Source organism: Eleginops maclovinus, chromosome 9, assembly GCF_036324505.1.
Source record: "Eleginops maclovinus isolate JMC-PN-2008 ecotype Puerto Natales chromosome 9, JC_Emac_rtc_rv5, whole genome shotgun sequence".
Classification (NCBI taxonomy): Eukaryota; Metazoa; Chordata; class Actinopteri; order Perciformes; family Eleginopidae; genus Eleginops; species Eleginops maclovinus.
The window spans coordinates 26,323,718-26,445,613 of NC_086357.1; the positions used below are offsets into that span (position 1 = coordinate 26,323,718).

The 121,896-nt window shown below is 42.8% G+C and overlaps 2 protein-coding genes across 3 annotated transcripts; one reads left to right on the forward strand and one right to left on the reverse strand.

The window, feature by feature from the left end:
- Nucleotides 1-6,455: 6,455 nt before the first annotated feature.
- On the forward strand, nt 6,456-26,039 carry LOC134869254 (cortexin-1-like). 2 transcript variants are annotated; one of them, XM_063890741.1, is made up of 3 exons: nt 6,458-6,510; nt 15,085-15,192; nt 21,281-26,039. In XM_063890741.1, exon 3 carries the CDS (start codon nt 22,175-22,177, stop codon nt 22,559-22,561), a length of 387 nt encoding a protein of 128 aa, XP_063746811.1. In that variant the 5' UTR covers nt 6,458-6,510; nt 15,085-15,192; nt 21,281-22,174; the 3' UTR covers nt 22,562-26,039. The 2 variants fall into 2 exon arrangements, with proteins under 2 accessions (XP_063746812.1, XP_063746811.1); XM_063890742.1 differs by lacking the exon at nt 15,085-15,192 and having other exon boundaries at nt 6,456-6,510.
- A 1,743-nt stretch (nt 26,040-27,782) lies between these two features.
- Nucleotides 27,783-117,910, reverse strand: fbn2b (fibrillin 2b). Its single transcript, XM_063891000.1, is given in 66 exon segments — nt 27,783-30,916; nt 31,163-31,319; nt 31,456-31,690; nt 32,006-32,125; nt 33,360-33,488; nt 33,579-33,695; nt 34,242-34,364; nt 34,444-34,569; nt 35,143-35,349; nt 35,490-35,615; nt 35,735-35,866; nt 36,276-36,398; nt 36,480-36,599; nt 37,104-37,229; nt 37,313-37,378; nt 37,611-37,763; nt 37,873-37,998; nt 38,213-38,332; nt 39,336-39,464; nt 39,684-39,800; nt 39,946-40,071; nt 40,742-40,867; nt 41,734-41,859; nt 42,003-42,074; nt 42,572-42,721; nt 42,820-42,945; nt 43,023-43,148; nt 44,115-44,183; nt 44,323-44,484; nt 44,601-44,723; nt 45,231-45,353; nt 45,441-45,566; nt 45,653-45,775; nt 48,466-48,588; nt 48,700-48,825; nt 48,980-49,105; nt 49,764-49,886; nt 49,979-50,104; nt 50,247-50,372; nt 50,477-50,605; nt 50,691-50,816; nt 51,151-51,378; nt 52,154-52,279; nt 52,522-52,572; nt 53,228-53,365; nt 56,100-56,219; nt 56,605-56,730; nt 57,358-57,483; nt 57,574-57,627; nt 57,706-57,981; nt 58,363-58,485; nt 58,577-58,702; nt 59,214-59,333; nt 60,311-60,454; nt 60,535-60,742; nt 60,744-60,757; nt 61,777-61,929; nt 66,264-66,389; nt 73,210-73,335; nt 77,350-77,547; nt 86,501-86,596; nt 87,273-87,368; nt 101,635-101,736; nt 102,245-102,327; nt 114,618-114,952; nt 117,840-117,910. Coding segments are annotated over 65 exon segments (8,655 nt in total). The 5' UTR covers nt 114,800-114,952; nt 117,840-117,910; the 3' UTR covers nt 27,783-30,538.
- Nucleotides 117,911-121,896: the final 3,986 nt, after the last annotated feature.

Sequence of the window (121,896 nt, forward strand, 5' to 3'; positions counted from 1 at the left end):
TGTGTACTTTCAGAGCTTTACACTCAATTTCCAGAGCGGATATCAAACGGTCATAAATCATTTTGGCTTTGAGTCGAACGTCCGAATCACACCGAGCAGATAAACCAGGGACTACTTTTTTCAGTCTGTTTACTGCTGTGGAACAGCCATACATAATTGAAGCTCTAATGAATAACTAAAGGCCATACATTCACCCACATCACTCTCCTGCTGGGGACAGAGAATAAATCCTCAGAGTGCTCTTAGCAAGGTCAGGGGTCGAGCTAATGTCTCGTTAAAAACTCATCATTTCATCACGGGAGAACCAGGATGAACAGCCTGGAGGTATTGATCTACAGTTGTTACACTTAAAGGGGAACCCCTACCTACGTTATGCAAAGTATGTCTGCAGCTGCAAGGTGTAAAAGAAAGTAGTTTGAAGCCTTTCGTAGCTCCAGAGCGTGGAGACTGTATATTAGAAGTGTTGCTCACCTCTCCTCTCATTTCAGTGTCCTCACTTCCGGTCCTTGATTAACCATTCGTAATTATTCTCACCTGTGCCCCATCATCACCCCTCCCCCTGCGTTTTCAGTTTGTGTTCACATTCCCCTCAGTGCCGGTTCCTCTTTGCACTTTTTTAGCGGTCCATCAGTATTTTCAATAGAGTTTAGCTTCCATGTGTTCCTGACCCAGCTTGGTTTCCTGACCCGGTATTCTTGTCTGTTTTGGTTGCATTCCTGAGTACTGAACCTTTGCTAAGTAAAGACCTTTCTTTGAAACTAAAACCTCTGCCCCTGAGTCCTGATATTGAGTCCTCTACCTTCGATTCAGTCGGTACAGGTAGTCACTGTGAAGTCACGCTTTGTTTCGAAGCCTCGAGTTCTGCATTTTGGATTCTGCCTTCCTGTGTTTTGGAACAAGAAGTGACACAAGAGGGTGTGAAGGAAACCAACACGTACCAATTAACTTCCATGAGCTGTAAATACACTGTTAAAGTTTTAGTACGAGAACTTAGAGAAACACAGTAAAACCGACCTGTCAATCAAAAGCTAGCCCCGCCCATAAGCATAAGCTTTACTCTCAATGGGACCATAATCAATCAAATAAAAAATCAACAGTTGAAACTTGAAGGTGGTTCATTTTCTCATAGACTTCTTCACATTATGACCCACACCCTGCTGGCCATTACAGAAACCCTGAGATGAAATAGACATTACCCGGAGTGGCTGTATGATTTTCCATGTGTGACTAAAGCTGCTCATTCTCACGATCACTCCCAGTGTTCACGATATCCGGAGTTTATCTATGAGAGAACTGCTTTAGTTAATCTGAGCCACAAGGCCGCCCTGTAGTGCGCTCCTCACTCACCCAGCATGCTAAGACCTTGGATCTACCTGGGCAGAAGCTCAAAAATGGAATATCAAATGGAGCGTTAAGTGCAGAACAGCGAGGAGGAGCTGGTTCGGGAGTGATAGCTGAAGATGTATGTGTGTGTGTGTGTGTGTGTGTGTGTGTGTGTGTGTGTGTGTGTGTGTGTGTGTGTGTGTGTGTGTGTTAGCATGCACTCGGGCAATCCAGGGTGAAGCTGTGAACTTGTGTGATGAATGTTGCTCTGCAGCCAGAACTCAGGGGGAATGAGTAAACCCTTTCAGCTCCTCTGTATCTAAACAGCAGAGGACACACACTCTGACACACACTCTGACACACACACATTCAAACAGTCATTTGTCACACTGCTCATCCTTGTTGCATTAAACATCAATATCAAATATCAAATGAACCAAACAGGCACAGGAACTGGAAATCCTTCTGCTAATTGTTTGTAAAAGTGTTGTGTGTTGAATTCTGTGTTGATAGCGACATGTAATCAAACATCTAATCCGCTGCTCGTTTAGAAGACATGTCCGTGCATGCGAGGGGGAAATGTGCTGACTCAGCTGTTGTTTTTGGAGACCAAACTTGTGTCCTTCTGGTTTCAGGACTCCCTAAACTCCATTTAGCAAGAGTACTCAATCACACACACACACACACACACACACACACACACACACACACACACACACACACACACACACACACACACACACACACACACACACACACACACACACACAGGGGAACCGACATGGCCCTGAAGGTCACCGAGAACAAAGCAGCTCTGATTCCCGGAGGTATCGTTGACTTTCAGACACCCTTCGGACTCCACTTTCACTTTGAAAACATTGGCCTCTGGTTTCTCCACACACTACTGTGATAATCCCTGTGCTGCTGTGCAACATGGGAGGGATTACTGCCATCAGGGACAGCCGACTAAAGGAAGGAAGAGTGTCATGCATGGTATGAAACCCCCCCTCACACATACTCACTGTCAAAGTGATTCTGTGTACAGTGTTAGCTAATGGAGCTTCTACTGTACAAACAAGCCTTAGTCAAATATAATAAAGGTTTATTTTGGGGTCAGAAGACTTGTGGGATGTTCGAGAAAGCCATCTTTGCTACTGGCACTCACGAAACGCCCCAGAAATGTCCTCAGACTCTAACCTTCAGCCTCATGAAAACCGGTCAAATAACAGTGAGCCTAATTTTTGAAGACAAGGTTTATTAGCTTTCCCCGACCGAACGTGTCCGGGAAAAGGGAACGCCGTCTGGTCGATGTTGTGTTGGCTCAAAAAGGTTAATGAGGTGCGTGTTCGCTCACAGGAGAGGAGACAAGGATGCTCTGAACTGAAGAGGAGGCGTTGTACGCCCGAGGGGCCGCCATAATGACACCCCTCAGATCTCATTATCAGGCTTATTGATTGGTCATGGCCACCTGCCCCTCCACCCACACACACACACACACACACACACACACACACACACACACACACACACACACACACACACACACACACACACACACACACACACACACTGCTCAGAAAATATGAGTTTTTGACTCAAATACGGGAACATTACGCATTCAGAAATTACCCATCAGAACATATCCCTTTCTGACTGAGAGATTTTAGTCAAAATGCCAGATATTGGTTCTGAGCTCCATTCAAAACCTCCCACACACGCACACACACACACACACACACACACACACACACACACACACACACACACACACACACACACACACTTGCACGTATTTGTACAAACATCAGGGAAAGTGGCCACAATTCACATGCGTAATGTACTTGCTCACACCCACACAGCCACTCCAGAGAGGATGAACACACACACACACACACACACACACACACACACACACACACACACACACACACACTTATATCCACTTCAAAATTCATGGACATTTTCAGCCCCTAATGTGAAGCTGCCATTTTGCTCCAAGAGAAAATTGGAGCTCAGTGTTAACGGATGAACGTCCGGCCGGGTTGTCCAAGGTTTAAACACGCCATCGTGTCGGCCCACACACTCTCACCATCACAAGATGAACCAGTGGGAATATACTCCTTCGTGCACTTGGTTGGACTCAGTGCAGTCATGGGTGAAATTAAACAGGGGTAATGTACAGCATATTGGAGGAAAAAAGTCTGATTTTATAGAAGTCTAAGAAAAAATTGACCACACTTTCTACTTGATAAATTACCACAGTAGATAATTCCTGGTGAGTTTGTTGTATCAATCTGTAGTTTTAGGTCTTTTTCAACACAGCATGATGTTCATTTAGTAAATGATGGTCCCATTTAAAGTACAATGAAGCAGGGTATATATCAGTGGGGTATATATCTGGATTTCACAGCTTGCTGTCCGGTTATGGCACCCTCCCTGATTTCCTGAAAAAAAGAAAGTGAATTAAAATGTCTTACTCAAGATTTAAGATTCAAGTCTTTATTGTCATATGCTGAGTAGCTAAAGTGTAGATATGGCAATGAAAAACTGAAGTCCCAGACCCCTCCAACAATGCAACATGAATATATATAGGACATAAAATGAATAAAAAGTAGAAATACTGCAAGAAGAACAGTATATACACGTACATGGAATGTGATATATAGATAAATAGATTGCAAGCAGATGAATGATTATGGAGGCACTTCGAGCTGAGGTGTTTTATAGTCTTATTGCCTGTGGGATGAAACTGTCGCTGAGTCTGGTGGTTTTAGTCGGTACTTTACGTCTATTTCAGCATTTGGTTGTGCTAAACTCCCTCTTATGTCCCAAAAAAAACCCAGGATTACATATTTCAGAATCAGAATACCTAGTCCCACAGCGCAGAAATGCACGGTTCCAGGAATAGTGTCACAGCAGGTAATATAGCAGATGAGACAGCAGTCCACAAACCCATGACGTCACAGTGACTTCATCCCCTCCCTATATACAGCCTAAGGGGAACTCCTTTAGAGTGACACAGGAGGTGATAAAGACATTGTCTCGTTTCAGGCAGCAGCTTGGTAGATTTCCCTTCATCAATTACACAACCGCTGTGCAGGAGAGTCTGTGAAGACCAACAGAACTACAGCAATAAATCTGATTTAGGCCTGGCCTCACGTAGGACCCATCTGCCACGGCTGTCCTGCTCCCGCTTCACACCTGCTGCATCGACGCTCCAGTCCTGACCCGCTCCACTGGAGGCACGGGTGAGGAGAGTGACACCAGGAGCACTTGGCACCAGGTGGCAACAGATGGCACTGGTTCCCCCACATGGACTGGAAAAGCAAGGAGAGGACAGAGCAGGCCAGGAGGAGTGGACAAGAGATGGAGGGAGGATTAGATCGAATAGATAGAATCGGAGGATGAAACCCTCTTTATTTGTCACATACATGCACACAGCAGAGCACACACAGTGAAATTGGTCCTCTGCATTTAACCCATCCTAGTACTAGGAGCAGTGGGCAGCTATTGTGCAGCGCCCGGGGAGCAATGGGGAGGGGGGATTGGAGGTGTCCGGTGCCTTGCTCAAGGGCACCACAGCAGGGCCTAGGAGGTGAACTGGGACCTCTCTAAGTAGCAGTCCACTTTCCATATTTCAAGTCTGTTTGGGGACTTGAACCGGCGACCCTACGATTCCCAGTCCAAGCCCCTACTGACTGAGCCACTGCTGGACTCATGGAATGATTGGGAAAGAATAAATGAGGAGAGAATTAATGGTGTGAACTGGTTTTGTTGGGGAATCCTTTTTACATTTCGATTACGATTTTTTTGTTGAGAGGAGGAAAATATAGGTGTGAGTTCACCTGAAAAACTGCATACACTCATCAACAGTTTGCAGGTGAATGATTGGTTGTTATTTAATGAAGGGATTTTGAAACAAGCAACAGAGGATGGGGTTTAAGAACTTAATGTCAGGACAGAGGGTCCACTGTGTGTCACATTTTCTTTGAGATGCACTCAGGTTTCAGGCTTTTCAGGGTGGGGGAAATAGGACCCAAGTGCAGCAACAAAGGGAGGCAGGTATGGGTATAAACAAAAGGCGAGCTTTATTCCAAAAGCTGTTTTACAAAAACACAAAGTTCGGGAAAATCCAGGACATGAAAAACACCGGACCTGACACATGAAGGACGACAACGAACTGACAAAGAACAGAAGGGAAAGCAGGACTAAAATACAAAGACACTGATCACAACACAAGCCACAGCTGGGGAGGGGAGGAGGAAACAGGAGGGCAACAGGTGACACCAATGAAACAATCAGACACAAGGAAAACCAAAAGACAGGAAGTAAAAGTACACATGACACAACGGAGGGAAAACATTTCAAAATAAAACAGGAAACAGACACAAAACAAGGATCAAGACAATTATGATGTGACAAGCCCACATGGTATCACCTGGTCACATGATCAAAGCCTTGACATGGGACATTAAACATACATGTTATGATGAGTGTGATAAATTATTCGAGAGTTAGATAATTAGATTGGCATATTGACCTAATACGTCACAAAGTATGTGGGATGTTATTCACAACCTTAGATACACGCATCGCTTTCCTATGCACCTGTTGTATTAACTCGATGATGTTGGATTAGAAGTGTGTTTCTGCCCTGAACCTTAATTACTGGGATGGATCCATTCTCTGCCCAACACATTGTTAAAGGGGCCCTAATTGCCCCCAACCCACGGCACCATAGTGTACGCCGCTGGTCATATCTTTGACTCTGAATCTGGATTTTAGCATAAAGGTTAGGGTCTGGGTTTTAAGTTTGCAGGACAGAGTGTAAACAAGGAGCACTGACGTCCATGTGCATCAGGAACGTACATCTTGCACTCTGAAATATGTGTCAAACATCCAGCAGAATGAACCACAGGGAGTTGTTTTCCATCAGCACATGTATTCTATGTGTTTGACTTGTTTAAGCACGGTTGTGTTAAAGCACACTCTGTGATTGGCTGAGCGCGCGGGATGCCGGAGTGGGTGGAGAGCTTTAAGAGCCTCCGCCTGCCTCGCGCCGGGTCCCCGCGCAGAGCCACGCTCAGCAGCAGCAGCAGCGAAGAAGGAGGAGAGAGAGAGAGAGAGGAGAGAAAGGAGAGAGGAGCTCAAAGTTTCAGGTCGGACACGTACGGAACCCCTGATCAGGTTTGTGTGATATTATCCCCACTTTTTGCATCACGCTGCTTTTAATACCTGCATTTTGGGTTTTAATTAGCCAAATGAAGGCACGATCGATTGGTATTGTGCATGCATTTTTTTTTGCAGATTGTGCTGCGTAATAGTGGGAAGATTGACGTGCATGTGTTTAGTTCTGAGATTTTGCGGTGTGTTGTAAATTTAAAGCTACGTCATCGATTTGTTTGGGGTGAAACTTTCCAAGTTATCCTGTCGCCACACTCGCTGTGTTGTAAACCAGTTTTTATTGTATTTATATAAATGGCAAATGAACTTTAGCTACGTTGACAATAAGAGTCAGCTTTGTCAAAGAGCAGCAGGCAATGTTTGTGTTGTTTTGGAAAAAGTCGAGACCTAGAGATTTAAAAGTCCAACAAAAATGCAAGGAGACAAAAAAAGGAAACAGCTGACTAATCATGTAAACGTTATATTATGGTGATTGTTCTTGGATGATTCTAGAAGGTGAGAATATCTGCTGGGACTCCTTTCACCAAACATGCTGACTTTGATTTATTTGAGGGCACCAGATTACCACATCCTGGCCCAATGTGCCATGAAATTACAATGGCAAGACAGAATCCCCCTTCCCCCCCTTCAGCCCCGAGCCAGGCACCTTCAGCAGAAAAAGGGAATGAATTATCCTGCTGAGATAGAAAGTATATCCACGCAGGTCATTAGGATAGCACACATGCACACATGCTTAATAGGCAGTAGCGGTTTGGGGCACGGGCGAAGCGGGGGGGGTGTAGTTCCAGGTAGAACCACCACTGTTACTAGCAGTATACATGTTGCTCTTTTAGGGGTTGCAATTGATGCTGGTGACTCCAGAAGCACTGCATGGACTTCTGTCATCCACTCTCTTTGGGTATACGGTGTCATTTGATCCAGCTCTGGGCTACAGAGATGTTTCCTCTGCTCTATCCACCTCATCATTTATCCACCGGGACTCTGAAATCTGTGTCAGGCGCTGGATGCATCACAGGCTTCCTTGGCTTCTTCCATCTGTATGGTCTTATGTTACATGGACTAACTGCTGAATAATTAACCGCGTCTTGTCAACGGTAATGAGTAATCTGAGGTTTTGATATCTGACAATCTGGATGGAGGTCGTTGAGCAGAGGACAGAGGTCCGCTGCTGTTCTGAGACCAGTTTGAGATTTCAGATTAAAGTGTAAGGGATACGAGAGCTGGTCCACTGTCTCAGAATAAAGGAAGAGGAGTAATACTCAACCATGTGGTTCAGAAGGTTACATAATAACATGGTTAAATGACATCTCAGATAGGGCCAACACTTACTGTCTGTATACATTTATTGGCAGATAATTGTTGATTTTTCACTAAAAATGGTAAAAAATGTCAGATTTTTCTTTCCAAAACCCAAATATATTAACTTTACAATGAAATTAAGCAAAGATAGTATGACATCTCCATATTTGAGAGGCTAAAAACCCAATATTCTGGCTTTTTGTTGTTGCAAAAAAGTACCTTAAAGGATTAATTGGTTATCAAAATAGTTGCTTGACTTACCTTCTCTCACTTCAGTGAGTTATAAGTTTTAGTGCATGTAAATGGTCTGTAAGCCTAAAATCCCGTCCCCCTTTTCTGAAACGCCTCCATTGGACTCCTTTGTCTACTTCCTGAACTCAGTGGCATTATGTAACACTCATGCTTCTATTGGCTAGCGCTCCAACGCATTGTACATGATAGGCTAAGGGGCGGGACATCTGTAAACTGGTTGGCCAATCCCAACAGAGCTGGCCGGCTAACCAATCAGAGCAGACTGGGCTCTGGTTTCAGACGGAGGGTGAAAAGAGTAGCTGCAGCACAGGCAGTATGAGGAAAATAAAGAGCTGTCTGAACATTAAAGCATGTCAGAGTACATGCAGAAAATACAAGTATGATCTTGGAAATGTGCAGAATCTGTCCCAGAAAAGACCGACTAAACAAGAGTGGATTAAACGGTTTCTTGGATGTGTAATGATGTAATACCTCATCAAAATATTCAAACCTTCATAACTTTATTATAAACTTCCACAGTTTGAATATAAAACATAGTTTCCAAAAATAGAAATGTCTGAATTCGTGTTTCATATGTTTGAGTATATTTCCTGGTCAGCATTCCCCAGTGTAAACTTGACAGAGGTAAACCAAAGGGCAGTTCTCTCATTAAAGGTTGCTAAATTGTCTTGGAAATGAGAGCACACGTTACTTTATTGACCCGTTCTCAGTTAAACATTTATGATTAGTAACCATCAAGCCACGGAAACGCTCATCTGCAGGAAGCTCATTATCAGCGTCATCATGTCATGACCTGTATTGGAAGAAGAGCTGGGGAGGAAATGGTTTCCCCGCGGAGAAACACGCTGTCAGGGAGTACAGTGTTACACGGAGCACATCAGAGAATCTCTCTCACCCTCTTTTATTCTCTATCGCTCACCAGCGTTATCGTTTCATCAGATGGTTGTGTGGAAGTGTCTCTGCTGCACGAGCGCTATAATTTAAACTTCACGCTGTTACACGGCTCGGTTCTGAAATGACTTTTCCCCTCAGAACGAGAAATCACCTGCGCGTCTGACGACACTTCAGTGCATTACCCCCGAAATAATAGAAATGTCACACCGAGCGTGATTCAATTTGGCCGTCTATAACGTGTCAACATGGCACATAAACCTCCTATTCTCCGTCCCGTAAAGAGCCGCCTCGGTGGAAAATGACTTCTGGAGGTCTCGACGAGGAGGCGATTGCCTGGTGACGATAGGGCATCAAATATTCATCAATCCCTATAGCCCCTTTGGAAACAGGGGCAGGGATTTTATTGTCTCCGCTCCACATAGGACCCCTGAGCACAGTATATTAAATCGCCTGGAAAATACTAGAAGAGGGGCAATTCACTTATTGGAATGAAATCTGCTGATGGACCATGAAGTGTGTGGATAAGCTCTTCCTTTCTCCTGGTGTGTTTGCTCTTTCCTTTTTCTGGTTTGCAAGGCTTCACTGTACCTTCGATCTCTATCCCCGCTCTCCCGTGTTTAATCCGTGCTCAGGAGTCCAACTGGTGGCTTCAATTGTCAGTGGGGATCAGCGGCACCCTGCCGAGCAAAAGTTATTCCAGCGTTGAATCAGCACTTTGCCATTGTTGAGAATTCAAAGCTTCTCTTTTCTCCCTGAACGGTCGACCTGGATTTACCGCCCTGATACTGTGTGTTATTTTCATGGGTGTGTGTTACAAGTGCTTTGGAAATTTGCTGACTGAAAGGCATTGTTTTACATCCTGGCTGACGTCTCGGGGAAGCGGCAGCATCCGGGCCTGGTAAAATGTAATGCCAGTCCAAGTTGATCTTTAAATGTCTTGCTCGGTCAGTCCAAACCCCAAAGATAAACAGTCACGTTCACCGGTACGGATTTGAACCCAAGACAACAAATCAGATACAACCAATGCTCAAAAGGTTCAGTTTATTCAAGTCAGGAACAAGCAGGGCCAAATCCAGGAAATCCAACAGTCAGGCAAACAAATCCAATGAATGGCTTTGTTGACGAATCGTTGTAGCTCGTCTACTACTGCAGAAACAAGTATAGAAGTCTATGAAAAAATGTCACTTGATTTATGACCTCCGTGAACATTTTCCTGATTACCTTTTGGTCTCAATCTTTATTTCAGGTCTTCTTCTATACAGCATGATGCTCATTTTAGTAAATGATTGTCCCCTTTAGTCAAAAAGACTTCTTTCCTCAGCGCGGGGCTACGGTGTTTCCCAGTTTGGGTGCCATCCATGTATTGCTCTATCGAACTTTGACCCTTTCGAAGTGTTGTCACTATGAAAGTGAATTGTAATTGTGCTCGGTCGCTGAAACATGTATTTTTTCAGTGTTTGGTAGTACTGAGTTCTACCCTCTCACTTCTCGTTGTAGTAAACCAAGACCAAAATGCCAAACTCAAGGCTGTAAAACAGTAATCAATTAACCAATTAAGGACGTCTTATACACAGAATTATCACCAAGTTCTTTTTTATTTACTTCTGGTTCCAAAAAAAAGCCAAATTGAAGGCTTCCTAACACTCGCCCATGGCTACAGTGTTTTCCAGTTTGGGTGCTCTCCATGTATTCATTTAAAACGTTGACCCTTTCGAGGTGTTTTCACTCTGGAAGTTAATTGTAATTGTGTCTTGTCGCCTAAAAATGTGTTTGGTAGTACTGAGCTCTACCCTCTCACTTCTAGTTGTGGTAAATCAAGACCAAAATTCCAAACTCAAGGCTTCAAAAGAGTAATCAATTAACCAATTAAGGACGTCTCATACACAGTCTATGTGGTAAACATGCGGTAAACCCAAAGAATGATCACCTATCTCTTTTTTTTTAACTTCTGGTTCCAAAAAACAGTCGCCCATGAACCATTGGATGACTTCACAGTACCTGACCCGTCTGGTTCTTACAGTCTCGGGTCGTTTCTTTTTACCGTCCCCGAAAAAGTCTCACACTTTCTTTGAATGCTGACTGCAGAGTAAGCGCTGCCAGCGTTGTGTGGGCAGGGCATGTGATATAAATATGGCCTTCATGGCGGTTCACTGGCTGGCACCGGCCCGGCTCTCTGTCCCTGTGGATTTGACAGAATGGCTTGATGCTTGACGGAAGGAGAGTGCTGCCTTCTGACTTTAGGAGTGCTGACATTTTCATATTGCCAAACACACACTCACACAACGCCCACTTCCACCCTCCCTGAATCTCCTCTCTCTCGGCACCTGTCCTTTTCCCTCTGTCCTCTTACTTTCATCTGATTGATGCCCCCCCCCGATTCCCAGTGCTCCCTGGGTAGCCGCAGACCTCTGCCTCTGTCTGAATGCAGACGTGAATCATAGGGATTACCGTTCGGGCTCTCCACCTTTCCTCCTCAGCTTACCTCATCCCTCATCTCACATCCTCTCCCCTCACCACCGGTGTGCTGCTGCACTGTTATCCCTGGTGACAGCAGCAAGGAGTCTTTCAAGGTGAATTATAGGGTTGGATTGGCAATGTCAGCGGCTCTCATGCTCACTTACACACTCTTTATGTCCTGAATTGAACAGAATTACATTTGACATGAAACCTTTCCTCTTTTATATACCTCTAACTCTCCTAACCTGTTGGATTTGTCCTAATTTTGTGAATTGTATTGCCTGTGATTCTTGGGTTTAATGCAGATGAATATGTCTAGGATAGTATTTGTATTTATTCTTTTAATTATTACTTAATGAACAGGGACAGAGCACACTAAAAGACATTTCTATAAGTGTGTTTTAATGCTGTTATGATCCAGATTAGTTTGCCCTGTTTTATTTTATCATATCAAGATCTGTCTTTTTCTTCTCATTTTATTTTGAAAAATGTCATGTCTGCTGGTACTTCCTGTCTCTGTCTTCACATCCTGTTTGATTACCTGATAGTGTTCAGTTGTGTGCCCTTCCTTCCCTCCCAACCTGTGTCTTGTTCTTGTGACTAGTCTTGTGTGTATTTAAGTTCTGGTTTGTCTTTGAGTTGTTATCATAAGTCTTGATGTTGGACGTTTAGTTTCAGAGAGACGTTTGGTTTGGTTTTGCCTGGCCCTGCTCTGTGACTTAAGGGAGAAATGGCCAATAAGGGACTTTGATTTAAAGAAACAGTCTTGTGCATTTGGGTCCAATATGTTCTCTGCTCTCACATGCAAGATAGAGTCTCAAATATAGAGATATTATTAGGGAAAAACACGACTTCACACCCTGACTGTCGGGACAAAGAGGGCTTTTTTTTTATAGACAGAAGGTGGGTAGAGCCCTCCTTCTTATTTCATAAAGAAAAAAGCAAGCGCTTGTCGTTGGTGAATACTTAACGTCTGTAATATGTGGATAACACTGGGATGACGTTAGTCCACCTTGATAGGAGAAAAAGGAAGAAAGAGGTTGGGTCGATTATTTCATAAAGAGGGAAGCAGTGATGGAAATATGGCGGCTGATGGATGTGACGGTCAGATATGAGAGAGTCGTTTAAAGTGGAGGTGGTGGGGGTGAAGCAGAGGAACGTGGTGTGTTTTGCTGCCTGTCAGAGATTTAAATGGCTGCAGGCGACAAATGTGTCTCAGGAATCTGTTTCCCTTCGAGTCAGACCCCGGGGGGTTTTCATAACCAAAGACAAAAGTCACATTTAGAGTTCATGACTCGGGGAAATAAAATCCACAAAATAGCTCCCCTCTGTGAGCGTCTGCATTTAGTCTTTCTTTATTACGTTTTATTGCCGTTATTATGTTTTATTACTTCATTGCTCAGGCTGCCGCAGACACAGAGACTAGATGTGATTTTCTTAGATCTCAGATAAAGGTCTTATGAGTCTGTGAAATGATGCCGAGGCGTAATCTCTGTCCCCTCGTGTGACCCGTGAATCATAGAAGCATCCGGAGAAAGAGAAAGTACTGGTTTAGCGTTTATATAGCACACAATCTGTCGCTTTTACCTCTTAGCATATTTCACAAATTGTACGGGGTCCTTGGGTGTCAACAAAGGCGCCTAAAATAATATTACAATAGGGCTTACCTACACTCTACACTGTGGGCAACCCCCACAGGAGCCATTTGAGGTGAAGTGTCTCGCCCAGGGAAACAACGACTTGCTGACAGCAGTGGGGATTGAACCAGTGCTCCCCTGAGCTGAAGATAAACACACTATCCCGCTGAGCCCCAGCCTCCCTAGAACGTACTGTATACATTTGACCATTTTTCAAAAAGTTCACATCTTTCCATGTACCTTAGTGTCCGTGTCATTTTGACTAGACGCATGCACTTGAATGGTTTGATAGTCCTAATGAGCAACAGGTACAACCTCCAGAATGTACTTACTTTTTAGCATTTTCCTATCAGAAGTCAAACCATGGACTGTATTCAAGAAGTGGACATCACTTACTGATTTATGGACTACTGTTTTGATGCATTGCATTTTGTCGGGCGTCGCCATTTCTTTTGTAAGCAAAAGTGATACAAGCGGTTGGAGTACAGCCAAACACTGAACATGTAGTGGCGATGCAAAAACTGAAAATACAGTGAATGATGAACTGACAGAGAATACAAAGAAGGAAAGGCATTTATACACACAGGACTAACCACAAAGACAAGATACAGCTGGAGAGGGCATGCCAAAACACAAGGGTAACAGGTGAAAAAATGCAGGCAATTAAACAGCGGGAAAACACAGAGACAGGAAGTGAACAAGACATGACACAAGGGCAAAATACATTTCAAAATAAAACTGGTGTCAATCCCAAGATACCTTTAATCAGACCCTGCTTTATTGTCTATTTGACTCTGAATGGGACTATTATTTAAAAAGGAACAACATGCTGCAGGGGTGTTTCTAGAGAAATATAGCATGAGGCGCTAACGTCACTTCCTGTCTAAATTAAGCCCCGCCCACTTTCAGGTGAACATACTGCATCAGAGCGAAGCAGAAAATAACAGTTCATGTCTTAAAGCTGCTGAGTCATATATTGCACCTCAAACAACAAATAGATCCAGAGTTTCTTTCCTTCCTCTCCAGAGAAAGGAGAGTAAAAGAAAGGATCAGAAATCTCAGTCTCAGTGTCAGCCTGCTGCCTGCCACTCGTCCCCTGGCAGACCCACCGGACATCCATCCCCTGGTTATTCTCCGTAAACTGTCTCTGCCGTCTGACCAGACACCTGACGCCATCTTCATATCTCTGGACTCATTAAACCCTTTCTGACCCACAGAGAGATTGTTTCCTGGCATCACAGGGACTAAACCATGTCAGGTCATTTTCTCGTAGACTTCTATACAATCTGACTGAAGACGAGCTGCTTCACACAACAGGAGACTGCAAGGCAAGACTTTCTGCTCGGCAACTCAAAACTGAATCAGGCCTCTTTGTATTTAGGGAAAGCTATTCTTGTACAAAATAAATACTGATCTAGAATCTTGAATATTGATGCAGGAGTGACCTTGAAATCCCTAAATATGCTGATAGGGAAAATGGACTGCGTGTTCAAATCAGCTGGAGATAAAATGATAGATAGTCGGCAGCTCTGAAGGGGGAATGGAGCGTCACAAGGGCTTGTTTTGTTTTCCAATTGCTCCTTCATCTGTGCACAGCTGCATTCTCTCTATACCTCGGTTCATTCCTCCACTTCAATCTAAGTGTGGGCCACTTTTTCTCTACCCGGCCCTGAGATCCATACTTCAAACTGATGGGGAGTGAGCAGAGAGAAGGTACATGTGTTTATGACAGAGGACAGCTTCTCAAAGAAACACCCATCTATAATGTATGGCCATTTATTTTGTGTCACTGCACCCTTTTTGGTTTTCAAAGGTCAGCAGTCTGGAGTGTTTTCCCCTCTCACAGCACTGCCTCCTCATTCACACGCACAGTGAAATCTGTCTCTCTCACACACTGACCTAAGTAAGAGTGCGTGGGGAGACGAATGGCTGGCCGTGTTGTAACAGCAGAATATTTAATTGCCTAACTTTATCACCATTACTGTAGCTGCTGAGTGTCTGCCGGCCTGATTATGACGACAGCTTTTTTTTTTCTTAGGAGCTGCAACCCAAGAGGAACGACTCCACAGACACCTCCTCTCTCAGGGGCTAAACATACCTGGAAGACAGACGTGTTTTGGTCTATGAATTTAAGTGTGCACTTGAGGTAATGGATCATTTCTAAGCTCCTCTATAACCATGAGTTACTGAACGGGGGCGGGGCGCTTCATTCTTGTTTGATAATACCAACACAACAGCTAAATCCCTTGGCGGCTCCTTGCTATAACATCGAACTACTTACTGCTACTTTAAACATCTTGGCTAAGTAGCTGTAGTGTAATCAGAAGTATAGGAAGATCCTTGTGAGACGTACTGAGTCTTTTTGAGTGATAGAAACCACCAGAAAAACTGCGGAAGAGGTAAAGGCCTCCCTGTTTAACATGCAACTTAACTTAATTTCCTTCTCCGTCTTTGGGCTAAAAGGTTGTTGATCTCAAAAGTCGTCTGCTTTAAAACATGTATTAGGAAACATATGGTAAAGCTTATGTACATTAGTGCTGCACAGGTAATAAAATATGAATTGCAATCAAGGTTTTTGACTTATATCCGCTTGAAATGCATGGACAAGACAGGGAAATTATGAATGCACGGAATTCAGGGGAAAAAGACCCGTATTTTCAGCTTGAAGTTTGATGCAAAGGTTTGTTACGAACAATGTAAGCCTTGCTACAAATTTGGTCCAGTTTTGGCACGGTTTACACGCAGAAAGTAGTGATTCTTTTTTCACAATAACAACATATTCTGTCTCTTAAATCAATGACACTAATCGTATTCAGTGACATCAGTATGGGTTGAATTCATCGTTTCGGTTGGAATTGTGCAGCAATACCAAGTCTGTGTCAAAGCGGGATACATTCTGTCCCTGGAGAGGTATGTACATGAAGGACAGATCAAGTGTGAGATGTGTTGTTGTTCGCCGCTCAAGGTGACCCGGTCCCCATCGTCTCGTTAGCCTCAGACACTCGGCGGGCGTCAGCTCCCCGAGGTGACAAATGAGCGCAGACAAACACCTACAAATCACAGCGAGCAGAGAATAAAACGGATCAATGAGGCCTAATGATGGATGGTATCAATACTTTTCCACTGAGGAATTCACCAGACAATGCAGCACGAGCAGTTTCTGAGTTCCTGTTTGTGTGTGAACAGCTTTACTTTATTAGGGATGAAAGGGGGGGTACCCACCTGAGCGTGTGGACATCGTTTAGCTCCCTTTGTAATTAGTTTATACTTAGCATAACGTCTTAAAGGGGCCATATTATGCTTTTTGGGGGGTTTCCCCTTCTCCTGTAGAGTGTTATATGGGTTTTAGTGCATGTAAATGGCCTACAAAGGCTAAAATCTGAGTTTCTCTCCATTGGACTGCTTTGTTTACTTCCTGAACATAGTGACATCACTTTGTAACACTCACGTTCTATTGGCTAGCGCTCCCAACACATTGTACGTGAGAGGCTAATGGGCGGGACATCTCTAAATGGTTTACCAATCGCAACAGAGCGGGCCAGCTAACCAATCAGAGCAGACTGGGCTCTGGTTTCAGACAGAGGGTGAAAGAGGTGCTGCAGCACAGGCAGTATGAGAAACATAAAGAGCTTTTTGAACATTAGAGCATGGAGACATGTCCCAGGAGAGCCACTAAATGGAAATATGAAGCTAAGAACAGGTTTGATGCAGAAGTTGATCTGAAATGTGAGAATGTCCTGCTTTTTTCTGTTTAATATCAAAGTGAACCAAATATTCTTGTGCAGTGGACTTTCAAAACAAGGTATTTGGACTCTGACATTTTTCATTCGTTGTAGCCTTACAGCAAACACAATGTGTCCTTTGGCCGGTTTAGAGATATAAGGGGAGGAAACCCTCCTGAGGGTGTCGTGCAGCCCCCCCCCTCCCCCCTTCTTCATCAGGTCCCCTTTATCTTTATAAGCAGTAAATTGGAAAGGGTTAATTCAATTCCCAGCAGGCTGAGGCTGCTAACATTTACCTTCCCTCTCCCTCCCTCACTCTTCCTTAGACTCCCTTTCTCTTTGTTTCTAGAGTTTAATTACTTTTAGAGAGGGGCTTTACTCGGGCTATAAATAATGAAAAATCAGGCCGTCTCTGCTGAACCCTGTGGAGGCTGGCTCACTGGGTGCCTGAGTGCTGAGGACACTGGTGATCTGTGGTTCCCACCATGAACAGATCGTGCCTTTTACTTTGAAAATGGTGTCACCCCTAGTATCCCTTTGAGAGACACACATCCAAGAGTCAACATGTCAGCATTTTAGGGTGGAAAAGTCCCCAAATCTGTGTGTTTTTATCTACGTCCTTAAATTGATGACTGTTAATACATGACCTTTAATTGGCCTCAAAGTGTTTGAATAGCACTTTAATTTGGGAGCCTTTTATCACAGTCCCTCAGCTCCTGGTACATTTAGTTTTTCCCCGATTTATTACAGCTGAATGTCCCCTGAGTGGATTGGAGGTTCATGAGGATCACCTGGTGGCTCCTGACTAGGAACTGAGAGCAGCTTGGTGCATTTCTCGTCTCAGCCAATCAGAGCGAGACAACCTCCTTTCTGAAGTGTTTACATCATAATAAAGTGAATATTATAAGAGAATTTTTAAGACCAAGCAAATACTCCAAAAAGCAATGGGCAGATTAACCGATATTCAAATAGGCACTGGGGTTAAAGGTGTGTGTGTGTGTGTGTGTGTGTGTGTGTGTGTGTGTGTGTGTGTGTGTGTGTGCGTGCGGGGGATGAGATAGAGGAGGGTAAAGGTGACACCCTGGTCACCTGAGAGGTAACTAAATTCTTTTCAGCTCTCTTCATTTCATTAACCCTGATGAGTTCTGTCAACGCTCGCTTGATCAATGGCTCTGTGAGGAAGTGAGACTGTGTGTGTGTGTGTGTGTGTGTGTGTGTGTGTGTGTGTGTGTGTGAGAATCTCTGTCTCTACAGTAGGTGAGAGTAGGTGGTCTTTTACCGACTTTTCAGCATTTTCAAGGATCACATGTGTGTGCGTTTGAGTTTTTGAATGTGTGTGTGTGTGTGAGTGAGAGTGAGAGTGAGAGTGAGAGTGAGAGTGAGAGAGAGAGTGTTTAAATGTGTCCATTTAAAGTCTTTCTGATGAAGACTGACGAGTGCCTTCATCTCAGGGGTCTCATCAGTGCTTTCAGGGAAGTGTCCTGCAGGAGAAATGGAGCGAGCGTGAACTAATGCGAGTGGAGCGGGACGAAGGCTGATGGACGTGTGTGTGTGAGGCTGATGGAGGTTGATGGTGGGAGCGAGAGACCTAACGAGGAGGAAAATAAGCTGAGCAATGTCTGTCCTCCCTCCACCTCCCAATAACTTATTCACACACACACACACACCTCCTCTTTATGAATCGACCGTTCTGTGTGTTTTACATTTACTGCTGTTGGTGACTGCTTGAATGAATCAATAAACAATATGTAGAGGTGATTATGTTCCTGCTTTTGAACACCATCATGAACGTCAGAGGCATCCCGTGCTTTCTCTCTCCTCTGTCACTCCATTCATCTCTCTCTCCGTGATGAGACAGTGATTGATAATGGTGCCACTAAAAAAGTACAGTGTGTGAAGGATCAGAGGAGGAGGTGTGTGTGTACTTTTAGCAAAGTATTCAGAAAGTGTCGCCAGAAATGTACTTTTTTATGGGTCATTTTAACAGTGTGTGTGTGTGTGTGTGTGTGTTACACTAAAGTGTTTTCCCTGTGCATTAACCATCTGTCCTGCAGGATCTTGTATTAACCCTGAAAATATTTGAGTACGTATTACCTCTTTATATCAAACAAAGTCAAGTAAAATATATTTAATCAGATTGTTCTTCATAATCAGGAACAGTACACACACACACACACACACAATCCAATGCATTTTGTTTATGAAAGTAGAGGTTTTGAATTCATAGCAATAGATGAATTGCTAAACAACATCAACAACAACAACAACAACAACATGAAACCTTGAAATGTGACCATGCAGTAGGTTTTCTGCTGCCGTCAGGATGAAACTCTCACAGCAGCAGAAAACAGCTGGAAGGATTTTCTGATCTGAGCTGCAGATGTGTCACAGTGTTCTGATGTCCTTCACCACAATCACAAGGTTCCTGACCTATTTTGGGCGACTCACATCCGTCACAGGAAGCGACAAGCTCACACACACACGCACACACACACCTCCCTGTTGTGTCGTTCTGCTGTCCGCCCGAGTCTCCAGGGCAGTCGATGCACACACTCAGGCTGGCAGCAGAAAGAGAGGAAGAGATGAAAAGGTGTGTTGTGGTCATGCTGAGCAAAGTGTGTGTGCAGAGTGTGTGCAGTTAAAGCCTAACCTCTCCTCTTTCCTCTGAACTGCTGCCCGCTCACCACAGTAACCTCTGCTCCATCTGTACCTCCATTCAGTCTCCATCAGCTGCTTTTCCTCTCCCCCTTTTCTCAGATTTTGATCACGATCAGCGAGGCTTAATATACACCAGACCTATAAATGTGAGGCTGGTGTCTAAACTTTTATATATCAATTGTCGGCTGATTTTTCATATTTATTTTATTGACTGAACAAGGGCAGCGAAGAAGAAGAATGGGTGAGGAAGAGGAAGAACTGGTTCATTAAGAGTCAAACCGTTGCCAGCGATGTGGACATTGTTTCGCAGTTTCAGAGGAAGACAGCACAACTGCTGCTGCTAGTTTTCAGATTGACCTTTCTATCAAAATGAGTCCCCTCCAGCTGCAGAGACAGACGTGTTCGGTGGTTGGTTGAAGACATGATGATAGGATGGATGTCATGAACATGTGGTCAGGGATAATTCATCCATCCACACTTTCTCACCTTCAAATATCAAATATAAAATACGACGTGAAGTTATCTGGAATCCATAACGATCATCCCTCGTTAAGATGCATTGAGTTCCCCGTCTGTCTTTGTCTTCTCTCTCTCTCCATCCCATAATCCTCTCCGGACAATAACCAATAACCAGCTCACTGTAAACTCTGACCATTTCCCCTCCTTAAATCTTTAATTAGCTTTCAATTAACATCCCTTCCTGTTTGCAACACACACACACACACACACACACACTCTCTGGTATCACAAAGCAAACCATCCCTCTCTTCAGACCAGGTAAAAATGGTTTGCGTGTTTCGTTTCCTCCGGGATTTGAAACCCAGTCCGCCGGGGGAGACATGATTTTGGATTATTGATGAGGGTCTTCAACACTCTGGGGGGGGGGGGGCGTCAACAAGTGAACAAATGGCCCTTTGTAACAGTGCACTGACAGATGGGCGGTGATGTAATGCGGTGTCAGTGTTTTTAATCACGCGTTCATTACTAATGCGGCTGTAATCAGCTAACTAATTGAGTCATTACCCCGCACCCCACAGGTGGCTCGTGTCAGTGTTACTTATTGAGCGTAGGGGGGTGATCATGACGAAGGAATGACTTAATCCTCTACTGCCGGTTCGCATTAGGAACAATCAAGGAAAGCGTGTGTGATGCACACCTGGAGACAAGAGGGACTCCAGGTGCGCGTGACTTTAAAGAGGCCCTATTATGCTTCCCTTTCCTGTAGTGTGTGTGAGGTTTGAGTGCATGTAAATGGTCTGCAGAGGCTAAAGTACCTGTGGGGAGGGAGTTCCTCCACCCACCTGAAACACCTCCATTAGACTACTTCCGGAAAATAGTGACATTTTCTAGTGCTTCTATTGGCTAGCGTGTCAACACATTGTACGTTATAGGCTAAGGGGCGGGACTTCTCGAAGCGGTTGACCAATCACAGCTGCCGGCCAGCTAACCAGAGCAGACTGGCACAAAACACAAATATTTTCATGGACTAAAGACCCTGAAACACACAAAGGACATCCGTTGGCTGCATATTGTCAGCTAGGTTGAATAAATGATGCCTTTACCTCTTCTGCGTTTCACCTGAAGGACCCCTTAGCTGCCCTCTGTGCCTGTATTAAATGTAGCATTGCACATGAACATATATAAGAAAATGACAGGTTAATAAATGCAAAGAAAAGTGTGTTTGCGATAAGATAAGGTCGATTTTGCACGCCCAATATTACCGTGGCTTCCACACCTGTAGTTTCATTTTAAGGGATGAATTGGCATTTGAAATGTCCTCATTAGAGCTTGTTAGTGACATGTGTGGACAATTATCTCAATGCTTTTGTAACCAGATGTCTTTTCTTCTTTCAGGCGGTTCTATAGGAACTGCAACCGGGAACATCTGATGACAGCACGTCATGCCTGCTGAAGAATCAGCATTCAAAACACTGAAGATCAAACTAGATTAAGAAGCTTTTCAATTCAAAACTGACTACGTACGAGGCTGACCTCCTTTGAAGATTCATTTTTCTACCTTCTGTTGCTTTTCCTGTCAAAAGAGGACGTTCTTTCGACTTGTTTGAATGCTTTTTGATAGCGTTGACCCACATTGGAAGCACTTATCATGGCAAAATGTCACATTTAGCATGCCACATTTACAAAAGTGATGCTCGGTCCTTTTTTATATGCAGCGTGGCTGACCGCTGGCTCTAATTAGACACATGCACACACCTGGTGTTGCCGGCCTGTTGTTTAAACAGATATACCCAATCTGCACACTATTCTCTGACACGTGTTGTTTGCATCGTCAAGAAGAAGAAGAAGAAGTCACATCTGATTTGAGAATGAAAGCTTAAGTGGCACCTCTGGCCTGATTAACACTTTGGAAACATCACTCCGCCTCAGGCACGGTTACTCCACTCAGAAAAGCCATCATTACACTGTTAGTCACTTCCTTAAAGATGTGTGGTGCTAGAAAGTAGTTCACTAAAAAAGCGTGTGTGTGTGTGTCACATTGTGTCAGCCCTTTCTGGGTCACACCACTTTGACTGACCTAGATTTGAAAACACATTGGGAGGAAGGTGTGTGTGTGTAGAAGAACAGCATACACACATTTATAGATATTTTCACAGCACTCTCTGACCTTGACGATATGTTTTGCTTTCTTACTACTGAGCAAACTTCTTATTAAGGCCCTGAGCAGAAGAGAAACCCCGATATTAACCTTCTTATAAGGCAGGTGGTTTTCCGTCCTCACCACCCCAGATGAACACCTTCCCCTCCTTCTCCGCCCCTCCTCCCAACACGCCCATCATCAAGTCAGTGTGTAAGCCGTGCCTCCGGGCCCCGTGGAGGATGAACGATGTTCCCACACTTGACTACGAGTTGCTGCTGTCCCCGGCCGGCTCTTCCCTCCCCAGCAGCGCTGGTGGCGGCGGTGGCAGCAGCAGCCCCCCCCTCGCCCTGGTCGGCGTGGACAATGAGCAGCGCACCGCCCTGGCCTGCGTAGGCCTCCTCATGCTCTTCCTGGTCTTCCTGCTGGTCAGGTGCTTCAGGATCCTGCTGGACCCCTACAGCCGCATGCCTGCATCATCCTGGACTGACCACAAGGAGGGGCTGGAGAGGGGCCAGTTCGATTATGCACTGGTGTAAGGGGGGGGGAGATATTTCCCTACACAGTTCATGTATAATGGTGTGAATGCACTCAGGAGGTTTACAATGTACTGGTGTATATAGGAATCTGCAGGATGGGGGGACCAGACACCCGGGACTGTCCCAATTACCAAGACTGTTTGTCCCAAAACTTAGATTCAATCCGAGTTGTTTTTAGCCGAATACAACATTAAATAATCCGTCATTCTTGGGTAATCAGAACCTTTACTCAAGTGAAAAATACTAATACCACAGTGGAGAAATACTGCAAGTTACTAACACTGAAGAAACTGAGACGTTGACTTTGATGAAATGTATTAAGTCAACAGATTTCAGATACTGTTAGTTGAAAGCAATATTATCTAGTTGAAACTATTTAAACGTAACATTACTTTGAATTAACCTAATATAGTTATGTGAAACCTGCTGACAATACATATAATTAAAGTCAACATTTCAGTGTTTTTCAGCCAGAAGAGTTCATTACTCTACATACAGTAAGAAGTACAATATCTGCTTCCAAATCGTAGTGTAGTAGAAGTAGGAAATACTTATCTAAAGTACATTGACCTCCAGATTGTACTTAAGTACTTGATTAAAGTTTCTTCTCAACACTGTGGGAATTATTCTGGTGTTTCCCACACACAGACAGTTCATGGCAGTCGTAGTTTCTTTAACCCTTGCCCAATAGATCTGAGGTTTAATTGAAAATATTGGGGGTAAATTAAACGTTCCCTTGCTGACATGGGGCCCCAGAAGTAAGTTAACATTGAGCCCAGATCTGCAGGAACCATACGGTTTGAGGAGGGAATTACCCAGAGATCATTGCTGCCTTACTGGATCCAAACAAAGCATTTCTGCAGGAACTAAACATACTATGATTAATATAGTGTTCATTCTGGAGGGCATTCCCGACTCCCTTGTCCCGAATGACACCCGTTATCATCTGGTCACCCCTCTGCAGGTAGCATACCACCTCTGCGAAACAAACCCCCAGATGTTGCACCGTGAAGGACAGAAATAATGAGCTGCACAGCTGCCTTAACCTGGACCTCCTGTACCCGTCCAACACGCTCCACCTTATGGCTAGGTTTTCCTAACGCCACAGCTTGCCAGTATTTAGACTCAAAGCGTGTTTGGGGAAGATCACCTTCACTCACGGCATAGTTTATAACCTCAACGATAGAAAAGGAGCAGACGTTAAAGGGGACATATCAAGGGGAAAGTACATTTGGAGTGCCTACGAACCCAACATGTTTAGTGAGCAGCTTCACCAGAAAACATGACCTTCAGATGTTGCTGTACTTTTATATCACATGGAGATTCATTCAAATATACCTGTCACTACCCGATGTGTAGGCTACCGGAAACCCGATCCCGCGCGCAAATAATGGTTTACAGTGTTGTTGAGAAACTCTATCGAAACACACACAAACATCCCATGGATAAAATACTATCGAGCTGAAGGCCTTATAGACAAAGAAAAAGAAATAAAATAGATCATAATAAAACATGTGTTTACGAAAGCCTTTTTTAGATCACTTTGTATTGATAACACATCTTTACAAAAATGCAAAGCTTAATAAATGTACCTTGATATATTTAATTGATTAATTGATTATTTTATTTAAGCTATGCAAACATTTGACTAGCTTTTCTTTGTTTATACGTGACGAAATGAGCTCCATATCTTAAACATTCTTCACCAAAACAAGAGAGAATGGGTTTATTTTATTTTAACCAATTTAAGTCTTCTATTTTATAACTAATCAAACCAAGTTAGTTTATTGAAATCCCAGAAAACTGCCGTAAATTGCTTCAACATACTTCAGTGAGCATCATGGGAACTAGCGGCGTATTCGCACATGCGCAAAACCCAACAAGAACTGGATCCTGCGTTGGAGGCGGGACCTGGTTAAATCCTACGAGAGCTGCATGAAGACAAAATGGCCTGAGATTCTCAAGAGCGAAACGTCACAAATTACCCATCATGCCGGGCTAACGAGCACGGAGCATGCGCAGTTGAGTTCCCATTAAGCCCCGCCCCCGATCTCCCGCTTTGAGAACATCAGCTTTTAGCGCATTTCACAACTTTAAGTACATACTATTTTTAATGAGGGCTATAAAAGGGTTCATACGTGGTAGTTTATTTGGTTTAGAAAATGACCCACCGATTTACAGACGTCTCTTTCCCCAATGTGAAAAAGCGGGACTGGGCCGGGTGACGTCACGGACTGATACGGAAGTTGTAGTATCGTGACTCCTGACTTTGAGAAAAAATTCGCCATCGATTTTCGTAAAACTGCTCATATTTGAAATCTAAACACTTGATTTCTCGCCTCAAAGTGAATTTGTAGTGATGAAATAGCATACGAAAATAGTAAAAACGTACCGTGTTTCAATGGCGTCGAGTAATTTTCCGCTCCTCGATTGAATGCCGAAATGAATGCTGGGATATATTCGCTGCCGGGTTAACACAAGTTAGCATCCGATGCATCCTTGGTAAAATGGGCGTGTCGAGAACATTTCCGCGAATACATCCGGGAACTTTATCCGTTCTTGGTGAAAGCGAACTTGGGTTTGGGACAGTACTTGGGCAGCAAGAGATGACGTTTCTCAAGAACACGAGCACAGACAAGAACGCAAATTGAGAAAAAGGCCCATTTTCTCAAAGTCAGGAGCACTTCCTGGTACGGAACGGGTAACGACAATACCTCCCCCACAATTTCACGACACATAAGCCAATCAGAACAGACTAGGCTTTTTTAGGAGTTGGTCTTAAAGGGACAGGCGCTAAAACGGCGCGTTTGAGACAGAGGGTGAAAGCATGTTTATTAAAGAAGAAAGATTATGGGTTTTTTTTACATTAAGCACGTAAACATGTTCTTTGAAAAACCCTTAATACATGTATGAACCTTAAAATGAGCATGATATGTCCCCTTTAAATGAAGGAGTTTACACTTAAGCAGACGCCCCTTTAATACAAATGTCCATCGTAAAGCATCCAGGTGCTGATCAAGGAGCAACAAGTCCTCACCTTTTATTTTTGGATTGATCCTGGAGCAGCACTGCAGTTTTATGAACCTTTTCAGCTTTGTGTTTGTGTCTCCATAACATGTCGTCTGTTTGTGTGTCACTGTGTCTGTAACTGGGAAGCCATACTGAAACTATAATCTCTTATTACTGCAAGTAGAGTTTCTGTTCTCTGGTTGTGTGCTTTGCGTTGGTCCCTGTGTCGATGAAGCAAACAGCAACCTTTAGGCGAAGAGAAAGCTTTATTTTTCTATTCCTGACTCGAGTTTGGGGAGTCTCCTTTTTGCTATCTTTCCTTCCGTCCTCTTACTGTGGATTTCTAGTCGTGCCGCCAGGTCTTAGAAGGACGATGAGCTGGGGTCTTCTTCTTGTGTTTTTGTAATTGCATATTTTTCTGACTTGATCTGCTTTGTTTTTTAAAAACAAAAACAGTGAAAAACCCTTTATTCTACCTGATTTCCACTGGAAATTCAATAAATGATTGCTACTTATTTGTCACCTTGTCTCACTTTTGTTACACACACACACACACACACACACACCAAAATTCTAACAGGTTGAGGAGAATTCAAAGTCCGAGCAGACCCCGGGATTGTACTATTGATAACAAATGTTTTTCGTAGCTAAAGCATCCTCGTTTGTCATTGGTTGACCCACAGTAGGTGAAAGAAGATCTTCCACCTCCCATATTTGTTGTTGTCACCCTTCTTCTCACAAGTCTCCTTACAGGTGTCCATGGTCCTGTTTCCTTACAGGTGTCCATGGTCCTGTTTCCTTACAGGTGTCCATGGTCCTGTTGCCTTACAGGTGTCCATGGTCTCGTTTCCTACTGGGGTCCATGGTCTCGTTTCCTACTGGTGTCCATATCGACGTAATTTATTACTACCTTGACAGAAACTTGACCCTCGTTAGTGGTTTCTAGCATCTGAGAGGGGAGTATTACGGTTGTCTAGTTTCCTGTCGTAACTTCGTACCCCATTAACTTCAGAGGATGAGAAACTGTTTTACCTGAACCAACAAAAACCTGCCTTTTTATTCCACCGTGACACTCTTAGTTCCATAGTTTGTGAGACCTTGTTTTTCCTTTTAAACCTAGTCCACACACAATATGCTCTTAACATTATATGGGGCGAAGCCTGCAAGCTAGTTCAGGCAGTCAACTCGAGCACCAATGATACATTCGCACGTAACGCCCCTCGTCACACTTGCAACCACCCAAACATAGTCTCCTAATCTGGCGCTCTATTTAAGCTGTTGGATCCGCCTACCTCTGCCTCACTAATGCAGCTACTACTACTGCTGTTTCCACACTGCTAATGTGTTCACCTGGTTCACCCCAGCTTCTTCCCTAGCTTCCACCTGTAGGCTCTGGGGATAGTTATCTCACCATCACTCAATGTTCTATGTTAGTATGTGGAGTGATGAGGCCCGAGCCTAGACGCCAAACTCAAACTATATACTGCTTCTAAAAAACATATTAATGAAACACGTGAGTTCTCTGAATGAAATACCATAATGATCGTATTCTGATTACTGACCACTACATACTATTTCATGCAACATATCCTCCTACAACAAAGTAGTTCAAGTATCTCTGGTGTCTTGTTCGCAAAGGAGGGGACAATGGAGCGTGGGATGGGCCGGAACTGGAAGTGACGTTGCATCCGAGTTGGTTGTCTTCCAGTAACACAAGTCGGAGAAAGATGGAAAGTTGTTCAGCTTGTTTCCAGCTTTAGCATTATCCTCGGGTTAGCCACTGTTAGCACTGCTGGTTGATAACAACAATATTTTGTTTCTTGAGAAAACAAACATCGATAGAAGATGAGCAGTACCGTGTGTACAGCTGGTTTAATGTGACAGAAATAATACAGAAGAGCTAAAAATGTCCTATTATCAAAGTGTTCTCTTCATGTGTATATGCAGAGACTCCAGTTTGAATGGTTATCTCAGGTATGGAGAAGAATCTCAGAGTTTCCAGGTAAGAAATCCAACCACAGGCGGCATTCAAGTTGAAATTTCCGACTGGGAACTCAGATATTCCCACTTGAACACACCAAATATCTGGCCTTTGAATCCCCCAGTCAGAGCTGGTTGATGAAGCCAGGGAAAAAAGTCATTTGGGGCCCTCTGCTCTGACGGATGGATGGATCTTATAAAAAAAATGAAAGAATAACTCTGGACACAACGCTTAAAAATATAACCCACAATACTTTATTGCCGTTAATGTCACTGGACAAAAGTTTACAATATGATGTGAATCACTCTAGTTTTACTGCCATTTGGTTGTTATAAATCTTTGGTTCTTTTGCACATTCAGGGTATTAAATAGATGTTCCATGATTGATTTATTGATTGTCATTTCAGCTTTTTGGTGAACATTTGAGCAGTCTTCTTAATTTCCTATGAAACACAGATTTCTAAAGATTTCTAGATGGAGATGACAGTAAGTCACACTGAAGCCGAGAAGCACACGCAATTAAACATAGTGGCAAATAAAGGAAACATTACAAACGGACATTAACGGTACAAAGTATACAAAGGGTTCCCAGGTTAGAAACATGGTTATGTGTTATAAACATTAAAGGCTGTGGGGCAGTGCAGCAACATTGACTGTAAAGATTTAGCACCATAGATCCTAAGTGGAGATGTAATGGTAATTATACAGACAGTGTAAGCTTGTATGAGACAATAAATGATGGGAATGTTAATTATTATTGAGTCTGTTTTACATTTAACCTCGGTGGTGGCTGACAGTGGTTTCAAACAATACAGACAGTTTTTGTTGGGTTTTGTTCCCTCAACAAAAAAGTCAACAACCTTCATTTTACTGTGAGTATTTGGTTTGGCAGCCTTGACATTGGAAAACAAAAACATCTACATTTTACTTAAAAATATACAATTTAATTTTCAAGAAGCGAGTTTGATAATGTTGTTTTTTTTCAGCATTGAGACAATACAAAAGACAGACGTACAGAAAAAATAGATCCTAAAAAAAGTAACTTTTGCAATCCAGATTCAAGACTGCCCTTTCTTTGTACAGCGTACGAGATGGTATTACCTAGCACCTTTTTCCTCTGTGAGAGAAAAAAAAAATCATGAGAAATGTAAGATGACCTGCTTGATATTTGGTTTGTTTATGAGGTTTGGTGTGCGTGCCCTTACACTGAAAACACAGCTTAGGTTGACATGTCACGTGTCTTTGAGGCTGCAGTCAGCTGTGTTGTAAACGAGGTTCAGAAGCTCACGGTGAACTCAAAGAGGTCCACTTTTATTCCAAATCTGCTGTAGAGTGGTGCAGTTAAGACGTATTTTGTCGGCTAACCCGGAAATTAGCATCACAAGCTAGCTCCCTCGACAGCTAGCTGTGGCTAATATTCGGTGTGATGACACTCGATCTATAAACACCTATTTTATTCATTTCAAAGGTCAAAATCCATAAGTAAAAAGCACATTTTAGGCTGGGACAAGTTACAGCAGGGTAACATGACTTCATGTCACCACTGCTAAGCTAACTGCAGCTAATGTCTGGCATCATGAAACCCTCCATATATAAACACCTATTTTATGAATTCATCAAAAGCCAGAAGTTCAAAGCTATGTTGGGCTATAACAAGCTTAAGCAGGGAAACATCACTTCCTATCATCACCGCTAAGCTAACTGTGGCTAATGTTTAACGTCATGACATTCTCCGTATATTAACACCTGTTTTTGTTCATTTCAAAAGGTCAAAACCCATAAATTAAATACTAATTTTGAGCTATCACAAGCTATCACCACCGCTAAGCTAACGGCGGCTAATGTTCGGTGACCGGGCGTTTAGTTGTCTTATTAGGACACTTGTTAGCAACCGCTGATTTTAAGCTACATAAATGCGTCAGACATTCACCAGTGAAGTATTTACTGACATATTTTACCACAGATCTTATTTCTGGAATCTAACCTCCGGACATTGTTAAATGCTAACTAATTTCCTGGTTAAAGGGCTCATTCCTGCACCACTCTATTCTCCTGCAGCTGTTATTTAGGAGTTTTTAAAATGCAAAACCTGGGAGAAGCTATCAACTAGGGGACAAGACTCTGGAGTTAAAGGAAAAGCTGTCTCTCAGGTCCAACATAATCTTAATCCCTACGAGATAAACAGATGTATTCTCTATGAGCTATTAGCTAGTGTTTAGTTCCCTGCTCACGATGGATCCTGAGCGACACTAGCACTCGCTGAGAAGCACTGAGGTAACCAAACATGGCCGCACACACACGCAAACACGATAATCCCTGCTTGACAAAAGTCGGCTACGTCAAGAGTAGCTCGCTGAAAGTTGGGCTATAAAACAGACTACGGACTGAAGAACCTGAAATGCTGTGTAAATGTTGCAGTCCTTCGTGTTAACATTTTTCAAACAGCACAAATACATTAAATGACACACTACAATACTGAAAGGGGCGGACGTGACGAACATTGTTCCCCAGTGTTGTGATTTCTTTTTAACCAAGATCCCAGAGAGGTGAGAAAGTCCTTGGACCACCCGACCCCCTTATACTTATCATTTTGGCATTTAGACAGTTTGTGGCTGCTCTCTGCACTTTATTTCTTGTTCTGCTTGTCTACAAAAGTGCTTCATGGACTTTAAAACCATTTTATTTTTTTACTTTGTCAGGGGGCTACGGTCCAAACACTGATCACCTCTCTGCTTTCTCCTCCACCGGCTCTCAGTGGGGTGCTGGGTCGGTTTGCATGAGGAAGTGTAGTCAAAAAACATGAACATATAATAACAAAAACAGTAACAAAGTGGTGGTAGAGTTGGGCTGATTGACTCAGTCTTTCGTAGCCCTTGATGCAGGTGGGGGATGCTCCTGCAGGGGGGGGAGGAGTTATCGGAGAAAAGGGGGAAGGTTAGAGGCTTTTAGGAATCAGTCCAGGACAGGATGGTGAGCGCACTCCGGGCTCAGTGCAGGTGGATGAGGAGCTTGATGCGCAGGGCGTCTCCTATCTCCCCTTGTAGGTAGTCAGTGTCGTGCTGCTCCTCCAGCTGGTGTAGTCTGCGGGGCCCGAAGAGCCGCAGGCTGGCGATCTCCAGCCGGTAGGATCCCGCGGGGGGCGCCCTCTTGCCGAGCCGGAGCACGCTCTTGCCGTCGCGTCGCTCCAGCAGGCGGAAGTGTTCGTTGCCGTTCCCGTGGGTGATGACGTAGCGGACGTGGTGCTCCAGGGGCTGCAGCGCCGGCAGGAGCTCCAGCAGAGGCTCCTTGTTGAGCAGCGAGGACAGAGTGAGGTTCATGGGGATGGGGCCCTGCGTGTCGATGCTGGCCATGCTCACTTCTGGCTCCTGTTGGACAAAGAAAATGTTTAAAAGTGCTTTGGATTTAAGGCATGTTTCTTAGTTTGGTTTTCCGTCCATCTATGGACAATGTAAGTCAATAAATAGAAAGTAAAACATTCTCTTATCAAGGAAAACATACTCAGATCTTTGACTATTTTGCAATAATGCAGTTTACATTTTACGGGATATTGTGCGAGTCCTCGTGTAATAAACCCTACCATGAATTCTTAACAAATATTTCAACACACGTACCTCGTTGAGTTCATTTCCATCAGCGTGGCGTCTGTGGCGTCCGCTCTTGGCTCCTCCTCCGTTGATCTTGCACTCGTAGCAGGCCTCAGGAGACAGACTGTCCTCGTCTTCGCCCTCCGCGAACTGTCCCGGGAAACCTGAGCCGCTCATGCAGTGACTGGAAGCAAACAAGAACAGGAGGATGAGTAAGAGGGAAGGAATTATAAAATCACTGGCAATACTCTCAGCACTGCATCGTATCGTCTCATAGTCCTATCCTATCTTATTATATCGTATGGCATCTGTTCCCTCACCCCTGTCCGGCTCTATAGAAGCCTCCGGGACAGCCGCACAGGTATCCTCCGTCAGTGTTGGAGCAGCCGTAGATGCAGGGGTTGGAGCCGCTGCCGCTGCACTCGTTCACGTCCTGGCAGCCGCTGCCGCCCTGCTCAAAGTCAAAGCCGGAGGGACACACACACTTAAAGCTGCCCAGTGTGTTGTAACAGGAGGCCGAGCCACACACTGACGCTCCCTGGCACTCATTCTCATCTGAGGGGAGAGAGAGCACAGACAGAATGTGAGAAACGGTATGAGATGAATAGGGTGTGAAGCTTATAGCTCGCTTATTCATGCTAAACTTGCACAAATAAACTCTTGTTTACCTCAAAGTTTTGAAGTGTATTCAAGAATTATAAGTCCAAATCAAATCCAGCATGTATGACCGAAGATAAGTTACATTTCCTCTTACATAATTGATGGAGTTTTATCAAAATAATGATACTATAACTTAACATATTGCACACTCTTATAATAAACCTTTAAGCCCCCAGTTCCCAACTCCCAGAATGCATCAGTGTGACTCACCCACGCACTGGTTCCACTGGTAGTGTTGAACGTAGCCCTGAGGACAGCCGCAGCGGAAACCGCCCATCATGTTCTGGCAGCCGTGCTGACAGCGGTGGTTACTGCCACACTCGTCCACATCTGAGCAAAAAGGAAAATACACTTTTTAGAACTCTGAGATTTCTGCCAAATCAAAAACAGCAGAAACATGTCAACGTTCCCATGACTCGGAATAAAAAATGACATCGTTACTACTTGAAACTTCTACTATTTCTCCGATAAAGTTTGGTTACTAGCCCCTTGATCTCTATTCCCTTACGAAATTATGTTTTACTGCAAACAAAAGCAAAGATGTTGCCTCTCTTTCAGCCTGCAGGCATAAATAGCTTCTTGCTGCTTGTTAGACTTAATGTCTATATATAGAAGATAGAATCGGAGGATGAAACCCTCTTTATTAGTCACATACATGCACACAGCAGAATACACACAGTGAAATTGGTCCTCTGCATTTAACCCATCCTAGTACTAGGAGCAGTGGGCAGCTATCGTGCAGCGCCCGGGGAGCAATGGGGAGGGGGGATTGGAGGTGTCCGGTGCCTTGCTCAAGGGCACCACAGCAGGGCCTAGGAGGTGAACTGGGACCTCTCCAAGTAGCAGTCCACTTTCCATATTTCATGTCTGTTTGGGGACTTGAACCGGCGACCCTACGATTCCCAGTCCAAGCCCCTACTGACTGAGCCACTGCTGGACAACTGGTTCACTGGTTCCTCGAATGAACGTTTTAATGTGTGTTAATACTGTGCGTTCTTTGGAAGATTAGCAGGATTGGTTAACTAAATGATCTTACACAATAAACACGATTGTATTTCTGTGTGAAGAGTGACTTTAACGTGGTGATAAAAGGTGATCGTCTTCATTGATTGGCTGTGTGATTGCCGAGCAACACTCTCTGATATTGTCCATCCATCCATCCCTCTTCTCCCGCTGTTCCGTCAGGGTCGCGGAGGTAACAGCCCCAGCAGAGAGCCCCAAACTTCTCTTTCCCTGGCCACATCAACCAGCTCTGACTGGGGGATTCCAAAGCGCTCCCAGGCCTTATCCCTAAGGGAGATGCCAGCCACCCTGTGGAGAAATCCCATTTCGGCCCGCTTGTGTCCGCGATGTCGTTCTTTCGGTCATGACTCCATCAGTGTTTCTCTGTTTATTTTTGTCCGTGGGATCTCTCGTTTCTCACGCTTATACAACATGTCCTTGTGTTGTGTCTAATGTCTACTTCCAGACAGTTGTAAGTGTGTATTAACAAGCCCAAAACAGATGCATGAAAACAAAAATAAAAGGACCTTGTGTGACAGATGCTCCTCCCGTGTGTACTCACCCTCACACTCCACGCCGGTGTTGTCCAGGGAGAAACCTTTAGAGCATTCACAGTTGAAGCTGCCGGGCGTGTTGACACAGGAAGCCCGGGATCCGCACGCAGTGTTCTGAGCGGAGCACTCATTGTTGTCTGCAAACAGGAGGAGGAACAATTATTAAAGATGCATGTTTTGTCCCTCTTTAGACTTTTCTTACTGCAGGTCATCACTGATGCACGCACCGATGCAGGCCGTCTGGTGCTGGGTGAAGCCGGGGGGGCACTTGCAGGTGAAGCCCCCAATGGTGTTCACACACAGGAACTGGCAGTTGTGTTGCTTAGACGAACATTCATCAATATCTGAGGGGACAAGAAAGCACTTAATATCCAGGACAAATAAAAAAACTAGGTTAAATCTATAAAGCTTGTTGATGGAAATTTATGAGAGCAATAATATCACATTTATAATAATATACAGCACCCAGTATGATGCAGTGTTAAGGGGAACAATACTGATATGGTTATTGGATAGATGGACTTTGTGACAGTTAAAGAAAAGGAATAAATACAAATATTTATTTTAACTATTAAGTAAAATGTTCAATTCAGTTTATAAAAAAATGTAAGAATTAAAAGTAAAAATGTGCAATAAAAATATTAAATAAATAACATTTAAATAGATAAAGTTAAAACGTTCACATTGTACTTTACTATACACCAACCATATGTATTAAAAACGGTGTTTATTAGAATAAATATCAAGAGGTTAAGCTGCTGACGGCAAAGTAAGTCTGTTGAAAAGCCTGATGTTGTGCAATTAAACTGAATCTTTCACTGACACGACAGCACATCATGGAGTGTGTGCAGATATTAAAGCCAACAAACACACATCCAGAGTCCTCCTACCTTTGCAGGTCTTCCCGTCGGGCTGCAGGCTGTATCCCCGGGGGCAGGAGCACAGGTAGCTGCCCTCTGTGTTCTTACACAGGAAGTTACAGGGCTTCGGAGACAGAGCGCACTCGTCCATATCTGAAAACAGGGGGGGGGGGGGGATATTTAGTGCGTGTCAAACCAAATAAAGAGGCTGATAGTGAGATGTTCCTCGTACCGATGCAGGAGGTGGCAGTGTAGTCGGTTTTGTATCCCACGTTGCAGTGACAGCGGAAGGAGCCGATGGTGTTGATGCACTGACCGTTACGGCACATGTCCGGCATCACCTGGCACTCGTTGATGTCTGGAAGGACAAAGACATCAGAGAACAAGATTACAAAAGGTACTAATAACAACACCAGACACTTAAATCAATTCAAAAGCTCCAATCTCGCTTCTTTAAGTCGTGCATCTGCATTAAAGCTGATGCACGCTAATGAAAAGGACCCTTACTTAGTGTATTTTAATGCTTTGTATTTAGTTATTGTATGATTGCGGTCATGCAGAAGTACACTAGACTGTTGTTTAACATTATAGGAGCAATGAAGGAGCTACTGAATGGAGAAGAAAAGGGATTATTTGCCCTAAGGCTAAGGCTCTGATTTCTTTCCGTTTGCAAACAAACTATTTTATCCTTCCTTTTCTCCTCTCTAAAAGGATGCATGTGATGCCATGGTTTATCATTTTTAAGTTTGTTTGCCCAACTGTGCTTGACTAGAAAAAGAAAACCCTGAAAAAGCAGCTTTTTAAAGTTTAAATGTTCATAAGTATGAATAACAAAACGAAGATTATTCGTATAGGGTCAAATAAAGCAGCAGAAACAATATGAAGATTTAGTTGTTTTCATAAAATCAGTCGGTGTCACGGTGCCGCTCACCTCTGCCGTCGGTGGTGTACCCAGGTCCGAGCGGACACATCTTCTTGTACTGCACGGTGCCGGGCAGCGGGCACAGCTCGCACTGAGATCCCCAGCCCCGGCCCGTGTTGCAGCAGCACTCAGACTTAGTCACACTGTTCCTGTTGGTGGCCGACTGCTGGCACATGGTCTGCAGAACCTCCGTGAAACAGAAGCCCTTCCTGTTGTCTGCAGGCCAGGGAGACAGGACATGGGGGGGGGAAATGAAAAAGCCTCAAAATATATTTTTAAAAAAGCATAATTGAAGTTGTGATGGCTTTACTGCTTATAATGTGTAACAACAAGCTTTGCACCGGAAGCGATCTTACCAATGCACTCCGTTCCAGTGACGCTCGACTCGAAGCCGTCGTTGCACTCGCAGCGGTAACTGCCCACCGTGTTCACGCAGCGGCCGTTCTTACAGATGCCGGGTTTGGCGCGGCACTCGTTCAGGTCTGCACAAAGACAAAGGACGTTAGGATGAAGAGTGTGGAGGAGGAGGAGGAGGAGGATACATCCAGTAACGAAAGGTATTGTGTGAGAGTTATGGAGAACCTGAGACACTTTCACTCACCCATACAGCCCTCTCCATCGGGTCTGTGCTGCATGCCGGGGGGGCAGATACACATGAAGGTCCCGATCAGATTCTTACAGGTCATCCCCTTCGAGTCACAGTCATCCATACCCTCAGAGCACTCGTCCTGGTCTGGGGAGGGGCAAACAGAGAGGGGCAATAGGTCAATTCTGTCATTCTAATTTTCATTTACAAGTTTCATCTTCAATTTAGAGTTTTTGTCTGTTTTCACTCTCTGTCTTTGAGGGTTTTCTCGCCAGTTTCATTGTCTTTCCTTGCCTTCTTTTATTTAAAATGTCCACATTAATATGGAATTGCAACCCTGCTCTTGCCTTTGGTCATTGTCAAGCCTGCATTTAAAGTATCTGAGTTCCTGTCTCCTGGGTTTGGGTCCACCCTGCTCCGCTTCCTGAGACAAAGCCAGCTACAATCAATACTGTTGCATGATGTTTTAAGTGTCAAATGATTTCTAAACCACACAGAAATACACTTAAGCAGATAAAAGTGACAGTAAACAAACTGTAAACTGCCGTTTACTCACCTCTGCACATGCGCAGGTCGTCTCGCAGCACGTAGCCGGCGGGGCACATGCACTCATAGGAACCGAAGGTGTTGACGCACCGGAAGGCACACAGCAGAGGATTCTGGGAGCACTCGTTGATGTCTGGAGTCAGGAAGAGAGAAAGGATCCTTTAATTAACCAATTACAAAACAATTGTGAAGTGTTACTGTGTGAATGACTGACCCTCGCAGGTCATCATGGGTCCGGGTTCGAAGCCGTCCTGGCACGAACACTCGAAACCCCCCACCACGTTGGTGCAGGTTCCATTCCCACATGGGTTTCCTATGGAGCACTCGTCAGTGTCTGGAGAACAGCGGGAGTAGAGAAGAGGCAGTTAGGTATTTTATTGTGTACCTGACATTATAAGAGCACTCATTAGCAGCTTAAATGTTAGAAAACTGATCAGGTTATTGTGCAGGATGACGCTGCTACTGGTAGAAGTCATTGATTTTGCACATCAAGTAGCAAATGACAAACTTTGAGTGTCCAATCCTGACTGATAATGGCATTTTCAACCTGCATATTGTGCATGATCTCAGTGGGGAATTTAGTGTCGACTTGCTGGGAATTAATGTTGTTAAAGTTGATTAAGATAAAGAAGGATTCATCGATCTGTTGCACTCTCTTTAATCCGTAAACTCGCTATCAAAGGGTATCAAGTATTCTAATCTAGAGGCTGAAGTCCAGGTCAAATCTGAGTTGCAAGAGTCTGACTCCACACCTCTGGTTACTGGCGTTATAAACTAACATCCAGATGGAAAAATCCTTCTTCTATGACTTCAGTGTTACTTCCAGACACCGTCTTACCGATACAGTTGACCCCGGTGTAATCCAGGTTGTAGCCGAAGGGACACTCGCAGCGGAACGATCCGTCTGTGTTGATGCAGATTCCGTTCTGACAGATGCCGGGGTTATCCAGACACTCGTTCATGTCTAAAGAGGGCAAGAGAGATTTAACAAAACCTCCACACTTATCTATTCAATTCCAGGGAGTAGATCTATGATGCGTCACTCACCTTCACGAGTATCGCCCAGTCCAGGCAGCGCTCCGTGGCCGAAGGGACAGAGAGTGTCAAAAGCTGCTGAAGACGCGTAAAAAAAAAAAGTCAATTATCATTTAAGATGTTCAACAAATAAAGAAGTTAAAGAAGCGCAATAAAAGAAAGCAAGAGACATAATGACGCAAGGGAGATCCAGAAATAAAGAAATATATACGAATAAGAAAGTAGAAAAAACTGATATGATGAATAAACGTAGGTGGTACAAGATCTGTGTCGGTGTGTGTGTGTGTGTGTGTGTGTCTGTGTCACACACCCTCGCTCTCCCGGGGGCACAGCTCGCAGGGCAGCCCCCAGCCCTCTCCGGGCATCTTGCTGCAGCAGCACTTGGCCTTGGTGGTGTTCAGAGCCTTGGGGACGGAGCATTTCCCCGCCTCGAACTTAGTGAAACAGAAGCTCTCTCTGGTGTCTGCCGCGAGAGAGAGGGACGGACGGTAATTGGTTTGTTATTCATGGACAAAAACATCACAGTATGAGGGATACAGATGTCACATTTATTCCAGATGTGCTCTCTCTACCGTAGCAGCGGCGTTTGTTCTCCGAGAGGACGAAGCCCGGCTGGCAGGTGCACTGGAAGCTGCCGGGGGTGTTGGTGCAGGTGCCGAACTGGCAGATGTTTGGCTCCACTTCACACTCGTTGATATCTGAGAAGAGGGGATTAAGAGAGGGGGGGACATGGTGGAGGTGTTAACAGAGCAGATGGCTCCCTCCATCTCTGCTGGATTTAGTCTGAGCTGAAGTGGGTATATCCCTCTGTGTGTGTGTGTGTGTGTGTGTGTGTGTGTGTGTGTGTGTGTGTGTGTGTGTGTGTGTGTGTGTGTGTGTGTGTGTGTGTGTGTGTGTGTGTGTGTTGCTTACCGATACACTGGTCGTTCTGCACCTCGTAGCCAGGAGGACAGATGCATCTGAAAGATCCGTCCAGGTTCTGACAAGTTCCCGGAGAGCAGGTGCCGGGGAGGCTCACACACTCGTTGATATCTGTGGAAAAAATGGTCAAAAATTAAATGCAGTGTTTAAGTCACAAAAACATCACTGTATAAAATCCAGCGAGACAATTAATATTCACATTTCTTGATTCATTTTAGGATAAATCCATTGATCTATGAATTGTCTGAAAATATTGTATGAAAAGTAGTCATGTTCCCTTCAAGATGTTCCCTTTAAGATGTTCCCTTCAAGATGTTCCCTTCAAGATGTTCCCTTCAAGATGTTCCCTTCATAATGTTCCCTTTAAGATGTTCCCTTCAAGATGTTCCCTTCATAATGTTCCCTTTAAGATGTTCCCTTCAAGATGTTCCCTTCAAGATGTTCCCTTCAAGATGTTCCCTTCAAGATGTTCCCTTCATAATGTTCCCTTTAAGATGTTCCCTTTAAGATGTTCCCTTCAAGATGTTCCCTTCAAGATGTTCCCTTCAAGATGTTCCCTTCATAATGTTCCCTTTAAGATGTTCCCTTCAAGATGTTCCCTTTAAGATGTTCCCTTCAAGATGTTCCCTTCAAGATGTTCCCTTCAAGATGTTCCCTTCAAGATGTTCCCTTTAAGATGTTCCCTTCAAGATGTTCCCTTCAAGATGTTCCCATTCATGATTCGATGTGATATAAAATGAACAGAAAGCTGAGCATTTCCAAATTTTTCAAACCTGAAAAAAGCCTTCACTGACTTTTTGGATTAAAACTACAGAAAGATTATTAGCAAAAGAGTGGGCACATATTTTTCAGTCGAATGTTGATTGTTAATTATTCTAGTAACTGTTGAAGCTCTAATGAACCGAACAATAGGGGTGGGAATCACCAGGGTCCCCACGATATGATAGTGTTGCGATTCTACGATATCCTAAGTATTGCGATACGATACACATATTAGACATGTGAATCCAAACTCTGAGAATTCTGAGGTTTTCTCGTTTCTCATTCTCGATACTCTGCTGTATCGTTTATTTCCCCCACCTCTAATGAACCCCCCACGCTGCTCTTATCTTACCGACGCAGTTCTTCCCGTCCGGAGTATTCTCGTAGCCCTCGTGGCAGAGACACTGGAAGGATCCGAGTCCGTTGATGCACTGACCGTTCCTGCACACCTGACCCTGCAGAGCGCTGCACTCGTCGATGTCTGGAAGGTAAAAATGTCAAAGGTTAGACATCTCTAAACGTCCCTCTGAGGTTCACAGGCGCAACCGGTCTTTGTTTTTGAGTCGAAACAAAGTCTGATTTATGTTTGAATGTATCCCAAATGTAAACCGCGCAGCCATTGCATTTCAAATCCAATTAAGGCCTACAAGTGCTAAGACTTTGTGAGGATCTGGTAATAACTCCGGTGGATGATCCGTACCCATGCAGTCGTTGTTGTGCGTGAGCTCGAAGCCGGGGAAGCAGAGGCAGTTGTAGGAGCCCACGGTGTTCTTACAGGTACCGTTACCACAGGGCTGTCTGTCACACTCATCGATGTCTGGGAAAAAGCAGAAAGATAATCATTAAGACAGTTAAAACGTACAAATATAAGAAGTATGCATATTGTAGCTACCTCTGAATATCTCTGCAGGGTTACATGCAACCTGCTGTGTGTGTTAGAGAAGTTTTGACTTGTTTCTCACCCATGCACATGGTCTGGTCAGCAGTGGCCTTGAAGCCGTTTTGGCAGATGCAGCGGTAGCTCCCCTGCGTGTCGATGCACTCTCCATGGCTGCACACGTTGGGGATCTCCTGGCACTCGTTACGGTCTGAAAATCAAAAAGAAATTCAAGTTATGAATGCGTCATAAAGGGGTGCAACTAACAAGTCATTTAGTTATTGAATTAGCCTTTAAAATGACACAGAGAGTCGCCCCTCAAGTTAAACGTTTGTACATTTCATTGAAATGTCATGTTTTTTTATTAGTTTCGGCCTCATCTTTTTTTTTGAGGCTGCAATGGGTTGTTCTGCCTCTTCCTGCACTTTATATAATGTGTTATTTGTTACCTTTGTGTATTTTTATAATGTGCTAAATAACAAACACTAACCTTGTTTTATCCAAACTCAAAAGACAACGTTTTTATTTAATTGAGTCAATTGACTATTTCTTCTGCCAAAATCTCACTTTTCTTGTAGGTTTTCTATGCTTTTTATATTCTTATATATTTATATAAATTGTAAAGATGGTCTTGCATTAAATTAAAGTTGTATCTCTTGTTTTAGTGTCTTCTAAAAATATCTATATATTTAGACGTGTGTGTTAAGTGAACATTTCACGACAAAGAAATGACAAACTGCAGATGTGTAGTAAAACGCTCAAGTACAACACAAACCTTCAACTAGAGGTGCTTAATTGGAAATTTTCCCCCCTTTGCCAACACACATCACACCATCCCTGGTATGTGGAAATGGGAAACCCCCAGTAAGACCCTCACTCACCCACACAGGCCCCGCTGGGGGACAGCTTGAATCCCGGCGAACACTCGCAGCGGTAACTCCCTGGGATGTTGATGCAGTTGGCGTTGCGTTGGCACAGGTTGTCCCCGCTGTTACATTCATCGATATCTAAAAGATTGAGGGGGGGGGGAGAGAGAAACATCAATCACTGACTCCATAACTGTCTCTCCTTCAGTCAGAGGAGCCTCCATACTGTCTTTACTACGACATAACTCAGGAGGGAAGCAGCTGAAACTGCACTGAGTGGACTGGAGTCTGTTAGTGAGTAGAGGTGTGTGTGTGTGTGTGTGTGTGTGTGTGTGTGTGTGTGTGTGTGTGTTTAATGTGACTGTACGGGTGTGATTTAGTACACTAAGGTGGTGCACGTTTGTGCCAGTACATGATAGACTCTATATAAGGAGATGTACAGCCTGAACTTGCTGGACTTTCCTCAAATCTTGCAAAAAGGAGCTCCTTACATCCCCTTAGTGCACTTGTTTAGGTGTTGTCAGTACCTGGAGGTCTGTAGATACTCAGCTATTAAGCAACGTCTGTCCTGAGGCAGATATAAGTCGTTAACTGAGTGTAATAAGGATACAAATCATTGCTTTATTCGCTCTCACCCTGAGATTTGCAGCTTTTGAGCCAGTCGTAGCAAGTAAGAAAAACTACTACTACTTCTTCTAATTTCTGCCTTCTTTAGATGACTCATGTTTGCCTGTTGCCCCTCTTGGAAAGCTTGCCTCCCACTTTAAAAACATGTGCTTTATTGTATTTAAAGTATGCAATAGCTTCAAATAATGAAGCAGCACGGTCCAAAGAGGAGAGGTAAAGGTTTGTGCACGTGAGACAACGAGGGCAAACAAAAAGAGCTACAAGTCTTTGTATCATAACCATGTGCACAGTGTCTTATAATAAGTGGAACTGGTTTTTAAATCACAGGTAATTCACACAGTAAGAGGAACAAAAATGAGCAAACAGGAGGAGTGTTTTACCTTCGCAGATGAGCAGGATGTTGTTGTAGCTGAAGCCCATGGGACACTCGCAGCGGAAGCTCCCGATCTGATTGATGCACACTCCGTTGGCACAGATACCCGGGATCTCCCTGCACTCATCGATGTCTGCACAACACAACAGCAGATATCACGCAAAATGAACGTTGTGAAAGCAACTTGGACATTAAAAGTGCTTTACAACATTGAAAGCATTAAGACATAGCACAACAGAAAAACATTTGAAATCAATGATGAGGTAATGATCTCACCGATGGGCTTCCCAGTGTGGATGTCGATGATGAAACCGGGAGCCTGGTTCCCACAGAGCAACTGGTACTCAGCTGTAACACACAGGAAACACACTCAGTCTCAGTCAAACGTTCTAGATAGTTTTGATCATATCGAGTCAACCTTCTTACTTTTTTTTTGACATGTTGACTTAAAATCTGTGCATTTTAGTTTCATCTTAGTCAAAGAAAAACCATAAAAGATATCAGCGTTATTTACTAAAACACATCAGTTGAAGTTAATAAAAACAGTTGACTTTATTGCTCTTTTACTCATCAGTTTGTATTGAATATTTCAGTGTAGTCCAGAGAGAGACAGGTGGAGTAAAGGTGGAAGGAGATTTAAAAACTGGTGGATTTCGGTAAAGGTTTTAGTTCAGAAACTCCATTTTCTTAGCCATAAATATTGCATGTTGATGCCATGATTGCTGGGGTTAAATGACAGATGTTGTGTCTCATTTTAGACATGAAAGGAGGTTGTGGGTCGACACGTTTCATCATATTTTCCGTTAATTAAACCAATGAGTCTGAGAGTATTTGTAGGGACTCACTGGTGGCCGGCGTGGGGCAGGACTCGCAGGGCTTGTTCCAGGCCTTCCCCACGTTGTAGGCGCAGCAGCACATCTTCTTGGTCATGTTGAAGGACAGCTCGTTCTCACACGTGTCGTTGAAGTTGCGGTAACACACACTCTTCCTCATGTCTGCAGTACAGAGAGGAACACAGCGCTTTAAATACCCAAAAGCTGGGAGCCAACACGCAGAAGACATGATGAGAGTTTCTAGTGGAGGTTTTTCTCACCCATGCAGTTGTTTCCCCCGTTGACTTGCATGTACTCGGGGGGGCACACACAGGTGTAGTTGCCCAGCGTGTTGTAGCAGGTACCCGGGCCACAGATCCCGATGTGGGTGGTGCACTCATCGATATCTGAACGATAAGATGCGGTATAAGCGACGGCAGGTTGCTTAAAAGTGATCTGGATGATATGAAGTGTCAGTGCTTACCCTCGCAGATGCGGGTCTCCTCGTTCAGGTAGTACCCGGCGGGACACTCGCACTGGAAACTCCCGAAGGTGTTCACACAGTTTCCTCCCTGACACAGACCCGGCAGCTCCTGACACTCGTCGATATCTGGAGGGAGATTACAATCATTACACATAGGGTTGTTTCTGGCATGTTAAACGACACAACCCAAAATCAAGAGTGACAAACCAAACCTAACCTTGAAGCCTTAGCTGATTACATCACCGCCATAATTTAGAACAGTTCTCAATAAAAGTAAACAAAGAAAATGACAGAAATAAATATATATACATTAAATATTCCCCAAAAACTCTCAATTATTAATCTTTCTTTTTTAACTTTACTCTTACATCCTGTTACTGTATGTTTTATTAGATTGACAGGTTCATAGAATCCTGCAGAAACGTGGTCACTTTTCAACATTCGCTGCATAATTTAGCTTATTGTGTTTATTTATTTATCTGACATGTGCATATACTTTATCTGCACCACTTACAGACTGGTCTAGCAACACAACCCGCACTATTTAATTATTCAAATGTATTAGAATGATGAATTCTGATTCAAACGACAAAGTTTGCTCTTTTTTTTTGTTTTATTTTATCATTTTTTGTTTTATTATCTTATTATTTTGTCCTATTTATAATATGCTGCATTGTTAGAGGAGCTCTGGACCTAAGATGTTCATTGCTATAACTACTATATATAGCTAATGTGCACGTGATAATAAAAACCTTTGAACCTTTGGCTGATCTTTTTCTAAACATGCAAAATCCTCAGAGTCGATGCTAACTTCAATTCCCTAAAACTTGATAACGCACAGAAGGATCTGATTTGTTTTACTTTATATAATAACTGTGTGTCAATCCTCCAAACCTCAATATTTGAGAACATGTGACTTCATAAATAACTTACTGGTTGTCTAATGAATAATCAGCTCTCTTTCCAATTCTTAAAGTTCTCTCCTGTAGATTTTTTTGAGTAACCCGGTTATTTATGTCATTTTGGATGTTTGAAATTCTGTAATAGGAGCTTCATTTCAGGATGTTTAAACAGAGGAAGAAGGATAGTTACCTTCCAGGATGACAGTGATGGGGTTGGGTCTGAATCCCTCTCCTCCGGGACACAGAGTCTTATACTCCGCTACAGAGAACACAAACACAACATCAGAGAGACTTGTCATCAAAGCACGAGGGAAAAGAACAACAATCCTGAGTAACTTTGTCGTGCATTCAGCAGGAGGTCTCATAATGATGTGATGGATCGGTGCTGGGGTACGTACTGGAGTTGGGGGCGGGGCAGAGTTCACAGGGGTTTCCCCAAGCTCCTCCCAGGGAGCAGCAGCAGGAGGCGCGCGTCACGCCCACTCCGATCTCCGCGCTGCAGGAGATCCCTCCGTCCCCGCGGGCCAGGATGTCCAGGAAGCAGTTCCCCACCCGGGTGTCTGGGAAAAACACAGATTCGCTGATCAGTACACAGGAGTCTGCTTCTGCCAAATGCCTTCAGATTGAGTCCGTCAGAGACTCAATGGAGGAGAACACTGGGAGGTTTCTGGCTCACCCACGCAGCCCACTCCGGTGGGGTTGAGCTCGAAGTCGGCGGGGCAGTTACACAGGTAGCTGCCCGGCGTGTTCACACACAGACCGTTGATGCAGTTCACCGGGTCCGCACACTCGTTAATGTCTGCAACACAGAGACACACCAGATTAGAGACACCTTCCTGAAATATGTTAAGCAACTTTTTGTGAAAACCTAAGAAAAAGAAGGGACTAAACAGAGCGTAGAAGACTTTACATATCTCGAACACATCCTGTCTCATAACTGTGTTTCTGTTCTACTTTTAGTCATTTAAAATCTTGTGTTACAAACTTACAGAATAACTTGAAGGTACGCTGTTGCTATACGTTTGCTTTTGTTGACAACATGTTTTGCTGACCTGAGTTTATTGTATCTCACCTGCACAACTTTATTTCTTTTGTTGTTATGTTAGGAACTTCTTTGTCACGTCAACAAAAACTGAGAAGTAGCGGGGCTAAACAGACGGTAGTGGACTTTTGTCATATTGTCGATATCTGTCGTCAAATCATTTAATCTGGTAATGCAATCCGTAAATTGAGATGTTGTCGGGGAACTTTAGCTCAGTCGGTTCTGGGTCTGATCTTAGAGCTTCAGTTTCAGGGCAGCACTAACCCGTGCAGTTTCCTCCGCTGCGGTCCAGCTCGTAGCCGTCATCACACACACAGCGGAACATCCCGGGGAGGTTCTGACACGTTCCGAACACACAGATGTTCTGGAAATTACACTCGTCGATGTCTGTGGTAGAGGCAAGAGGAAATGTTAGTTAAAGTATAAAAAAAAGGAAAGTAAAAGGAGTCAAATGTGACAGGGGGAGCGCAGCACCTTGGCAGGCCTTGCTGTCCTCAGTGGGGGTGAAGCCCATCTCACACTCGCAGCGGTACCCCCCCGGAGCGTTCAGACACTGGCCGTTCTCACACAGATTCACGTTGTCCGCACACTCGTCCATATCTGCAACAGAGAGTGCCAGTGTGTTATAGATATGAAACTCTGTGCACATGTACAACAGCTAGTGTCCAATCAGGATTGTTTCTTACCGGAGCAGAAGAAGCCGTCCCCGTTGAAGCCCTCCTTGCAGGAGCACCTGTAGGACCCCGGGGTGTTCACACAGTCTGCATTGGGGTTGCAGTTGTGATCCTCTGCAGAGCACTCGTCCTGATCTGCAGGGAGAGAGAGAGCAAAGAAAAACTGAATCCAGCTTCATTGCTTACTTTTTATACCTCATTGAACCATTTGTGCATGTTGTGATCAAACTGTCCCTCATTGCATTTCCATTTGAACTAAAATAACTGCAGCTACATTACACATTTAGAAATATATGTATAGACAATCCTACGTTAAGATGTCTTTAGTAGAAGCTTCCTCTTATATCGTCTTTTCCAACGTATTCGGTTTATTTTATGTTGTGTTTTTACTTTTCTTGATTTTTAGGATTCAGGTTTTATTTGTCATATGCACAGCAGATACATCGTATATGTTGGGCAATGAAAATCTTATATCCCATGCTCCTCCAACAACTCAACATACATGGTGCAAAAGATAAATAAAGTAGTGCAAAAAGAGAGAAGAATATTTACAATAACAACAATAAAGATTTGAGGATGTGAAATATATACATATGTGGAATACATTGAAAGTATTTAAACACTTTACACTGTTGAATGAGGAGGTATGGACAGATGCATATATTACGTATGGACAGATGTTTACGGCAGATGTGTATAATATATAGATATGTGTGTGTACTATGAACAGATGTTTACGGCAGATGTGTATAATATATAGATATGTGTGTGTACTATGAACAGATGTTTACGGCAGATGTGTATAATATATAGATATGTGTGTGTACTATGGACAGATGTTTAGGGCAGATGTGTATAATATATAGATGTGTGTGTGTACTATGAACAGATGTTTACGGCAGATGTGTATAATATATAGATATGTGTGTGTACTATAAACAGATGTTTACAGCAGATGTGTATAATATATAGATATGTGTGTGTACTATGGACAGATGTTTACGGCAGATGTGTATAATATATAGATGTGTGTGTGTACTAAGAACAGATGTTTACGGCAGATGTGTATAATATATAGATATGTGTGTGTACTATGAACAGATGTTTACAGCAGATGTGTGTAATATATAGATATGTGTGTGTACTATGGACAGATGTTTACAGCAGATGTGTATAATATATAGATATGTGTAATATATAGATGTGTGTGTGTACTATGAACAGATGTTTACGGCAGATGTGTATAATATATAGATGTGTGTGTGTACTATGGACAGATGTTTACAGCAGATGTGTATAATATATAGATATGTGTGTGTACTATGGACAGATGTTTACGGCAGATGTGTGTAATATATAGATATGTGTGTGTACTATGGACAGATGTTTACGGCAGATGTGTATAATATATAGATATGTGTGTGTACTATGGACAGATGTTTACAGCAGATGTGTATAATATATAGATATGTGTGTGTACTATGGACAGATGTTTACGGCAGATGTGTATAATATATAGATATGTGTGTGTACTATGGACAGATGTTTACGGCAGATGTGTGTAATATATAGATGTGTGTGTGTACTATGGACAGATGTTTACGGCAGATGTGTATAATATATAGATATGTGTGTGTACTATGGACAGATGTTTACGGCAGATGTGTATAATATATAGATGTGTGTGTGTACTAAGAACAGATGTTTACGGCAGATGTGTATAATATATAGATATGTGTGTGTACTATGGACAGATGTTTACGGCAGATGTGTATAATATATAGATGTGTGTGTGTACTAAGAACAGATGTTTACGGCAGATGTGTAATATATAGATGTGTGTGTGTACTATGGACAGATGTTTACGGCAGATGTGTATAATATATAGATGTGTGTGTGTACTATGGACAGATGTTTAGGGCAGATGTGTATAATATATAGATATGTGTGTGTACTATGGACAGATGTTTACGGCAGATGTGTATAATATATGGATATGTGTGTGTACTATGAACAGATGTTTACGGCAGATGTGTATAATATATAGATGTGTGTGTGTACTAAGGACAGATGTTTACGGCAGATGTGTATAATATATAGATGTGTGTGTGTACTATGAACAGATGTTTACGGCAGATGTGTATAATATATAGATATGTGTGTGTACTATAAACAGATGTTTACGGCAGATGTGTATAATATATAGATATGTGTGTGTACTATGAACAGATGTTTACGGCAGATGTGTATAATATATAGATGTGTGTGTGTACTATGAACAGATGTTTACGGCAGATGTGTATAATATATAGATGTGTGTGTGTACTATGAACAGATGTTTACAGCAGATGTGTATAATATATAGATGTGTGTGTGTACTATGGACAGATGTTTACGGCAGATGTGTATAATATATAGATATGTGTGTGTACTATGAACAGATGTTTACGGCAGATGTGTATAATATAGATATGTGTGTGTACTATGGACAGATGTTTACCGCAGATGTGTGTAATATATAGATGTGTGTGTGTACTATGAACAGATGTTTACGGCAGATGTGTATAATATATAGATATGTGTGTGTACTATGGACAGATGTTTACCGGCAGATGTGTATAATATATAGATATGTGTGTGCACCTCCCTTCATAACACCGCTCATGACGTTCCACAATAACATAAATATAATTGGTTATAGATGATATAAATTCACCCATTTTTCCACATTTTGTCTTCGTACTACAAGCTCTTCTTAACATTCAGGAACTCTAAACGTCAATCTCGTCTTAGAAACTGCTTCATAAATCTGGACCTGGACTCACCCACACACTTGAGGCCGTCTCCCACCCAGCCGTCTCTGCAGCGACACTTGAAGCTGCCCGGCACGTTGATGCAGGCGGCGTGCATGTCGCAGTTATGAGCTCCGATCTCACACTCGTCGACATCTGGAGAGAAACGGAGACCAGTTAGCACACATTGGCTATTTCCATTTAAACATCAAATGAAACAACGTAAATGAAGATAAAGAATATTGGTGTGTGTGTGTGTGTGTGTACCTGTGCAGCCCGTGGATCCCTTCTTGACGAAGTATCCCAGCTGACAGTGGCAGATGAAGGAGCCTTTGGTGTTCTCACAGTCGCCGTGGAGACAGATGTTTGGGTTCAAGTCACACTCGTTCACATCTGGGGGACACGCACACACACAGATATTATGGGAGTGATGTTGTCTTTAGAGATCACACTGACAGATAAAGGGACTGACACACGTGGACGGAGACAGAAGAGAAAGATGTGTCCCACGTTATATTATATTATATTCCAACGGTTGTCCTCTCACCGATACACGTCCTCATGTCCATGGAGGCCATGAAGCCGTCGTAGCAGAGGCAGCGGTATTCCCCGGGGATGTTGGTGCACTGGCCTCCGTCACAGATGTCCGGAGACTCCTCACACTCATCGATATCTGACGGAAACACAGAGGAGGACACATTTGAATGAGCTAAATGAAGAAACACCACCCAAACCCCTTTAACTTACGAGACCCTTTCATTTAGTCAACTGCTGACCCCTGACCTCTGGCCCCTGACCCCTGACATTTGTTATTATATTCAATGCATACCAATAACAGCACATACTGATAAACTGGATGGATAAACCATGTAATTACTGCAGGAAATTTGTGCAAAATTAGGTTATTTCATGTGAATGTTACAAAGGAGATGAATCCACCTGTTAATTTTAGCACAATTATCCATGTTTTGCACAGAATCTGCTCATCTATTACAGTCAAAAACACCTAAAATGCCTATTTTTGGGACAAATTCAGTGTTTTCTTTCTTCTCCTTGATGCTTGCACGTTGTTTTATTAGCTATTTGTTCATTTCTATCTGTGTAAATCCCTAGTTAGAGGCGATTCTCCATGAACAAAGTCGCTATTCAGATAGAAATTGCATTGAATTGAGATGTGCTTAGATCTGGCCAAGTGTATATTTAAAAAATAAATCGTGCACACTTGCTTCCCCTCGTGAAGCTTGATGGAAACCAGCGTGTAAAGAACGATGGGACGTAGCATTACGGCTTTGTTGCATATCTAAAATGGTACACATGATGTCTGTCTTTACCTGAGCAGGTGCGCAGGTCGGGCATGAGAGCGTACCCCTCGCTGCAGCTGCACTCGTAGCTTCCCTCCGAGTTCGTGCAGTGAGTCTCACAGCCGCCGTTCATGATGGTGCATTCATCGATATCTGCAAGGGAGGGTCAACACCGCAGCTTACATCCAGGTCTCATGAGAGAGGAATCAACACAGGAAAGACAGTCATTGGTTATCTTTACTCACCCACGCAGCCCTGCCTGTCGGGGGTTCCCTGGTATCCGGTGTCACAGGTGCACTGGTACGTGCCCGGCATGTTCACACACTGACCGTGTTTGCACAGGTTGTCACTCAGCTGGCACTCGTTCACATCTGACAGGACGAGGAAACACGGCAGATAATCAGGCACCGTATAGAAAGCTAGTATGCCTTTCTCTTTAAGGTTCATTCTTTAATTATCAGTTTTTGTCTGTGAATGCATGTGTGTGTGTGTGTGTGTGTGTGTGTGACCTACCTTCACAGGCCGACCCGTCGCTGTTGAGCGCGTGTCCGGGGGGACAGTGACACTCGTAGCTTCCTTCATTGTTCAGGCAGGCTCCTCCACGACACAGCAGGGGGTTCCTCTCACACTCGTCGATGTCTGGCAGCACGGAGAGGAAGAGAACATGGAGTTTAAGGTCAGATTGTTCTGATTTAAACTAATGGCGAGCTGTTGGAAACCGTGTGCGTGAACTTCCAGCTCACCCATGCAGTTCTTCATCATCATGAAGCCGCTCTCGTAGCCCTCGTTGCATTCACACTCGAAGCTGCCGGGCGTGTTGACGCAGGCGCCGTGACCGCACAGGTCCGGGGAGATGCGGCACTCGTCAATATCTGGAACGCAAAGACGTCATCGAGTTACCGAGTGTGACATGTAGGTTCTACTTCAGATCAAAGGAGGTTAAATCCTCGCTGGTACCTGTGCAGTTCCTCTCGTCGGCGGTCAGAGCGAAGCCGTTGCTGCAGCGGCACTTGAAGCTGCCGATGGTGTTCTTGCAGGACCCATGGGAGCACAGACCCTGGAAGACCTTACACTCGTTCACATCTGGAGGGGAGACACAGTTAGCATGGTCGAAACTTTAGTCAAGATGATAGCATCTAGCGGAAACATGCAACTAGGGGTTTTATCACACGTATCCAGTAACATTTTATCTGTGATTTACATATTTCAAGTGTGTTGTTTTAATTATGTTTTGATGAATTTGACCTCTGTAAAGTGCCTGACTTTTTATATTTACATTTTTATAATTTAGTACCACATGTATCTAATTTCGTGACTAAATTCAACTTCATTCTCTAAAGTCATTTCCAAAATAATCCCAACAGCGTGTCTTGAAGCGGTCACAGGTCTCTACCACTACGTGTGAGCGTATTGGTACCTTTGTAGAAGGGCCTGCCGGTCAGGATCTCCCCTTTGTTGGCGAAGCCGGACCCCCGGGGGCAGATGGACCTGTACTCCAGTGAGCTGGGTTTGGGACACTCCTCGCAGTCGACCCCCCAGGCCGAGCCCAGGGAGCAGCAGCACATGTCCATCCGGTATCTGCCCGGAAACGGCTCGCCACACTCATCCTCGTGCCACTTCAGGTAGCACTGCTCGCTACGGGTGTCTGGAGGAGACGGTGAAACACGGTGAAGGGAAATGCATTTATGGGGTGCTTTTCTAGCCTCTCATTCAGAGCCACCTCTTCAGGAAGACTCACATTCACTCATTTCTTTAGTCAGTCCAAACACAACTCAATGATGTTCACTTTTAATTTATAAAACTCAGAGAGAGCTGGGAACTTTTCACATTTTAGAGGCTGAACTGCTTTTTTTGTGCCCTTTTTCCATCAAACTTTGCTTTATGGATTTCATTTATCATAACAGTAGGCCATTCTTTTTCTGTCCCTCCACTCGTCATTGCACCAGTTCATGTAGCACTGCTGGCTGTTTCAAATAATAGTTAAAAATGTCAAAAATATTTACTTAAATATAACATAAAACCAACCAAAGTAATAAATCTCCATACCAGCAATCAAATGTGGATAGCACTGGTTGCTACTTCACTAGCTAAGACTGTAGCAGCACTTCCAAACAAAAACACTGTGCAATATTTACTTTAGGACAATAGAATATGTTATAAAATGTCTGTCCAAAACCCATCAATGTTCTCTTTAATATGATGTAAAGCAAAGCTGAGCAGGATACCTCTTTAATTGACACTTTGCATGAAGAATGTGATCAAATATCTAAATATTGGGCGACTATTTATCCGTCGATGGACGTAACGTTGCATCTCTTTAGTGTATACCCATCCTTATACTTCAGTGGTATGATAGGCTATTGATGTTACAGTGGCTTTGGGATGTGGAGTGTGATTTCTGAGTGTCGCCGTCCTCTTACCCACACACGTGCGTCCCGTGCTGTCCAAGGTGAGGCCCTCGGCGCAGTCGCAGCGGAACGAGCCCTGAGTGTTCACACAGTGGCCGTTTGTGCACACTCCGGGGAACACCTCGCACTCATTAATGTCTGCAGGGAGCCGGACAGTTGGAGGGTTACAAGGTGAAACACACACACACACACACACACACACACACACACACACACACACACACACACACACACACACACACACACACACACACACACACACACACACACACACAGACACAGACTTTAGAGCACATTGCAAGGACAAAGAGATGATTTGAGGGGCGTGGATTTCAAACCGCAGGCTCTTCACAAATCATTAAGCTCCCAAATGTTCTTACCTTCACACACCACGCCCTTCATACGAGCAAACCCTCGGGAGCAGGCGGTGTCTGAGGGGAGAGGAGATAGGAGATGTTATTAAGATGATGTATTTACAAGAGCTCAATGTAAAGTAAGCATCAATTGGTTTGCCAAAACAGGAGGATATATAGGACTCCAGATATATTTACCAAGGAAGCTAGATTTAAATATATATTTTACATTCAAGAAAAAGTATTTCAAATGTTAATTATTGAGTTTTATAGACAAGAAAGGGGGAAATAAACGACTTCAAATGAAAGAAACAACAGTTCTTAATGTGAAATAACTTTTTTAGTGGTCAATTTTGTTAATTGAGTGCTAATTAAGGCTGCTAAATTGGAAAAAATGAAAAAAATATTGCTATTTTTTTAACTGATATTTCAATTGCGACATTAATTAGTGAGAATTCAAATTATGATGAAAAATACACTAAAATATAAGGAAAACAAGGATTATTTATAAGGTCACTAGAGTTTTGAATACATGTGCAGCTCTAGCCTCTGTTTCATATGCCGTTCAACGAATCCCTAAGACCTTAACTCTGCAGGAATAAAACCATTAGAAATTTCAGCCTGAAAACGGTCCAAATCATCTGTGTGTGTGTGTGTGTGTGTGTGTGTGTGTGTGTGTGTGTGTGTGTGTGTGTGTGTGTGTGTGTGTGTGTGTGTGTGTGTGAGGACTGACCGATCTCGCAGGGCTCACAGGGGCTGCCCCAGGCGGCTCCCAGCGTGGAGCAGCACTCAGACTTCAGCGTGGCTCCGTTGATGTTGACCTCGCAGCGGTTGTCCTGAATCGTCAGCCAACACGTACTCTTCATGCTGTCTGTGGAGCGGGGGGTGAACAGCAGAGGGTTAACACACCTTGTTAGGGTAACACACTCTCAATATGAGCTGTGTTTTTCCCATAGGCCTACAAACATTAACTTACCCTTAGAAAATAAGGTTTGTTTGATTACTTAAATTAAGACGAGTTTTTAAGGGAAATGTTTTGTTTAAATATGAAAATGATCTATATTTTATTACATATCTGCTAATTTCAATGCATTTCCAAAGCAGGAATATTAATATAGGATAAAGTCAGGTTCCACATTTTTGTTTCTTCTGTCAAAAGTCAAAGGTTTTTACTGAGCGGATTTTGGATATCTTTTTTTATCACTCCAAAACTCTGGAAAAACTGTCACCGGACAAACATTTTTGCCATGTGTTTTAGGAACAAAATGCTCTAGAAATAAGAATCTAAATCCTATTCAAACAAATCCCTCTGTAAAAAGCTTTCAAATATAGATAAGAATACAACTTGGAAGTTTGGTGTGTGTGAGTTCAACTGAAGTGGAGATACTTGGAGCGAGAGGAAGAGGAAAAACTCATTTTGAGAAACGACCTTTAAAGGGGTGTGAATGGGGTCACAAATATTAAACTCATTCATATCACTATGAAACTTCCCAGATTCTTTACTGACTTTAAGATATCAACTTTTTGTATTACAAGTTTTCTGAAATGCTATTCCTTAAAGGGAAATGAGTCGTTGTGTTGTGCTAGCTTTTGCCGACTTCAGCAGAATTCTCCAGACACAAATACAAATCAAACACCTACATTTGTTTTGGGATGTTTTTCTTTTGACTACTCTGAGAGAAAACACGTAGAAGCAACATAGCACCAACTTTTAAAATTGGGTAAGCTAGTGTCACCACTAATGGAAGTATAAAAGCACCTCCAGTGGTCAAAATATCTCTTAACTATGGCAACAAAACACACCACAAAAACAATCAAAATGTCACCTTCAACTTTTCCCCGCTGCCGTAAAACATGTGTGTGTTTCCCTACATGCTGAGCTAAGTAAACCCTGTGCATCATTACATCTAATTCCATGCTATTTCATTCCTAATGGCCTGAAAGAGCGCACAGGCAAAGCGGTGTCACCTTTTCTCCAAAACCACAAGGCCACCCAAACACAAAACCATAATTTAGTTTCCCTCTCCTCCCCCCGCTGAGTGATGGGCTGTGAAACACAAAACTGAAATGAACCAGACCAGAGGAATGAGGAGATCTCTGACGTCCATGAGTATTTATTCAATGACTCACTCTGCCTTTCGCTTACAGTAACATCAGTGTTCTTTATTAGCATGTAGCTTTCTCAGGATCGTTTCCAAAAAGTAAGAAACCTCCAAACAAGGGGAATATTTAACCAATACCACATGGCATTTTAAATCTGCGTTGGATCGTTATGAAGTAAAGCAATCTCCATGTGAACCAAGGCCGTGCATGCATGCGAGTATTTATCAAACACATCATCAGTGTGTGCAGTTTCGCCCAACATCTGAGGATGACTTCTCCCAATGGCTCCTGGAAACCTGAACCTCCACAGTGTTTGTGTTCAAAAGCGAGTACAATAAGGTTCCCGTTCAAGTCCCAATCAAATCAAATAAGGAGCATTGACTGGTATGTTCAGTGTTGCTATGCCCTGCACCACTGCTCTTTATATAGTGGTGCAGGAATGAGTCCTGAACCCGGGAATGAGTTAGCATTTTAGCATATCTGGGCTCCCTTTTCTCAAAGTCAGTGTTTTTGTTTTTTTTTTCAATTAGTTTTCGGTTAGAATCCAGAAACAAGATCTGTGGACTAAAAAAAGCTAAAGAGATTTTTGCTATGACAAAAAATATGTCTGTAAAGACCTTACTGGTGAGTCTGAAGCTTTTATATTTATTTTAAACAGTCGTTACTAATAAGTGTCTAAATGAGACGACTGAACGTCATCACGCCCAATATTAGCCGCCTTTAGCTTAGCGGTGGTGACGTGAAGTCATGTGACCGTGCTGTAGTTCCTTTATAGCCCAACATTAGCCGCCTTTAGCTTAGCGGTGGAGACGTGAAGTCATGTGACCGTGCTGTAGTTCCTTTATAGCCCAACATTAGCCGCCTTTAGCTTAGCGGTGGAGACGTGAAGTCATGTGACCGTGCTGTAGTTCCTTTATAGCCCAACGTTAGCCGCCTTTAGCTTAGCGGTGGTGAAGTGAAGTCATGTGACCGTGCTGTAGTTCATTTATAGCCCAACGTTAGCCGCCTTTAGCTTAGCGGTGGTGACGTGAAGTCATGTGACCGTGCTGTAGTTCCTTTATAGCCCAACATTAGCCTCCTTTAGCTTAGCGGTGGAGACGTGAAGTCATGTGACCGTGCTGTAGTTCCTTTATAGCCCAACATTAGCCTCCTTTAGCTTAGCGGTGGTGACGTGAAGTCATGTGACCGTGCTGTAGTTCCTTTATAGCCCAACATTAGCCTCCTTTAGCTTAGCGGGGGTGAGGTGAAGTCATGTGACCGTGCTGTAGTTCCTTTATAGCCCAACGTTAGCTTTTTAGTTGTGGTGTTTGCATTTAGGCTTAAACTATTGTAAAAGTGGAGTTTCTATGTGGAAATGATTATATTTAATGCTGTGAACATGTGTTTAAAGTGTATTTCACAAAGACAATAAGACTCTTGAACCAATTGTCCCTCGTCATGTCTCAGTGTGTAATCATTATCTGAAGCAGGTTCAAGGATCCAGCGGAGGACGGAGGTCTTACCCACGCAGATGGTGTTGGTGGAGTCCAGCTTGCTGCCGTGGGTGCACTCACAGTTGAAGGACCCGGCCACGTTGCGACACGCTCCGTTGATGCACGGGCTGGAGTCGCACTCGTTGATATCTGGAACATGTGGAAGCACACACCATCGGTCAGGGCTGATTGAAATGGAGCATCATCACCATTTGGCAGTTACACTGTGTGTGTGTGTGTGTGTGTGTGTGTGTGTGTGTGTGTGTGTGTGTGTGTGTGTGTGTGTGTGTGTGTGTGAGTGTGTGTTTGTCAACTTGCCATGAGCCACATGTTTAATTTGCAATACATCTGGCTATAATGTCACCTCCTAATGAGCTTGATTGTTGATAATAAATGATAAAACACATGCGGATGTCAGGCAGCACAAATGTGTGTGTGTGTGTGTGTGTGTGTGTGTGTGTGTGTGTGTGTGTGTGTGTGTGTGTGTGTGTGTGTGTGTGTGTGTGTGTGTGTGTGTGTGTGTGTGTGTGTTTACCCTCGCAGGTCTCTGATTCGGGTTTGAAGACGAATCCTTTAGGACAGGAGCAGGTGTAGGAGCCGGGGGTGTTTCTGCACAGCCCATTGTCACAGAGCAGACGGTTCACGTTACACTCGTTGATGTCTGCGGGGAGGCGAGAGAAGAGGAGGGTTGGAGAATATGAAACAGTAATGTGAGGTTTGAGAAATTTAGAGGGTTATTGTGCCAACCAACCCTTTAAAGCCAGACTATATTCTAACTAAATATATATAACACACACTTTTGCAATGTAAATCACTAATTGCTTCTGCTAAGGCTTATACAATACATTCATACACTGTGTATAAATGACAAGCAATTCAAAAAGTAGTCTACAGGCCGCGGTGAAAAAGGGCGGGAAAACCATTACTGCGCATATTTCCTGGGCCACATAACCAGTCAGTACACTGTTAGCTAGAAAACTATTTTGGGTTAGGACTCAAAAGACACCCTAGGGACCAGTATCCAGATCATATAATAAATCCATGCTAGTATGTTAAATTTGGTTTAAAGTTCCTGGGTGCTTGCTCGAGCTATTAGCTTAGAATGGCTAATGTTAGCAAACCTAAGAATGGTATGGCCGTGCAATTTGGTCTGTTTTTTTATATACAGTCCATGCGTTTTCCACTGTTTCTTTGCTGTTATAACTTTGCTGCGATTAACAGAAAGGTGCCTTCACTTAGATGACAGAGACATGCTAACTTTGCTAGCTATTGACTCCACTTCACTCACCGACACAGTTCTTGCCGCTGGTGTCAGACTCGTATCCGATGTTACAGATGCAGCGGTAGCTTCCTTTCAGGTTCTCACAGATGCCGTTCTGACAAATGTCCGGGTCCAGGGCGCACTCGTTGATGTCTGGGAGAGGAGAAGCATTTTATAGATACTGTACATGCTAATTTGAACTAACACTGTGGAAAAACTCGTGTTTAGGAGCAACACACTCACCTCTGCCATCAGCTGTTATGCCGATACCACTGCTGCAAACAGCCTGGAACTCAGCTGGAAGTAGAAATCGTAGCTTTAGAGAAATGTACCAACTTCAGGGTTAAGCAGCATCAATTAAATTAGAGAGTGTACCAGAGTTTCTGGAGGGGCAGGGATAGCACGGCTCTCCAAAGCCATGTTCGGCATTAGCGCAGCAGCACTCAGACTTGGTGACCGCACCAGGGAACGGACGCGAACACGTGCCCATCTTTATGGCGCCGTAACACGTGGTCCTCATGTGCGTGTCCACACACACTCTCCCATCCACATCGATGGCCAGGCCTGGAGGACAGTCGCAGCGGAAGGAGCCCTCGGAGTTGAGGCAGCGGCCGTTCATACAGATGCCAGGAGTCAGACACTCATCGATGTCTGATGGAGAGAGGGAACATCATGTAGATGTGGAGGTTCATGTATGTCTGTCTGAATGTGTGTGTGTGTGTGTGTGTGTGTGTGTGTGTGTGTGTGTGTGTGTGTGTGTGTGTGTGTGTGTGTGTGTGTGTGTAGCCTACCTCTCTTTCAACCCAGTATTTGACAGTTTTTGACATTAAACCTAGGTCAATTTGAATAATGTCTCAACCAAGCAGCTTTTCCAATCTCAATCTTCCAAACTCAACCTTTAGGTAAACTACAAACTACAGTTTAAACGTACAACGTCCAAACAGCCACCTGTCGATTTCTGGACTTTCTGGATTATTTCAGAGGATGTTGGACTCCTAAACCAACTGCCTTGCCCTTCAGAAATCCTCTTACCTGTGCAGTAGCGTCCGTTAGGCGCCAAAGCGAAGCCCGGCTTGCAGATACACTTGAAGCTGCCGTCCTCGTTGATGCACATGCCGTTGAGACACATGTTGGTGGTGGCGCACTCATCGTGATCTAGGCGTAAATAAGAAGAGGAGAACTCAAGTTAGTGAAGGTGTCAGTTATTGAGAAGTTTGACTTGTTTCTGTGTTTGCTGTCTCATTACCGATGCAGTTCTTCCCGTCAGGAGTGAGCTCGAAGCCGGCGTTGCAGATGCACTGGAAGCTTCCCTCCGTGTTCACACAGCGGCCGTTGCGACACATCACTCCGTTCACAATACACTCATCGATATCTGCAGGAGGAGGGGAAGATGATCAAGGCTTTGTTATAATATAAACACCCTTCAGGGATACGTTTGTACAACAGAATACCAAAAATATGGGTTTATATGAACCAATGTGTGTCTAAAGACTATGTTTTGTCAAAAGTAGACAACATTTCAACAACATTTCTTCTGATTCGTCTAAATTCCTGAGACTTAAGGAAGGAAATACATTGTGCAAGAATTTAAGAAATGATACTTTTTCCGTACAACTAAATATAGAGATTCAGGAAAGAGATTGTAAAAATGCAAAGCTTCTGTTTATTTAATGTCTTGATTATGAAACAAAGTCACAGATATTTAAAAAACTAGTCCTAAAGACTAAATATAGTATGACTTTTTACTTTTCACTCGTACAATTTGAATAACCTTGACAACTCATTCCGATTTTCGCTTTAAACCAGCCCTGAAAACCCTTTTACTAAAGCTCATTGGGTTTAAGAAATAACTTGTTACAGAAACACAGCAGAGGGAGACGTACCGATGCAGGCCTGTTTGGTCGGGGTTCCCTGGTATCCCTCATGGCACTTGCAGTGGTATCCTCCAGGTGTGTTGACACAGTCTCCGTTGATACAAGGATTACTCACACACTCGTCCACATCTGGGGAGGAGAAAAATAAAAGCAAACCATGACTTACCCGGACTGGCGATGTGAATTATAACCAGACAACAACAATTATGGACCAACATAAATTACATTTTGTTCAACTTTATTAACTTTTCCATCCTATTCATCAACTTATATCTACTTCCTTAAATGGGCAGAAGATGGCAGTGCAGTGCATGCCATTAACTGTGTGTCTGCCTATATGGCTCAGGGAGGTTAGGGAGAAGTAGAGCTGGGAAAAGTATTTAGATTATTCACTTCCACAGTAAAAATACTCAATTCCAAGTTAAAGTACTGCATTGAGAATGGTACTTTAGTGGAAGTATTTAAGTGCAATGAGGAGAATGCACAGATATTTTCAAATATTTAGAAGCAAAATCTTCAGTTTCCTGTTTTATTTTGAAAATTCTTCTCCCCTATTTGGACTTCCTGTCTCTGTGTCTTCCCTCCTGTTTGATCACCTGATTCTGCACACCTGTGTTTGTCCTTCCCTCCCCAGCGGTGCCTGGTCCTTGCTATTAGCCTATGTATTTAAGTTGCTGTGGGTGGTTGTCAGATCATTGTGTGTCTTAAGTGGACGTGGGAAACATACAGTTCTGTTTATTTTGTTTCACCTTGCTTCCAGAATAAAAAAGTTGAAATATTTTTGACCAAAAAACTTCTTAATATAATTATGAATGTTATTTATACCAATAGCATATTAAAGAAGATCCTAGTATGTGTAAAAATTAGAAGTAGAATAGAAGTAAATAAATGCTGAGGAGTAAAAAGTAAAATATTTGCTTCCAAAGTATTAGAGAAAGGTATAATGTGGTATAAAATGAAAATACTCGGGGCAGTACTAGAACCAGAATGTGTTTAAAAAGCCCTGAAAGCAACATCTGAGCAGCTGTTTTAGTTGTTATGGACCCTGGTCTCAACTCATGAATAAATGAAATGAAATGGTGTGTGTGTGTGAGCCTGCGTCTCACCGATACACTCCCCACGGACGTCCTGTCTGTAGCCCATGTTGCACTCGCAGCGGTAGCTCTGCAGGGTGGGGATGCAGCGACCGTTCAGACACAGGTTGGTGAAATGTTTGCACACGTCGATGGTTTCATTCACAGAAACCGTGCCTGAGAAAAAACAGGACAAACAATAAAGAAAAAACAAACTTCCAACTGAAAAATCACTTCAGATCCACACAGCGACTCACCTATATGTTGGTGTCCTCCTCCGTTGCCTCCAAAGCTTCCTCCGTTTCCTCCAAAGCTTCCTCCGTTGCCTCCGTTGCCTCCGTTTCCGTTAGGAAGGCCGGGATACTTGTAGCCGTAGTTGAAGCCGTTGCCGTTGCCGTTGGGGAACTGTCCGTTGGGGTAGCCGTGGGGGAAGCCGTGTCCCTGGGGAACGCCCACGATACACAGGACGCCTGAACTCGTCTACAAAACAGATCACAGGGAACGAGTCAGTGGATGCATTACGGTATGTTTCACTGGTTTCCAGCCAGATGTAGCTGAGGAAGAACGCATGAACATCCGATTTAGAGCCTTCTTAGAACTTAAAAGAACTCTCAGTTCCCACTTCAATGTTTATGGTATTGATTGTGTTTTTTTGGCTTCATCTGAGTCCTTCAGGGGTGTTTGTTTGATGTTGTTTGTTAGCCTCTAACCTCGGACAACGTTTCATTACAAGGCCTATGTAAAGGTTTAAAAGCAATACATCGAGCACTTTGAATCCGTCTTAATCAATACTTGAAAAGTACTCATTGTTTCCTGGAAACCTGTAATCCCTAAAGTCCATTGCACACATACATGTTGATGATCTTCTGTTGAAGTTGATCATGTGCCTGGTTTCATATGCTTTCTTTGCAGCAAGTCTTAACTTGGTTACAGGAGAAAATGTGGCTTCTATAATAATGTACTCTACTCTGCTTTGGCATTTGCTTACAATAAATCAAGCGCTATGAATAATTGTATGTTTGCAGATCATTGGTGTATGTTTACGTCCATTTACGGATGATATACACTAAATGTTAATTTGACAGTTGAAATGAAACACACTCTCACACACACATGTTGTTCTGGCGGTCGGCTCAGTCTTGGATCATGCGCTCTCACGCAGAGAACGTTCTGTGAATTCCAGACGGACCGAGGAGACGACGGGTCATTATCTTCCACAAATCATTTCCATATTTCTCTGCTTAGTTTGTGCTCATGACATCATGCGTTTGAGAGGATGTCACACGCACAAACACTGCTTTCTAGTTTAGGGAGACTTTGTTTAACTCATTTGAAAAGTTGACGATGTACGGCTTTATTTACTGCCAAGTCGTAAACACTTAATGCCATTTTTTTTGCCACCAGAAGAAGAAAAGTGATGGATGTTTGGTCCTGATTTCAAGTTAACATCCACAACCAACATGTCTCCTCTGTTCCGTCTTGTCTCCATGTGTACTCACCGGACCCTCTGACCGGGCACATCTCGGGGATCTGTCCCAGAGCCCAGCAGCGTCCCGTGTCGCAGCAGCACTGCATCTTGGTGTACTGACCGCTCAGCTCCGCGGCGCAGCGCCCGTTAGCCAGAGCCGAGAAACAGGTGCCCACTCGCTGATCTGGAGGAGGAGGAATCAACAAGAGTTAGAAGAGCGAGCGGACAGCGGCGCAAAGGGTCGTCAGAAAATACGGGGAAAGGAAAATATGCACATAGCCGATGGGGTTTTATCAGGGGTTAAGGTAGGGCTGGGCAATGAATCCATAATACATAACTTATTGATTGCGTAATACTATACTCAAAATCGTCCAGCCAATTAAGGGAAGTGCAATTCATTATTTTTGGTGTAATTTTCCTCATTTAGTCAATAGAAATGGCATAAAATTGTTTAAACAATGTCCAGTTTCTGAGGTATTTCAGCCTGGTTTGAGTTTATCTTCAACTGTTCAACTTTAAATAAAACATTTAGTACTAACAGCACCAGTGACACTGCTTAATATGTGGGAAAAACAGCTGTAAACGGAGGGCTGGTGTGGCCTGGTGGCTGAGGGGGGAAAGGTTGCCTGGGGTCTCGTGCTAACTGAAGGCATCTGAAGGGCCTCCAAGAGAGGGTCTTATTTGTTACAGTTTCCCTAGGTCAGGGTCAATGGAGCAGGAAAGGGGGCTGCGGTTCAAAGAGCGGGTGTGAAGAGGAGTAAATGAGAGGGAGAGTATGAAGACACATTCTGGGTATTTAAGGGAAGTGCCGAGAAAAGGCAGAGTGGGACGGACAGAAAGCATGCGTGTGATTTTAGAGAGTGGACAACATATGTGAAAGGGGGAATTTTAAGTGCATGTACAGGAAAAAGCTGAAAGCAGAATGAAGGGAGGGAGGGAGGGGGAGAAGGGAGAGGAGGAGGAGGGAGGAGGGAGGAGCTCAAGTCGATTAACTCACTAATGAGCCAGCAGTCTGGAATTAATCAGTTCCATGTGGAGCAATTCTTGCCAATTAGATTGAACATGAGGGGCTGTGTCTGGGAGCACACACTGTACCGTACACACACGTTTACATGCAATTACACACACACACACACACACACACACACACACACACCTGTACATATCCAAGGGCAAACGCACCATATGCCCGTTCACATATGTACACAAATACGCAATGCAAAAAACATCCCGTAGGAATGACCGAGCTGGAGGCCGGGTGGAGGAGAGAGAGGGGTGTGTGTGTGTGTGTGTGTGTGTGTGTGTGTGTGTGTGTGTGTGTATGTGTGTGGGAGGGGTTTGCTGATGAGGATGATGATGACTTAAATTGGATCCAGACGGTGGTTCGGCTCGCTAGTGTTGCTCTGCTACACAAGCATATGCTTTCATTTGTTGAGGTGTTTTTACAGACTGGCTGACTGGACAGGTCTCTTTTTTTTTTCTCCAAGCTTCTCCACAGTGTGACAGGGCATTAGGCTCTGATTACTGTCGGGGCGCCCCCCCCCCCAACAGCTCCCCCTGGCATACTTCACCACGGTACAGTACACAAAACACAGGCAGACAGCCAAAGAGTGTAGCCTCCAGGACCAGAGACATCTACATCCTGCTTCGAGAACACGAGGGCCAGAGAGCGAGGGATCAGCCTGAAATACTATTTACTAAAAGGCAAACTGGATCCAAGTGAAACAAGCTAAGTTTATGAAGTCTGTCTGAATCAATTGGCCAACTCCGTATCTGAAAAGTGAATCTTAAACCTCACAAAACCTAACCCTAACCTCACATTGTATAGAAGTCTATGAGAAAATTACCCTCATTTTTCCTTGATTAATGACCTCAGTGGACAGTACCCTCCTCTGTTTTTAGTCTAAATCTTTAGTTCAAAGTCTTTTTTAATACAGCAACATGTTTTTTAGTTAATTATGGAGTCATGTAGAGTAAAGGCGTATGTTCATGCAGGACCAGCGACATCTACATCCTGCTTCTAGAGCACGAGAGATCAGACTTATGAAATACCATTTACAAAAACGCAACGAAAACTAAAACTGAATCAAAGTGAAACAAGTTAAGGTGACGTCTTTTGAAACTAAGGTTTGTGTTGAAGTTGGCAACCTCCCTGTCTGAGAAGTGAATCTAATGAAGAGCCTTAAGCCTCATACAACCTAACCCTAACCTCACATTGTATAGAAGTCTATTAGAAAATGACCCTACCTTGTCCTTGAGTAATGACCTCAGTGAACATTTTCCCACTTTGTTTAAAGTTTTGATCTTTAGTTTAAAGTCTTTTTTAATACAGCAACATGTTTATTTAGTCAATTATGGAGTCATCTAGAGTATAAGCGTATGTTATAGGGCAGAGCTACCTTTTAATTGACAGGTTGCCACCCAAGGGTGTTGTCCAGTCAGATAAATGTCTGTGTTTTTGTCCTGTAACGTTACCCTTTACTGTGTGTATTGTTTAGACGCCTTAAATTGGTGCTGTTAAGCGCTTAATTGTACTTCACCCTCTGTGGACCTTTCTGGTTCCAAAATACTAAGATTGTGGGTAAAGCATCCAACTCAAAGCTTCAAAATGGTACTCTAAAAACCCTTGGGTGACGTCAGGGTGACTCTGGAGGAAGGGAGACTTTGGATCACTTATTTGGAGCTCTCTTCGGCCTCCGTCTTGTCCTTTTTTGGAGGAGACGAAGGTATCGGGGTTGTGTCTGGCACCTGTTTTATTGCCTCTGTTCCTCTGTCCTTTCAGCAAAAGAGCAATTAGAAAAACTACAACTGATATAACAAGAAGCCAGATCCTGATATTAGAGGACGGGAGGGGGGAAGAGGAAATGGTGACACAGATAAAGAGGATGAGAGCGCAAGTTCTGTTTTAGAGATAACAAAAAACAACAGCCAGAGGAGACGGAACATGAGGAAAAAGGATACGGAAACATGCACAGATCCAGAGTAAACACAGACGCTTTTGTCTCTTAATCATGTCTGAGAAAGAGAGGGATATATGGAGAGTAATTAATGTCTCAGGGTGAAGAAGAAGGAAGGAGATGACAGTGGAAAGAGGATAAGAAAACAACAATATGGACCATGTAACGGCAGACGGATGGAAAGCTTCTGGGTTTGGGTTACCGCATTTTAACCTCAACATCAATCACTCCCACTCACCACCGCACTCAAGGTTACTGGTATTGGGATGTGTTGTAATTGCCTATCTTTTCGTCCAATAAATGATCAAATGAACATTTTTTTTGGAGCGTACAAATCTTTACTCCCGGTCTGGAGTTCATAGGATTGATTGATTGTGTGATACTAGACTTTGTTTTTTCCAAAGGTTTTTTTATATGTTTTTATTGTTTTCTTTGTACATATTTAAGCCTAACCCCTTAAAATATCATTGATCATCTTTATCATGGTATTTGTTAAGAAATACTTCGTCCAGCCAATTAAGGTTAGAGCAATTAATGATTATTTTTGGTGTAATGTTCCTCATATAGTCACAAAATAGTAAAACATTTCCGGTTTCTTGGGTTTTTCAGCCTGGTTTCCGTTAATCTTCAGCTGTTCGACTTTACATAACACATTTAGTACTATTAGCACCAGTGACACTGCTGAATATGTGGGAAAAGCCCTTCAAACAGCTGTAACTGAGGGCTGGTGGCTGCATTTGACTGCCTACAGCTGCAACACCAGTATTTATTCTCTTAATTTTACTTTGAAAAACACTATTCCTGTAACACTGGAGCCAAACAATCCACCACTTCACACATTTCCAGCAAGATTGGGCCCCCCAACTTGTATATGTACATAAGTGCACGTGTTTGCACATGTGAGACATTCAGAAATGTTGGTATCTCTGACCCATTTCCTCTCGAGCTTTGACCAAAAACTCCACGAATGATGGAGCATGGATTACATAAAAACAATATCTCGGAGGAAATATTTGTAATCACAGCCGTCCAGAGGTTTCTCTTTCCTTCAGGAGCTTTAGGTGGAGTGATGCTGATCGGGTGAAGCACACCGACCCTGAGCTGTCCCTTTCGGGCCTGAATGTTGAAATAAAGTATGAACACCTGGCTGTGTTTCGCCGAGGCTGCCGTGATTGGAGAGGACGACGGGAACACATTTCCACCTGGTAGTGTTTCACGGGACATGTCAGTGAAGTATGCACTGTATGTGGTTTGGCGTGTGTGTGTGCTTGTGTGTGTGTGTGTGTGTGTGTGTGTGTGTGTGTGTGTGTGTGTGTGTGTGTGTGTGTGTGTGTGTGTGTGTGTGTGTGTGTGTGTGTGTGTGTGTGTGTATGAGTCAGAGGGGCACGGACATTAAGAGTCAATTAATGCTGTCAAGGCCAAACAGTGCGTGCAAGTGCGTTTGTCTCCACATGGTGACCACAGGCCGGTTTGACTCATCAGAACCAGGAAGCAGTGTGGGGGGGGGGGGGTGAGAGAGAGTCATGGGCCAGATGTGAAGCAGCATAAATGTGAGACTCACCCACACATCTGGAGCCATCTGTGCTGGAGACGTAGCCTCGTGGACAGGTGCACACGTAGCTACCAGCGGTGTTGGAGCATTCTCCTCCATCACACACACCGGGGATGGTGCTGCATTCGTCGATGTCTGAAACACACACACACATGCAGTTACATCATTGCGAATAGAATAAATACCTCATCACAGCTGTGGAGAAGGCCTCCCGCCAACTCAGGACATTGTGTTTAACAGCTCGACATGTCTTTGTTTGGAAGGATGCAGGATCACGCCGCAGTTGAAGTTTATTGCTGTTCAGTAACACTTTCTCCCTGAGGAAAGAATAGGATAAAGGATCTGCAGGTAAATAAAGAGGAGTTAATCCACTTCCGGTGTGTTTATGACTTATTAATGACAGGGACAGTCCATCTAACGTTTGCCAATGGTACATCTGCCTCTCCAGTAATGAAACTCAATGGTATTTGTCTTGTGATGCTCAAAACACCCAAAAATATGTCTGAAATTCAATGTCTATTTCCAGTTACTAAAGATAATCCACAAACCTTTGTTGTTGGAGCTATAAATTGATGTATTATTTAATGAATAACATAATGTTCTTGATCTTTTGTTTCTAGTACATGTCGTTTTATTTAGAAGAATTATTTAAGTTTATTTTTTTATGCTTTTATTTTGAAGGCGGTTTTGGGCACCTGGGGATTATTGTATATTTGAGACAGGTGGTGGTGGGATATATGCTACAGGAGAAGCCACGAGGAAAGTCACCAGTGAAACCATTGATCTGTATATGTGTATTATTAACATTAACAACAAAGTCTAAAAAAAGGACAATGTTTGAGCTGAGTAGTTACTGAAATCACGATCAATAAAGTACAGAAAATATTGGGTGCCTTTTCAAATCTGTCGTCTTGATCCTTGATTGGATATCTGATTTTAATACCTGTGCAACTCATAGGATGTTTTTTAGTCAGCCTATACTCACTGCCTTTGATCTGGCAACATTTAACATTAAAGAAGTCGTGTTTGAATTCATTACGGTAAGCTTTAAAGAAGGATCATGTAGAGTAGAGTGGTTTTCTCTCTCTCCAATTAACTAGAATCTCAAATTGCTTAATTGAAAGAAATGGCTGCAGTAAAATAAACTCCCCAGGCTGTAATTGACCTTATTTAAACATGCCATGCTTTCACTCTGAGGGTACCTGGGTCTTGGCGGGGCCCACCTTGGTGTGGCTCTCTTTATGATGCCATTTAGATGTAATATTGAGCGGAAAGGGGGCCCCATTGCTCCATGACGGGGTGGGGGGGAACCCAAAGTGAAGTACCAGAAGGTATTGGGTTTTTACGATGTGTCACGCTTATTTATACGCATACGTAATTACTGCACCGCTGCGGGGCATAATTACAGCAATAGACGTGTGTCCTGTACGTTTAAATCTAAGGGGTGTGTTAGGCTTTGTAGGTGTGTGTGTGTGTGTGTGTGTGTTTTCCTGTGTCTCAGTGTGTAACGCCTGCCATAGGGGGGCTGAGGGTTCTCCCCCTGCTGACTCCTGTCTGACAGCAGTGGCAGAATATAGGTGAGGCAGTAAAAACCCGGCCAAATAAAGCTTGTGTCAGCAGCAGCACTCCAGACATTACGCGGCACAGACGTAGCGCTGTGGGACCTGACGGAGTGTGTGTGGAGGGAAATGTGTCACCTGGATAAATGTCTACAAGTCTACCATGAGAAACTCTGTGAAAAACTAAGGAAAAGTAGTTGTTTTTTAACCTGTTTCATCTCATTTAAACTGTGATGTGTTGAATTCCTACTAAAATGAATAAAAATGTAATCAATTATGAACATTTTGTGTCTCAAAAAGCTCTGTATTTTTCTCATGCTGCCTCTGGAGGGATTTCAGCCTTTGCAGACCATTTACATGCACTCAAACCTTTAACACACTACAGGAAAGGGAAAAGGGCCTTTGAAACAAATGCTAAAGAACAAAAAGAAGAATATATTTTTATAAGTATGAAGGATAGAAAGTAGACTAGGTACCCTCAACTATTCCAAATACTGGACTGGAGAACAGCATTTACCTGTGAATGCTTCTTTAAATTAGATGCGGTCTCCTTGGATTACGACAGTATGCCGTATTATTATATATACAGTATGTAACACCTGGAAGTCAATGCTACTCTGAACCCTAAGCTGTGTCCTTCATCTTTTTAGGAGACAAAATAGTGGCAAAATGGGCACCAAATTAGAGACGATTCACTACAGTTTCACTCAAGACTCGATTCAGTCAGTGTCTTAAGACTTGTGAAGTGATGTAATGTGTAAGCATGTTCATTTTTACATATCATTCTTTGTTTGAAAATGTATTGTAAGCTTACTTATAATCCCCATTTCTTTAAAACGTACGAGTAATCGATCTCGTCTTTTTTGATGCAACTGTAAGGAAAACTTTAACCTTTTTCTGTATCCTGATTACGTAATCCAGATACACTTATTCCCCAATACTGGTTGAACTGTGTGTGTGTGTGTTGAGCGTAAGTGCGTGAGAATCTGCGAGTGTCAAAGCAACGAGGAGGTCCATGTGTGTGTGTGTGTGTGTGTAATGAGAAAGTCTCCCAGGTGCCGTAAGTGTTTCTTTGTTCAGCACTAACAGCTGGTCCTGAGCCAGAGGACTGTATTTATGGAAGGGAAAATGGAAGCAGCAGCAGAAAGAGTCGGTAAAGGAGGAGGGGTAAAAAAAGGGAGAGACTGTTAAATAGCCGAGCTAAAGGCAGGCCATAAAACCAGCTGCCTTGTTGCGCCCAAAACGGTCAGACACCCATGACATCTTAACGGCACTTTATCCTCACAGCTTTAAACCCCAGTAATTCCACTGTGAAAGCTTTAAGTGAGGCTTGTTTGTGCATTAGCTGGAAGGGGCATTTCAATAAAGCTTCCCCCTAAGGAGCTGCTCTGATTGTTTCCAATAGTTCACTAAACATTGGTTTCCTGCCGATCCATGACCTCACAAACGCGTCACAACAGCACTTTTGTTTTTACGAGGTTTACAACACTGAACTCTTTCTTTACCCGCTCTGCATGCAAGCTGCAAGATACATAATAAATAAACAGATCAACAGCAGAGCTAACTTAATAATGAACATGCTTCCAGATGAAACATATCAGTGATGCAAATGATTCACATCACTTTCAAGATCCATTTGCTGAACCGAGTCATGAAAAAGTGGCTTGCCAATTCAAACTTTTGCTCGATCCAGCCTCCAAAATGTCAGGATTGATTGCTTTTGTCTGATTTCTCCCACTAAGGAGGTTATGTTATCGGTTAAGTTTGCCTCTCTGTCTGTCAGCACGGTTACGGAAAAACTAAAAGCCTGATTGGCTTGATAATTGGTAGAAGGATGAAACAAAAGCCAAGTAAGAACCCCTTGAATTATGGAACAGATACAAGAAACATGCATCACTTTGTAGACCTTTAACGATAGGCGTTGTGCTGCTACCAGTGTTGTAGTACGAGTCCGACTCGTGAGCTAAATTTAGAGACTTGTGACTTGACTTGGACACTAACGACTTGAACTCGGACTTGGACCCGCGATCGATTAACTAGTGGACAATGATCTCCTCGCTCTACGCCTCCTGTACCTGTTCGCTCTGCTATCGTGTGTGTCCCCCCCCCCCCCCCCCCCCCCCCCGGACTTGATCAATAGGGACTCGACTCGGACTTGACTTGGATGAGTAGTGGACTCGACTCGGACTCGACTTGGAAATGTTTTTAATGACTCGGACTTGAACACTGGAGACTTGAAGCTGGACTTGGACTCGAGGCTGTCAGGGTTTGGGGAAACAGGACCCAAGTGCAGTAACATGAACGGGAGGCAGGTATGGGTCCAAACAAAAGGCGAGCTTTATCTAAATTAAAGCTGTACGTTCAACCAAAAAATAACCACACCAACACTAACCAGGGGATACAGGGACACTGGGAACAGGAGCAGACAGACGGACGGGCAGGAACAGGCAGGTAACATGTACAACATCAGGTAAGAAAAGACGACGACTGAACAAGAGACAAACGGGGAACCAAGACTAAATACACAAGGCTAATCACCAAACAACACACAGCTGGAGAGGGGAGGAGAAACACAGCGGCAACAGGTGAACACAATGACACGATCAGGCACAGGAGGGAAACTAAAGACAAGGAGTGAAACTTAACCTGACACAAGATGGGAAAACCTTTCAAATCACACAACCCAAAGACATGACAGACACAAAACCAGGATCATGACAAAGGCATAGTGACTTGACTACAACACTGGCTGCTACCACTTAATATTGTTATAATCCTGGGAGTGGAAACATCCCCCATCAACTCAGAAACAAACATTAACATGTTGTATCAACCTTCGGAGCAGCTCTCCAAATACATGTGCTTTATAGTGTCCATGCTGTTGCCACAATAAGCTCATAAAATCATCGATGTCGAAATAACGACTCTGGAAATTGGACAAAAAGCACTTGACAAACACCGTCGTAGTTATCTGTGTTTTACAGAGGAGTTTGAAAGCAGCATTAGCTCACTCTGTAGGGACTTGGTTTGAACATTACGACATAATCTCTTAAACTCATCGAAGTCGTAACAACAACTCTGCAACTCTAGAAATGGGACTTTCCAAAGAGAACTTGAACGCATCGAGTGCCATTGTGGTTTTAGGTGTTTTCAGACAAATTCGAATGTTGGGTCTCATTATTGGTTTTGGGAAACTGTAAATGACCTCCAGGCCTAATGTCTATAGGTCCTGTGCTGTGTATAATGACAAAGTGAACAACTGAGTCTCAACTTGGGGATAAATAAAGGGTCTTCCTAAGACGCTGAGTGTGTGTAATTTATGCTCAAAAACAACCATGAAGGGTTAGAGTAGTTACAGAACTTTCTAGATGACATATTTCTCATTTAGTGTCTTTTTGAAAATTGAATATGTTCATTTCATACTGAATATTCAGGCCTAATGTGTACAGGGCCTGCACTGTGTACAATTTGCCTGAATATACATCAATAAGAGGCTGAGTGTGTGTAAATGTACTCTTAAAAAAGGACCATGAAGGAGTTAGAAAGGTAACAGAACCATCTAATCATAAACTCCTGCTTTATTTCCACCTTGTCTCTGAGTCTCCTTGCAGTAAAACAGCTCCACCTCCTTCGTCCTGGAATATGCCTACACACCCAAAATCTCTTCTTTTGGTGCTCAGCATCTCTGTAAAAAACACCCACTCTCTCCTCACACATCTACCCAAAACCACAACTGAAACTGGGACTATTTAGTGAAGTCATCCATAAATCAGTTTTCGGTGTGTGTCATGGTAATTGCTTCCCATGAATCTGAAGTGGACATTATTCTCTCTGTTTGCGGTGCAACCACGCCAGGAGAATTCAGATAATAAGTCATACCGTACGATATATCCAGTCTGGCCTTGGGTTCTAGTTCAGTAGAGGAGATGTCATCTGGCTGAAACAGTTTAAGAGCTTTGTGTAATCCTCCCTAAAGGCTAAGAACATATCGGCTTCAGTCCAAGAGACACAACCCCTGCCTTCGCTAACGATCGCGCTGTTTAGCCTGGGCATTGTTTAAATTCCAGCCAATCAACACATTGTAACGTGAATCCTCCATGTGTGTGTGTGTGTGTGTGTGTGTGTGTGTGTGTTGCCAGACTTCGAACATGTCGTCATTTTTCAAACTCCCCGTAGAGATTTGTAAACGGATCCCTGCAGATCTCTTACAGTTGTAATAAAAAGGCAGCGACCATCTCTCACTTCAACAAAAGCTAATAAAAGTTGCTCTGGATTGTTTTAGGCTGGTGATAACTTTATAGACTCATGTAGCCTGCATTCATGTGCAGTTTGAACATCTTGCAATCATTTGTCTGTCATTAAATCAAAAAAGAAAATCAGTTTAGTGTTAAAAGTGTCAGTTATATGAAGGATGTAGCTTCCAAATGCTAACTTTAGCTACTGTAGGTTAACTTTGTTCCTCTGGATTGTTTTAGGTTGGTGATAACTTTATAGACTCATGTAGCCTGCATTCATGTGCAGTTTGAACATCTTGCAACACTTGGTCCTTTGTTAAATCAAGAAAGGAAATCCGTTTAGTGTTAAAAGTGTCAGTTGTATGAAGGATGTAGCTTCGAAATGCTAACATTAGCTAGGTTACTTTGCTTTACATCACGAATTTAGGTAGCATTTTGAGTCGTTAGCAAGAACAAGCCTTAACACTTGATTGTGTTACTGTGTGTGTGTGTGTGTGTGTGTGTGTGTGTGTGTGTAATACTTTTCCCCTTTCACACACCTTTTCAGAAATTACACACTAATGGTAGATAATTAAAGATGGCCGCCAGTCTTTTTTAAGGACCAGGGGTATGCAGAACTGATAGCCATTGCATTGCGGAAGGAGCTCGGGACTTCAGATTTCGACTGCCATGTCTTCACTGTAGCTTGTATCTCCATTTGTAATAGCTTTTAGTGTGTTTAATATGTCCTGGGAGGTCTGGATTGCACAGTTCCCAGTAGGAAATGTCAACAGGAATGCATCTTGAAGTCCTATTCCCCACCTCGGAAAGTGAGCAGATCATCACCAAAATCCATCATGGCCGCTCCGTGCGTAAACATTGTGAGAGCTGTCCTAATATCCGGTTAATAATAAGACTTCTGCCTGATTTCAGTCGCTGTAAATCTGTCGTACACACTGCATGACACGTTTTATGTGTGTGTATGTTGCTACAGTGAATGTGTGTGAACCACAGCAACTGGTTTTGCTAACAATGGCTAACAAGGCGAACGTGGCTAGAGATTGGTTTTCCGTCTACTTGTACTGGAATGTGCAAATTTCGACTTCCAATGTTTTTTATAATACCCGTCCTTAATGTAGTTAAATGGGTAATTCTACCTGCTCTTTTCCAGCGGGGACTCACCTTCACACTTGTGGCTGGTTTCACTCTGACGGTGGCCGGCGGGACATTTGCACTCGTAGGATCCCACGGTGTTGATGCAGTTTCCTCCGTCACAAAGTTTTGGCACAGCCTGGCACTCGTCCACATCTAAGAGAAAGGAAGAAAAAGACATTTGTGAGAAGCTATAAGTGTGATGATTATAACTGGCATCTGTAAACCATTGGTGCAGCAACCTAAAGTATGTTGGTAATGCACCAAAGACTTCAAACATGGAGCATTCTTTAAAAAATATGATGTTTCAGGCACGCTTTCTGTCTTTGAAACACTGTTTTACATTCTTCTCGTCTACATCTTTGCGAAGGGAATGAGGTACAGGCGAGAAGTAACTTGGCATTCGTCTCTGATGTCTAATCCCACTTCTTTAAATTCCCACTTCTGCTCTTGTTTGAACAGGAAATGAGTTTTTAAATGTAGCTTTTTCCCAGCTTTCAAAGTGAGTCATTTTCCCACTTATTGGAGGTATGACGTGGGGTGAGTTACTGTAAGAATTGCCATATATCTCTGATGCTCTCGTCCTTGGATAACACATACCACAGCGGGTCACTGAGCAGGACCCTCGGAGTTGTAAATCAATCAATCTTTGACTGAAAAAATACTGTCTAGTGTTGAAAACGCTCTCTGCCAAACGGCTCAAGGAGGAAGAAAGAAAGAAAGCACCTTCCAGCCAAAATCCTGATGTGGAGCCTGGACATTTGGTTTGTGGTCAGGTGTGCTTTGTAATTCTGCCAGAGAGATGTAGCTCCAGGCTCTCGGGCGATTACATTTTTTAAGTGTGTGTGTGAAAGAAGAAACTGAAAGGGGAGAAAACATAGAAACAGGGAATCAGAGAGGACAGAAAGATGGTGGAAAAGAAAGTCAGAGAGCCGTGGAGCGAAATACAAACCAGTTACTGATGCCAGATGTATTTTGAATAATGAATTCAGACCTATTATAGCATCAGTAATACTTATTACTAACTACATCCTCATTGCCCGGAACAAATTTATAGATACACCTGGTGCCCTCCTCTAAAAATAATATACAACCTCAACTTTATTATGACTAATCAAGTAATATACATCTTTCTTTGGAGGACAAACTAAGCTATCGGCTTGTTTATGCTGCAGGGATGTCACATGTAAGTTGTTATAAGACCATAAAGTTTAGAAGGTAACTCAAAGAAAGTCACACATTATTTATAAAGCACATTTTCAAAAGGGCTGCACAGAACAGAGCAGGGAGTCCACACAAGCTTTCATAGAATAAATAAAAGAAACAACGACGTAAACGTTAACACAGATCGGCCAGATAAAGAGTCAAACTCGGATTTGAAGCATTCACTGGAGGGGGTCCATCTGATAGTGTGGGGGATGCAATAGAAAAGGCACGGCGACCAAAAAATGCCTTTGAGGTTTAGAAAAAAGTCCTCCCAAGTTTTGAGAACCAGTGGGAAAACATTAGAACATTTCTAACCAACGGAAATAAAGAACAAGTGAGATATTTTACAAAAAACCTCCATCAGTTTTACAGAATGAGCTTTAGTCAGATTGAGCAGATCCTGTCAGTGAGACAGAGGATGAAGACATCCAGGGGCCACTGACTGTCCCAGTTTTGCTCTGAGCGCACCATAACGCTCGAGTTTGGCATAATCCCCAATTTCCCATCACAAACACATCATGGTATAACGCCTTTAGCCGTGATACCGTTGAAGTGTGGCAGAGGAAAAACAAAGCGTCCCACCAGTGACGCCTCCACCATCACAGTGTGCCCGGGGTGCTGCTGAGTGTGTCCGGGCGAGGCGAGCCCGGCGGGGTTCAGTTTAACGAGGGACACGACCTCCACACATGTCATATATTGATGCAGTCTTATTGCTTAGTCTGGTCAGGGCTTATTAGAGAGGCATGCCGAGGCAGTCTGGGATACCAGCGGCAGGAATGTTGATGAAAGGAGGTGAATCCAAGTTCAGATCCATCTCAGGTTCTCTCCATTTATCTGTCTTTTGCACCAAGTGTTGTTTTTGGGAGGGAATAAGGTGCCTTTGCTATTGTGCTTTACTCTGACACCGTGCATACGTGGTTGCCCCATCCTGAAACCTCCATTGTTTGTTTTCCAAAAGCTGCAACAGGCTCAGTTTTAAAGCTAAATTTGAGATGCTAGTATCATATGAGGCTCCATAAGGTCTCTATTAGCGCCTGCTAGCTTTGTCGGGAATGCGTATCCTGAGTTATGCTGATCTTCAGAGAGCGGAAAACTCACTCGAAAAGCCAGACTCACGGGGGTCCCTTGACCTCTCACCTAAATATATCTCAATGAAAACACCTGAGAGATGCATGTGCTATGCTAATGCTAAGCAACAATACAGTTGTTTGTGTTGTTTCACCTACCCAGGAGGTTGGAAATGCATGAAGTGGCTATGTCTGGAAAACTTGTGGCTGTTTAAATCTTAATTGCATTGATTTTGGATGATATTCGTCCCAGAAATAGACCTTTCTTTCATTGAAACTTGGATAATAACAGCCTCATACAACACAAGGAGAGACTGAGGGCCCTTGGAGGGAGTCCCATCTGTACTGACAGTAAGGGGCTTCTTGAACCGTTTTCAGGACAGAATTTCCCGACATAAAATATCCACAAATTCAACGTTTCTGAATCAAATCAAAGCTTCTTTTTTCTACAGTGTTCCTTAAGGTCTTGAACTCTTTATGTTGAATTTTGACGGGTTTTATGACCATTTTATCAACGCCTGAGTGGTAAATCAAATGTGTGTAACTCAAGAAATCAACCCAATTATTGTGGCAAGAACTTATGAGACGTACTTTAGCATGATACTGTCCATCATATACTTCCATTATACTGTATGTTTAACAATAAAATGACAGATTTGTGAACCCCAACACGTGACACACAGTGCTCAGCTGTACTTAAATGAATCTTCAGGATCCCAGCTTTCAGATAATGTACACCACTTCTGCGTGACATCTACTGTTGACCTTCTATCTCCCCCTGTCTCGCCCCACTTAAGATGGGTCTGTGATTGAGGGAACAGCTGTGCAATGTTTACAGGGACATGGAGATGTATGTCCACAGCATCTGCTGAATAAGACCTTAAGAGGAAATGCAAGCTAGTATCCGTCCTACGTGTACACACCGGCCGTGTTGTTAACACTACCTCGAGGATGTTGTGGGAAGAGGAGCAGAGACGATGACAGATAAAGTAATGGTTGAACCCTTTAGCGCGGCGATGCTGTGTGTATGTATTTAAGAGACGTCTGTGTGTCCTCCTTCATCGCTGTCGAGAAGAAGTTTGTGGGTCGGGGGGTCAACGTGTCTTTGGGGCATATCTACAGTATTGGAGTTTATATAAATCTCTTTGGATAAATACAGTTAAAGGACTTCATATATTGCCTATCAATCTGTAATCTCAGGGGCTGGAAAGTGAAAAGTGCCTAAACTAAACTCCCTTGATTGGCCACATGACGCTAGCTCTAAACGGGAGTTGATATCCAATGACCCGCATGTTAATAAGCCCAACTTTAGCATGCGAGTAACATGTTTAGAGGCTGGTGCAAAAACCGCTTTCATATCCATAGCTACTGTCCCCTTACAACTGTATTAATCATTGGTCAGAATGGTTTATAACTCTGTCCGATTGCCACCGCCCGCGGGGGCAGATGCAGCAACTTGTAAGAAACAGCGTCCCTGGGCATGTTAACATTTAACCACCTATTAATGTGGCATACCCACTTAACGGGAAGAAACTCAGCTACCAGAACCCATTAACCATTTTTACCTAAACAAAACGCAACTCCAACACCAAGCGTCTAAATGAGCACTTATCGAAAACGAGCTGACGCTACATTAGTGGCCACAGCGATTTTTCTACTTCATGCTATCTGCACAGCGGAGCGTCCGGTTTAGGGCGTGCTCTCTACGAGTCATTCTAACTGACCAATGGTAATGTTTACATGGATGTATGAACTGCCCCTCAATTCTATTGGCTCTCACGGTTACAAAGAGGTGTCAATCATACATAGGCTCGGGGCTTAACAGAGAAACACACAAAAAGGGACATTAAGGAGAAAGAAAGCAAGGTGTATGTGATAGTGAGCTCTCTGATCTGACCTTGGCATGCTCCGGTGCGGATGTTGGGGATGAAGCCTCTCCTGCAGGGGTGTGGCTGGGCGGGGCACTGCTCACAGGGGTGGCCCCAGGCTCGACCAATGGTGGCGCAGCAGAGGGTCTTGGTGCAGACGATCCCGCTGAGCTGGCCCTGGCACATCTGGTTGTTCACCTGGGTGAAGCATGGCCCCGTCCTGTAGTCTGCGGAGGCAAAGAACCCTCGGTTTAGCTGGTGACTGGCGCAACATTTGATTGATGAAATGATAAAACGGTGATTCATTTCCTCAGAGAACATCTGGACGCGGGAATAAAATGAAACCAGATTTGGTGCATAGTTGAGAATTTTCCTTCTTTATGTGGAAGGCGTATTTCCTGTCATATCGTACTAACTGAGTCGGTTCTTTCTGTCTAATTTTCACAACAAAGGGAGGAATAGAGGAGTATTTCAGATGACTCAACGACCCTTAAAACACATCCTGACAGTTTGATTGCTCCGAGTGAATCAACAATTGACTCACAAAGAGGAGCACTTATAAGTATGGGTTAGTAGCAACAAGTACGAGAATGTGATGTCAGGGTATATTTTATTAAACCTGCTCAAAATAGACTGCAAAACAAATCCAGATTGTTTCTTCCCGGAGGGATTGAGCAATAGGATTTGAAGTGTTTAGTTAATAAGTACCTGAAGCATGTTCCAGAACTTTAATAAGGAGCTAAACACTGGTGGGTGTTTCTATTTCCATGGATATAAACAAGCAAGTAATAGGAATGTGGCCGTAAATATAAAATCACCTCAAGACAAATATTCAAGTTTGGAAGAAGTAAACGTTGAATATATTGGTCTTAAAATACTCCAATATAACATACAAAACTCCCAAAAATGTGTGACAGATCTCTGAAAAATTGCTTTATAAATGTATGTAAGAAATGTGTCTTAAAAATGTCTTAAAATATAAAAGTATGACTGAAAAAGTGAAGAAACAATCGCTGGAAAATGTGTAAAAAAAGGTTAAAAAAAAGTCAAATGTAAAAAAAAACCTGATTATTTAATAAACAAATAACAATTCAAAAAAATCTCATTCAGGATTAAGTCCTGAATTCAAAATGTTACTCGAGTAGAAGTGCAGAAGTATTATCAGCAAAATGTATGCAGAAGCAGCTCTTTGAAAAAGGCAGAACAGGGCCTCTGTAATTACATTCCACCACTGCAAATATTCACTCAAGCAATAAACATATTAACACATCTGTATGTCATCTTCAGGACAAGGCACAAACAAATAAGACGTCACAGGACATAAGGTACCAATAACACAAGAGAGCACAAATGTCTCATGGAAGGAACGGCAGATCCTATCTCATGGGAAAGGATGGCATCGAGGAGACATCAGAGAACACATTTAGGAGAACAAAAAGTCCTCCGTGGTCACCTTGCAGTTTGCCAGTGGCATAACCTCCTTAAACACACTTCACAGTGACCTCATGCTGCAACCGCTTCAGCAGTACGACGTTTCAATCACACACAGGCTAATAATGACGGCTTCCTTTGTGGTAGAAACTCTTATTAGGTTCCTCTGCAGTGGCGCCAAACGTAATACAGCCATTATTAAAACAGTAGATGGTTAGATTGTCACACAGCAGATGAAAGACAAAGCGCTCGGTCGGCTAGCCAAGGCTGTGACAGCGATATGCTCGGCCCTGACGGACAGAAGGGCGAGGGGAAAAGATAGGAATCAGTGTCTGCTGGGAGTCCTTCTTCAGACTTATTGGTTCCTTGTGCTACATGAAAGGGGATCGCAAAGAGTATGAGACGCAGAGAAAAAAGAGCTGGAGCAGAGTGAAGTAGGTCACAGTGAGCATGCAGAGTGCAGGTTGGAGCTCCTCCATCTGTCTTCAGTTCTCTCTGCTGCTGCAGGTCTTCCTGTCTGTCTGACTCTCGCCTGGCAGACACTTTTTGATCTTCCTTCAGCGGCATGCAGCCTCGTAGGCACTCTGCAGCGGCCATTTGTGCTCCAACCAAAATCTATCTGCATTCAAACCTTCACAAGTATCTTCAGAAGCAAAATACTTGCTGCCTCAGAAAAGTCAGAAAAAGGCTGCACAAGACTTTTCCTCTTCGGCAAACAAGATTAAAAGACCCCAACCAACTATGCTATAGTCCATCCACGAATACTCTGTTACTTCACTACCTTTTAATTCTCTATTCCGGACACTCCTTCAGCCTACAGTGTTATATTGCACAAAAACACATGCACAAATATAAAGTTTTACTTTATTTTACCGACAACAAAAGAAGACTATAGTATGTAGCGTGCATTAAAAGGTGAATAGTGCATCTGTTGGGCACTATCTCCAGCAGAAAATCAATGCTTTAGTGAGCCGTTAAAGGAACATAAGGGTGTTTTTGCAACTAACTTTAAGGAATAAGATATAGCATTTGGTTTAAAACTCGTTTGTAAATCTGTTGCTTTGGTTTTTTGTTTTCCTGGAATCCATTCGAACACTCTGGAGTATTGGCTCAAAAAATAGGACTGAAAACCGTTCAAATATACCAAAACAAACTGAGAAATAATAAGTCCCATTACCCATTTGTATGCTAACTACTTCCAGACACATGCATTTTGCTTTAATCTTAATTGTCCTGCTCTTGTTAAACATCTGCAGTCTGTCTTATTTTGGGAGTACTTAGGAAGACAAAAAGGAATTGCTCTTCCACCCCTTCGGTGTCTCCTCTTAGAGGAAATTAGACTCTCCCACATTGATCATCGAGCAGACTGTCTCGAGAGCAGCAGTGTGTACTTTAAATGCATGCGTTCTCTGTCTCTCTGTTTCAATAGGAAAACATAGCATCTGTCTGAGCTGCAGCATCGAGCCAACCCAAAGACTGGAGCAGAAGCAGTGTGTGTTTGCATGCTTTTGTGAATACATGTTTGTGTGGTTTCTCTATTTAAAGTCAGCAGACATGTGTAAGGGCAGGTTAGGACACGGGAGCAATCCAACTTCCTGATTCGGGCCTGCTGACAACATTCGGAAGTAATTTTGTCTAATTAGTGCTTAAATTGCCCCAATAGATCAGAAACATTCACCAGCTCCGCTCCTCTGTCCGCCATCCAGCTTTGAATCAGCCGCTGTCTCTCATCCAAACGTCTCCGGGTTCTCTCAACTGGCGGGATGAATAAAGCCATTTTCCTCTGATAATGAGAACTGGTCATCCTTCCGATTCAGCCAAGTTTATTCTGATTTTATTTCACAAATTCAAGCACTTTTTTTCCAGGAATGGCTGCCAGATGCCCCGTGTTTGCTTAAAGCACTCGTAACCTTTCACCCGCATCGGTCCACACAGATTACCCAGACAGACACATCAGACGACTTTACCCGGGACCGACCCTTCATTTATTTTGGAGTGAATCCAACCAAATAATAATCTAACATTGCGTGTTAACACATCAAAGGCTGTAGCTCTCTTTGCTCTGAAGAAAGTTGGATTAAAGGACGATAGAATACTGTTAGGTGAGAAAGTATTTAATCCTGTCTGGAACGTTAAGGCTTCTGGGAAAACTTTTTCCCCAAAATCCAGCTGTGGGATCGGAGAGATGGGACGGGAGCGGTGACCCGAGCACTTCAATGGAGAGAAATGGCACGAGAGACGAGGAAAAGAAATCCCATTTCACTTTCATTAATAACTGCTGAAGTACTTATGAAACTCCCCGGAGAGGAGGCCTCCGTAGATAAGCAGCTATTATCATTCATACAGACTTTTCTATGACAGGAGGCCAACAGGACAAATGGATTAGGAGAAGAAATATATATATACACGCCTCTGTGTGTGTGTGTGTGTGTGTGTGTGTGTGTGTGTGTGTGTGTGTGTGTGTGTGTGTGTGTGTGTGTGTGTGTGTGTGTGTGTGTGTGTGTGTGTGTGTGTGTGTGTGTGTGTGTGTGTGTGTGTTTAAACCGGATGTCCTCTCTAGACTTTATACAGCTGGACGATTTACTCCGAGGCCTAAACGTCATGCTGTTACTCACCTGTTCAGGAATAGCGCCACTTTCTAATTATCCTCCGTGTGTGTGTGTGTGTGTGTGTGTGTGTGTGTGTGTGTGTGTGGTGTGGTGTGGGTGTGGTGTGTGGGTGTGTGGGTGTGTGTGTGCAGACTGAGCACATGTCTGGCAGCTCTTGTGGAATTTCTGATTGCATCGCATTGTTTGTGTCCTCTCCCGAGGTGGATATAAATAAATGATCCAAATGTGTGGGCTTGTTTGTTTGTTTGTGTGTGTGTTCGTATGTGTGTGTGTGTGTGTGTGTATGTCTCAGTTTGTTTGGGATGTTTGTACTCATTAAATCCAGCCGCAGCGGCCTCAGTTAGTCTTATCTGTGCCATTATCAACAAGCTTGAAATCACTCCTTTCCTTTAGCCCTTATCGTTCCTGGAGGAGTCTGCTCCTTTCATTTCAAACACACCAAACGCAGTAAATGTTTCACACACACACACACACACATGCACACACACAAGGAGTAACAACTGTGAGAGAATGGAAATTAGAGAGATAAGCCATCTACACAGATCCAAGAGTCTGCAGCCTGTTGCTAACTGTGTGTGACGGTCACTGTAACGCTGTAGTAAAAAAAGGCGTCCAATGGATGCATTTCAGGCAGGGAGGGAGAGACATATTAGCCTTTGCCGACCATTGACCTGCACTTAAACCTATCCAGTATAACACACTGAAAAAAAAACCCCATTAAGCATAATAGGGCCTCTTTAAAAATGTTAGAAAACAGTGAAAATTCCAAGGAGACGTCATAAAAGTCAGAAGACATTCCCTTTACTATGATTTCAAACAAACAAAAGCAGAAAACATCAAACTTTGGGAGCATTTTTTGCATAATGTATCACAATACTTGCTGTCAATCAACCTAGACTTGAGTTTCTACATTCCTCTTTAAGAAAAATCCATATTCCAACCCTTGTATTGTCAAACCTATTCTGACTTCTTCAGCTACTTTCTCCTGCTTTAGGAAACCTGCCATCACGATGCAGAGGCAGACTCAGAGTCCAGGCTCCAGACTCCATCAACAACTATAGCACTCATGGGACATGTTCCTTATTCAGTGAGGGCGGGGGGGGTTTTAGAGAGTCTTTGAAGTGCTTTCTTAACTGCAGTGAGAGTAATTTGGCCCATTATTCACCGGGCCGGATCAAAGACGGCCTTCATCACCGTCCTGCTCGAGTTTTGATTTGAATAAACCGGAGCCTGGTGAATTATTCTTTCCACTTATTGTTTAGTAAACGGATCATCATAATTTAGCGGCCCAATGAAAAGCAGACACTTATAGCGGCTAGTGAAACGTGTCCTTCCTAATTACGCTTAGCGCGATGATTTCATTTGGAGCACATGACGTTGGGTGCATTTCCAGACGTGGATTAAAACTCCAAGCTGAAATTGGTATTTGATCCTTCGGGTTCATTGTGTGTCTTCCAGCAGAAATTCCTGCACATGGAAAACACACATATGGGGTCTGCATTAAGAGTCAAGCTGCATTAGTATATAATTCACGGACTCGCTGCTAATCTAATTGAGCACGGCTCCAAACTGGCTGACTGAAACCGAGTTGTCATCGGGGGATTTTTTTTTTTCCACAGAGTGACCTGATCCTGCCCCGGAGTCCCACCCTTCATCCTGTCCTGCCGTGTTCTGTCCGCTCTTATCCAGAGTCAATAGAGCAGAAATAGCACCGCTTCCTACACCTCCAGCTCCTCCGAACGGCCCTGACGTCACCGCCCGCTGGAGGGGAGAGTTTCTCCTCCGTGATTATCGCTCTATTTGCTCTGGACTGGGATGAAGGCTGGGATTGGGATTGACCAGAAAAGGCCTGTGTCTGTCCACTGAGACTGACTGGACTCAGCAGGACGAGTCAAAGCTCTGCATAAGTGGGACCAAGACCTTGTTTCACATGTCCTTATGGGCTATTCTACAGATGTAATGTCAGGAATGTGTTGGCAGTTCTTTAAGTTTTTGTAGAAAGAAACAATAATTCCTTTGGTATAATCGTTTGTCAATCCGTCTTGAAACTGCGCATGATTGGTCGCAGCCACTAATTACTCATCCCAGGATGCATTGTTTGGATTAAATCGGTTTATCCAACATCTAAAAACAACCAAATCGACTCTCAATAATCATCAAATGTCATTTTATAAGCTTCACAAAGTCTCACATAACACAGATTATGTGTTGTTTTTACAGGATACATCAAAAGACACCTGGAAATAATACAAATATGCCCCACCAGACAGTTCAAAGTTAATTTATGTCTATACACTTGCAAGAGTGAAAAAAGCGCAGCCATGTCATCAACAACATGGCCGACTTGAGGAGATTGAAGTCCAAATCGAGTCTGAAGAGTCATCAAATTTGTGACTTGAGTCCAAACCAGTGGCATACACACATCAGTAACCCCATCATCTTTGTGTACATGCATGTGAACTGATGTGAAAACTCACAGGAATGTGATTCACACACTTGGTGTTGCATATAAGGAAGCCATACTAGCATCTCTGAGAAACTGAACTCATAAAGATATGGATATAAGTAGCATGAAGACTTTGACCCAAAAGCTGCAGAATAATGGCACTCATGGTAGAGATGGTGGGATTTCATTATTTATTTAAGGATGACTTACTATCTCTTGCTAACCAGGCCCACGCTGCAAACCCCAGACACTCGAACCCAGAGGAGTTTCCCATCATGACTCCATCCCTTTCACTGGCTTCACAATCACAGTTCATCTGCAGTCTTCGCGCTGAATCATCGTAAATCCACTGACTCGTGGACTTGCACAAACTCTCAAAACCGCAATACAGTCGTAACAGTAAAGAAGCTTACACCAGGGACTCGCATTCAACTCCCAGCCAGAGCTAATATTAAAAGAGACACACTGGGGGTCATTCATCACAATTAATGAGCATCCTGCAGGATATTTCTCTCAATAATAGATATTTTTGTCAGCTTTTACAGAACTGTTTTCTGGCAAACTGAATGACAAACCTTTAAACGTCCTGTTTGCTGAAGCTGCGTTGACAAATTGCTGATTAAATTCGAATAACTGAAGTCCAACTTTATCATCCCACGCACACGGAGGCTGGGATCTTTAAAAAGTGTGCTGTCACGAACATGATTTGTTATGATTTATGAAGTTGATTTGATAAATTTAGCCCCGACTCCTCTCCTGCTGAGAGCTCACACACAAACAAAGATTTATAAGTGTTTCCCCCGAGAATACCTGCACTGGTCTGTCCGTTCCCTCAGCATGCAGAGTGTTTGTACTCCGCTCTTTGTGTACACAGCTGGGGAGTCCATTTTCATTTTCACCCTCCCTTCGTCCTCCCTCTCCTCTCTTTTCTGTCTCTGCCTGCCTATAGCTTTCTCCAGTCCTCGTCAGGAAACGTCCACGCTCGCTCTACAAAGAAAGTCTATTCTGTCAGTCCTGTGGGGATGTCAGGGGAAGGTGGAGGTGGTGGTGGGGGGTGGGTATGTATTGCCAGATGTCTTTAAGGCTCCCTCTGACAAACTCGAAAGGAAAATGAAGGCTGAAGAAGATGAGATACTGTGTGTCAAATCAGGCCTAAAAACTTGCATTTTCATCAGTGCAACAGCAGGAAAAAGAGGGAGGAGGTGAGGGTAAGGGCTAAAGGTGGCTAATGTTGGGCTATAAAGGAACTACAGCACGGTCACATGACTTCACGTCACCACCGCTAAGCTAAAGGCGGCTAATGTTGGGTTATATAGGAACTACAGCACGGTCACATGACTTCACGTCACCACCGCTAAGCTAAAGGAGGCTAATGTTGGGCTATAAAGGAACTACAGCACGGTCACATGACTTCACGTCACCACCGCTAAGCTAACGGTGGCTAATGTACGGAGTGATGACCTTTAGTAGTCTCGTTCACTTTGAGGTGAACTGAGGTAAACACATTTAGGTATTTTTCCCATCTGCCATGGGACTGCACCACCTACTTCCAACACCCCACCATCACTTCCCACCACACACATACCTCAGGCTTCTGTTCAAAGCTCAGGAGACGGACACCCACCGCCTGTCTGAGCTCACTGGGTGAAGTCATCCGTTGGAGGAGCCTGAACTCTCAGCAACTCTGACTCTGAATGTCTGGACTGATAGGTACAGCTCAGTGTGGCTGTGCTGTGCTCATGACAGCACAGCCACATCAAAGCCTCCCTGGTCTGATATCGTCCTAACATTAGTGAGTAGGGAGGAATAAGCCGAAGGAGGGTTCACTCCCAAGCTTGATAAAGGATGTCCAAGTCCAGGAATTCATGGTGGTAGGGCTGCACGATGTTGACATTGCATCATTTTGATAATGCAGTATGAAAAATGACTAATTTCCACCAGTTGACGACAAAGCAGCTTCTACCTTTAGCCAAAATTGCATTTCTTTTTTAAGACTTATTAAGAGTAATTGTGATTGGTTGTTGGCTCTGCATGCATACCCTGAAGGCCACTTATACTAGCAACAAACTATGTGTGTCAATGGAGACATTAATCGCAATAAATGATGTAATATCAATCAGACTCTTGTATATAAATCATGGAAAATGAGGCTTTACAAGTTGTCCTCCTCTATCAAACACCAAAGACATTTAGGATGGGATATTTGAGCAGATTTGTTAATGTTTAGTCCTCGTCTTGAGGCATCACGTGACGATATATCCAGCAGCCTTACACCAGGAACTTTCCTTTTTAAGAAACATTACGGTTTTTAATAACCAGTTTCTTACTTTCAAACCAGAATTGGTCATTTTTTGAAGTTCATTGTTGGGTAACAGGTTAGGGAATGTGAGCAGCTACACAAGCAGAACACAGATGCTCACTTTAGCCATATGAAATAAATATTTAGAGGTGAATTAAATATTTAGAGGTGAATTAAAGAAGCTCACAGGTAATGAGAGTTATTATCCCTAATTGCAGTTGCAGTATGGTAGCAACAGTAGGTCAAAGATACCATTAAGTTGGTCTTGCAAGATCAAAACTTGATCAAAAGGACAGTTTAATAGACAAAAGGTGTAGATCGATGTCTGTTAGGAAGCAGTAGAACCAGCAGGCCTGTACGTTGATATACAAACACAGAAGAGGACGAGCTCTCACCTCTCTCGCACTGCGGGCCAGTGAAACCGTAGACACAGGCGCATCTGTTGGGTCCGATGCAGCGACCGCCGTTCTGACAGCCGTTCTCACACACAGCTACGGGAGACCAAGGAAGTACGAGTTACCACGGAGTAAAACACATTAACACACTGACCCTAACCCTCTCCTAAAGCTTCAATGACTTTTGTATCACGCTGTTTATTGACATGTCCAACATGTGTGAGGATTCTCATTGACGACATTAGTTCTTAAGCTAATGAAACCTTCACTTCATCCTCTTCTTACATTTTCTTACCCAAAAATCATCCCAAATGCAAGCCTTCAAACCACTACACAATACTTATTAAATGCCTCCACAAAGAAGGTAATTTTCTCAGGTTAGACTGTTTGTCAGTCAGCTGAATTACAGGAAAAACTGCATGACCGATTATCCTAAAACTTAGTGGAAGGGTGAAAGAAAATACTGCATTTTGGAGCAGATACTCAAATTATGTGGGACTATGTGAGCATTACAGGTTAATCATTTGGCCCAAGTGAAGGTTTGTTCTCTTAGATAACCTTCTAGTTTAACTTTTTGATTGGAAAACACATCTTAAAGTTCTGAGTATATGGTGAAGTTGGTCTCTGCTTGGTTATGCTGCAAATAAAGGACCAATAGTCTTTGATTTAATTAGCAGTTTTCTGAAGACATTTGGTCTTTATTCTAGCAGGTGATACGGTCAATGACCCCCCCTGTGCACCAAGGTGTGCCGACTGTGCAGATTTCACTCACGTTGTCCACAGTGGTTTCCTGTGTATCCCTTTGTGCAGGAGCAGGAGTCCTCTGCACAGCTGCCTCCATTCATACACCTGACATTACAGGACTGAACTGTGGGGGGGAGAGGAGAGACAGACAGGTGTGAACAGATGCACTTCAACAATGATATGTCAAACAACACAAGCTGTAAAATAATCACAAACCACACAAGAACGGGAACTTTAAACGTGTGCTTAGTGCAACTTTTACTGGTTTTCTCGACCAAACATGACTTTTAGGAACGGGAGAATTCCTTTATGGAAGGATTGCTTCATCTTCGTTACGACCCAATCAGAAACCAGCATTTAGACTTGTTTCCAAACACCGGTGAGTTAAATTACCACGGTCACTTAAACACATTTAGAGGATTTTTCCACTCCAGTTGGGTTTGCACAACGCTGGTATTTCTTCAGCGGCTTTAGATGAACAGACAAGGCTCTAAAGGCCCCCCAGGCCACAAAAACCAAAAGCTTATCAAGCAGACCGGGGGGAGGGCATAAGTCGAGCCAGCTGTACGCTACAGTCAGGCAGGAATTTGCTGAGAGGAGAGGGAAACTGGGTGAGGGGGGAAGTACGGTACAATGGCCAAAAAAAAAATGCAAACAGGATGAACTGAGGAGTGAATGTTTGAATTTGTTGATTCTTCCTGTAATGTTTGAGGATCATGGTGGAGAACATTTAGTGTTAAGCCTTTATATTTGGTCTATTCATACAGTGTTTTTACGCAGCTCTGCAATGTTTCAAGTTGGTCAGTATGAGTTAAATTAATGCTTATAATAATGCATTTTAAAGAAGGTTTCTTGACGGCTAGAGGGGTTTCAGTATACATACATAATTTGAACAAAAGGGTACATTTAAATAATACATGTCATTTATGCAAACTTATATTTGAAGCTTATAATGTCTTAAAATTATTGGACATTTTTGGAAATGTAATTTAACATTTCCGAGTGGGTTCAACTTTCTGCTCGAGTAAAAAAATATTTAAGAATATTTTAATAAATAAGATGGAGTGTGAACATTATATGAAGTGTCAAATGTATGCATTTAATAATTTAGTTTAATGAAGATTAATTTAAAAATAGGTAGAAATTATACACACCTTTGTAATTAAAGCTAATTATGTCTTAAATAAATGTAAAAATTATTGGAAATGTAATTAAGGAACATGAACCTGTCTAAATGGAAAGGAATTGAATTGTGCAATGCATCCTCTAACCCTACCCCCAACCTCAAAAACCCACAGAACTTGTCTTAAATAGCTGCTATGGTTGTATATGTTACGGTTCTTTTCTTACAATTGATCTTCTTTGACTGTGTTTACGTATGCACCAAATACACAAAGGCCAATTCCTCGTATGTGTTGACCTACTTGGCAATAAACCTGATTCTAATTCTGTGTCTGTAAACTCGTACAGGTATTATGAAGTGCAGCAGGCGGAAAAGAGACATTGAGAAAGCCAATCTGAGAAACACAAAGCAGTGGTTTTCATACGGGAATGTAATTGTTCAGACCGGCAGATTTCTGCTGAGTTAGCCATTTACCAAACCCAAGAGGAGAGGAGAGATCTACTGTACGCCCTTAATGTTTCCTTGCTTCCTCTTTTCTCCTTTCATCCTGGCTCAAGAGGATTTTTTACTGTCCTTTAGTCTCCCTGGGCTTTCCACTTTCCTTCCTTCCTCCACTATTCCCTCAGCGCCTTTCATGCTCTTCTGTCTATAACTTAATCGTAAGTTCAACATTAATTTCCTCCCGCTCTCCGTCCGTCCGTCTGTTTATGTCTCTTTCTCCCTTTTCAACATTTCTGGCGTGCAGAGGGGAAATGACTGAGCTTCCTCGTAGCTGAGGTTGTATAATGAGAATTTCTGACTTTGCACACTATAATCCACCCACTCATTCTGACTGTACCCAAACACACTAAATATGACTCTAGACGAGTCATGACGAGTGTAAGGTAGCATTTCACAGACTTCAATTACATGAATCAAAGCACAATAGCATGCATCGTGGACCTGAATGCTCTGTAGGTGCAGTAAATGTGAGGTATAATTCACTGAAATGCATCGGAAGTCTAGAAGGAATTCCAGCAAACCTTCTCATGTGCAAAGCTTGGCAGACTCTGTGTACATATTTGGCAGAAACCACTTCTTGTCTGGATTGTGTCTCATGGCAACATGTGGTGATAAATTAAAGCAAATAGTTTGGGACGGACTTCCGGTTATGGCCGCGAGCTAGAGAGTCACGTTCAACTCCGCTCCGCTACGAACTTGAATAAATCCTGATGTAAATTGCAAAATAGACATTGAAAGAGTACAGGCGAACGTTGAGTACGACGAGGTGATGCCAAACGCTGGGAAAACGAGCAGGGACAGAGGGAAAACATCAACGCAGGCGAAGTTAACTGGCTTCGGGACGCAAAGCATGGAGCGCAGCGCTAGCAAAGAAGCTAACTCTGACGCAGCAGCTGCACCTGCAGAGCAATGTGGAAGTGAGCTCGGTGGGGCTAAAGAAGAAATACTGATGGCAATTAACAGCCTAAGGTCCGACTTTTCGACCAGATTGGATGGCATTCTGACCGCAGTTGAAGAAACTAAGAAAGAACTGGTTGATTGTTCGGAAAGAGTGACGGAGGCGGAGATACGGCTGTCCACAGTGGAAGACGAGCAAGCTAAGTTAAAAGAGACGGTTCAGACGCTGGAAAAATGGAACAAAACCCTGGAAGATAAAGTTATCGACATGGAAACGAGATCACGGCTGAACAATCTGAGGTTAGTAAACCTGCCCGAGGGAGCGGAGGCCCCGGATACCTGCTCATTTCTGGAGAGCTGGCTGCCGGAGGTGCTAGATTTGGCTCCTCTACGAAGCCCGATAGTGTTGGAAAGAGCGCACCGAGTCGGACCGAGACGGGACACTGAAGACCCACCGAGAACTTTAATAATGAAGTTTCAGAACTACAAGCAGAAAATACTTGTGATGAAAGCAGCCAGGTCGAAGAAAGATGTCCTTTACAAGAACAAGCACGTCCGATTCTACAACGACCTGGCGACTGAAGTGCACAGACAACGGAAAAAGTATGACACAGTGCGACAGCAGCTGCGGAGCCTGGGACTTCGTCACGGCATAACACACCCAGCTAAGTTGGTGGTGACTTACAGAGAGCGAACGCACACCTTCAACACACCGACGGAGGCGCAGGAGTTTGTAAACAAGATCAAAGAAGAAGCTGGAGGAATGAATGAAGAGAACTGAGTGACAGTTGCTGAGCGCACAATGTAAGTTAAATAACGGCAGGTGTAGGATCATATGCATGGTAAGAGGGACTGTACAGTAAGATCATTTTTGATCTCTTCTTGACCGAGAGTTGCCCTCAATTTTATTTTCATTTATGGTGAGACTCTATTGAGTACAGCTCCCGGGCTTATTTTCTTATTCATCTATGTTTTTTAATTCTGAATAACGTTAATTCACATGTTAAGGCTAAAGGAGGTGTCAGTGTACTAAATCCTGGTAATTCACTAAGCTTGTACATACACTTTATGCCCAGTTGTGTTTATTTTTGCAGGCCTGTAGCAAGGAGCACAGAGAGTTGACTGTTTTATGTTTTATTTTATTTTTTATTTTTCTCTTTTATATAATTCATAACAAGAAGGCCAATAGGATTGATCCAGGGATCTATCCATAAATAGCTGGAAGCAGCATAGGCTAAAGGGGGGATCCCATTCAGTTGGGAAATGGGGTTAATTGTTTCTTGTGGTTCAGTAAGTTCAGTGTGTGTTTTGATGGTTAAATATGTTGAACTTCTCAGTCATGTTACCTTTATCGAGGGAATATTGTGGTGTAACATTCTGAATGTCTCAAAGGGTAGAACTTAAATGTATATCCTGGAATTGTAGAGGTTTACAAAAAACTAAGAAAATCAAACAAGTGATGAATAAGCTAAGAGACATGGATTCAAAAATCGTCTTTTTACAGGAGACTCACACTTTAAAAGAAGACAATATAAAGATAAGTAGGAGATGGCAGGGGAGCATCTATGCAGCATCGTTTACATCACAAGCTAGAGGAGTAATGACTCTCATTCACAAATCAATACCTTTTCAAGTCTCTGATATAATTAAAGATAAATATGGAAGATATTTGATCATCCAGGGATCTTTGCTCTCAGTGAACTTGAATCTAGTAAACATTTATGGGCCAAATGCAGATGAACCCAGCTTTTTTACAAATCTACTTCTCATGCTGGCATCTCTCCCAGGAGACTACATAATAGCAGGGGACTGGAACTGCACACTGGACCCGATAAAGGATAGATCCACAGGTGTTGATCAAACTCATAAAAGGAGTAGAGTAATTATCAGTCATCTTATTAAAGAGCTGAATCTGTTGGACATATGGAGATACTTCAAACCCAATGATATTGCTTACTCCTGCTACTCGAGTACATTTAAGACATATTCACGTATAGATTATTTTTTGGTATCTGCAACATTGGTTTCTAGAATACAGGACTGTTATTACAGTAGCATACTAATATCAGATCATGGTCCATGTTGTCTGATCTATGTGGATAAGATGCTGGTAAAGGATCCACCTAGATGGAGTCTAAATAAGAAATGGCTACTAGATGAAAACTTTATTAAGTATGTAGGGAATGAGATAGATAATTATTTTAAAGATAACACAAATGAAACAACCGCAGGTATTAAGTGGGATGCCTTTAAGGCCTTCTTAAGAGGACACATAATTAGCTATACCTCATCCAAAACTAAAGAATCGCGGCTAAAGAGACAGCAGTTAGAATTTAAGATACAAACTCTCCAAGAACAGGTCTTTAGGAATAGAACCCCTGCTGTGGAAAAAGAATTACTGCTCTCAAGAGCAGAGTATAACAAACTATCTGCAGATAGGGCAGCCTCAGATATGATCAGGCTTAATCAAACATTCTATGAACAAGGAGAGAAGCCCGGTAAACTGTTGGCCTGGCAAATAAAACAGTTAGAAACAAGGAAAACTATTGCTTCAATTAAAAATAATAATGGGGATACTATAATAGACCCTACTGAAATAAATAAGGAATTTAGAAAATACTATGAAAATTTATATGAATCTCAAGTAGAATATGACCCGCAGTCCCAAAATTCATTCCTGGATAAATTGAAATTTCCAACTATTTCTGCTGAACTCGTAGAAGAACTTGAGGCAGACCTAAAAGAAGAGGAAATAGGCACAGCTATTGATGGTATGAAAGCAGGAAAGACGGCAGGCCCAGATGGATTACCAATTGATCTGTATAAGAAATTTAAGTCCAAATTACTGAAGCCGTTACTAGAAGTGTTTTTGGAAGCATTTCAAAGTGGTAGCCTACCAAAATCTATGACCGGTGCGGTAATAACACTGTTGCCAAAACCAGGGAAGCCCAACAACAGATGTGAAAATATGAGACCAATAAGTTTATTAAATTCTGACCTCAAAATTTTGTGCAAAATTCTAGCACGACGGCTTCAAGAAACATTACCTAGTATAATACATAGAGATCAAAATGGGTTCGTTCAAGGACGCCAAGGATTTCATAACGTTAGAAGGGTCCTTAATGTTATTCAAGGATTGAGAGACCCCTCGGATAAGGCCCTCCTATCTTTAGACGCTGAGAAAGCTTTTGATAAGGTGGAGTGGCCTTATCTCTTTAATGTCTTGGAAAGATTTGGATATGGCAATACATTTCTAAAATGGGTTCAGCTGTTGTATGTAAACCCTACAGCAGAAATATTAACAAATAAAAATATATCAGAACCGATCACAATTAAAAGAGGATGTCGTCAAGGGTGCCCTCTGTCTCCGCTGTTATTCACTTTAGCGATCGAGCCTTTAGCAATAGCTGTACGATCACATACTGAAATAGCTGGAATAACAATTGGTCAAACAGAGCATAGACTAGCGTTGTATGCGGATGACATTATTCTGTTTGTCTCACAACTTTGTAGATCTATTCCTGTATTGCTGGAGTTAATAAAAACATTTGGTGGCATCTCAGGATACACAATTAACAACTCCAAGTCCTCAATTTTATTACTTGACGAGAGAGAGAAAGAAAATCCACTTAGAGAAGCTTCCCATTTCAAAGTGGTGGATCAGTTTACATATTTGGGAATAAAAATTAGGTCCAAATTAGCTCCAATTGTAAAATTCAATTATGAATCATTGACTGAGGAAATAACAGAGTCAATTAATAGATGGACGTCCCTGCCCTTATCCTTGATTGGTAGAATCAACATTGTAAAAATGAACATACTCCCTAAGATACTGTATCTATTTCAGAACATTCCGATGTCTCCACTTGATGGTTTTTTAAAGGAAATTAATAAGCTATTTTCTGGTTTCATTTGGCAAAACAACAGAGCTAGAATTCGACTATCCCTGTTACACCTAACACATAGTAATGGAGGTTTAAAGTGTCCAAATATAACATGGTATTATTGGGCAGTACAGTTAAGGACTATTAAATTTTATTTTGCAACAAGGGATGTTCCACAATGGAAAGAAATGGAAGAGGAATGTTTGCGTTTGCCGCTACCCCTGTATTTTTACTCTGATACAGTGCCAAACTTGATAAAACAAACTACTAATCCGATTGTCAAAAATATGCTAAGAGTATGGTTTGAAGTACAAAAATTTACTAAAGAAACTAGTCGAATATCTCAGTACACTCCTATTTGGGGAAATCAGTGTTTTATACCAGGAAGAGCGGACGCTGTGTTTAGAAAATGGGCATCAAAAGGACTAGGAAAAATTCAAGATTTGTATATGCCCAATTCGGATAACATGTTATCATTCGAACAAATTAGGCATAAATATGACATAGATAAAAAATATTTCTTTAAATTCCTCCAGCTTAGGGATTACATTAGGACGAGCCAAAACAGTCTTTTAACCAGACCTCCAATTTCTGATTTGGAAAAAATTGTGTCTAAGGACAGTTTAAGTAAAGGTGCTATAGCAGAGTTGTATAACTATTTGTTATCAAATTCGGTTGAAAATGCAAATCATAAACGAGAAGCATGGAGGGAAGATCTAGGCACAGATATATCACTAAGGGACTGGCAATCTATATGTACTAAGGCTCACACCCAATCAATCAACACTCGATTTAGACTATTGCAGTATAAGTGGTTGATGAGAGTTTATATTACGCCAGTTAAATTAAATAAATACAATAAGAATATCCCAGATGTGTGTACAAAATGTACTGAGGTGAAGGGGACATTATTTCATTGTGTATGGCAATGTAGCAAGATAAAATCTTTTTGGGAGGAGGTTAAAACAGCAATAGAAAAAATGATTTCAAAAAATATTCCAATGGATCCTGCATTTTTTGTCTTAGGACTTTACCCAAAAGGTCACAAATATAATAAAAGTGAACAAATATTAATAGATATGTGTTTGTTGCACGCCAAAAGATCCATTGCAATGTTTTGGAAAAAGATCAGCAGACCAAATGTTACATATTGGGTGAAACAAATGCTCACAACTTTTCCTTTGGAGAGAGTGACATATATACGAAAAGGAAGACAGGATATGTTTGAGAAGATATGGGAACCGTTCAAGGTGTTTGTTAATGGTGTTGATCTGACAATTGACAATGAAGAGGCATAAGTAGTTGGTTATGTAAACCTTGTAACAGACTTAATGAGTTCAATACCCGCAATTATAGGAAGACAGTAAATTCTGTACAAATGTTTTGTGGCTGAGAAGTGGATGTTTGTGATATTTGTGATGTGTATGTGTATTGTTCGTTTGTAATGTGGTTTTGTAATGTAAGAAAATGTCAATAAATATATTGTTGTAAAAAAAAAAAAATAGTTTGGGACTCTGGGGCAGGCCGGGTTTATAGGTCAGTGCGCTCTCCGTGTCTTTTTCTTATTCACCCTGACAGCAGATGGGGCAGGTCTGACTCTCAGATTTCAAACTTAGCTCGAGACGGGAGTTTAATGCTATAGCAGAAATGAGTCATAAAACATGGAATTTATTTAGCATTTTACCACCAGTTCTGGTTCCCTTGTCTGGAAGTCAACAGTTTTTTGGACTGTTTTCTGGTATGTTGCCTGATATATAGACTGTGACATAACATATGTCAGTAAATACCCCACTGGTAAACATCTGAAGCTTCTATGTGTCATAAAACGTGTCTAAGTGAGACGACTAAACATCATCACGCTCAACATTAGTCTCCTTTAGCTTAGCGGTAGTGACGTGAAGTCATGTGACCGTGCTGTAGTTCCTTTATAGCCCAACATTAGCCTCCTTTAGCTTAGCGGTGGTGACGTGAAGTCATGTGACCGTGCTGTAGTTCCTTTATAGCCCAACATTAGCCGCCTTTAGCTTAGCGGTGGTAACGTGAAGTCATGTGACCGTGCTGTAGTTCCTTTATAGCCCAACATTAGCCTCCTTTAGCTTAGCGGTGGGGACGTGAAGTCATGTGACCGTGCTGTAGTTCCTTTATAGCCCAACATTAGCCTCCTTTAGCTTAGCGGTGGTAACGTGAAGTCATGTGACCGTGCTGTAGTTCCTTTATAGCTCAACATTAGCCTCCTTTAGCTTAGCGGTGGTGCCGTGAAGTCATGTGACCGTGCTGTAGTTCCTTTATAGCCCAACATTAGCCGCCTTTAGCTTAGCGGTGGTAACGTGAAGTCATGTGACCGTGCTGTAGTTCCTTTATAGCCCAACATTAGCCTCCTTTAGCTTAGCGGTGGGGACGTGAAGTCATGTGACCCTGCCGTAGTTTTTATAACAAATAGAAGCTGTAGATATCCATCCAACCAGCCAGATCCCTTAAGCTTGTATTGACCCCATATCTTCTTTCATGCATTTAACTAAAAACATTTTTGAAAAAACGTTGGAGCACTTTAAGACGAGCGGACAGGATGAGCTCAAATGTCTGACTCATTTCCTGGTTTTAGGACTCATTCCTGCACCACTCTATCCAAGCTTTATTTTAATTATGGACGTAACTACAGTACAACGTTAGTGAGTAACATCGTACCTAACCATACTTTTACCCTTATCTTTTCCTAAAACCTAACCCAATTGTTTTGTTTCCTAAAACCAACAAAGTCATATTTTACCCAAGCATTTGCTTTTGCTTGTCACATGATCAAAACTGCCGCCATAACACATGGGGAAAGATTGAATCTTCAGCACGAGAGACAGGAGATGTTGTAGTCACAGTCAGACTGATGTGACTGAGATGAAGAAATGGAAAGACATCGGCGGTACCAGGTGTCATTTGTTTTCTTTCCTGCAACGGAAACCAGACGGCTGAAGGGGGAGGAGGGGAACGAAGCAAACAAGCACATTTGGAGACAGAAGGAGATGATCTCACTGGTGAACCTCGCCTCCTGCTCCCCCCTCCTCACAGCACTTCATCCCCCCCACAGGTGGAGAGAGATGGTTTGCTCCAATGACCCGTGCCGTGGAAAGCTGCACGTGTAGGGCAACAGGGTAGGGGGATGTGCAAGTGTGTGTGTGTGTGTGTGTCCCAGACGTCAAACTGAAGGAGTTGGGTGTAGCTCTGCAGCGCCACAATGCACCTCTGTGCTCGGGTAGTGTCGTCGGTGAGCTGCTAACATCTGGGTGTTTTTTACGAGAGGCTGCGAAACACAGGAAGTCCAGGCTCGTGTGTTGAATGTGTGTGTGTGTGTGTGTGTGTGTGTGTGTGTGTGTGTGTGTGTGTGTCTGATGGAAAACTGAAGAGCTTTATAGCTGTGTTTTGTCCTGGTTTACACACTCCCCAGGGACCACTGACATGTCAGACCCAGTCTCTGCACGGATGACCGATGTAGTGAAACAGAAAGCTGTCATAGGGGGAGAGTCATAACCCGGGTTACCAATGGGCAATGAATCGACTTCCATTGCCATTCGATTATTGGGAGTGGTTTCAAGATAAGCTGGAGTGCATTTTGCAAAGAAACTCCCCCAGATCTGAGGGGCAACTTGGGAAAACTCTTCAAATGTTCAAACGCCTCTGTTCTACTCCTTTGTTTACATCCAGAACCTGATTACATCACTACGATACACTCACGCTTCTATAGGCTAGCGCTGCAACACATGGTACCTGATAGGCTAAGGGGCGGGACATCTCTCAGTAGTTGACCAATCACAACAGAGCCGGCCAGCTAACTAATCAGAGCTGGCTGGGCTCTGGTTTCAGACAGAGGGTGATTATGAGTATTAGTTTTGTGTTTGAAACATTCACTTAGTCCCTCTCACACATCATTTATTTCTGGGTAAATCACACCCATGTATTTCCTCACAGACTTCTTACCTAACAGGACGGAGCTTTTCTTTGCGGTGGAGAGGGGACTACATTGAAGTGGCTTCTAATTAAAACAGCCTCTCCCAGGACTCAGCATGCTCCTCGTCAATAACCAATGGAAGCCTGTCAGTCTGCAGACAGCTGTTTCTCCGCATCAGGGCAAGCACGTCCGCGGTAATGATTTCCTAATTATGGCTATGGAGGACGAGGTTATAAAGATGACACTACAGCACAGCTGCTCAGGGCGTTTATTACCAGGCTGAGTCTCAGTGTGAACTCTCGTTGTCTGGACATATCCCTCCAGGTTATCAGGAGCAGGGTCGGGAGGGTCATTTTAAAAATGAACCACAAAAAAGTGAAAACCATAAAGCAGATTCAGGCAGTAGGCGTATAGATTCACCCTTAAAGTATTAGCCGGCAGAAGAGAACAGCTGGCAGAGGACAGAGAACATCTGATCCACTCAGAATTATGAAAAAGGGACATTTTGGAGAAAAAAGACGCAATTTGAAAAATGTACGACATTTGAAAAAAGTTGAAATTTTGAGAAAGAAAGTCATAATTTGGGAAAAAGTCAGAAGTTTGAAAAAAGTAAGGTTTTTTGGGAATAAGTGAACATTTAGAAAAAGTCAGAAATTGGAAGAAAAAGTCAGAATTTTGAGAATATTTTGAGATTTGGGGGAAAAAAGTGGGAGTTTAGAAAAAAAACGGAACTTTGAAAAATAGTCCGAAGTGAGAAAAAAAAACGTCTGAATTTTGTAAATATGGGAGAATTTGGAAGAGACTGGAGAACAATGTCAGATTTTTTAAAAGAGTAGAGTCTCATGTAGAAAAATAAATACATCTCATGAAGCAGATCCAGGCAGCAGGCGTACAGATTCACACTCAGAGTTTTAGCCGTCAGAACAGAACAGCTTCCGTCTGATCCTTTTACAACAAACACAATGTGCTCTTTTTTTATTGTTTACTCTTCTAGTAATTTAAAGAAAAGTACCAGAAATCTGATTTCTTTATGTAATTAAAAGGGAATTTCCTTCCTTTTTGTATATCCTACATAATCCCGTTACATGTAATCCATTACTCCCCACGCCTGGTTATCATCATCTCATTCTATTTCTGTAAATCTGTAAAAAAAAAAATGTCTTCCAGTCTGTCAGCAGAAACCCGTGTCATGCATTGGCAAAACAGCAAAGATTCCAGTAAGGCTCGTAAAATAAAATCACAGACAGCCATTACAATAACGGCAGACACGCGAGCGATACGCAGAATATCATAAACTGTGCTGCTGATTTATCCAAACCTCTGCATTCCACGGGCAAAATGAGCGACATAAAAGATGCTATCTATAACCCTCAGCAGACCGGGGTGCTAGCATCAGGCTGTGTAATTAAGGCAGAGGGAAATTGGCGTTCCCGAATGGATCAGCATAGAAGTGCAATTTGTTTCCAACTGCACTGAATTATCCTGTTAAATGGTGGACTCCCTCCAACTGGATGGATTTGGGAGTCGGCACGTTTTGGGAAAGACAAGATCTACGACGGGGAAGAGTGCTTCGTTTTATTTGGCCTGCAGCCTCCGAGACACATAATGTTGTAAAAATACGTTAATAATTTTGCTCTGTGGGAATTCAAATCAAAACAACGCTTTATTACTTTAAATAAATGGAACTATTGGACGCATCCAACCCAAATATGACAAAGGAGTACTACCCTTAGGACTTTTGTTTTTTTAAGTAGAATTATAGCGTCTGCTTGATCACCTGTTAGCCTCCACAGTTATTTGAGGTCATTCGCAGCATTGACCCATAGTTTGTTTATCTCCGGCCATAAAGCTGTTTGACCTCGGACCTTCATGAGAGCTGCCAGATGAAGATCTTCCACCGTGATACACACCATAAAAAACACAACAATAAAGCTGTCCCTGATTATCCAGATCGTTCAGTTTCTCTTTAAACTTGTAACAAATAAAAAAAAGCTTCCAGTCGTAAATCCCTTCCGAGGAAAGCTCACAGTGTGACGACGACTTGTGTCCAGCTCTGCTAAACTCTAATTTATCGCTTCACTTTCTAGCGCAATTCCTGCCTCTAAGGAAGCATGACTTCATAGCCAAAGCACTGACTCTGCAGGAGATCAGGTCAGAGGCTGCTCTTCCTCCCCCTTATCCTGCATGCCCTTCCTCTCAGGGACGTCCTCACTTATTGCTGGAGCAGATTTCACCCCACCACCGCTGCTGCCAGCTGATTGTGGTGGTGAGTGTGCAGGGTTTTTCTGTCTGTGTGTGAGCATAGGAGCGTCCGTACATCTGCATGTCTGTCAGTGTGTGTGAGGAGTAAATGTGTGTTAGCAGGCTTGAAGGAATGTGAGCATGTGTAGAGGGTCTGGCCGACTCCACCGACACATTGCACGTTACTTAATACACACATCCACACACACTTTGCATGCCCCCAAAGCAGGGCTTAACGACAATGTTTTACGCATGTCCGACACATATTAACTTCATATTTAAACCCTGCACACACTGCTCTAATCTCCCTAAGACCAACCTGATTTCACACACTCTTGTACGTGCAGTAAAACACCTCATTCTGCTTCCAAACACACACACACACACACACACACACACACACACACATTTTCTGAGTGGTCTGTAACGAAGCCCAGCAGACAGAGGCTGGGCGGCCAGACTCTCTGCTTTTTAATCCTGACAAACCCTGTGACCTGCCGGCTGTAGAGGAGGCCAGACACTGTACACACTAATATCACACTGGCTACAGCACCGCTCCGGCTCTCGTGAGACAAGGGCGGAACCATTACATTTGGAAAAGAGCCGAGCAATCGGATCAGTCTGGAGCGCAACAGCTCAGAGTAACAGGCAGAACCATTTCATTATTAGTCGTGGCAAAGAGCTGCGAGTCGGGATTATTTCCAATTAGGCTGCAACTTTTTTTCTAGATTCATGGATTAACCTCAAAATGTCACTTTCTCAAAGTCCAAGGAGATGTCTTTATGTCTCCTCTTGTTGGGAAAATGCAGGAAATCGTACAATTTGAGAGGCCATTTATTCTGTTAATTGTAAATTGATGAGTAACTATCGAAGCCGCTTCATTTGGACCTTTCTTCTAGTAGTCCAAGTGAACTTTCCCCCAGATCTAGGAATCTTTTGAGTTACTGGACGGCACAGACAGGGTCTAAATTCATTTCTCAGGACATTATTTGACTCCCCAAAAGTCCCTGACACGGTCTGTCTGGGTTCTTATTTTACTTTGAAAGGTGTCTCATGTCTGCATTTGCTTCCTGTCTCCGTGGTTTCCCTCCTCTCTGATGATCTGATTCTATTCACCTGGTGCCTTTGTGTCTTCCCTCTCCTCCTCAGCTGTGTCTTGTCCTCTCGATTGGTCTTGTATGTATTTAAGTTCTGGGTTTCTGGCGGTGTTTGTGGGCTCTTAAGGAAGATAGGTTTGGTTTGTGTGATATCTTTGAATAAAGGTAATTCTCAATTCAAGCCTTTCTCCATGCTCATGATTCGGCTTCAGTTGCCACTTCTTTCAAATCTTCATCTTAAAGTAACTGGCAGGGTGCCTTGACACTCGCAAATGCAAGTACAAAACATCCATTTTTTCTCCATGTGACACAAAGTTATTTGTCTAATCTTGGAGGGAGGACACGTAGCCCTTTGGATAAGTAGTTCCTTGGACAAAACCCAGCTTAATATCATTGTTTTGTCCAACTAACACTCAAAGATTTTGCAAATATTAGGTTTACAATACATAACACAGAGAAAAGTACATACAACTTTAGAAGCTACAAAAGAGGGTCCGCTTCCTAAGTTCAATAATGACCCTGAAAAGCTGCAGCAGATCAACTAATCAACTTCATTTTTGGGGGGGGCTGCTGGATGTGTTTGATTGCTTCCTACCGGAGAAAGTTTCAGTTACTGTACTGTGTGTGTGTGTGTGTGTGTGTGTGTGTGTGTGTGTGTGTGTGTGTGTGTGTGTGTGTGTGTGTGTGTGTGTTCGATGGTAGTTACTGACCTCCTCCTCCTGCTCCACAGCTGGAAGAGAGCTGGCCGCTCGAGCAGGTACACATGTTGGGTCTGGAGCAGAAACCATCACCACAGGAATTCCTGCAAATGGCTGGAGAGAGGAGACGAGAATTTAATGGATGTGTGTGTCCTCAGACCTACACAAAAGCCGTGTTTCCATTGGATGATCAAGCGACTTTTAAGCAAGCTTTAGCCATGTTGCAAACGTAAAATAAGTGCACATTAAGCCTGTTTCCATCAACTGGTTTGGGACAATCTTGGCTACAGAAACCAGACAAGTTCAATCATCTTCAAGAGAGAAATGGAGAGATTTTGTCTAAACTTGGCATTTTTTTAATTCCTCTTTTATGGTTTTTGCCATTTGTAAGAAATGGGAATACTGGAGGAAGACGTAAGTTACATTCAAAACCTCACAGTTAGAATAAAGCAAACATAAAAACATCCTCCAACAATTCAGGACGTTTTGGTGCAGCTTTTCTAATGGAATACTTTAAAATGTGCATAAAAACAAGTGAATGGAAACATGGCTAATGACACAGACAGCATTATCCCACGCTTATCTTCTATGCTTTGTATTAAGGAGGATCTGATGAACTTACGGACGATGCACTGGTTCCCTCCCGGCAGAGTCTTCCAGCCGGGGCAGCAGTACGAGTGGAAGCGAGAGCCGCACACATTGGGCCTGACGGAGACACAAAGAACACACAAACTCAATACCAAACCCAGACCTCCCAAACATATTTTGAGTAAAAGCCCTAAAACAAATACACGGTCGAGTTATTTTCTGAGCTGCATGGCCTTGGCTTCTAAGTAAACAAAACAAACCCCTCAAGAGATGGATAGGGGGGGTGGAGAGAGGAAATGTGAGGGGCCTATCATATGAGCATTTTGTTTTTATCCAAGGCTGGATTTAAGGACAGGATGTATGAAATCCTCCTTTCTCCCAAATTCCACGCCTGGCTGTCCTGTTCTCTGTGAAATATCCATTCCCATACTGGAGCTTGCAGTGGCCCTTGACCCCGTTACACAGATGTAGGACTCATCACAGCTTATGAAGCGCTTGATTAGCCTGACAGGTTAGCCGCAAGGATTTCCTCTGAGAAGATGGTTAAACCACATCTAGCAATGACACACACACACACATACACACACACATACACACACACACGGCTTCCTGACAAACCAATGCCCAGTTTTGATCGCCCGTGAATAATTACACAACTGCTTTTAACCCGCTTTATTTAGGAACAGAGGAAAAGTCCCAACGTGCTTCGATCCCAAAGCCAAAATCCGCATGATATAAGGAAGTGTGTGTGTGTGTGTGTGTGTGACTCAGCGCTACATAAAGCTGTTTAACAAGCTGAAGGCATTCCAACTGTGTGGTGATACTAATGATACCCTTAGTGACCTTTCAAAGCGGATAATGGCGGCTGTGGTCCCCCGTGTGTCGGTGGTTACTTGTTTGCATTTGCCCATGGCATGACTGAGAATTGAAGGGACCACAACTCTGGATGAAGTCGGATCCAGATGCTCATGGTAAAGTCGTTTGCAACAGGGATCACGTCTTTTTTGGGACATTTCTAACCGTACAAAATCATTTATGACAGTTTAAAGTGATGCTGGATTACCCTGTGTGTTAAAAATGATGAAGGACTAGAAAGGCAACTATTTATCAAGTCTTTACAAGGATATATGGTTTATTTGAAACGGACAGTGCATATTTATAACATTTTGGGAATAAGGGTTAGCCAGTTAGCTCGTTTCTAAAGTCCCCCAGCAGTTGAAAGAAGACGTTAGGAATAAAACACAATAAACCATCCCTCTTTAACTTCATGTTTCCTATTTTAGAACACAAACAGAATCTTCTTTTAGAAGCATCCTGACTTTAAGTCCCAAGTAAGTCCTTTTCCATGAAGCAAGAGAGCTAGCGGAATGAGTACTAGAGTTAGCATTTTAGCGTCGCCTGTTTCTGGGTTTTGAGGTCAATGTTTCTTTAGGCCTGAAATGAGATCTCTGGGAAGACGAAGCTTAAGACATCTAGAGTTTTGTTCAACGACATAAAATATGTTAATGTGCAAAAAGACAAATGATAACAAGTGTCTATTAAACGTCATCATGGCTAACATTAGCCGCCTTTAGCTTAGCTTACGTGAAGTCATGCAACGTGCTGTAGTTTTTTCATCACCTAACTTAAGCTTTTTTACTTCTGGCAAGTCTATTTGTAGAGTAAGTTTGTGAAGATGATGGTGCTGAAGAATGCTTGTAAGGATCATAAACTTCAAAACTCCAAAATCCAATGGAAGAAACCCATTGTATTTTTATCGAGGGAACCAGGGAGATGTTAACCTAAGACAATACGTCATCCCTGCAGAACTTTACTAGACCCTCCAGGCCTGTAAACTTCCCTCATCATTCAAACTCCTTGTTTCCTGTTTTATAACACAGACTGTCCGTCAAACATTTGAAGTCTGAAGCCCAACATCATCTGAGTTATTATTTCAGACTCTGCAAAGCTCCCTCCAGAGCCACGTTAGACATTTTACAGCTGTTTTCACAGCCTCACTACAACCAAACGGACCTGTATGTATAAATGCATAAAGAGCAAACAGGCTGCAAGAGAAAGTCTGAGCTGTGAGTTGAATTTGCAGCCCAAACAAGGAGATTTAGAGAAGGGATTAAGCCCTGATGAACTTCTCAAGTTCTGCGTGAAACCGATGACCTTCCTCTCCTCCTTACCAGACGGTATCGACAGAAGCCCCGGGGCTGTCACCGGGGAGATGACAGCTGGGCTTTAAATCTCTGATGGATGGAGAGCAGAGCTCACTTCCAATCACATTACCAGATGGCACCGAGAGACAGAGGGCCGCACAAACAGGTGGGCAGGTATTTACATAGAGTTTAAAAATAAAGCAGGAAGACAGGACTCTTTGGGAGATCCACAGAGGGTCTGTTTTAGAAAGTATGAAGAGGGTAATGGTTGATGGAAGAGTGTGGCGATGCTACCATTAGTCATCAGGGGGACCATTACAGTACATTAACTGATGACTGATGTTATCCAGACTTACATAGGTGCAGTAAACCATAAAGAACAACAGGAAGTGCTTAAAGTGGACCTTCCACTGTTGTTTTTGACATAAGATAGGTCAATATGAGTTAGTGAACTATGGTAGGTTTGACAACTATGGAACTTGTCTGCTGTATGCAAAAGCCAAGGAAAGAAAACAGGCGGAAGATATGGGCCAGTCTGAAGTCTGCGTCAGAGGGTCGTAGCCCAGCTTCATTATTACTCATGGCTCCGCACACTTGGTTTGTAACCGCCCATAGAATTTTTGACAGAACCAGAACAGAACGAACTCCGGTGACTAGCAGACCCCCATTTCAGACGCAGATGAATTGTGGAGCCGCAAGCTAACGCTATCAACGCTACCGAGCTTTCAGGCTGTATGCACACTAACTCTACCTGAGCTGTGCAGAAATACGGAGATGGTTTTTCATCACAACACGGTAACCTCTTGAGCCCAGACGCAGCAACCTGTAAGAAACAGCGTCTCAGGGCATGTTAACATTTAACAACCTATTCATGTGGCATACCCACCGAACGGGAAGAAACTCAGCTAACAGACCATATTAACCATTCTTACCAAAACGAAACATAACTCCAACACCAAGCGTCTAAATCAGCACTGGACGAAAACGAGCTAACGCTACATAGCACCGAGTGAGCTACAGCGATTATTTAAAACCTCATGCTATCTGCACAAAACACATATCATATGAAGCCTGAGATTCCACAGATTCTCACTCACTCAAAACTCACTGAACTAGCAGCCAAGAAAGAGCAAGAAAACCGCTTCCCTTTACAGAGTCATAGCTATATAAGCAGTCTTTGCTGTTTGTGATCAGAAGTTGTGTTCAAGGTCTTACAAACACTGCTGAAGGTCATACAAACGCTGCTGAAGGTCATACAAACGCTGCTGAAGGTCATACAAACGCTAATCTATCATTATTTATTTGTAATAAACTGGTATGGCGCCATTTTTCTTTTTTTTTCAGGGGCGGGACATGTGACTAATCTCTAAGCCGTTGACCAATCACAACGGAGTCGCCAGTTAACCAATCAGAGCAGAGTTCGTTTTTGCAAAGGTGGGGGCATGGGCTCTTCAGAGCGTTTTCAGACGGAGTGAAAAGTGGTCATTTATGCACAGGCAGTGTGAGGAAAATAAAGCGCTTTTTCAACATTGAAGCATGAAAACATGTCCTAGTGGAGCAACAAAATACATATGTGGACCTGAAAAGCAGCATCATAGGGGACCTTTAAATATTTGCTTCAAATGAGGCAAACCATTGTACTATGAGTGCTGGTGGATTGGAATCAATGGGGAGATCGTTCAACTGTTTTGGAGCCAGGGTTGAAAACAGTTTTTGTGATAACCGTTAAATCTCATATTTCATGTCTGTTTGGGGACTTGAACCGGCGACCCTACGATTCCCAGTCCAAGCCCCTACTGACTGAGCCACAGCTGGATACATTATGTAGAGGATTTAAGAGGAGGTATTATGCTTTTGGAGTTTTCCCTTTGCTGTAGTGTGTTATATAGGTTTGTGTGCATGCAAATGGTCTGCAAAGGCTGATATTCCTCTCCCACAAACTCCCCCCTGCCTGAAACGCCTCCATTGGACCCCCTTGTTTAATTCCTTAACATAGTGACATCATTATGTAGCACTTGCTTCTATTGGCTATTAGGTTTTAGTGCATGTAAATGGTTTGCAAAGGCCAAAAATCTGCTTTTGGCTAGCGCTCCAAGACATTGTGCATGATAGGCTAAGGGGCGGGACATCTCTAAGCGGTTCAATCGCAACAGAGTCGGCCAGCTAACCAATCAGAGCAGGCTGGGCTCTGGTTTCAGACAGAGGGTGAAAAGAGGTGCTGCAGCAGGCAGTATGAGAAAAATAAAGAGCTTTTTGAACATTAAAGCATGGAGACATGTCCCAGGAGAGACACTAAGCTTAGCAGGGCCCTAAGTCGGAGCCCTAAACATTACATCATCTATAATATTATCTGTAAAGACATGGATGGTAAGGGGGGTGGGAAGATGGGAGGGTGGGAAAAGAAACAGGGGATCAGTGGGAGGGAAAACAAAACAGGTTTATGTTGAGAAGAGGAGGAAGCAGGGGAAAGGAGCAGAGTGGAGATATGGAAACGAAGAGGCCAGACCCTTAGTGGGGGGTTGAATTTCTGGGGCAAAAAACTGAGCTCAGAGAAATGCGTGGAGCGGCATTCCAGCACTTAATGAGCAGTGAACCCTACGTCTTCCCCGATCTATTCCTCCACCGAGCGTTGCAGATTTTCCACTGTTACAGACCGAGGGGATGTCAATATATGAAGGATTATAGGGGTTTGACCCTGAGGTGCTCTGGTTTGTTATTCTTCCTCCCTCTCCTTTCTCTCAGCCTTTCCTCCAGGTCAACGCCTGGTCTCAGAGAGGAGGCTTTAGAGGATGAACTGAAGTAAAACCGAATGAAAGACAGTCATAAAAAAAAGTTGAAGCCCCAGGGGTTTTTCCTCAATATTGAAATGTCCCACTGTTCTCAGGGCTCAATCTAAAGGAGATTAACTCTTCTCTGGCCATGTCGCCGCCTTTGAAGCTGCCTCCCGGCCCGTGGATCGCTCGTTAACTGCCATTAATACATATAAAAGGAAAATGGCTGCCACCTCATCCATGGGGGGAATATGAAGAGTGAGAGCCAGAAGGGAAAGCGGAGTCAGACTTCAAAGCCGGGGGAGGGGAGGCGGATTTTGGGACATGAGGCACGGTAAAAAAAAAGGGCATCTAATAGAAACTTTGAAGAATATAAACTGTGTGTTGAGAGAGTTTGCAGCTTTTCTTCGTCACATAACAAAAATATCTTTGAGTTTTGGACAGTTGTCACGTCGGCACTTTGAAGACATTTTATTGAACGAGCAATTAATCAATTAACGAAAAAAAACAAACGCTTCCAAAAAGAAATGTCTTTTGTTTAAGAGTTTTTTGTGGCTTTCAGAGAGAATTTGCTGCTACTCTTTGTCATATGACACATAACTAAATATCTTATACATTCTGGACTACTGTAGACAAAAGGCAAGCAACACAAACATGTGACATTATAATAGCTAAATGGGAGCTCACATTTTATGGGGTGGAAAGTAATAAATCTTGGGTTTTGCTCCCAAAGATTTATAACATTTACAACCATAAATATCTACAAGTCCTGCAGCTGTAGCCTGAGGTCATCGAGATCTTGCCATGCAGGAATCCACAGGGGGTCAAAGGTCAGGACAGTTCAGAGCAAACGGCCTCCGATGACCTTCGAGGAAAGGCAGCACCGGGCCAGGCGTGGAAAACGACTTCAGACGGACGGCTTCGCTCTCTCCGTAAACACAGAGCAGAAGTTCACAGTTTCTGCAGGTCAGGTGTCTGTGTGTGTGTGTGTGTGTGTGTGTGTGTGTGTGTGTGTGTGTGTGTGTGTGTGTGTGTGTGTGTGTGTGTGTGTGTGTGTGTGTTTGTCGAGTGGTCACAGGTCATAAGTCTGGTATCTGACCCTTCCCTGGAAAACTCTACGTAATGCAACACCTGGGCCTGTAGCGATCAGATCTGAGAGGGGGGGGGGGGATCAGGGAATGTACAGAAACTACGGATGATGATGAGGCTCATATCAACCAATCAGAGGAGAGGATCACTAACTAGGTATACTTTAAAATGAAGCACATTATCTACACATTTTGTACAAGTTTTAAGGCAAATGACTTATTTTTGAATCCCAATCTGCACAGGAATCAGACCTATCAATAAGTCGATCGACTGAAAAATAATCGGCAATTATTTTTACAACTGATTTATCATACAGAGTACGTCTTTCACCTCTTCAATATGAAGATGTCCTGCTTTTTCTTGGTTTAATACCATCTGTCTTTGGGTTTTAATCAAGGCATTTAAAAACCTAGAGCTTTGAGAAACTAGGACGTACATTTTTACGGTATGTGAAAGTACTTAATATGCGAAATGATGATTAGACAGGAGAGGATAATCAGCATGCTAATCACTCGTATACATAATTGTTGGTTGCAGCAATGAACAACTGACAGATTGTTGGAAGTCTGTGATGTGTGTGTGTGTGTTATAGCACAATAACTTTGGTCAACCACGCAAACCCCAGTGAGAAATATGTGTTTACAGTTTGTTATATTATCACGTGTCGTGCATTTCCTTTACGTGCAAATGTTTATTTATCGGTTGGATCCCGATGTGGCCAAGTGAGTAAACTGATGGCTAAATCGTTTTTATACAGTCTGACATTACGGCACATTATTAACACACCACACGCCAATCAGCTGTCCCGGATAATCCCATCTTTACGGCTGAGTCTTAGCGTGCACGTACCAGTAGAGTGAGCAGAAAAATGCAGACACATAAAAAAAAACCTGAAATGGAACCTAATGCACATAAAACAGAAAGGGAAACTGGCACCAAAAGCCATAAATTCTTCCTTTTTGGGGGTTTTTTTCCTCCCTTTGTCCTCACATACTTTAGATAAAAGATGGCTCGGGTTAGAGTTTGTTCTCTCACAGCCATTGTCTTAAAATTAAACAAACTCCAAGACAGATTGGGAACGGAGGAACTCATCCAGGCCATCCGGGTGGTACTGACGTTATCCTGAAAGGGGACTGCAGTGTCTGAAAGTAATTCTCTGCTTTGGGGCTGATTGTCTGCCAAGTAAGCCAGAGCCGAGTAAAGCTGGGCCAAGCAGGGCTAAGTTAATGAGGCTGGTGGTTTCAGGAGAAGAAACTTGGCTGGATTGTTTGACTCTAGCATACAAAAGCTCTTGTTAAAATAAAAGTATTTTAGTTTGTGGTAAGGATGCATAATTAATTGAAGTTTCATTGAAATTTCATTATGGACTGGTGCAGTATCCAAAGGAAAGGCTGCAGAGAAGTCCCGGCCAACAAACGGTGCTGGAAACAAACAACTTATATCTTGGACTACACAAGGTGTGTGTGGTTGATTTACCAGCTATAAAACTCAAAAGGAAAACAAGCGTTTGGAAACTTAATTACACAAAGATAATGGGAATACTGGTTCAAAAATGATCATCGATCTACTATTGTGAAATATATTGTGTTAGCCCAATCACCCTGATATTATTTGGGCCTTAAAGGACTTTTCCCCATTGAACTACATTGGGAAAGGGAAGTAAACCATGCAAAGCGGCATTATTTTCAATTTTGCATGTTCTGTTAGTGCTCCTTACCATGTCATTGTGGTCCTAAGCGAAATAAATAAAGGAAATGAAAACTTAAAATAGGGAGAAATGTTCATCCAAGTCTTCAAATGACTTGTATTATCAGTCCCTAACCCAAATATACTCGCTTTAAGGTGAGATAAAATAGAGAAAAGCAGGAAATCTTCATTTTAAAACACCAATTTCTGACATTTATACATGAAAAAACGACTCTAGAGATTCATCTCTTATCTGAAAATGTTCAGTTTTCTATCAATCAATCTTTCCCCATTGACCTACATTGGGAAAGATGATTTGTTTTATCAAAAGGGCCTAAAAGTTGCAAAAATTCGCTAAAACGTCAAATCCAGAGTTATCTTCGCTCGTCCAATCATGTAACTGAGACGTGATTGAGAGCCAAATGGAGCCGGGGCTTCTAGAAAGTAAAGTGTGCATGCTTTATGGGATAGCTTATGCCGAAGGTTGCTATGAGAACAAAGGAAGATCTGGTGTAGAGAGTCAGGCAGTTCTGGCTTCACCACTGAGCAACTTTCCTAGAAATGAATGGGAACCCGCCTCCTACGCTGTATCCAGTTCTGTTTATACATCCACGGTGCAGCCTTAGTTTGTAGGGCATTCAAAATTGAAAAGCCCTTTCTTCCTTTTTCTACCAACCACACAAACATCCAATCGCCCTGGCCAGCACTGCAGCCTCAGGTCTGATCCGATACCGCCCTTGGAGTGGACCGGTGCCAGGCTGCAGTGTGCGGTGGGAGCCAATAAATCAGAGTCAGCCAGCATCAGAGCCAGAGCCACCAGAGACAGAGCAGGGGGATATGGAGCTCCAGCCAGTAAATAAACACTGCACCGGCAGCCCAAGGCCAGGGTAATGACCATCATTAACCTCAGCTCCCTCCGTCTCCCGCACAGAGGAGCACCGGCGGTCCACTGTGAATCCTGAAAGTCTTACAGAGAAGCATTATCGTAAAAACAGGCCTTGGTGTTAGCATGGTTTATAGTTTGATGGGTTAAGAGCTGCAACCCTAACCCTAATTTCAAACCCAGGCGATTAAGCAAGTTTGACTCAGTCCCTCACAAAACTACACACACACACACACACACACACACACACCACAAACCAGAAAACCTTAAACCCCAACCCTAACCCTAATTTCAAACCTGGGCGATTCATAAAGTATGACTTCTTTCCCCTTCTATCAGTTGGTTTCTAGATCCATCATTTGGTCGACAATATATTCGGTTTCAATTCAACAGTAATCAACGATTAATTAAAGACTTGCTTGGGTTACACTTGTTGTATTAAACCATGCAATGCAACATTTTTTCAATGTTGCATGTTCTGTTATTGCTCCAGGCCATGGAACTATGGTCCTGAGAGAGTAAGGAAGTAAATGAGAAGTTAGAATAGGGAGAAATGTTCATCCAAGTCTTCAAATGACTTGTATTATGAGTCCAAATCCCAAATATACTCACTTTAATGTGACATAAATCATCAAAAAGCAGGAAATCTTCATTTAAAACACAAACTTCTGACTTTTTTGCATGAAAACCCACTTCAGCGATTCGTCTTTTATCTGAAAATGTTCAGTTTTCTATCAATCGGCAAACCGTTGCAGCTCCAGTCGGGGTGAATGAGTTGTAGAAACTGTAACACAGGAACATTTGGCTCTGATTACACGAAGCCAAACACTTTCTCATCGTGTGATTTCTTCACCCCCGTGGCTCGTGTCCAGGGCTCAGATGAATAATGCTCCCCTCGCAGATGACTAATTTTACCCGAATCCAGATTAACTGTGATCTTTTTCAGGCAACGAAAGTCCAACTGTAACTGAAAGTAAAAGCAACACATTACAGCGATTCGGTTTGGCCTGCCATCATGGGAGGTTTTTGGTGGCATAATTCAAGTGACAGTTACCCGGCAACACCTCGAAAAACCCAAGAAATGAATCACATCAAATAAGTCACTCACTCTCGCCTGAAACCCAATGTCCAAACCCTACATTTCCGGAGATTCATCCATCACCTATTTACTACAAAACTATCACAACAACAGCATTTCATTCCTCACACGCCACTGTTTCCAGAACTTAAGAATGTAGTGGAAAAAGTCTGCAGGCTTTTTGGTTGCGAGCACTAAGGAAATCACACACACAACTTGAGGGAAAATAATGCGCTATTGTGAAAGGTCTCGCTTGGCTGCTCACTGGACAAACTGTGAATGTGAAATACTGTTCAGATGGATCGTATTTTAGGTTTCAGGTTCAATGCCAATAACCTCATTCATGGTGCAATGGTGGCTGCAGCATAGACTCTAGAGAAGAAAAGGGACCACCGAGTTTTTTATAAAATACCCCCGTCTAAATATGTCTCAAGGGAGGATTTTCTTTGGACAAATGCCTTCTATATTAACCAAAATGAGTGACAAGGCAGACAAATTTATTTCTTCTAAGCAGTGGGGGTTGTCACTGAGTATGTTTTGAGAGAAAACACCAGTTCTGGGACTGTGTTGCTTTACCCATCACCATTAAAAAGACATAACTGAGAACACTTTTACTCCAATCTCTATCACTTCCTCATGTGCTGTCTTTCTGTAATACTCCGTGTTATCCTCTCTACTGCTTTGTCACCTACAGCAGTGAAACAAATGCCCCTTTTCATACCCCCCCTCGCCCCCTTAGGGTGATACGAATACCTCATTTCCTGTGGCTTGGCACCGGGGGGAACCATAAGCTGGGACAGATGGGAGTCTGATTGGAATAACTGATGCAGACACTGAAAAACGGGCCCCAACAAAACATCCTTTGTTTTTTCGAGAAGTGGCGAAATATACAGTGCAGAGTCTTACATCGCACACCCAGAGTCGTGGTGTTTGGGTAACAAAGTGGGGAGTGGAACAGCGGGGGGGCTGATCCCTGTAGGTAATTTTACTGGATACTCAAACACCTTTAAAGGGGCCCTATAATACTCATTTCCAGCTTCATAGTAGTACTTGGTGCCTCTACTACGACTTTAATGTTCAGAAAGCTCTTTATGTTTCTCATACTGCCTGTGCTGCAGCACCTCTTCTCACCCTCTGTCTGAAACCAGAGCTGCTCTGATTGGTCAGCTGGCCGGCTCTGTTGTGATTGGTCAACCCGCTTAGAGCTGTCCCGCCCCTTAGCCTCTCACGTACAATGTGTCGGAGCGCTAGCCAATAGAAGTGTGAATGTTACATAGAGATGTCACTCTGTAAAATTGTGTTACGTTGTGTAATTGTGCCTTTGCAGACCATTTACGTGCACTAAAACCTATTTAACACACTACGGGAAATGGAAAACCCCCAAAATGTAATTGAGCCTCTTCAGATCTGTCCAAAAAGCATGAGTCTGACGATGTCACTTTGTTCAGGAAGTAAACAAATGAGTTTCAGGCAGGGGATGGGATTTTAGCCTTTGCAGACCATTTACATCCACACAAACCTACAGGAAAAGGGAAACCTCCCCCCAAAAAATAATATGTATGATCATATCCACACAGTCCATTTTTCCTCCTCAACCTCAAACACCGGGCCTTCAAATCTCCCCACTGCTTCCTCCAGATTCACTAATAAACTCAGTGGAATTTGGGTCATGCTTTTCACTTATCATCCCCTCATGAGATGTAAAGAACGCAGTTTTCTCTTCCTCCCTTTCCCATGAAAATGTCAATTTGCTGTAAATACACGAGGAGATTTCAGAGCGGCCTGTTAAGGTCGAACATGTGCTGTTTTGGGGAAAACAATGTGGTAGTATTCAGCAGCATAATTTGGTATAAGCCGGGCTTGGCCCCAGCCCAGAAAGCACAGCAGTGGAGAGAAAGCTGCCAGAAGAAGAAGAAGAAGAAGAAGAAGAAGAAGAAGAAGAAGAAGAAGAAGAAGAAGAAGAAGAAGAAGAAGAGAGGCAGAGGAAAGACTTTTACATTCTGAACTTTCTCCAGATACTGTTACGAATGCTCCCAGTTGTGTATGCAGAAGCAGACTTTATACACTATTCTTCTTTTTAGCCCTTTTTTTTATGAATGAGAAGAGTGCCAAGAGAGGTCATTCCTGCCTTTGAACACTTCAACTCAGAAACTGGACTCCACCAGCAGCGAAGACATATTTTAACGGTGCTAATATATTTAATAACAATACTAAAATACCCCTGAATATGTTGAAATACACACAGTAGTAGAATTGTTCTTGCTAATAAAAGTATGTTTGACTCTTTATTTAGGTTTTTACTGTAATATTATTTATACAGCTATACTTTAACTGGTTATGTTCTATATATATTTTAACTAATTTAATAAAATGGAATAAATAACTATATAATACACTTTATTTATATAGTTATTTATTATTATTATTATTATTGATCTACCTTTTTATTGCAGATCTTTACATAAATGTTTGGGTATTTTATTACTTTTATAATTACTGCACATCTTTACCTTATATTCTCATGTTTAAAAACATATCATTTTTATTTAGTTTTTATATTTTATTGTACATTTTTACTTTATCTTCTTATTTTTAGTTAAATATTTTTAAATATTTTATTTTATCATTATTTTATTCCAAAATCAAGCAAATGTCACCGAAACCCAATTTCCACCCAGATTAAATACTTGGTTTCAGTTCATTCTGAATGCTTCTACAGTCAAATCTGAATTTCACACACAGATTGTGGTCCTTACCCTCTCAGAGTCTCCTGTCCGCGGCGTCTGACCCGCTGCGCCTCCCTCTGGTCCAAGGTGCCGGTGAATCGGCTGGCTTGGTACTGTCCATTCCCGGTAGTTTCACCACAACACAAATGGAACGACCCGACACACATGGCCGCCCATCCCAGCAGCACCTGGGCCAGCTTCCCTGATGCCATCGGTCCGTCTGGCTATCCCTCCAAAACGCAGTTACCTCCCCGTTACCCTCGCACTCTCTCTGGCTCTCTGTTCACCGTGTGGACCCAGGCTGAGCTGAGGGATCCAGACCGGGATCTAGATCAGAAGTCCTGATGTGCACTCCAGAAGAGGGGCTAGAAAGAGGAAGAGAGAAGAGATAAGAAACACTTCCAAACACAGAGGTTCAGCTCACCAACGTTTTGTATTTCAGTCTGATTCATTTGAGGATCTTTGCCCACTGACCCTCTGATTGATAGACACCCATTTACTCTCCGAGCCACAGCTTCCTGGTGTCTAAATACATCGAAAAAACCTAGGAAATGTCATGTGAAAAACCCCTCGAGTCACAAGCACTACTTTCCAAAGTTAGCCAGACTTTTGGTGTACATTTCATAGATGACCTGATCCATTTTCTTTGAAGTTGTCAAGTTGTTTCCATATTTCGTTTGGCAAGATGCTTGAATCCATCTTGTTCGCATGAGTTCCCACTATCCTGTCATATGGTTTGTTGTTGTTGTAATTTAATTATGTTGGTTATACTGTACACATGACATCTATTGCACGTCCTGGAATTCCCTTTGATTTTATTTCCTCTTAAAAGCTCTTTTTTGTCGGGGAGTTTTGCCTCATGGGTGTTGGATACTGTACAGATTGCCAAGCCCCCAAGAGGTCAATTTTGTGTATTAGACCGTATAAAAAAATGGGCTTGAATCCACTTTTATAGCTGCTTCTTTTGTAGCTAGTTTCCACGCATCCTCCTTCTGCAACACATGATTATAATGTGTAATAACTGGCTCAGGTTGATGGGCGGCACACTGGTTATTGTCACAAAAGTATAGTTGAGCTTCCCACATATCGACTGCAAAATCATCCTCTTTATCCCTGGTTGGGAATCATTGATGCTACAAATCATGTTTAACCATAGGATACAGCTTTAACCATTCCCCAAAATCTGTGAACAAGACATAGCAGCTCTATTGTGAAGTGGTTTCCAAAGGAATTATCCACTGATTTGATTTCTGTGTTTGTGACAAGCTCTGTGGTTATTTTGAGAGAAAGGCTAAACATATGAGTTGTGTGGTGAATAAAGACGAACATGCAAAGGAAATGGAAGAAACACTTTAAATCCAGCAATCTGTTTTCACTATCGAGCACTTCAAAGCAGTCCCATAAGTGGTTTATCACTGTACAGACACCACATACTGTATGTAGTGACTGCACAACACACACAGAGAGGCCATAAAGTGACTAAACAGACATGCTCAACGTCAAAGACTCGGAGCTGTTGCATATTTTATGTTTTCTGGTCATTAAAAGGGATGTGAATGCATCTCAACTCCCAAAAGCTGTTTTAAATTGAAACACGTCTACACAGTGAGTTGTTTTTGGCCCCTTAGGCGTTAGAAATACATATTTAATACAACACAAATGGGGGGAAACTTTCATGTGTACAAACTGTTACCACGGGCCATAAAGAGGCCTTGCTTGAATTTAAAGGGTCAGAAGCCAAAAATGTTGGGACTCACTGCCCTAAATCACAGATGTTTGCCTAGAGGGAGCCAGAGAGGGACTTAAGTGGTGAGGTAAAGATGATCAATCAAACTAAATATGTCTCTAACCAACAATCCGGGAAAACAACAACCAAATACACACCCTTAAAGGCACTCATTTAACGTGCGAATTATGGAGTTGCTTTGCTAACCCCATACATAGTTTATATAGACTAACCATACTGTGTTAGCGAGGGTCAACCTGGAACAACATTAATGTGAATGAAACAGCCTCTTCTGCACCTCATCATGAACCACTCAATAACTGCAGGTGATATATAACCTCAGCCAAGGGGCCAACCACACTAGTCTATATATCTGGGCTGGACGCAGAAAAAGGATAATAAATATGGCCCCCTCATCCTGCTGATTCAGTTTCATTGTAGAGGAGGATGATTGTCCTACTCCAAAATGCAGAAGAAGACAGAAGTGTTGCAAGACTAGACAAAACATGGTGATTAAGATCAAATAATCAGGAAAATGGCATGTCATTATCCCAAATGTGTTTTTTTAGGCTAATGGAAACAGCTAAATGTGCACTGGCTCAACTATCTTATCCCTGAAACGGTGCACAATTAGTAAGAGTGGTAACAGAGCAGATACACGCTGCCAATTAATCTTCAAATGGAGTTATTAAAATGAAAAAAAGGCCAGTGAAGTGGAAAAAAAGTTGGCTGCAGAAGGAGAAGTGAATGTAGGCGGGATCAACGCGGAACAAAAGAAATGCCTGATCAATTACAGACAGCTCTGCTCCAACAGTGCTGTCAGAATAAGGCAGGTAAAGCATCCAGTCTGTTAGGCAGCTTATCACCGAATCTCACTGACAAAACATCCATTGCAATCGAAGAAAAAGTCACAGCTTCATTAAACATCCCTCAAGGAAATGTAGGGAATGCAAACCGAGTAAAAACGGTGCTGCAGAACACTGAAAATGCAATATGTAGACACACTTCAAGTCCTTAAAGTCAGAAAGTGCAGCTGCTACTGCGGATAAGAATACAACATCCCAGCTGGATCTCAAAATGACTTCTTTTTTTGCATTATTTCTCTGCAGATCTGCGCGACTTTATGAATGAATCAAACGCAACATCAGCTTATTTCCGCTAAAACAAAGAGTACAACCAAGATGGGAATTACATTAGAGCGTTTTTTCCCGACTTTTCTTAAATGGAAATCGTATTCCAAACTCCCAAAAAGCGAGCAATGAAACTGTAAAACGTCACTACTTTATCGGGGGTTTTTTTTCACCATGCATTTGCAAAACAAAAAAGCCGGTAAAAGTGCAACTCCACCCGCTTATTCACAACTTTTCATCCACCCTCCTGCATCCAAATCTCCCCAATTAGACCCTTATCTCTCCCAAACAGACATGCATAAAGAGATAATCCCCCCCGTTTAACAACGGGCTCCAGGAACAATAGTCTCAATCAAAGCCATTGATAACACATCGGTAATGGAAGGAGCACAATACCTTGCAACAAAGCGGAGTGCCTCGGCGTCGAGGAGCCCGGAGTCGGAATTTTTTAGGACAGGATATGTGCCCCAGAATGGAATATTGAACTATAGCCTTGTGAGAAAAAGGGAAAAGTTAGGGAAATGCCCTGTTTGGGAAGAGGGGAGGGGACACAGGCAGGGAGACAGGGGGAGAGAGAGGGGGTAGGAACGGACTGCAGGACAAACCCACATTCCTCAAGACTCCTACAGTTGTTATAACAGGGGCCAAGCAGCTAAACCTCCACAGTACTGAGGCTAACTTACTATCATCACCCTGCAAACAAAAACCCTTCAGGCTACTCCAGAGAAGAGATAAGACTCTTACCAGAGGAGAGGATCTTTGATGCTGTGGAACCAGTAATGACAAATAGGGTCCCTAACATCCTCAATTGTGAGGAGAGGTCATGATGGCTCGTGAGAGTAATTAAATGTGAGGTGTAAGTACATGTATTCAAGTACTGTACTAAAGCATCGTTTTGAGAGACTTGTACTTTCTATTTCTACTCCTATACAATTCATACTCCACTACATTTATGTAATACCTTTAGTTGCTAGGCAGATCAGGATTAAAGATGGTAAATATAATGACCCTTAAATCAGACTGTAGTTCACCTGCAGTAAATCCAGCAGCTACCCTGCAGTATACAAAGCCATTCAAACTAGCTGCACCTTTACCAGCTCTGAGAACACTTTAATGATCAATCATTATAAAACATATCAGAGATATTATTCTGAAATGGACCAATCAGACAATGACTACTTTTACTGTCGCTACTTTAAGTACATTTAGAGGAGAGTACTTTCTACTTTCACTGGAGGAACATTTAGAATACTTTCACTGTGACAGAGTATTCCTACACTCTGGTACTTCTACTTTACTCAAGTACAAGATCTGAGTACTTCTACTTTACTCAAGTACAAGATCTGAGTACTTCTACTTTACTCAAGGTCAAGGTCTGAGTACTTATACTTTTACTCAAGTACAAGATCTGAGTACTTCTACTTTACTCAAGTACAACATCTGAGTACTTCTACTTTTACTCAAGTACAAGATCTGAGTACTTCTACTTTACTCAAGTACAAGATCTGAGTACTTCTACTTTACTCAAGACCTGAGTACTTCTACTTTTACTCAAGTACAAGATCTGAGTACTTCTACTTTACTCAAGATCTGAGTACTTCTACTTTTACTCAAGTACAAGATCTGAGTACTTCTACTTTACTAAAGTACAAGACCGGAGTACTTCTACTTTTACTCAAGTACAAGATCTGAGTACTTCTACTTTACTCAAGTACAAGATCTGAGTACTTCTACTTTACTCAAGTACAAGATCTGAGTACTTCTACTTTACTCAAGTACAAGATCTGAGTACTTCTACTTTACTCAAGTACAAGATCTGAGTACTTCTACTTTACTCAAGTACAAGACCTGAGTACTTCTACTTTTACTCAAGTACAAGATCTGAGTACTTCTACTTTACTCAAGTACAACATCTGAGTACTTCTACTTTTACTCAAGTACAAGATCTGAGTACTTCTACTTTACTCAAGATCTGAGTACTTCTACTTTACTCAAGGTCAAGGTCTGAGTACTTCTACTTTTACTCAAGTACAAGATCTGAGTACTTCTACTTTACTCAAGATCTGAGTACTTCTACTTTTACTCAAGTACAAGATCTGAGTACTTCTACTTTTACTCAAGTACAAGCTCTGAGTACTTCTACTTTTACTCAAGTACAAGCTCTGAGTACTTCTACTTTTACTCAAGTACAAGATCTGAGTACTTCTACTTTACTCAAGTACAACATCTGAGTACTTCTACTTTACTCAAGTACAAGACCTGAGTACTGGAATCCTCTTCTGGAAATAAGACTCTCACCAGAGGAGAGGATCTTTCATTTCATTTGTTTTCCTGCTGTGAGCCAATAATGACAAATAGAATAACAAACATCATGCAATGTGAGGGGAAGAGGTCATGAAGGCTTGTGAGTGTGTGTGTGTGTGTGTGTGTGTGTGTGTGTGTGTGTGTGTGTGTGTGTGTGTGTGTGTGTGTGTGTGTGTGTGTGTGTGTGTGTGTGTGTGTGTGTGTGTGTGTACTTAAGCACAACACACACTTCGATTACAGATGACAGTGCGTTTGTAAATGGAGTTCACAGCAGAGCATAAAGGCTGTGTTGTCAAATGTACGCTTGCTTTTCAAATCCTCCTGCTGTTCGCTGCCTCTTGTGATTGACACATCCTTGTGCTTTGTTGCCTCAAGTGCTGATAGGAAGTTCACGTAGAGCGAGAGTGTGGCCAGCTGGGTGGTATATGGATGAGGACAGCTGAGCACATCCCGAGTGTTTCTGCCCACTGTGCTGATTTCACCACTCTCAACAAAAAAACTAAACAACTGTTTAGAAAGCTCTGGAAGAAACCGAGGCAGTCAGCAAAGGTGAAGTCAAGGTGCACGCTGTTGTTTTCAGTAAATGTAGGCTAATGAGTCAATAAAAGACAAGAAGTATTCAAACAGACTTTAGACTCTTCAAGTGCTTTACTTTTGGCTTGACTGAATCACAGTGAAATGTAAACCTTGTTATGTGTTGAGTCTCTGTCGGTTTCACGATGCACAAAATGACCAAAAAAGCACACCAAGGATCAGATAACAGAATAATTAAGCTGTAGGGAAGAGGTTTCCCACTATAAAATATGTTGTTTCCATTCACTTTGACTCATCATTGATCTACTGTCAGCACATATCTGTTTCCTTCTCCTCCAGTTTATCCAAAATGACATTTACCTCGGCATTTTTGTGGATTTTATTTAGCATGTTCTGTCAGCTGAGATGCCACTTTGAAGTAAGTAATCATGTTGACCTTTCACTATCCTGTGTCCATTCCAACAAAAGCCATTACAAGCAGCCCATAATCCTGTCCTTTGGTTCAAATCCTCCGAATGGGTTGGATTTGTGTTGGATTATGTTCTCACTGCAATGGAAACAGTCCGAGAACACCTCTTAAAAGTGATCTCAGAGTTAAAACATTGACCTTAAGTTGACCTGTGCGTTTTGGACACATTTAAAGACGCTCTATGATACTTCCTGTAGTGTTTTATAGAGTGACATCAATATGTAAAACTCACGCTTCTACCGGTTAGCGCTCCAACCAAATGTACGTGATAGGCTAAGAGGCGGGACATCTCTGAGGTTGATCGATCACAACAGAGCAGGCCAGCAGACTGGGCTCTGGTTTCAGACAGAGGGTGAAAAGAGGAGCTGCAGCACAGGCAGTCTGAGAAAAATTAAGAGCTGTCTGAACATTAAAGCACAGAGACATGTTTAGAAGTTGGACAACACTGTGAGATTTTATGAGCGATTGCAGGAAAAGAAAACATCCGAAAATCAGGGAATGACGTTTAAAACCTCGGCTTGGCAACATCTGTCCCGAGGAAGTGTCCAACATCTGTATGTTTGCTCCTAAACCAGGGAGAGATGGGATCTATAAAGTATGGCTTTATTACCAAAGCTGTTGGGATGCTACTCTTTTGACCCTACACATGTTCAATCATAAACTCTCTCATTACATCCCATATGAAAAAGCTGTAGTAAACCATGTGATGTTTTGAAGAGGATAAGAGAGTGTGCTGATCCTTAATTATGTCACCATGTATGCTCAACATCATGCAAGTTGGATAATGTGTGAGAAGCATTTTTCTGCCGTCACGTCAAAGAGAAACCAAAGCTAATGATTCTTCCAATGAAGCATTTCAAGTTTGAAGTGCTGAATACTGTTAATCCCTCAAAAGACCTCTGAGGAATCGCTTGATTTCAGATTTGTTCTTCCTTGGAAATCAGTCAGCACAGTTGGTGTTTTCCCAGGACACAAAAACAGAGTTTCTTAAGCATCATTAGTCCCTGTTTCTAGACAATAGGGCATTATTTTGACTAGACAAATCTGGAACTGCTCTCATTCGTTTGTTCATTGTGTTGGGCCAGATCTCAAGATAAAGATTAAGAAAGTTGGGTAATTACAACCATGTGCATGAGGCTTTTTTCT

Coding starts and splice junctions, on each gene's coding strand:
- LOC134869254 (XM_063890742.1), top strand. CDS start 22,175: ATGAACACCTTCCCCTCCTTCTCCGCCCCTCCTCCCAACACGCCCATC.